Raw genomic sequence first — 144,179 nt, 5'->3', positions numbered from 1 at the left:
TGGGAATCCTGGAGTCTGAATGCCCCACCACAGACGGCAGTGATCAGAAAGATATTCTTCTCTGGGGAGGGCTGGGCCCCATCTACTCCCCAGTCAACTCCCCACATTCCAGGGAGATGCAGTGAGCTCTTCTCTGCCACCAGTCAGGCTCATGACTGCACTGCCAGGGAAGAGGGTAACATTGCTCCAGACCCATTTGTACCTCACTGCTCTAAATGTTACCTTGGCTGTGGAAAAGTTTGCTGAGTAAATTAATAACATAAGCAAGGGTGTAGGAAGAACTTTAACCTACCTCGCAGAATTCTATACTAAGAGGCCAAACTGTTTTTGAGAACCAAAGGACAATGCGTACAACGAGTCTGGTTATTCCTAGAGAATCCTAACTGGGGGCTGACAATATTGATGGGGCTCCTGCCAAGTGCCAGGGCCTGTGCTCATCTCTTTATGGACTATTTAATCCTTACATTGGTATTATCCTCATTTTACAGCCAAGAAAATAAACTAATAGGAAGGAATAAGTAACTTGTCTAAAGTTATACAGCCAAAATTCTAACCCAGTGTCTACATTCAAAGTCCATGACATTGCATTTTTCTTTTTCTTTTTTTAATTAAAAAGAGACCGGGCCAGGCGTGGTGGCTCATGCCTGTAATCCCAGCATTTTGAGAGGCCAAGGTGAGTTGATCACTTGAGGCCAGGAGTTCAAGACCAGCCTGGCCAACACGGTGAAACCCCATCTCTAGTAAAAATACAAAAAATTAACTGGGTGTGGTAGTGCACCTGTAATCCCAGCTACTCGGGAGGCTGAGGCAGGATAATTGCTTGAACCTGGCAGAAGGAGGTTGCAGGCAGCTGAGATTGCGCCACTGCACTCCAGCCCGGGTGACAGAGGGAGACTCTGTCTTAAAATAAAAATAAAAAAAAAAAAAAACAGAGACTGGGTCCAGGTCTCACTATGTTGCCCAGACTGTTCGTGAACTCTTTGTTGTTGTTGTTGTTGAGACAGAGTTTCCTTTAGCTCTTGTCGCCCAGGCTGAAGTGCAATGCCACGATCTCGGCTCACTGCAACCTCTGCCTCCCACGTTCAAGCAATTCTCCTCCCTCAGCCTCCCGAGTAGCTGGGATTAGAGGCACCCGCCACCACACCTGGCTAATTTTTGTATTTTTAGTAGAGACAGGTTTCACCATGTTGACCAGGCTGGTCTGGAACTCCTGACCTCAAGTGATCTACCTGCCTCGGCCTCCCAAAGTGCTGGGATTATAGGTGTGAGCCACCGTGCCTGGCTAAGAGAAAGGCCTTGAACTCTTAAATTCCTGGCCTCAAGCAATCCTCCGATCTCAGCCTCACAAAGTGCTGGGATTACAGGAGTGAGTCACTACACCTGGCCAATATTTTTATTTATTTATTTATTTTGAGATGGAATCTCACTCAGTAGCCCAGGCTAGAGTGCAGTGGCATGATTTCTGCTGATTGCAGCCTTTACCTCCCAGGTTCAAGCGATTCTCCTACCTCAGCCTCCCGAGTAGCTGGGACTACAGGTATACGCCACCACGCCCGGCTAGTTTTTGTATTTTTAGTAGAGATGGGGTTTCATGACTTTGGCCTCGAACTCCTGACCTCAGGTGATCTGCCCACCTCAGCCTCCCAAAGTGCTGGGATTACAGGCATGAACCACTATGCCCAGCCCAAAATTTGTATTTCTTAAAAAGGATTTTACAATGATAATTTTCCTCAAATTCAGAGCCCGCTTTCTACTTAGTATAACCGATGGGTTTTTCTAATGATAATATGAACTCTCCCACTCCCAGGAACACAGGCAGCAGGCCAAGCAGTGGCTCTCAGTGAGGGTTGGGGGTGTGGTTTGGGGGAGGGGCAGCCCATGAACACCCCAAGCTACTTCCACACTCCAATGGTCAGGAGAACGCAGAATTGAAAGCAGGAACAGGAGTCTGTGGCCTGGAGCTCACATTTAACCAAATAGTTTTCAGAGCTGGCTCAGAAACACAGTTCTCCAAACCACAGCACTCTGCAAAGCCCAGGTGAGATCATCCAATGGCCGTCCTAGGACAAGCAAGCAGAACTCCTTTGCCAACAGGAATCTGGATGTTGTGAGCGCCTCAAGTCACTGACTCCCCCTCCTCATGACCAGGGGGATCATGAGCAGCTGTTTAATAAGCCGCCAGTGTCAAACCCAGTGGCCGGGGGCCCAGGAAGAACCCCGACTTGGGAGTGCAGCCCTTTAGGCATCTCAGAGCCAGGGACAGGAAAGAAAAACAGGTTGCGTTGCCAGTGTGACTGAAGCAAATTACCTTCCCTGGGCTGGTTTCCTTTATCTATCTTATCTATCTTTTCTTACCTCCCTCCCAGGACCCTGAGATGCCTTGGAAATCTGATGGGAAAAGCACTGTCACTCACTGCGGGGGTTGTGGTTATGCTGGTTACTGATGCCACTGGGAACACCAAGCTACTGAGTCAGTCATTTGGGACAGTGCCAGCAGTCAGAGCACAGGTCACACTTGTTCCAAACCATGGCAGTCGGTGCTTGCTGCCCAAACTATTGTCTGAGTTTATTTTTTAAGAAATTTAAAAAAAAAGCCGGGCGCGGTGGCTCACGCTTGTAATCCCAGCACTTTGGGAGGCCAAGGCGGGCGGATCACGAGGTCAGGAGATCGAGACCACGGTGAAACCCCGTCTCTACTAAAAATACAAAAAAATTAGCCGGGCGTGGTGGCGGGCGCCTGTAGTCCCAGCTACTCGGAGAGGCTGAGACAGGAGAATGGCGTGAATCCGGGAGGCAGAGCTTGCAGTGAGCCAAGATCGCACCACTGCACTCCAGCCTGGGTGACAGAGCGAGACTCCGTCTCAAAAAAAAAAAAAAAAAGAAATTAAAAAAAAATTATCATCAATTACAAAGAACGTAAAATATACCATTGTTACCATTTTTTTTCTTTTTTTGAGACAGAGTCTCACTCTGTCGCCCAGGCTGGAGAGTAATGGCGCACTCTCAGCTCACTGCAACCTCTGCCTCCCGGGTTCAAGCAATTCTCCTGCCTCAGCCTCCTAAGTAGACAGGATTATAGGCGCCCACCACCGCACCTGGCTAATTTTTTTTTGTATTTTTAGTAGAGATAGGGTTTCACCACATATGGTCAAGCTGGTCTCAAACTCCTGACCTCAGGTGATCCATCCGCCTCGGCCTCCCAAAGTGCTGGGATTACAGGCCTGAGCCACCAAACCCAGCCCATTGTTACTTTTTTTTTCTTTTCTTTTCTTTTTTTTATTTTTGAGACAGGGTCTTGCTCTGTCACCCAGGCTGGAGTGCAGTGGCGCGATCTCGGCTCACCGAAGCCTCTGCATCCCCGGTTCCAGCGATTCTCCTGCCTCAGCGTCCTGGGTAGCTGTGATTACAGGCACCCACCACCACTCCTGGTTAATTTTTGTATTTTTAGTAGAGACAGGGGTTTCACCATGTTGGCCAGGCTGGTCTCGATCTCCTGACCTCAGGCAATCTGCCCACCTTGGCCTCCCAAAGTGCTGGGATTACAGGCATTAGCCACCGCACCCAGCCCATTGTTACCATTTTTACGTGTCCAGTTCAGGAGTATTACATACATTCACATTGTTATGCAACCTATCTCCAGAACTTTTCATCTTGAAAATCTGAAATTCAAAAAAATTAAATAAAAAATGAAAGAAAAAGAAAAAAAAAGAAGAAGAAAGCAAAACCGAAACTCCATGCTCATTAAACAGCTCCCTATTTTCCCTCCCCCAGCCCCTGGCAACTAACACTTTACTTTCTGTTTCTATAAATTTGATTTGAGTATTTTTTTTTAATCAACAAAACTCTTAACTTGCACTGTCAATATATTCCAAATATTCCAATGTATTCCAAAATATTCCACAGCAGGCCTGGGTCATGCTGGATTAGCAAAGACAAGGATTGGCTTAGATGGAGTCACACCCTCCCCAGCCTTGGGTTTGGGTAATTCTCAACACCCTAATTCATTCTCCCCTGGCAGCTGGAGAGACCGGTGGGACAGCCACTCACTGCAGAAGGGGCTGGTGAGAGACATGCTCATCATCTCCGAGGGCCTAGCTCTGCGCCAGCCACACACTTATCTGCCTGCTCCATCTCTGGAGTTTCTGGGTCTGAGCTTTGGCAATGGAAGTTGTGCTTCCACTATTAGCCAACACCGAGCTGGACTCTGGTAACTGACACAGCTGTGCACCTAGTGTAGCTCAGGTTGAGATGACTTGGCTTTTTAAATTGCCTTCTCTGAATAGATATTTATCCTAAGACTGGACTGGCCGCATGAAATCGGATTTTCAAAACGGAACTGCCTGTGAGGGTGTGTGAGTGTGGATGTAAGGTGGCAGGGGGCTGAGAAGGAAAGTGCAAGTGGGGCCTCCCATCCCACATGACTCACACGTTGCTCACGTACCCACACCCAGCCCTCCCCCCACCCCTGAAACCCAACACACACACTCAGGGCTGTAAACCATATGAGTCGGCTCCTGCCTGCCTCTCCCAGGCCATCTCTCCCTGTGGTCCAGCCATCATGGGCTGCTTTCTGCTCCACACACACTCAGGATTGCTGTGTCCCAGGGCCTGCTTGGTGTCCTCTGCGTAGACACTAGACCAGAGCTCACAGAGCCGCCTCCCTCTCAACAATCAGCTCTCAGCTCAAATGCCACCTCTTTAAAGAAGACTTCCTTAGAAACGGCCTGATTTCTAGTTTCACCAAAAACTGACCCTGAGATGAGAATTTGGGTATATGGCTTATTTGGAAGGTGATCCTGAAATGAGTGAGAAAAGGAAATCTGAAAAAGCAGGCCAGTAAAGCGTGTGTCACTTGAGGAGCAGGTAACCACTGTAGGCAACTGGAGCTCGTCCCCCAGGACTCCTGAGAGCTCTCGCAACATCCCACCAATGGTTACAGAGGTGTTTGCCTTGGAGTAATTCCTTTTTTTTTTTTTTTTTTTGAGACGGAGTCTCACTCTGTCTCCCAGGCTGGAGTGCAGTGGCGTGATCTCGGCTCACTGCAAGCTCCGCCTCCCGGGTTCCTGCCATTCTCCTGCCTCAGCCTCTCTGAGTAGCTGGGACTACAGGCACCTGCCACCACGCCTGGCTAATTTTTTTGTATTTTTAGTAGAGACGGGGTTTCACCGTGGTCTCGATCTGCTGACCTCGTGATCCGCCCGCCTCAGCCTCCCAAAGTGCTGGGATTACAAGCGTGAGCCACCGCACCTGGCCTGGAGTAATTCCTTAAGCTGCACGTTTGCTCTGTGTATTTTTCTGTATCTGGATTTTACAATACAAGATTTTTTGTTTTGTGTTTTGTGAGACAGCGTCTCACTCTGTTACCCAGGCTGGAGTGCAATGGTACGATCTTGGCTCACTGAAACCTGTGCCTCCCAGGTTCCAGCGATTCTCCTGCCTCAGCCTCCTGAGTAGCTGGGATTACAGGCACCTGCCACCATGCCTGACTAAGTCTGGTATTTTTTAGTAGAGATGGGGTTTTACCATGTTGGCCAGGCTGGTCTCGAACTCCCAACCCCTGGTGATCCGCCTGTCTTGGCCTCCCAAAGGACTGGGATTACAGGTGAGAGCCACCATGCCTGGCCATTTTTTGTTTTTTGAGAGAGTCTCACTCTGTCACCCAGGCTGGTGTGCAATAGTGCAATCACGGCTAAGTGCAGCCTTGACCTCCCAGGCGCCAACGATCCTCCCACCTCAGCTGATACTGCAGGCATATGCCACTGTGAAAGAAAAATAAACCTTGGAGCCCTAAAATCACTAAGCTAAAGGGAAAAGTCAAGATGGGAACTGCTAGGACAAACCTGCCTCCCATTCTGTTGAAAGTCATTCCTCTGCTCAGCCGGGCAGGTGGCTCACGCCTATAATCCTAGCACTTTGGGAGGCCGAGGTGGGCAGATCACAAGGTCATGAGATCAAGACAATCCTGGCTAACATGGTGAAACCCCATCTCTACTAAAAATACAAAAAATTAGCCGGGCATGATGGTGGGCGCCTGTAGTCCCAGCTAGTCGGGAGGCTGAGGCAGGAGAATGGCGTGAACCCGGGAGGCGGAGCTTGCAGTGAGTGGAGATCAAGCGCTGCACTCCAGCCTGGGCGACAGAGTGAGACTCCGTCTCAAAAAAAAAATAAAAAGGCCGGGCGCGGTGGCTCACGCCTGTAATCCCAGCACTTTGGGAGGCCGAAGAGGGCGGATCACGAGGTCAGGAGATCGAGACCATCCTGGCTTACACGGTGAAACCCCGTCTCTACTAAAAAATACAAAAAAAAATTAGCTGGGCGTGGTGGCGGGTGCCTGTAGTCCCAGCTACTAGGGAGGCTGAGGCAGGAGAATGGCGTGAACCTGGGAGGTGGAGCTTGCAGTGAGCCAAGATTGTGCCACTGCACTCCAGCCTGGGTGACAGAGCGAGACTCCTTCTCAAAAAAAAAAAAAAAAATAGAAAGTCATTCCTCTGCTCACTAAGATAGATGCATATCTGATTGCCTCCTTTGGAAAGGCTAATCAGAAAGTCAAAAGAATGCAACCTTTTGTGTCTCACCTACCTGTCACCTGGAAACCCTCTCCCTGCTTGAGTTGTCCCGCCTTTCCAGACAGAACCAATGTACATCTTACATTGATTGATTTCTCATGTCTCCCTAAAATGTATAAAACCAAGCTGTTGGCCGGCGTGGTGGCTCACGCCTGTAATCGTAGCACTTTGAGAGACCGAGGTGCATGGATCACCTGAGGTCAGGAGTTTGAGACCAGCCTGGTCAATGTGGTGAAACCCCGTCTGTACTAAAAATACAAAAATTAGCCGGGCTTGGTGGCGGGCACCTGTTATCACAGCTACTCAGGAGGCTGAGGAAGGAGAATCACTTGAGCCTGGGGGGTGGAGGTTGCAGTGAGCTGAGATCACGCCACTTCATTCCAGCCTGGGTGAAAGAGCGAAACTCCATCTCAAAAAAAAAAAAAAAACAAGCTGTGTGGCCGGGTGTGGTGGCTCACGCCTGTAATCCTGTAATCCCAGCACTTTGGGAGGCCAAGGCAGGTGGATCACCTGAGGTCAGGAGTTCGAGACTAGTCTGACCAACATGGTGAAAACCCATCTCTACTAAAAAATACAAAAATTAGACAGGTGTGGTGTCATGTGCCTGTAATCCCAGCTACCTGTGAGGCTGAGGCAGGAGAATAGCTTGAACCTGGGAGGCGGAGGTTGCAGTGAGCCGTGATCATGCCACTACACTCCAGCCTGGGTGACAGAGCAAGGCTCCGTCTCAAAAAAAAAAAAAGAAAAAGTAAAAAATAAAAATAAAACCAAGCTGTGCCCCCGCTACCTGGGCACATGTCATCAGGACATCCTGAGGCTGTCATGAACTCCTGGTCTCAAGTGATCCACCCGCCTCGGTCTCCCAAAGTGTTGGGATTACAGGTGTGGGCTGCTGCTCCCAGCCAAAAATAAACTTTCTAAATTAACTGAGACCTTTCTCAGATTTTTAGGGTTCCCACCACCAGGCCTGGCTAATTTTAAAATTTTCTGTAGAGATGGGGGTGTTGGGGGGTTGGGCCGAGGGAAGGAGGAGGTCTCACTATGTTCCAAGGCCTGGTTGTGAACTCATAGGCTCAAGCAATCCCCCCATCTCTGCCATGCAGCCAATACAAGATTTTTTAAAAGTTCCTCGGAGAGGTGAGGGGGCTGAGGTGCATGTTCACCGACTCCTGCCCCTCTTTAGTTGAAGGTTGCTTGTGGGGACACTTCGGGTTGGTCTGGGGTAGAGGAGCAGAGAAAGCCTTCAGGGAGAGACCCAGGAAAGCCTCTGCACAAATGGGCACTGTCTGGAGTGTACAGAGAGGACAGGAGAGGCCCTGACGGGTGTCCGATGCCACCTCACCAATGTCACACCCACCTTCACCATGACTTTCTCTATCCAAATCCCAGGGGCCTAAGCTTCAGGACCCCTCACTGGCATGCCCCGTCCAGGCCCTAGGAGAGAGGTGTTGTTACTATTATCCTGTGTTTACAGATGAAGAAAATGACAAACACGGTGAGCGGAAGGAACTTGCCCACGGCTAGAGAGCAGCAGAAGAGGGCAAGTCTTATCCCCTGACAATCCCTTTCCTAATCTTTAAGAAAACAAAGCACAATGATGAAAAGTTTAAAGGTTTAAGGTTTAAATAATGCTCCAGGTAGGCTGGGCATGGTAGCTCACGCCTGTAATCCTAGCACTCTGGGAGGCCGAGGTGGGTAGATCACAATGTCAGGAGTTCAAGACCAGCCTGGCCAACATGGTGAAATCTCGTCTCTACTAAAAATACAAAATTAGCTGGATGTGGCAGGAGAATCACTTGAACCCAGGAGGCAGAAGTTGTGGTGAGCCAAGATCACGCCATTGCATTCTAGCCTGGGCAACAGAGCAAGAGTCTGTCTAAAATAAATAAATAAAAAATAAAAATTTTCCAAGTATAGTCCCAAGACAAAAAGGAGTGACTCATGAAAGGAGAGAGGACTTAAATACTCTTAAGTACTGGCTGTGGGTTAGCACAGGAAAGGAGTAAATGCAAGGAACTGGATAGAATGACTGATATAGCGGCTGGGTGCAGTGGCTCGCGCCTGTAATCCCAGCACTTTGGGAGGCTGAGGGGGGCGGATCACCTGAGGTTTGGAGTTCGAGACCAGCCTGACCAACATGGAGAAACCCCGTCTCTACTAAAAATACAAAATTAGCCGGGCATGGCAGGAGAATCACTTGAACCCAGGAGGTGGAAGTTGTGGTGAGCAGAGATCGTGCTCTTGCACTCAAGCCTGGGCAACAAGAGTGAAATTCCATCTCAATAAAAGGAATGACTGATTTAGGTACAGGTGAGTAGTTTGTTAATACACTCGTGCATAACTTTGCTCACTTTCTCTGTTGCTAAAGTAATTTGTAGGCCAGGTACAGTGGCTCACACCTGTTATCCCAGCACTTTGGGAGGCCGAGGCAGGTGGATCACTTGCAGTCGGGAGTTTGAGACCAGCCTGGCCAACAGAGCGAAACCCCATCTCTACTAAAAATAGAAAAATTAGCCGGGCGTGGTGGAGCACACCTGTCATCCCAGATACTCAGGAGGCTGAGGCAGGAAGATTGCTTGAACCCAGGAGGGTTCAGTGAACTGAGATCGTGCCCCTGTACTCCAGCCTGGGCGACAGAGCCAGACCCTGTCTCAAAAAGAAAAAAAAAGTAATTTGTAGAAATTCACATAAAAGTAGCAAAAAGGTATATACATTGTCCATAATCCCAGCTCTCAAAGGCCACCATTATGAATGCTTTTGTAAGTCATGATGAGTGCTGGGATTACAGGCTTGAGCCACCCATGCCTGGCCAAAGCAGATCTGTGTTCCCTGTTCTGTCCTTCCCAGTCTACGTACCTTCATTTGTCCAGTCACAGACCCCAAGACCCACAGACCACAGTAAAAGGTCCTAAGGTAGAAAAGCCAGACCAGAAGCTGAGTGCTGGGCTTTTCCCCCACCATGTGCCACTGTCCCCTCTGTCCCCTAATATTTGTACCAGCTGCTTCATCATAACCATACAGAAAATGGTACCTGGCCAGCCTCTTCCTAGGTTAGCGTGCAGCTCCCTGACATACTTGCAAGTCTTGTTCCAGGTCAGGTCTGGGGTCCTGTAAATCCAGCTCCGTCTATCTCTCAACTAGAGGCGTCAGGGTCAGGGGTATTGCCTCTGACTGATGGACAGTGAAGTTCTGCAGCTCCTGAAGGTCACAGTAAAGAGGCGTTGAGGGGTGGAGGGCGAATGTTACCCTCTATTTGTAACCGTGGAACGCAGAGACGTAGCCTTTGCTCTTCCCTCTACCCAGCAATATCTTCCTCCCAAAAGCTGCACCACTTACTCTCACTTCCTTCAGAGATCATCTTACCAGAGGCCTTTCCTGGCCAATCTCTATACAGTAACCACCCCACTCACGCACACCCTTGGCCATTTACAGAGCCTTTCCCTGCTTTTTCTTCACAGCACGTGCCACTTGTTTTATATATATGTATATGGATGCATACATAAATAGATGTATTTGGACTTATTGACTGTACCCTCCACCCTCTTCCCACTGGAAAGAAAGGCCCAGAGGGGATGAACTTTGGTTTGGCTCTTAGCTGTATTATTGTTACCCACTAGCGCAGCTGCAGTCAATACATATTTGTGGAAGGGATTACTGAAATCTCTCCTCCCACTTATATTACTGTCCTTGCAGTTTCTAATTTCAACTTGCAAGTGGACTATGAACTGCAAATTACTACATGGTGCACTGATGCTAATTAAAAAATCATTAGGATGGCCTGGAATGAACTTGGCTTAATTTTAATCTGCCACCTGAATGTGGTCCAGGTTCCAGGTGAAAACAAATACAGGCTCCTTCAGGATTTGAGACCTGCAGTACAGTAATTCCAGCAGAGATAAGCAGGGCTTCTGGAATTTGTCCCTTATCCCCTTCACTGCTTAATCACACGTTGTTCCCTGCCCAGGCCAATTGGCATTACCTCCAGACTTCAAAATGCCCTTCTGCAGCTCCTGTGCTGATTAAAGAAAAAAAAAAAAAAACACCGTGAAGTCCACTGGAGCAAATTTTAATTTTAATGTGCCAAGTCACCAAAGAGCCAGCTGATTCGACTTGGCTGCCGAGGAAGGGACAGTGAAAAGTATGTGGACAAAAGAGATCATTTGTTGTTTTTACCTCAAACAATTCTCAAAACATATTTCATATTGAGAATGAGACAGGTACAAATGCAAGTCTGGATTGTACATATTGTTGAAGGTAAATTCATTTGCTTAGTGAGTCAAGGTTGGCAGGAAGCCAAAATGTTCCGACCTTGCTTCTGATACTGAGGCTTCAGCCAGTCATAAAATTATCTAGATCATTTAAGACATAATTACTTCTATCTCAGCCAATTATTCCAGTAGAAAGTTTTTTTTCTTTTCCAAAACAATCCTTAATTCATTAAAAGTGCTTATTTCAAAATATTTTATAGAGAAGGGGGTTTAGAATGTGTATGTACAGGCCAGGCGCAGTGGCTCACACCTGTAATCCCAACACTTTGGGAGGCCGAGGCAGGAGAATCACCTGAGGTCAGGAGTTTGAGACCAGCCTGGCCAACATGGTGAAACCCTGTCTCTACTAAAAATACAAAAATTAGCCAGGCGTGGTAGCAGGTGCCTGTAATCCCAGCTACTCGGGAGGCTGAGGGAGGAGAATCGCTTGAATCTGGGAGGCGGAGGTTGCAGTGAGCGGAGATCACGCCACTGCACTCCAGCCTGGGCGACAGAGTAAGACTCCGTCTCAGAAAAAAAAAAAAAAAAAGTGTATGTACAGATTAAACAATAAAGTGAACCTCACGTGACTACACTGGAGACACCAGCACCTCCAGAGACCCCTGAGCACTCTGCCATTCCATCCCCTTTCCTCTCCAGAGGTAATCAATATCCCGACCTTTGTGTTAACCACCCCCTAGCATTTATTCTTAATTGTTTTTATCTCTCTGTGAATCTCTCAAAAACATTGTTCAGTTTGGAAAAAAACTGAGCAGTAAGCACAGCCCTAGCTTTGTAAGGGGAGGGCAGTGATGCTCCCATGGCTCGCAAGCTCCCTGAAGATGACCTGAGTGGAGCTTCTGGGCAGAGCCTGGCTTCCACGTCCCCTTGAGTTCTCCAGAGTCCGTCTGGGGTTATGTCACAGGGCGTAGTGTGAGTGAGGTGCTGGCTGACCAGCAGAAACATGGTCAAAGGGCATGGACTGCTCTGGATTTTCTGCCTCTAGACTCACCACGGCTGCAGTGGGTGGAAACAGACCTGGCAGAGATCATCAGTGCCCCCGGGCGCTCTGGGAAGCAGGGCCTTTCATCTTCTTCGACCTGGGCACACCTGAGCGTTTTTATCTTCATGTACAAGGACCATCGTTGCTCTGTGATCATAACCCTCTGCATGTCTATCTTCTGAGTCACGGCCGCAGTCTGGACCAGCTGCTGGCTATTGCTAGGCAGGAGCTGTCCTCCCAGGAGCTCCCTTGTCCGCCGCCAGGTTCAGGACCCCTGTATCCCATGTCTCCTTTTTCCTGGGACTACTTCTTCACCTGGGGGAGCACATCGTCTGATAGTCTCCCCAGAAAGGGTGAAAGGATGTAAATAGACAAGTCTACCTGACACTACCCGGGGTGGTGGGGTGTGTCCGGTGTCCCCTCCTCTCCGAGGGCTTCCTGGGAGACAGCCCACCAGCTGGGATGTTCTAATTTGGACTCAGTAGAAACTATCAAAGTGGATGCAGTCTCAGAAAACTAGGAGGGTCAGGAATTGAGTCTATTTTTGGCTGATCTTATCTCAGACAAAAAAAAGAGAGAGAGAGAATTGAGCCTGTTGTAGTGCACAGCATTCCAGCCTGGGCAACATAGTGAGACCCCTCTGTAATAAAAAAAAAAAAAAATCAGCCTGAAGGAACTTAAATTAACATTGTCCTGGCCTTGGAATGCCTTTAGAAAAACAATAGAAAAACCCCTAGGCCCAGCGGTGCAAGCGGGAGATAAAGGGAGCCTGTCAAGCACTGGTGCACCAAGAACTCAAGGCCTGGGCCGCACAGCTCCCTGGCAGCAGCATTTCAGCCTTATAAGGCAGCATAAGTTGTTTCTAAGTGCTGAGGAGACTGGGGATATGGGAGGCAGCAAGTCCACATCTCTCCTCCCCTACCTGGCAGTCTCCTCCCCATCCAGGCACTGATAAGATATTGCAGTCCTGACTCTGTCTCCTTGAGATTTAAGAGAGGTATCGGGAGACACACCCTACGTGTTTGGCTTCCATCCCCAGCCCTGCCCATTTGCTGCTGGGAGTAAACCAAAGCGAAAGCACTCTGAAATGGAACGAAGTCACCATTCTCTCCTATCTGGAATCTGCGTGAGACTCTGTGGTCTTAGTCAAAGCATGCTGACCTGCGGGCAGGGGACTTGGGCCCCACCCCTGGGAGCCACTAGTGCATGCTCCTGGACAGTCATTATCGGGGCCCTGGGTTAGTTCCTCTTCTTTAAACTGGAGGTTGGGTGTCAGGGATTCTCCTCTCTCGGAACATCAGAATCACCTGGAGAGATTTAACTAGCTACAGCCGCCCAGGCCCCACCTGGAGACTCTGATATAATTGGTCTGTAGGGAGGCCCAGGTAACATATTTTCGAAAACCCTTAGTTGATTCTTGCGTCATCCAGCTGAGAAACACTCACACATGACTCTAGGGACTTTTGTAGCATTATGATTCAGTAATTCTGATAAGAAACTGTAGGTAATTTTTTTATTTTTTAAAGAGTCTCGCTCTGTCGCCCAGGCTGGAGTGCAGTGGTGCGATCTCAGCTCACAGCAAACTCTGCCTCCCGGGCTCAAGTGGTTCTCGTGTCTCAGCCATGGAGTAGCTGAGATTACAGGCAAGTGCCACCATGTGTGGCTAATGTAGGTAATATTTTGCAACATAAAATCCAAGGATAGGCCAGAAGCAGTGGCTCATGCCTGTAATCCCAGCACCTTCGGAGGCTGAAGTGGGTGAATTGCTTGAGCTCAGGATTCCAGACCACCCTGGGCAACACAGTGAAACCCTGTCTCTATTAAAAATACAAAAATTAGTTGGGCATGGTGGTGCACACCTGTAGTCCCAGCTATTTGGGAGGCTGAGGTGGGAGAATCACCTGAGCTTGGGGAAGTCAATGCTGCAGTGAGCTGAGATCACACCACTGCACTCTGGCCTGGGTGACAGAGCGAGACCTTGTCTCAGAAAAAAAAAAAAAGGCCAGATGCGGTGGCTCACACCTGTAATCCCAGCACTTTGGGAGGCCAAGGCAGGCAGATCGCGAGGTCAGGAGTTCGAGACCAGCCTGGCCAAACTGGTGTAACCCTGTCTTTACTAAAAATACAAAAATTAGCCAGGCGTGGTGGCACACACCTGTACTCCCAGTTACTCGGGAGGCTGAGGCAGAAGAATCGCTTGAACCTCACTCACAGAGGTTGCAGTGAGCCGAGATCGAGCCATTGCACTCCAGCCTGGGTAACAAAGCGAGACTCCATCTCAAAAAAAAAAAAAAAAAAATCGAAGGGTAATCTCAGATCTCCTGACAGGTAGTCTTGTAAAAGAAATGTCCATTGTTATGTAGTATTCAATAGGACTTCAAAACTACAGTGCAAGCACTGGCTTCTAATTATGCCTAAGGAGAGATGTTAGCATTCTTCAGTGTCCCTAGAGTTAAACATTTGTCCATTTTCTTAAATGTTTTACTCTCTAGACTAGACGGGAGGATGGGTATTTCCTCACTTCCATCCTATCCATTTAAAAATCACTTATTTATTTATTTTTGAGACGGAGTCTTGTTCTATTGCCCAGACTGGAGTGCAGTGGTGTGATCTTGGCTCACTGCAACCTCCGCCTCCCAGGTTCAAGCGATTCTCCTGCCTCCGCCTCCTGAGTAGCTGGGACTACAGGTGCCTGCCACCACGCCCGGCTAACTTTTGTATTTTTAGTAGACACGGGGTTTCACCATGTTGGCCAGGATGGTCTCGAACTCCTGACCTGGTGATCCACCTGCCTCGGCCTTCCAAAGTGCTGGGATTACAGGTGTAAGCCACCGTGCCTGGCCACTTATTTATTATTTATTTATTTATTTTTAAGACAGAGTCTTACTATGTCGCCCAGGCTGGAGTGCAGTGGCACAATCTTGGCTCATTGCAACCTCTGCTTCCTGGGCTCAAGTGATCCTGCTGCCTCAGCCTCCTGCATAGCTGGTATTACAGGCACATGCCATCATGCCGGGCTAATTTTTTGTATTTTTTGTAGAGATAGGGTTCTGCCATGTTACCCAGGCTGGTCTTGAACAACTGGACTCAAGTGATCTGCCTGCCTCGGCCTCCCAAAGTGCTGGGATTACAGACGTGAGCCACAGTGCCCGGCCAAGCTAATGTTTGTAAGTCCACCTGTCTTTTTCCTCTATCCCATGCTACCAGGAACTATTAATAACAAGGCGTGTGACATTTTGGCTGCTAAAGCACAGAATCTCCAAACCTGTGCCATGCAAGGTGCCAAATTAAAGTGGATACAAATAATTTCATTCTTCACAAATGAATCTAGAGTAGACTATAAACTGAGGCTGGCAATAAAGGATTTAAGAATCTTTCATTGAGATTGTTACTTCAATGTTCAAGTTCGTAGTGGGCTGAGAAAAATAAAGCAATTTTTTTTTGAGAAAGTGTCTTGTTTTGTGGCTGGGTGTGGTGGCTCACGCCTGTAATCTCAGTACTTTGGGAGGCCAAGGCAGGTGGATCACTTGAGGTCAGGAGTCTGAGACCAGCCTGGCCAACATGGTGAAACTCTGTCTTTACCAAAAATATAAAAAATTAGCTGGGTGTGGTGGCATGTGCCTGTAATCTCAGCTACTTGGGAAGCTGAGGCAGAAGAATTGCCTGAAACCGGGAGGCAGAGTTTGCAGTGAGCCGAGATTACACCACTGCACTCCAGCCTTGGCGATGGCGCGAGACTCTATCTCAAAAAAAATACAAAACAAACAAAAAAAGAAAGTATCTTGCTCTGTTGCCCAGGCCTGAGTGCAGTGACAGGATCTTGGGTTACTGCAACCTGAACCTGCCAGGCTCAAGCAATCCTTCCACCTCAGCCTCCTGAGTAACTAGGACTATTGGCACATGCCACGATGCCTGGTTAATTTTATTTCTTCGTACAGACGCGGGTCTCACTATGTTCTTCAGGCTGGTCTCAAACTCCCGGACTCAAGTGATCCTCCTGCTTTGGCCCCCTAAAGTGCTGGGATTAGAAGCATGAGCTACTGCACCTGGCCAAATGAAGCAATTTTTAAAAATCAGACATGAAGGCTGGGCGCACTGGGTCACACCTCTAATCCCACCACTTTGGGAGGCCGAGGCAGGTGGATCACAAGGTCAGGAGATTGAGACCATCCTGGCTAACACGGTGAAACCCCGTCTCTACTAAAAATAAATTTAAAAAAGTATAGCCTTTATGCTTAAATAAGAAAAGAAGGGCTAAACATTAATAAGGTATGTGTTCATATTGTGTAGTTAGAAAAAGAACACATCCTGGCCGGGCACGGTGGCTCACGCCTATAATCCCAGCACTTTGGGAGGCCAAGGCGGGCGGATCACGAGGTCAGGAGATCGAGACCATCCTGGCTAACACGGTGAAACCCCGTCTCTACTAAAAAAATACAAAAAATTAGCCGGGCGTGGTGGCAGGCGCCTGTGGTCCCAGCTACTCAGGAGGCTGAGGCAAGAGAATGGCGTGAACTTGGGAGGCGGAGCTTGCAGTGAGGCGAGATCGCACCACTGCACTCCAGCCTGGGTGACAGAGCGAGACTCTGTCTCAAAAAAAAAAAATAATAAAATAAAATAAATAAAAATCAGACATGAGGTAGGTCCTCAAAAAGTGTTGTTGAATTAATTTGCTTTTCATCTCCTTTTATTCATTTTTCTTTATTTTTCTCCACCTCCTATTTTAATTTTTTTAGAAACAGGGCCTCGCTCTGTCATGCAGGTTGGAGTGCAGTGGCACAATCACAGCTCACTGCAACCTTGATCTTCTGGGCTCAAGCAATCCTCCTGCCTCAGCCTCCCAAGTAGCTGGGATACCACCATACTGGCTAATTCTTTTTCTTTTTCTTTTTCTTTTCTTTTCTTTTCTAAATTTTTTAATTTCAATTTTAATTTTATTTTACGTATTTTTTTTTTTTGAGGCAGAGTCAAGCTCTGTCGTCCAGGCTGGAGTGCAGTGGCACAACCTCAGCTCACTGCAACCTCCGCCTCCTGGGTTCAAGTGATTCTCCTGCCTCAGCCTTCTGAGTAGCTGTGATTACAGGTGCATGCCACCATGCCCAGCTAATTTTTGGATTTTTAGTAGAGTCAGGGTTTCCATGTTGGTCAGGCTGGTCTTGAACTCCTGACCTCAAGTGATGTGCCCGCCGCAGTCTCCGAAAGTGCTTGGATTACAGGCGTGAGCCACCGCACCCAGCTTCTTTTTCTTTTTTTAAAGATGGGGTCTTGCTATGTTGCCCAAGCTAGTCTTGAACTCCTGGCCTCAAGGGATCTTCCCACCTTGGCCTTCCAAAGTGCTGGGATTACAGGCTGAGCCACGGCGCCTGGCCCTGATCCCCTTTTCTAATATATGGCTTTTTAATTTGAAAACCTGATTTCCTTATACGCTGTGAAACAGCATTTCTATAGCTCCCTGGACTATGCTAGTTCCCTCACCCAGTGTCTCCACTTCTAAAGTCCTCAGTTACTGTGAAACTCATTTATCTTTCTGCAACATTAATTTTGAGAAAGTTGAAGCGAGCGAAACTTCCTGGAATCTGAAAAGAAGACCCATTGTCCCCATACCAGGCTCACAATCAGCCAAAGGGGGAAGCAGATTTTCCTGTCCGTACAAAAGAAGGTAATTAGAATTTTGGTTGTAATAAATTATCTATAATCTCCTCTTTGCAGCTGTTTTAGAGAATGCTCCTGTAGGCCAGGGTCTTAGAAAGCTTCTTTTGAATGTCTTGACCATATTCAGGGCTCCTGGGCCCCTCAGCATGAGAGAAGTATTGCTAAAAGGGCTTCTGACCAGCAGTAACCAAATACCAGAGGAAGCCCCACCTCCAAAGCCTTATGGCTTGTCTGCAGACAGCCACGAAATCTTAGTTTGGTGGAAATGACATCAGATCTCTTCACTGTTAACTGTGCTTTGTGCCATAGACTAAAGTGATTCGGTTGTTCAATTATTATAAAAAGTCACTTGCTGGCCAGGCGCGGTGCCTCACGCCTGTAATCTCAGCACTTTGGTAGGCCGAAGAGGGTAGATCACCTGAGGTCAGGAGGTCAAGACCAGCCTGGTCAACATGGTGAAACGCCATCTCTACTAAAAATACAAAAATTAGCTGGGAGTGGCAGTGCATGCCTGTAGTCCCACCTTCTCAGGAGACTGAGGCAAGAGAATTGCTTGAACCCGGGAGGCGAAGATTGCAGTGAGATCGCACCACTGCCCCCCAGCCTGGGTGACAGAGCGAGACTCTGTCTCAAAAAAAAAAAAAAAAGTAACTTGGTTCTTATTATGTGTCAAGTGCTATAGATGCCAAAATGAGGAGAGGACATGCTATGGTCAATTTTAGCCTAGCACTTAAATAGCAGATCTAGTATCAGTGCTGGTCAGTCCAGGTCAGCACAGAAGGCAGTCTGAGCTGAAAGCAGATGGAGGAGGAAAAGCTGCTCAGGAAATGGTATTGAAATCCCAAAGCAGTCCCTGTCGGTGGTAGGGAGGAGACATTCTAGGAAGGGGGAACATCATGAGCACAAACTCAGAGGTGTGATAGAACATAGCACTGGAATGGAATGGCAATCAATCCAATCAAGGAAAGAGGAGGGACAGGTACCAAAGGTGGGTTGATGTCAGATTACAAAGTCCATGTGTAATTAGACTAATGAATTCATGCCCCTGAAGAATGTTCCCCAGAGAAGTGACATGATTTATTTTATTTTATTTTTTTGAGACGGAGGCTGGAGTGCAATGGTGCAATCTCAGCTCACTGCAACCTCTGCCTCTCAGGTTCGAGTGATTCTTGTGCCTCAGCCTCCCAAGTAGCTGGGATTCAGGCGTGCACCGACATGCCCAGCTAATTTTTTGTATTTTTAGTAGAGATGGGGTTTCGCCATGTTGGCTAGGCTGGATTAATTTGCATTTTGGAAAGGCAACTCTGGTTTCAGTGTACAAGAGATTTGAACAGGAGATTAACTAGGAAGCTATAGTAATAGTTATGAAAGGTGATGACAGCCTGAAATTAGGTCAGTGTCTATGAGAACAAAGGGGATGGATTTCAGAAACGTTTCTAAATCATAAATGACTGAACCAGAAGAACTGAAGCTGATGTCAGATTTCTCGCTTGGGTGATGAGGAACAGGGCAGGAAGAGCAGCAATGAGGACAGAGGTGGAAGGGCAGCTCAGGAATTTCCCTGGAGTTTTCCCATCTTGAGACTTCGGTCTTGGAAGACAGAATGGCTGTGACATAATGTGGACTTCTTACTTCCACCTCTAGGAAAGCGTTCTTTGGAACACCTTTGCTGAGTCTCTCTCTCCTCCGCTCACGGGTAAGACTTACTTGGTAGTGGGACCAGATTGCACAGTGTCAACATGCTTTCTAAGGAAAATCCCAGAAGGCGGCATTCGTCCAGATAACCTTGCTGGCTGCATACATATTTGAAGCTTATGTGCGCAAATGGAGTTCTTCCAGAAAGAGAGAATGGCATTTGTGGAGGGTGAATCAATTAATTCAGCTACTGCTTTTTCCAACCTCAGTTTCTCACCATAAAGAGACAGAACAGCATGAGCAAAGTATCTGGTGTTTTAGGGTAAAAAGAGGGAGGAAAGGGTGGCTAACTTATCCACCAGGCATACTAAACTATATGTGGTTCTTTACTTTTAAGCAACCCACATATTCAACATTGATATCCCTGTTGTTTTTTATTTTCATAATATGTATTTATAGTACTTCTTCAGAATCAGATGAAGAATCATGATATACAGTTTTTTTTTTTTTTTTTCTAAGACGGAGCCTCACTCTGTCACCCAGGCTGGAGTGAAGTGGCGCGATCTCGGCTCACTGCAACCTCTGCCTCCCGGGTTCACGCCATTCTTCTGCCTCAGCCCCCCGAGTAGTTGGGACTACAGGCCCCTGCCACCACGCCTGGCTAATGTTTGTATTTTTAGTGGAGACGGGGTTTCACCATGTTAGCCAGGATGGTCTTGATCTCCTGACCTCGTGATCCGCCCCCCTCAGCCTCCCAAAGTGCTGGGATTACAGGCCTGAGCCACTGTGCCCGGCTGTGTGTACAAATTTTTACCTTAAGTTTGTTAACTTTTTTTTTTTTTTTTGAGACAGAGTCTTGCTCTGTTGCCCAGGGTGGAGTGCAGTGGCATGATCTCGGCTCATGGCAACCTCTGCCTCCCGGGTTCAAGCCATTCTCCTGCCTCAGCCTCCCTAGTAGCTGGGGTTACAGGCACACGTCACCACTCCTGGCTGATTTTTGTATTTTTAGTAGAGACAGGGTCTCGCCATGTTGCCCAGGCTGGTCTCCAACTCCTGAGCTCAAGTGATCCTCCTTCCTCGGCCTCCCAAACTGCTGGGATTACAGGCATGTGCCACCGAGCCTGGCTAAGTTTGTTAATTTTTTAACACAAGTAAACATACTTGCAGAAAAGAGCCCAGATAAGCATATAGCATGATGGATCTTCACAAAGGAAACTCGACCATGTAAGCATCACCCAGATCAAGGAGGGCATGGTTGGCACACCAGGGGCAGCCCTAATTCATGCTCCCTTCCAGCCACCACCCCTCCCTAAATATCAGCCTACTAATGAAATCAATTGGCTTTGTCTTCGAACTTTATATATATTAATCAGTAGAATCACACAAGAACTGGCTTCTTTCAATCAACATCTATAAGCGTTACCCATGTTGTTGTAGCCAGTTTGTCATTGCTGGGTCGTACTGCATTCCAGTGTGCGAAAACACCACATTTATCTGTTCTACTGATGATGAACATTTGGTTTGTTTCTAGTTTTGATCTATTATGAATTATGCTGCTATTTTGGTGAACATATGTATGCATATTCATTTATATGTGTGTAGGAGTGGAACGTTGAGCTATTCACATGTCTCTCTTTTTTTTTTTTTGAGACGGAGTCTCACTCTGTTTCCCAGGCTGGAGTGCAGTGGCACCATCTCAGCTCACTGCAACCTCTGCCTCCCAGGTTCAAGCGATTCTCCTGCCTCAGCCTCCTGAGTAGCTGGGATTACAGATGCGCAACACCACACCCGGCTAATTTTTGTATTTTTAGTAGAGACGAGGTTTCACCATGTTGGTCAGGCTGGTCTCAAACTCCTGACCTTGTGATCCACCCACATCAGCCTCCCAAAGTGCTGGGATTTCAGGTGTGAGCCACCGCACCTGGCCAGCCACCGTGCCCGGCCGACATGTCTCTTTATCGTTTTTATTTTTTGGGTATTGCTTTGTCACCCAGGCTGGAGTGCAGTGGTACAAACATGGCTCACTGCAGCCTCAACCTTCTGTGCTCAAGTGATCCTCCCACCTCGGCCTCCCAAGAAGCTGGGACTACAGGCAGTCACAACCACACCCAGCTAATTTTTGCATTTTTTGTAGAAACAGGGTTTTTCACCATGTTGCCCAGGCTAGTCTGGAATTCCTGAGCTCACGTGATCCACCTGCCTTGGCTCCCAAAATGTTGGGATTACAGGCGTGAGCCACTGCACCCAGCTCTTTATCATTTTTCATATGACAAAGTCAAACTTCTTTTTATTTTTGAGACGGAGTTTCGCTCTTGTTGCCCAGGCTGGAGTGCAATGGCACGATCTCAGCTCACAGCAACCTCTGCCTCCTGGGTTCAAGCAATCCTCCTACCTCAGCTTCCTGAGTAGCTGGGATTACAGGTGCACACCACCATGCCTGGCTAATTTTTCTATTTGTAGTAGGGATGGGGATTCACCATGTTGACCAGGCTAGTCTCAAATGCCTGACCTCAGGTGATGTGCCTGCCTCGGCCTCTCAAAGTGTCCCAAAGACACAGGCATGAGCCACTGTGTCTGGCTCATATGACAAAGTCAAACTTCTATTACCTGGTGAGCAAACATTAAAAATTCTCACCTGGAGGAGCTGTGCCCCAGCAGTCTAATTTGGACCAACATGTTGTTGAAGAACAGTTCATTCACTTCACTTTATTCAATGCTTCCTGTGTGCCAGAATCCGGGCTGGGTGCTACAGAGACACCGACTGACAGAATCCTTGCCCTTGGCCAGGCACAGGGGCTCACGCCTGTAATCCTAGCACTTTGGGAGGCTGAGGTGGGCAGATCACTTAAGTCCAGGAGTTCAAGATCTGCCCGGTCAACACGGTGAAACCTCGTCTCTACTAAAAATACAAAAATTAGCCGTGTGTGGTGGCACGCGGCTGCAATCCTAGCTACTTGGGAAGCTGAGGCAGGAGAATCCCTTGAACCTGGGAGGCAGAGGTTGCAGTGAGCTGAGATCATGCTATTGCACTCCAGTCTGGGCGACAGAGCGAGACTCCATCTCAAAAAAAAAAAAAAAAAAAAAAAAAAGAAAAGAAAAAGAAATGCTGATAATAGTGACAAGCATAAGTCTCATAATCCAAAGCAAAAGCGATAAGGCTAGAGTCTGAATCATGAGCAATACCATCTCACCCAAATCTATTTGGCTTCTCAGCTTTGGAAGGTGAGTAGTGCAATCTCAAATAGTGAGGGATTTATCCAAAGAATGTATCCAAATCTATTCAGTTCCTGAGTTCAAACAGTGACATCTAGAATAGTGACAGATAAAAAGTATAGGGTACTATACTTTTACCTAAATTATATCTACTTATACTTTTTAGGGTAATAAGGCATTTTACATTTTTAGCTTTTGGAAATAAGATCTTCCCATAAATACTACTTGGACATGTTTTCAGCAATAACCTACATACAAACGTGAGAGGCCACCTGCTTCCTCCCACTGACACCAGCCCCTCCCTTATCCAGGCCTTTGTTCTCTGCTCAGGTCATTTACCTCCTTCCTTCATCTTCTTGGCCTTCAGGATTCCGCTGACACATCGCATTCTTGGGAGAACCTTCCAATTCCAATTATGGACTAGCTGCTCTTGCCCTGTGCTCTTTGCTTGGTGACTATTCTTATCCCTCTTCAGCCCTTCTCACACTGTTTTGCGACTGTCTCTTTACCTGTATTAAGTTGGATATTAATTTGGCTCCTTTCACACGCACCAAAATATAAATGGCTTAAGCAACATAAAGATCACACACACAAGTGAGGCAAATTGACCATCTGAGGGGTGAGGAAACTCTGCCGCAAGGGTTGCCCACGATCCTGGTTTCTTGTTTTATTACTTTGTCATTCCCTAGGATGTTGTCTCCATTTACAAGGCCAAAACAGGTTCATCATCAGCTCATCACTCTCTAGTCCCGGGAAGGGCAGCATGGAGTTAAAATGACAGGTAGCACCTTCTTTTTAAAACAAGTTTCAAGGACACAGCCAGGGTCTTCGCTTCTGGGGGAAGGTGTGTTGAGTTCAGTGTAGGCTGCCGTGAGTTAATGATGGGTTAATGCAACCCAAGTCACTTCCTTATAAGGATGTAACCAGAAGCTGTTCCCATCGCTTCTGTTTATATTATACTAGCCAGATGTTTGTTAGTCACTTTCCTGGCAGCAAGAGCCCTTCTTACTAAAAGGTAGAAGGAAAGAATGGACATTATGGGGTGATAAGCTCTCTGCCACACACACCACACTGGGCGTTAAGTTCTGAGTTTGTTCACCATTATGTCAGTAATGCTCAGTACAAAGTGTTTAATGAAATGGCTAAATCTTTTGACAGTGTCAGAACAGAGGATATAATTCCGGGAGTTTCTGAACAGAGGACTGGATCTTTTTCACAAGAGAAAGAAAAGTTAGACAGCTGTAGACCAGAATTCACACTGTTCCGCGAGTCCCATTGAACAGGCTCTGAACCTTGTTCTTTTTGATGAAATGGGGATAACGCTATTTGATCCCCAGTATGAGTTGGGAGCGTTGATAACATTTGGCAGTGTGTAGCACACAGATCATGCTGAAAATATGATCTTCCCTTCCATTTGCAGAAGTGCTGGCAACATCCACTGTCAAACTAGCTGTCGCAGTATCCGCCTGCTGTTCAACCTGTACCATACCTGACTGGCAAAGCCAACGAACATGCAGCCAGTCTGCTCTCTTATGCGTTCTACATTTTATGTCGAGGTCAAGCTAAATCACCAGCAAGTTGGATACTTAGACCTAACATTTAATAGTCAAGAAGATTTTTGCTTTTTCTCATAAGCCACATCTATGATATACCTGACTGTGTTTCTCAGGATTGGGTGGATGTCAGAGTTGAATCTGCTCCTCAAATTTAAGACCTTCTGGTGCATATTCCAATTTTCCCTTCATTCTTTTTTTTTTTTTTTGTGAGACGGAGTCTCACTCTGTCACCAGGCTGGAGTGCAGTGGCACAATCTCGGCTCACTGCAACCTCCGCCTCCTGGGTTCAAGCAATTCTCTTGCCTCAGCCTCCCAAGTAGCTAGGACTATAGGTGCATGCCACCACACCCAGCTAATTTTTGTATTTTTAGTAGAGACGGGGTTTCACCATGTTGATCAGGATGGTCTTGATCTCTTGACCTCGTGATCCGCCCGAGGCGGCCTCCCGAAGTGTTGGGATTACAGGCGTGAGCCACTGCACCCGGCTTCCCTTCATTCTTAATCACCTACCTTTAGTATGTGATCCTGATTTGCCTTTTTTTTTTCTTTTTTGGTGCTCCCTCTTCTGGTGTCCTAAGATACCCTCTTCTTCATGCCCTTTCATTGGGCATGGTCATACTCTGCTGAGATGTCTGAATCCTTCTGCAAACTCCTCAAAAAAAGGACTGTGTCGGCTGGGCACAGTGGCTCGCACCTGTAATCTCGGCACTTTGGGAGGCTGAGGCGGATGGATAACAAGGTCAGGAGATTGAGACCATCCTGGCTAACACGGTGAAACCCCGTCTCTACTAAAAATACAAAAAAAATAGCCGGGCATGGTGGCAGGCACCTGTAGTCCCAGCTACTCAGGAGGCTGAGGCAGGAGAATGGCGGGAACCCGGAAGGCTGAGGTTGTAGTGGGCCGAGATCACGCCACTGCACTCCAGCCTCGGCAACAGAGCGAGACTCCATCTCAAAAAAACAAACAAAACAAAACAAAACAAAAAGACTGTTTTATTGACCTTTGTAACCCTGATTTGCTTTTAGTAACATTTTTTCACCACATTCTTTTTGTAAATTTTTTTTTCTTTTTTTGAGACAGAGTCTCACTCTGTTGCCCAGGCTGGAGTGCAGTGGTGCAATCTTGGCTCACTGCAACCTCCACCTCCGGGTTCACGTGATTCTCCTGCCTCAGCTTCCTGAGTAGCTGGGATTACAGGTGCCTGCCACCACACCCGGCTAATTTTCATATTTTTAGTAGAGATGGGGTTTCACCATGTTGGCCAGGTTGGTCAAGAACTCCTGACCTCAGGCGATCCGCCTGCCTTGGCCTAATGCTGGGATTACAGGCATAAGCCACCGCGCCTGGCCTTGTAACATGTTTTTCTTTTTTTGTAGCGATGGTGGGGGTCTCACTATGTTGCCCAGGCTGGTCTCGAACTCCTGAACTCAAGTGATCCTCCCACTTAGGCCTCCTAAAAATGCTAGGATTACAGGCATGTGCCACTGTGACTGGCCCACATTCTTAAAAGGAGCCCAAAAATTTTCGTAGAATGAGGTGAAGTAAAAATTTAAGAAGAAAGAAAAGTAGGTAACCAGACCCATCTAAATGTAACTTCAGGATATATTGTGAGCAACACCGTAAATGATGAGTTGAGATTAAACACAACAAAAATCAAGCCTTTCACAAAGTATTGCCTAGGGACTCATCAAACATATACAGTGGCCAAAGGAGAGTCAAATCTGGGACAGTTTAAATATCATAATGATAATAATGGATAATATATTAAAAAATAGTAATACTTGACTTTAATGAGGAATGGACTTTATAGAGTTTCAAAGTAACTTCCCGCTGGGCGTGGTGGCTCACGCCTGTAATCCCAGCACTTTGGGAGGCTGAGGCGGGTGGATCACAAGGTCAGGAGTTCAAGACCAGCCTGGCCAAGATGGTGAAACCTCGTCTCTACTAAAAATACAAAATAATAAGCCGGGCTTGGTGGTGGGCACCTGTAATCCCAGCCACTCAGGAGGCTGAGGCAGAGAATTGCTTGAACCTGGGAGGCGGAGGTTGTAGTGAGCCGAGATCACGCCACTGCACTCCAGCCTGGGCGACAGAGCAAGACTCGTCTCAAAAAAAAAAAAAAAAAAACAAAGTAACCTCCCATAAAATACAAATACACTACAAAGTGAAAAAAAAAGAGTAAAGAGTAACTTTGTAGTGTGAGAAGCCTGGAAGAACTACCTTAAGTGATCACAGTGAACTTCATGAGTAACAGGACAAACTGAAATTGTATGCCACATGACAAGTGCACAGTGTCACTTTGTCATCTGCCAAAGATGCATAACTTGAGTCTAATCACAAGGAAAACATCAGACACATCCTCATTGAAGGCATTTTACAAAGTAACTGGCCTAAAACCTTCACAAGTGTCAAAAGTCAAACCTGAAGAACTGTTCCACACTTAAAAGAGATTAAATAATGTAGCCACTAACTGCAGTGGCCTCCTTTTAAAGCAGCGGTCCCCAATCTTTTTGGCTCAGGCACTGGTTTTGTGGAAGATAATTTTTCCAGACAGGGTCAGGGGAGGTGGTTTCAGGAAGAAACTGTTCCACCTCAGATCATCAGGCATAAGATTCTTATAAGGAGCGTACAACCTAGGTCCCTCAAGTGCACAGTCAATAGGGTTCACGCTTCTATGAAAGTCTAATGCTGCCACTGATCTAACAGGAGGTGGAGCTAAGGCAGTAATGCTCGCTCGCCCACCACTAACTTCCCACTGTGCGTCCTGGTTCCTAACAGGAGACAGATAGGTACCTGTCTCCAACCAGGGGGGTTAGGGACCTGTTTTAAAGGACATTATCAGGACAACTAGAGGAACTTGAATGGATGAGGATTAGATGGCAGTGATGTATCAATGTATTAATTTCCTGACTTTGATGGTGGGTTATGTAGGAGAATATCTTCAAGTGTAGGAAATACACATGACAGTATTTGGGAGTGATAGGGCATCAGGTTGGCACTTATTCCTAGATGGTTGTGGAAGGCGTGGGAGGAGTTCTCTGTAACTTTTCTGGATAGTCAAAACAGTTCAAAGTAAAAGTTTTATTTGAAAAATGTAACAGTAATTTTATTTCAGCAGTTTAAAAATTTTCCTTTTTCTTAAAGAGGAAGAAGGCATTTTCATACAAGGCTGGCCAGATGGGAAGAATCTTCAGCTTCAGCTTGGCCTCATTCATTTGAAAATAAAATGTTTACATGAGGCCGCACCTGTGTCCAGCTGAAAGTGGGTCCTTCAGAGCATGTGGGGGATTCTCTGCCAGCTTGATGGGCTAGCTCCTCTAAGCCGGCTGCTGGAGACGTCACCGGCTGAGGGACTCCTGCAAACGCTCATACATGATTTGATCCTGAAAGAGGGAGAACACAGAATACAAGAGCCCGTCACTGCTTGTTTTGGGCTAAATGGTGCCCCCCAAAATTCACATGCTGCAGTCCTCACCCGCAGGACCTCAGAATGTGATTGCAAGAGAGGAGACTGGATTAAAATGAGGTCATACAGGTGGACTCTTATCCAATATGACTGCTGTCCTTACAAAAAGAGGGGATTAGGGCACAGGAGGGAAGAGCATGTGCACAGAGGGAAGAGCACGTGCAGGCGCTGGGAGAAGACAGCCATCATGAGGACAAAGGCTCCAGAAGAACCACCCCTGCCCAACACTCTCCAGAACTGTGAGAAAATAAATTTTCCACTTTTTAAGCCACCCAGTCTGAGGTACTTTGTCATAGTAGCTCTTGCTGACTAACTTCCTGTTAAAGAGAGGTGATATTTTACTTTCCTGCATCTAAATCCTATTCTAAATCCTATACATGCTCCTTTCCACAGGGGACTCCATGACTTTCACAAGTGTTGACTCAAGTTTTTCTAAAAAATCAGGTCAAGAGTCTTATGTCTATCTAATTAGTGAAGAAAGCACAATTCTAAACTACACTATATCCAGATGGAAAGGAGGCAAAAGCAGAAGCTTCTTTTTTTTTTTTTGAGATGAGTCTCACTCTGCTGCCCAGGCTGGAGTGCAGTGGCGCAATCTCGGCTCACTGCAATCTCTGCCTCCCAGGTTCGAGGGATTCTCCTGCCTCAGCCTCCGGAGTAGCTGGGACTACAGGTGCGCACCACTACACCCGGCAAATTTTTTGTATCTTAGTAGAGATGGGGTTTCACCATGTTGGCCAGGATTGTCTCAAACTCCTGACCTCGTGATCCACCTGCCTCGGCCTCCCAAAGTGCTGGGATTACAGGCGTGAGCCACCGTGCCAGGCCAGGAAAGTAGAAGCTTCTTACACTATATTAACGTTCATAAGAAATTGCCAGAATGGGACAGGCGTGGTGGTTCACACCTGTAATCCCAGCACTTTGGGAGGCTGAGAGGGGCGGATCACGAGGTCAGGAGATTGAGACCATCCTGGCTAACATGGTGAAACCCCGTCTATACTGAAAATACAAAAAAAATTAGCTGGGCATGGTGGCGGGCGCCTGTAGTCCCAGCTACTCGGGAGGCTGAGGCAGGAGAATGGTGTGAACTTGGGAGGCGGAGCTTGCAGTGAGCCGAGATCACACCACTGCACCCCAGCCTGGGTGACAGAGTGAGACTCCGTCTCAAAAAAAAAAAAAAAAAAAAAATTGCCAGAATGTTTTCCAGTGTGGTGGTATCTACATTTTCAGCAACAATGTATAAGAGTTCCAGGCCAGGCATGGTGGCTCAGGCCTGTAACCCAGCACTTTGGGAGGCTGAGGCGGGCGAATCACCTGAGGTTGGGAGTTGGAGACCAGCCTGACCAACATAGAGAAACCCTGTCTCTACTAAAAATACAAAAAATTAGCTGGGCGTGGTGGCGCATGCCTGTAATCCCAGCTACTCGGGAGGCTGAGGCAGGAGAATAGCTTGAACCCAGGAGGTGGAGGTTGTGGTGAGCTGCGATTGTGCCATTGCATTCCAGCCTGGGCAACAAGAGCAAAACTCTGTCTCAAACAAAAAAGAGCTCCAGCTGTTTCACATCCTTGCCACCATTTAGTGTTGCCAATCTTTTAAATTTTAGTCATTGTGGTAGGTGTGTAGTAGAATCTCACTGTGGTCAAATTAAAAAAAAAATTTTTTTTTTTTGAGACGGAGTCTCAATCTGTCGCCCAGGCTGGAGTGCAGTGGTGCAATCTTGACTCACTGCAACCTCTGCCTACCAGGTTCAAGTGATTCTTCTGCCTCAGCCTCCTGAGTAGCTGGGACTACAGGTGCACGCCACCACGCCCAGCTAATTTTTGTATTTTTAGTAGAGATGGGATTTCACTATATTGGCCAGGCTGGTCTTGAACTCCTGACTTCATGATCTGCCCGCCTCAGCCTCCCAAAGTGCTGGGATTACAGGCGTAAGCCACCATGTCTGGCAAATTAACATTTTCAATGTTGGGTGGCAATTCCACTCCTGTGTATTTATCCCAAAGAAATACTTGAAGTGTGTTTTCTCTTCTGTGTTTATTTGTTTGTTTTTGAGACAAGGTTTTATTCTGTAACCGAGGCTGGAGTACAATGGTGTGATCATGGCTCAATGGAGCCTCAACCTCCTGGGCTCAAGTAATCCTTCTGCCTCGGTCTCCTCAGTAGCTGGGACTACAGGTGCATGACACCATGCTTGGCTAAGTTTTAATTTTTTTGTAGAGACAGGGTCTCACCATGTTGCCCAGGCTGATCTTTAACTCCTGGGCTCAAGCCATTCTCCCACCTCCGCCTCCTGAGTAGCTGAGATAATACGCATAAGCCACTGTGCCCAGCTCCACAATGATTTTTTAACCCTTCTCCCACCTATGGTGAAGATGTTTTTATTTCCCTAAAATGTATGGGTAAATCCCTATGGCTTAGTTTGGGTACAGTCTAGCTCTAAGAAATACAAAGCTATTTGTCAAAAAGGGTAGAGTAGGTCAAATAATACTTGAATTAGATGATTAAAAATTCCGAGATTGTGGGCCGGGCGCAGTGACTCACGCCTGTAATCCCAGCACTTTGGGAGGCCAAGGCGGGTGGATCACAAGGTCAAGAGTTTGAGACCAGCCTCGCCAATATGGTGAAACCCCGTCTCTACTAAAAATACAAAAAATTAGCCAGGCATGGTGGTGCGTGCCTGTAGTCCCAGCTACTCAGGAGGCTGAGGCAGAAGAATCGCTTGAACCTGGGAGGTGGAGGTTGCAGTGAGCCGAGATCATGCCACCACACTCCAGACTGGGTGACAGAGCGAGACTCTGTCTCAAAAAAAGAAAAAAAAAATCTGAGATTGTGGAGGCAGAAGAGGTCATTCTCTTTCTGAATAAAGTTGTTAGAGAATCTAGTTAGGAAAACTGTGTTCCAGTCCCTAAGAAACATATAAAATTAAAATCTCTCAAGAACATTCTCACAAAGGCAATTATTTTGCTTGTTTTCAGATCAAAATGAACCATGTAATTTCTTTTCATGAAGTAGAAGTAGTATACAAAACAATCTGTAAAAGAGTTTAATTCAGCCGGGTGCGGTGGCTCACACCTGTAATCCCAGCACTTTGGGAGGCTGAGGCGGGCAGATAACGAGGTCAGGAGATTGAGACCATCCTGGCTAACATGGTGGAACCCCGTCTCTACTAAAAATGCGAAAAATTAGCTGGGTGTGGTGGCGGGCGCCTGTAGTCCCAGCTACTTGGGAGGCTGAGGTAGGAGAATGGCGTGAACCCGGGAGACGGAGCTTGCAGTGAGCGGAGATCACGCCACTGCACTCCAGCATGGACGACAGAGCAAGACTCCGTCTCAAAAAAAAAAACAAAAAAAGAGTTTAATTCATGAGGTTATATCTACTGGTCTAAAATTCTAGTTTCCTTTCTCTATACATTTAACAGCATTGCTTACCTTTTTTGATATAGATGATCTTACTTTCTTAAAAGCTTCTTCAAAATGCTTATGACTAATCTTGAGTTCACCTATGGAGCAAATGCAGGAATATACACATCTCAGTATCGTATGGTAACTGACTTGTAACTTAACTTCCTTTGAAAGACTTTGAAAGTTTCAAGGGGTCCACTAAAGAGATCAGTGATGAGATGGGCTCTATTCTTTTAAAGAATAGTATTCTAGCCAGATATATTCTGCTCATCAGATTTTAATCCAAAACCACCCAAAGAGACCTGCCACTCATAAGTTGGTAACTTTTTGTAGGCCTCTTTGCATTGTTTAACTTAATGGTGATGCTTATGAAGAAGAACCAGAATTATTCAGATAATTCAAATAAATTTAACTGGGAATAGAAAGTAGGATTCCATAGTACTAATATTTAAGAGTATGCAACACACAATGAGATCTTATGGAGCCATAATATCATAGAATATTTTATATATAATATATCTCAGCACTGGTTTAGAAGGGAGCTTTAGGTCAGGCGCGGTGGCTCAGGCTTGTTATCCCAGCAATTTGGGAGGCCGAGGTGGGCGGATCACAAGATCAGGAGTTCGAGACCAGCCTGACCAATATGGTGAAACCCCGTCTCTACTAAAAATACAAAAAAATTAACTGGGTGTGGTGGCACACGCCTGTAATCCCAGCTACTTGGGAGGCTGAGGCAGGAGAATTGCTTGAACCAGGAGGTGGAGGTTACACTGGGCGACAGAGCAAGACTCGGTCTTGAAAATAAATAAATAAATAAATAAAAATAGAGACAGGGAGGCCGGGCGCAGTGGCTCACACCTGTATTCCCAGCACTTTCGGAGGCCAAGGCGGGCGGATCACGAAGTCAGGAGATCGAGACCATCCTGGCTAACATGGTGAAACCCCGTCTCTACTAAAAATACAAAAAAAAAAAAAAATTAGCCAGGTGTGGCGGTGGGCACCTGTAGTCCCAGCTACTCGGGAGGCTGAGGCAGGAGAATGGTGTGAACCTGAGAGGCAGAGCTTGCAGTGAGCTGAGATTGTGCCACTGCACTCCAGCCTGGGCGAGAGCGAGACTCTGTCTCAAAAAAATAAATAAATAAAAATAAAAATAAAAAAATAAAAATAGAGACAGGGTTTTGCTTTGTCACTCAGGCTGGAGTGCAGTGGTACAATCATAGCCCATTGCAGCCTCGAACTCCTGGGCCTCACCCTCCCAAGTAGTTAGGACTATAGGCATGCACCACCATGCCAGTCTAATTTTTAAATTTTTTATAGAGATGGCGTCTTGGTTTGTTGCACAGGCTGCTCTCAAACTCCTGGGCTCAAGCAATCCTCCTGCCACAGCTTCCCAAAGTGCTGGGATTACAGATGTGAGTCACCACACCCAGCAGACAATTTTTTTCCCCCATATGCGCTCAAATAGTAACATTAAAGACACTGTCAAATGTGAAGGATGGTGCAAAGCTGTTGAGATGGCCCCAAAGCATCACATAATACAATACACAGATTTTATATTTTGAAAGGGAAGTCTCAACATATGGAAAGTTATTCCAAATTTCACTTCTCTTGTGTATTTCCTAAGCTCTCAAATTTGGGCTGCATTTTAACAGGCAAGTAGATACCACCTTAGCAAAAGAATAAGTTTTTCCAGAATTGATAAGCAGCCCAGACTCATGATGAAGACAGTGAATGGACCCATTTGCCTATAGGGACAGTACTCTTTATTAGAGAGGTACTAAATAACTTTGCTATTATTATAATTGTCAGCAACAGAGGTTACCTAATATTTCAGAACAGCTTCTAACAGTCTCATTAGAAAAACATTAGCTTTAATATCATAGATAATAGACACTAGAAAATGGTCATTTTCCAGGGCAACAGTGGTTTTAAGTATCATGATTAGAATTGAGAGATTCTGGAGACAATTGTACCTTTTTCATTTCCACTCTTCTGTCTTGCCATTTCCTGTCTCAGGGCACAGATAGAAGCTTCTCGTACCAAAGCAGAGAGATCTGCACCCCTACAATAAAATAATGGTTATTTACTTATTCTTAGATACTGCAAAATCCCAGAAAAAAACCCAGAAAACAATTTTCATATAAGTCATATATTAAATAATCAGGAGAGAAAGTGACCAATAAAGATGAGAAATAAACTGATTATCAATCAATAGAAAAGAGCTCTTAGCTTTTATGTAAGATATTTCTAGGCCAGGTGCGGTGGCTCACGCCTATAATCCGAGCACTTTGGGAGGCTGAGGTGGGTGGATCACTTGAACAGGAGTTTGAGACTAGTTTCAGCAATATGGAGAAATGCCATATCTACAAAACTACAAAAAAATTAGCTGGGCATGGTGGCATGAGCCTGTAGTCCCAGGCACTGCGGGGGCTTAGGTGGGAGGATCACTTGAGCCTGGGAGGTGGAGCTTGCAGTGAGCCAAGATCGCACCACTGCACTCCAGCCTGGGCGACAGAGTGAGACTCTGTCCCAATTAAAAAACAAAAACAAAAAACTAAACTCGAGAAGAAAGGAAATTATGGAGGAAACAATACAATGTATAAAGGGCTAAAGTGCTGACTAGCATATTCGTGTATTACATAATGTCTAAAGTAAGCTTATTAAAAAGTCATTTATGGGCTGGGCGCAGTGGGTCATGCCTATAATTCCAGCACTTTGGGAGGTTGAGATGGCAGAATTGTTTGAGTTTGGGAGGCAAAGGCTATAGTGAGCCTGGGTGACAGAGTGAGACCCTGTCTCAAGAAAACCCCCCAAAAAGTCACTTATGGCTCCAAGTTCAGAAGGGAAAAATACAAACCCTGGAAAGTCTTTAATGCACCTGATTCAAGTTAAAACTGAATGAACACATCATAAGTTACTTAAAATATGACAAATACAAACAGGCCTTCACTTATTTATTTCACATAATAATATGCTGAGTCAGCACAGTTCTGAGTTCAATGAAAGACACTCATGCTGACTGGAGTTTCACTACATTACAGCTGTAACAGGATTCTTAGAGATTATTTGAGAAAGAGTTTGAATTTGGGGATAAAAACCTCACTTCTATGATTCACAAGTCTTGGAAAGAAAAGATGAAAATGAAAAATAAATTTTTTTTAAAAAAACCTCATCTCTGGACATTAAACTTATTATATAATGTTGATAATCCCCATACTATATAATTTTTTTTTGTTTTTTTTGAGATGGAGTCTTGCTCTGTCACCTAGGCTGGAGTGCAGTGGCACGATCTTGGCTCACTGCAACCTCTGTGTCCCGGGTTTGAGTGATTCTCCTGCCTCAGACATATACTATATAAAAGTAAAGACCCACAGAGCTTAAATTTTTAACTGAATCTGGTGTTTTGTTGGCTAAATGTTAGAGTTATAACATTATTTAATAATCACATACCTGCTGAGGTATTCATTCCTTCCCATACTATGAAATCTAACATTGGTGGAAACACCATTAACTAACACAAACAGATAGCTATAGACTGTAGTGGTGTAGTGTCTCTCAAACTGTGATTATAGTGGCATGAAAATCCAAAATGTACACCATTCAACTTCAGCCCTAACCCCTTCACAGACTGACAGCCTACTTGGTATATCCAAAAGATTTAGCCCAGGGCAAGTTCTGCCACCAAAACCACCTCTGTTACTCACTGAAAATCTTTTCAGATTTGAGCACTTAGAGCAGTATTATTATTATATTTTTTTGTAGAGACGGGGTCTTACTATGTTGCCCAGGCTGGTCTTGAACTCCCGGCCTCAAACAATCTGCCTGCCTTGGCCTCCCAAAGGGCTAGGATTACAGGTGTGAGCCACTGCTCCCACCCTTAAAGCAAGTAGTAGTCCCCTAAGCATAAGATCATTTCTTTATTTTAAATTTTATTTATTTTTATTTTTTTGAGACGGAGTCTCACTCTGTTGCACAGGCTGGAGTGCAGTGACACGATCTCAGCTCATTGCAACCTCCATCCACTGGGTTCAAGCAATTTTCATGTCTCAGCCTCCCTAGTAGCTGGGATTACAGGTATGCACTACCATGCCCGGCTAATTTTTGTAGTTTTAGTAGAGACAAGGTTTCACCATGTTGGCCAGGCTGGTCTCAAATTTCTGACCTCAAGTGATCTGCCCACCTCAGCCTCCCAAAGTGCTGGGATTACAGGCGTGAGCCACTGTGCCTGGCCACATCATTTAAATAAAGACTGGTATGGATTTGATTCCTAATTAGGGAGTGAGGCACATCCTATTTAAGGGGAGGTAGGGGCATTTACATCTGCCCCTCACCACCCCTGCCTGAGACTCTGATCAGTTTCTCTTCACTGAGAATCACTGCTACATTGGAAGGACATAACAGGGGAAAAAAAGGGCCAGGCGTGGTGGCTCACTGTAATCCCAGCACTTTGGGAGGCTGAGGCATGAGGGACTACTTAAGCTCAGGAGTTCATGACAAGCCTGGACAATATGGCGAGACCTCAAAACTACAAAATTTTTTTAAAAAAATTAGCTGGGGATGGTGGCATGCACCTGTAGTCCCAGCTATCCAGGAGGCTGAGGTCAGAGGATTGCTTGAGCCCAGGAAGTCAAGGCTACAGTGAGCCATGATCATGCCACTGTACTCCAGCCTGGGTGAAAGAGGGAAACCCTGTACGGGAAAAAAAAAAAAGAAAAAAAAAAAAAGAAACAAAACAAAAAGCTGGAAGGGGCATTGTCTCTGTTAGTTAAACTTGAGTTTCATTTCCTCCCTCTGTGTCCCCAAATTGGGGGTTAACAAACACATTTACTTCAAAACATATGAAGAAAAACTAATAACTGTAACAACCACAAACATAGGAAGGATGAAGGCAGAAATGTCAGATTTCCTGATGTTACTACAGGCTATGTGGAGGTGAAAAGGCGTGCGGTGAAAATGCATCCTGAGGGCTGCAAAATGTGGCACTTGTAGATTAGTCTCTTTTAAATGCTGACGCACCAGTACAATTTGTAAAGGACAGCAATGCTGGTTAGGGTAGGTTAAGTACCAAGAGTCAACATATGAAAGGACTCCCCTGTTCCCAGGAATTCCTTCAGGGCCTCCAAATGTGCAGTCTCTTCTCTAGGAAGGGAGATGCCAGACACTTTATATGCTTCATGGGATACCTCATTTAATCCTCCCAACAATCTGCTGAGGTGAGCATCATCACCCCTCATTTTATAGATGAGGAAATTGAACCCCAGAGAGTGAATTGACTTAAGATTTAAACACTTACGTATAGCAATCACAGCGAAGGTCACCAGCAATTGCTTCCAAATTTACATCTGCATCCAGTGGTGGTTTGGTACCATTCTAAGTAAGAGAGAAAAATGATTTTTCATTGGAGCTTTAAGACCATGCCGGGCACGGTGGCTCATGTTTGTAATCCCAGCACTTTGGGAGGCCAAGGTGGGCAGATCACCTGAGGTCAGGAGTTTGAGACCAACCTGGGGAACATGGTGAAACCCCGTCTCTACTACAAATACAAAAATTAGCTGGGCATTATGGTACGCACCTGTAGTCCCAGCTACTCGAGAGGCTGAGGCATGAGAATTGCTTAAGCCCTGGAGGTGGAGGTTGTAGTGAGCAGAGATCATGCCACTGCACTCCAGCCTGGGCGACAGAGTGAGACTGAGTCTCAAAATAAAGATAAAGACCATATTCATCTACATAATAGGTTCTTAATAATGGCTGTTTGACTAAATGAGTATAACTGACTTCCAGACCAGTGCTGTTAAGGTTTATACAAATTTCAATGTTGAGAAATGAGGCTAAGAAGCAGATTCCAAACTTGAGAAAGCTAAAGACAAACAATTTATGCTTATGAAGTTTGAGGAATTTGTGTACAGCTGCAGCAAATACTAAACACCATCAACAAGAATGAAAACCAGCACCTCGATCTTTCCAAAGGTGCAGAAACACATTTCCTTTCCAGCTTAAATATGGCAAATACTTAAGCAATGCTTAGTGTTGGTGTGAGGCTGGCTAGGATGGGAGAAATAATACTGAACCTGGCCAGGAGAGAAGGAGCAGTATCTGCTCTATAATAAAAGCACAAAGCCCTCTAAGCTCAGTATATTCCTTCTTAATCATTTATCTGACACTCAATCTTGATTTTGGTGCCAATTCCTCCTTCAGCTCATTTCGAGAGACATTAGCAATGACAAGTATGTAACTTCGAACTCAGAATTTCTCATGAGACTGGAAGTAGAGAAAAAAAACCAACCCAGAATTTTAACACTTAACCCAGTACCTTGCATGCATACATTATGTTTAATAATATTTTTAGTGACAAACTGCAGAGGCAAACAAAACAAGCTTTTTCTTCCCCCCAGGGTCTTGCTCTGTTGCCCAGGCAGGAGTGAGTGGAACAACCACAACAGACTTGAACTCCCGGGCACAAGAGATCCTTCTACCTCAGCCTCCCGAGGAGCTGGAACTACATGCCACCATGCCTGGCTAATTTTTTTTTTTTTTTTTTTTTAAGACAGTCTCGCTCTGGAGTGCAGTGGTGCAATCTCGGCTCACTGCAACCTCTTGTCTCCTAGGTTCAAGCGATTCTCCTGCCTCAGCCTCCTGAGTAGCTGGGACTACAGGCACATGCCACCACGCCTGGTTAATTTTTTATATTTTTAGTAGAGATGGGGTTTGGCCAGGCTGGTCTCAAACTCCTGGCCTCAGGTCATCTGCCCGCCTTGGCATCCCAAAGTGCTGGGATTACAGGTGTGAGCTACCACGTCTGGTTTTTTTTAGAGACGGGGTCTTGCTATGTTGCCTAGGCTTGTCTGAAACTCCTGGCTTCAAGCAATTCTCCTGCCCCCAAGCAATTCTCCTGCCCCAGCCTCCCAAAATTCTGGGATTACAGACATAAGCCACCGCACCCAGTCAAAACAGTTTTTAATTATTTAAAATGTATGACAGTTAGATGGTAAGTTTATGAGTATTTGTTTATTATTCTGATTCATAACTTACATATACATTGCACGTGTTCTTTCCTGTGTAGCAAATATTATATTATTAAGTAACTATTTTAAGAAGAAACACGGCCAGGCGTGGTAGCTCACGCCTGTAATCCCAGCACTTTGGGAGGCCGAGGAGGGCGAATCACCTGAGGTCAGTTGTTCGAGATCAGCCTGGCCAACATGGTAAAACCCCATCTCTACTAAAACAAAAATTAGTTGGGTGTGGTGGCGTGTGCCTGTAATCCCAGCTACTCAGGACACGGAGGCAGGAGAATCACTGGAACCCGGGAGGTGGAGGCTGCAGTAAGCCAAGATCACACCATTGCACTCCAGCCTGGGTGACAGTTAGAGAGTTGGAGACTTGGTCTCAAAAAAAAAAAAAAAAGAAGAAGAAACACACACAAAAGTGAATAAACACAAGCCATTAAGCTTTTCTCTCTCTTTTTTTTTTTTTTCTTTGAGACAGGGTCTGGCTCTGTCACCCAGGCTGAAATTCAATGGCACAATCTCAGCTTACTGCAACCTCCACCTCCCGGACTCAAGCCATCCTCCCACCTCAGCCTCCTGGGTAGCTGGGACTACAGGCACCCACCACCACACCTGGCTAATTTTTGTATTTTTCGTAGAGACAGGGTTTCACGATGTTGCCCAGACTGATCTCAAACTCCTCAGCTCAAGCGATCTGCCTGCCTTGGCCTCCCAAAGTGCTGAGATTACAGGTGTGGGCCACAGAACCTGCCCGGTAAGCTTTTCTTAGTGTAAAACGTCAGCCTGGCAAATGCTCCAGGCACAGGGTTCGGCGACCTGGCTGAGAGGACCGGAGCTGCCGGCCTTGTGCACTAGTTACCTGTTGCTCTGCCCACACTCACATACCAGCGTCTCACTGCCTCCCAGCAGGGCATGTTCAAGAACTGCATAAATTATACATCTGTTAGTTGCTATCACTAAATAAAATGGACATGTTATCTACCACAGGTTCAAGAAACAGTTAATTTCCCATTCAATCCATTTTGACCTGAGACACAAACTATGATCTTAGGCAAACAATCTTGTGCTTTTTTCTCTGAGTAGTAAAACTAAAGGGTCAGAACGTAGGTTTGCTAAGCATCTTTTAGTGTAAACAATTTTCAACTGAGTCAGGATAGTGGTCAATCCTGGGGGCAGGTAGAAGTGGGTAGTGGCTGGAAGCAGAAGGGTAGCTTTTGTCGATGTGGGAATGTTCTATTTTATTGTGGCAAAACATATAAAAAACTGACCATTTCAACCATTTTTCAGTGTACAGGTCAGTGGCATTAAGACCATCCACGTTGCTGTATCACCCCTATCCGGCTCCAGAACTTTTTTATCTTCCCAAAGAAAACAATGCATCCATTAAATACTAACTCCCCATTCCTCCCGCCCCTGCCTCCCAACCTCTGGCAGTCACCATTCTACTTCATAATTCTATGAATTAGACTTGGAGTGTTCTTTTTCTTGATCTGGAGACTTTGTAACAATTCATGCAGCTAGACATTTACCACTTTTTAATTTTTTTCTTGAATCTCTAAATCTACTTTACATTTACCACTTTTCTGTAGGTGTATCATACTTCAATAAAAAGACCTAAGGAGTGGAAATAACACTGGATGAGGAATTAGAAAACCTGAGTTCTGAAGTTCAAATTTGCAACTGAATGGCCCTTATAGAAGTTTGTTAATCTTTATTATTTATTTAATTTTTTAAATAAAGTATCTTAATAGATAAGTATCTATCTCCAGATGGGTATATATAATTTTGTGCTATATTTGAGAGGGGAGGGGGGCATCAGTGAACATATAATAGTGATTTCTTAAAATGAAGACTAGCGTAGACTTTCTTGCTATGGTGGTGGGGCTGCCACATTAGGTAGGAGCCCTTGTTAGGTGCTTTCTATGATTTTAAGAACCTATCAACTTACCTCGACTGTCACACTGTCACATTAACTGTACGGATCTTCCCTAAGGACACTCCGCGTGCTGTTAGACAATCTAATCTAAAACTATCTAGTGTCCTGTTTTAATCAAAAGCTGAATCATAAGAAGACAATTCTTTTATACTTCTCAATATCTAAATGCTACCCTTGGGTTAAGCTGGACCTCCACAAGGTCCTGTGCACCCTCAGAGTGCATTTCTTGGACCTTCATCAAATTGTATTTAATGAACTGGCTTTGAGTAATACCCTCAGTTTATATTAAGAAAATGACAAACCTCAGTCCCAAGAGGCTTATTGTGTTTATGTCAGAAATACTGTTTAAAGACATGGTGCATCGCATCTTAGCGTTCTCTTTGTGAGGACTCAGAGGAGGAATTTTTCTTTTTTCTGTCTCACTCTGTCACCAGGCTGGAGTGCAGTGATGCAATCTCGGCTCACTGCAACCTCTGCCTCCCAGGTTCAAGCGATTCTCCTGCCTCAGCCCCGAGTAGCTGGGATTACAGGCGCACGCCACCACGCTGGGTTATTTTATTTTTTTTTTGAGATGGAGTCTCACTCTGTCACAGGCCCAGGCTGGAGTGCAGCGGCGCGATCTCAGCTCACTGCAACCTCCGCCTCCCGGGTTCAAGTGATTCTCCTGCCTCAGCCCCCTAAGTGGCTGGGATTACAGTTGCCCGCCACCACGCCTGGCTAATTTTTTGTATTTTTGGTAGAGATGGGGTTTCACCATGTTGTCCAGGCTGGTCTTGAACTTCCGACCTCAGGTGATCCACCCACCTTGGCCTCCCAAAGTGCTAGGATTACAGGCATGAGCCACCGTGCCCAGCCAACACTGGGTAATTTTTGTATTTTAGTAGAGACAGGGTTTCACCGTGTTGGTCAGGCTGGTCTCAAACTCCTGACCTCGTGATCCGCCTGCCTCGGCCTCCCAAAGTGCTGGGATTACAGGTGTGAGCCACAGCGCCCAGCAGAGGAGGAATTTTTCTCACATTTGCATAGTGGGAGCAATTGTCAGCTTTCTATTCTTAGCATACCCTTTGTTTAAGAAAAATCTTTTGTGAAAGAAAGCTCAGTATATAAAGGAACACAATAAATAAATGAGGTGGGGTATGAGCTTCAGAAAATGAATTCACTGTTATACATTTAGATACTCTCAGAAGTTTCCTAATTCTTAGAAGATTAAACCTTCGGAAAAAGAAATAATTTCAAGTACCCTCACTTGAAAGAAAGTAACAAACTGTCCTTTTTTTTTTTTTTGAGACAGAGTCTCGCCCTGTGGCCCAGGCTGGAGTGCGATGGCGTGATCTCGGCTCACTGAAAGCTCCGCCTCCCGGGTTCAAGAGATTCTCCTGCCTCAGCTTCCCAAGTAGCTGGGATTACAGACGTGCACCACCACACCCAGCTAATTTTTTGTATGTTTAGTAGAGACAGGTTTCACCATGTTGGCCAGGCTGGTCTCAAACTCCTGACCTCGTGATCCACCCACCTCGGCCTCCCAAAAGTGCTGGGATTACAGGCACAAGCCACTGCGCTCAGCCAAACTCTCCTTTTTTTGAGGGCATGAGGTGTGCTCTACCTAGGATACCTCCAAAAGTTTCATTAGCAACATTACTTTCTAATTAGTAGAAATAAGGGCTAAGGAATCTTTGGATCACTGAAATCTAACTATTCTTTAATTGAAATGTGGTAATGTTTCTGACTTACAGTAAGACTAAAATGAATTCTATTTATTCTCAAGTGAGAGCAATGAGAACAATTTTAAATGGCATAATAAAGAGCTTATAAAACAAAATATGAGTATTTTGGAAAATCATTTATTGAAATGGTACTAGGATATCAAGTATTTAGAAGCTTAAATTAATTTGGTTTTTCTTTATGACATTATCTCTATTACAATAATATTATATTATTTTTTAATAAAGGCCCTAATGGAAATCTCAAATAGTTTGGTAACTATAGAAAGCTAAGCTAAAGGAATTATTAGAAAAAGAAGGAAAATAGTCTCTTAAGGAAATTATAGGCCAGGCGCGGTGGCTCATGCCTGTAATCCCAGCACTTTGGGAGGCCGAGGCGGGTGGATCACCTGAGGTCAGGAGTTCGAGACCAGCCTGGCCAACATGGTGAAACACCATCTCTACTAAAAATACAAAACTTGGTCGGGGTGGTGGCAGGTGCCTGTAATCCCAGCTACTTGGGACACTGAGGCAGGGGAATCGCTTGAATCCGGGAGGCAGAGGTTGCAGTGAGCCGAGATCACACCATTGCATTCCAGCCTAGGGAACAAGAGCGAGACTTCGTCTCAAAAAAAAAAAAAAAAAAAAAAGCAAAAAACAGGTGTGGTAGCAGGCGCCTGTAATCCCAGCTACTTAGGAGGCTGAGGCAGGAGAATCACTTGAACCTGGGAGGCAGAGGTTGCAGTGAGCCAAGACCACGCCATTGCACTCTAGCCTGGACATAAAGAGCAAAACTCCATCTCAAAGAAAAAAAAGTAAAGTTATATCCCACAAATATTGTATGATTCTACTTGTATGAGGTACCTAGAATAGGCAAAGCATAGAGACAGAAAGTAGAATGGTGGTTGCCAGGGGCTAAGGAAGGAGGAATGGGCAGTTCGTGTTTAATGGGGACAGAGTTTCAGTTTGGGAAGATGAAAAAGTTCTGGAGATGAGTAGTGGTGATGGCTGCACAACAATGTGAATGTACTTAATGCCACAGAAATATACACTTAAAAATGGCTAAAATGGTAAATTTTATGTTATATATCTATAGTATTTTACTAAAATTTGAAAAAAGTTATGGTTCATTTACACTGATATTTTCCTATAATTCTTATTAAGCATTATATGTTATGAAATATTCAGGTTCAAAAAGTAATTCAAGATGTGCTACTAGTTTTATTTTAACAAATATTTTCATTTGGTCATACAAATCTACTCTTTTTTTCTTTTTTTTTCTTTTTTGAGACGGAGTCTCACTCTGTGCCCAGGCTGGAGTACAGTGGCATGATCTCACTTCACTGGGTTCAAGCGATTCTCCTGCCTCAGCCTTTCAAGTAGCTGGGACTACAGGCGCACGCCACCATGCCTGGTCAATTTTGGTATTTTCAGCAGAGACGGGCTTTCACCATATTGGTCAAAGTGGTCTCAAACTCCTGACCTCAGGTGATTCACCCGCCTCGGCCTCCCAAAGTACTGAGATTACAGGCGTGAGTCACCGTGCCCAACCAAATTTATTCGTAAATCTATTCTTAATTACGTATCAGAGTTTAGAATCATTAATGCTTTTTTTTTTTTCTTTGAGACAGTTTCACTCCTGTTGCCCAGGCTGGAGTGCAATGGCGTGATCTTGGCTCACTGCAACCTCTGCCTCTGGGTTCAAGCGATTCTCCTGCCTCAGCCTCCCAAGTAGCTGGAATTTACAGGTGTGTGCCACCATGCCTGGCTATTTTTGAATGAGATCACCTCATTCAGGTGATCTGCCCGCCTTGGCCTCCTAAAGTGCTGGGATTACAGGTGTGAGCCACCACACCTGGCCAGTAATTATTTATTTATTTTTTATTTATTTTAAAATCCAGCTTCTGCAGGAAGCAATTTTTATTCACATAGTCGACTGTGAAAAATTAAAGAAAGGGCCGGGTGTAGTGGCTCACTCTTGTAACCCTAGACCTTGGGAGGCTAAGGTGGGTACATCGCTTGAGCTCAGGAGTTCAAAACCAGCCTGGGCAACATGGTGAAACCCTGTTTCTATAAAAAAATACAAAAATTAGCTAGGCCTGGTGGCACGTTCCTGTAGTCCCAGCTACTCAGGGAGCAGAGGCAGGAGGAAAACTTGAGCCTGGGAGGATGAGGCTGCAGTGAGCCAAGACTGTGCCACTGCCCTCCAGCCTGGGTGACAGAGCAAGACCTTGTCTCACCAAAAAAAAAAAAAAAAAAAAAGTTTGTAAAAAGTTTGCTCATCAGTAAAAGGAAAATATTTAAATATTTTGTAAGACATACACTTCAAAGGGAGTTTCAAGGTTTAAGCATGTGTATAAATGTAAAATGAAAACACTACATGGAACAGAGTAAGGGCTTAATAAATGTTAGCTATTATTATATCAGGTATTCTTAGGTCATACTTTTTTTTTTCTTTGAGATGAGGTCTCGCTCTGTTGCTCAGGCTGGAATGCAGTAGTGCGATCTCAGCTCACTGCAACCTCCACCTCCCGGGTTCAAGAGATTCTCCTGCCTCAGCCTCCCAAATAGCTGGGATTACAGGCACCTGCCACTACACCCGGCTAATTTTTGTATTTTTAGTAGAGATGGGATTTTGCCATTTTGGCCAAGTAGGTCTTGAACTCCTGACCTCATGATTCGCCTGCCTCAGTCTCCCAAAGTGCTGGATTACAGGCATGAGCCACCGCACCCGGTCTTGTCACTCTTTTAAAGACTATATATTATCTGAAAGTATTTGGCAGATCTCAAATAATGTTTCTGGTTTTCTGAGATATTTTAATGACACTTAAAAGAAGTAGAAGTTATGAAAAAAAAATTTTGGGGCCGGGCGTGGTGGCTCATGCCTGTAATCCCAGCACTTTGGGAGGCCAAGGAGGGTGGATCACGTGAGGTCAGGAGCTTGAGACCAGCCTGGCCAACCTGGAGAAACCCCATCTCTACTAAAAATACAAAATTAGCTGGGCGTGGTGGCAGACACCTGTAATCTCAGCTACTTGGGAGGCTGAGGCAGGAGAATCACTTGAACCCAGGAGGCAGAGGTTGCAGTGAGCTGAGATCGCACCACTGCACTCCAGCCTGGGCGACAAGAGCAAAACTCCGTCTCAAAAAAAAAAAAAAAAAATTCTACTTCTCAGGAAGCTTTTAGTGATAGACCTCTTATCATCACATCATCACCAGAAATACCAAATAAAAAATATAAAAAAGTAGTATATGGCTCTCTCTTTTTTATTTGAGGTGGAGTCTCCCTCTGTTGCCCGGGCTGGAGTGCAGTGGCGTGATCTCGGCTCACTGCAACCTCCACCTCTCGGGTTCAAGCGATTCTTTTGCTTCAGCCTCCTGAGTAGCTAGGACTACAGGCGCGTGCCACCACGCCCGGCTAATTTTTGTATTTTTAGTAGAGACGGGTTTCACCATGTTGCTCAGGCTGGTCTCAATTTTTTTTTTTTTTTTTTTTGAGACGGAGTCTCACTCTGTTGCCCAGGCTGGAGTGCAGTGGCGCGATCTCGGCTCACTGCAACCCCCGCCTCTTGGGTTCAAGTGATTCTTCTGCCTCAGCCTCCTGAGTAGCCGGGACTACAGGCGCCCGCCACCACGCCCAGCTAATTTTTATATTTTTAGTAGAGACGGGGTTTTACCATATTGGCCAGGCTGGTCTCGAACTCCTGACCTTGTGATCCACCCACCTCGGCCTCCCAAAGTGCTGGGATTACAGGCGTGAGCCACTGTACCTGGCCCACTCGCTCTTCTTTTACGAAACTTAGATCCCAAAAGATAGGAAGAAGTTGCTTTGACCCACAAATTTTTTTCAGACTTTTAAGAACAGGACTAAAGATCTTTATTCTAATCTCCTTATAATATTTCAGATGTTAATAGGAGAAAGAGAAAACTGTATATAAAACAATCTGGAGAATTAAAGTCAAAAGCCAGCAAACTGAAATAGAAAGGGTAAACATTAAAAATGCCAATTTTCCTCATTTTCTGTTGACTTACAAAGAACATACATGGGCAGGAAGTCTGCCTTGTGACTTCTCCCCTCTGAAATTAGATATTGTGCTTCCTCTTCCTCTCACTCTGCCCTGCTTTAGCCATCAACAAAGTTTTTTAAACAAAAACATTCATGACCTCTGAAGGATGAGGTAAGATAAGGATGTGAAATTGCACTGCTAACAGCTCTCTTGAGAGGGCAACAGGCCGACGCAGGCAGACAGGGCACAGGGAGGCTGCATGTGGGTCCTGCTCCTCCTGGGCAGCTCTGCCCAATGAGGTTCCAAGTCTTAGAATAGGACACAGTCAGAATTGGAGCAAAAATGCACTCTCAAGTCAAAGAGAATAAACTAACAAAAGCCCTTCTGCCATTGGCACAGACAGAGGCTGAGGACTGACTATGCAGCAGTCTAAACCACAATCTACAAAAGTTGCTTTGGGCCTGGCGTGGTGGCTCACACCTGTAATCCCAGCACTTTGAGAGGCCGAGGTGGGCGGATCACCAGGTCAGGAGTTCCAGACCAGCCTGGCCAACATGGTGAAACCTCATTTCTCTAAAAATACAAAAATTAGCCGGGCATGGTGGCACGTGCCTGTAATCCCAGCTACTTAGGAGGCGGGATCCGTCCACCTTGGCCTCCCAAAGTGCTGGGATTACAGGTGTGAGCCACCATGCCCGGCCAAAGTTGACCTCTATTGAAATGTCTTTTTTGTTTTTTTTCTTCTTCTTCCATATTCACAACTTTGTGCTTGGAAGCTGCAGGGTTCTTCTCTGTTACCCACCGCATTTATGTCAGATGACTTTTTTTTTTTTGGAGACAGAGTTTTGCTCTTGTTGCCCAGGTTGGAGTGCAATAGCACGATCTCGGCTCACCACAACCTCTGCCTCCCAGGTTCAAGCTATTCTCATGCCTCAGCCTCCTGAGTAGCTGGGATTACAGGCATCCACCACTATGTCCCCCTAATTGTGTATTTTTAGTAGAGATGGGGTTTCTCCATGATAGTCAGGCTGGTCTCCAACTCCTGACCTCAGGTGATCCGCCTGCCTCAGCCTCCCAAAGTGCTGGGATTACAAGCTTGAGCCACCACTCCAGGCCAGATGACTATTCTTTACACAGACAGACAAACCAAACACATACATACATATATGGCCATGAGAGAAAATCTGAAAATATAAAGCAAATGAACACTCTGGGAAGCCAGGGCAGGCAGATCACTTGAGACCAGGAGATCGAGACCAGCCTGACCAACATGGCAAAACCCCGTCTCTACTAAAACTACAAAAATTAGCTAAGTATGGTGGCGCATGCCTATAGTCCCAGCTACTCAGGAGGCTGAGGCAGGAGAATCACTTGAACCTGGGAGGCGGAGGTTGCAGTGAGTAGAGTAACATCTGACATATAGGGTGATATTAGCAGGTAGGTCTTGTTGCTCCAAGCTGGCTGGGCCCTTACAGCGAAGCTGTGGTGCTCTCCTATTACACATAAATAATTCCACAGAATATGGACATTAGACAAGGCCACTCTGTGACCATGAAGGATCAAGACAGAAATGAGAACACTCTGTAATGAAGTCTGAACATAGACAAAGCACAAACACTGTCCAAGACACGAAAATGACCAAACATCCGCCATCTTAGCTAATATAACTACTGTTTCTTTGCCAATCAGAGTTTCAGCCTTGGTCTAGTCTTCCTTCCTTTTAGGCAAGATTTATTAAGTCACCCAATTATAGAATTATGCTTGCTTTTTAACAGCCATTCAGGGCAAAGGCCATTATTAAATCCTTCCCAAATCTAACACAGGCCTCAAATCAATTAAGTCCTAATACTCTCTTACTGAGATACACCCTCAGTTCCCCATGGAGTACATTCTCCTGCGCTGCACAGAGTAATAAGCCCAACTTGTTCAACTACATGTGTGCTCTTGGTGGGCTTTGGTTGAAGAGCACTAACACAGTGGAAAAATGACGCATAATGCCATCTCCCAGAGGCAAGCACTGTATGTTGGCATATTTCCTTCTTGATGTTTTTCACTGTATGTCTTTATAAATATAGTTGAAATCTCCACACTATTCAGTCACCTTTATTTACTTCCCCTCCTCAGGAATGAATTAATGCATTTGTCATTGCTTCATAAACATTCCTATTATCATCTGGAAGGCAAGCTCCTGATAGGTAAGACAATGTCTTATGTTTCTTAGTCTCTACACAGTCAAGGATGTATTTAGTTTATAACAAATACTTCTTGACGAAGTAGGATACTTTTTTTTTTTTTTTTTTTTTTTTTTTTTTTGAGATGGAGTCTTACTCTGTCGCCCAGGCTGGAGCACAATCTTGGCTCACTGCAACCTCCGCCTCCCAGGTTCAAGCGATTCTTGTGCCTCAGCCTCCTGAGTAGCTGGGATTACAGGAGCACACCATCATGCCCAGCTAATCTTTGTATTTTTGTGGAGACAGTGTTTTGCCATGTTGGCCAGGCTGGTCTTGAACTCCTGACTTCAAGTGATCCACCTGCCTCGGCCTCCCAAAGTGCTGGGATTACAGGCATGAGCCACTGTGCCTGGCTGAAGTGGGGTACTTTGAATATTTACCCCTTGGTCTGAGGCCTAATGATTTTGGCAAATAGCACTGAAATTCTAGATGAATGAAGTATAAAGTTGTTCTGGTGTGAGTACCATACATTGAATGAAACGCAGCAGGAAGAATGAGCCAATCATTCTTCTGGTTCCAAATCTATAAAGCTCTGAATACTACATGCCTCATGTCTGGCATGTCTAGAAATAAATACCAATTCAACTTTTCTCTTTAGTTCATGAAATCCCAAGGACAAGTGTGAAAGCATTATCATTATGTCACCATGACTACAGGAAATTCATAGAAACAAAATTGGATTATATGTGTGTGCTTATTTTGTATATACATACACACCCACATACATTGACCAAAGCAAACAAAATCTCACTAACATAGTTCCTGATGGCTCACGCCTGTAATCCCAGCACTTTGGGAGGCCGAGCTGGGCGGATCACTTGAAGTCAGGAGTTTGAGACCAGCCTGGCTAACATGGTGAAACCCTGTCTCTACTAAAAATACAAAAAAAATTAGCCGGGTGTGGTGGCATGCACCTGTGGCCCCAGCTACATGGGGAGGCTGAAGTAGGAGATATGCTTGAACCCAGGAGGTGGAGGTTGCAGTGAGCTGAGATCATGCCACTGCACTTCAGCCTGGGCAACAAACAGGGTCTCTTTTTTTGACATACTGTGTCAAAAAAAAAAAAAAAAAAAAAACAACAGAGCCAACGAAAGGGAAAGAAGATACTATGATTCAGTCATCATCAGACTTGTTTGATGCAAAGAAATAAGTATATGCAACCAAAGCAGGGTTTCTTAACTTTGGCATTACTGACATTTTGAGTCGGATAATTCTTTTTTTTTTCCTTGAGACAGGGTCTCAGCTCTGTTGCTCAGGCTGGAGTGCAGTGATGTGATCATGACACACTGCAGCCTCAACTTCTTGGGGTCAAGCCATCCTCCCACCTCAGCCTACCAAGTAGCTGGGACTACAGGTGCATGCCACTATGCCCAACTAATTAAAAAAATTTTCTTGGCCAGGCGCAGTGGCTCACGTTTGTAATCCCAGCACTTTGGGAGACTTGAGGCAGGTGGATCACGAGGTCAGGAGTTCGATACCAGCCTGGCCAACGTGGTGAAACCCCGTCTCTACTAAAAATACAAAAATTAGCTGGGCTTGGTGGTGCACGCCTGTAATCCCAGCTACTCAGGAGGTTGAGGCAGGAGAATCACTTGAATGCGGGAGGTGGAGGTTGCAGTGAACTGAGGTGGCACCACTGCACTCCAGCCTGGGCAACAGAGTGAGACTCTGTCTCAAAAAAAAAAAAATTTTTTTTCTTATAGAGACAGGGTATCACTCTGTTGCCCAGGCTGGTCTCCAACTCCTGGGCTCAAGTGATCCTCCTGTCTCAGCCTCCCAAAGCGCTGGGATTACAGGCCTGAGTCACCATGCCTGGCCTTGGATAATTCTTTGTTGTTGGCTGTCCTGTGCACTGTGGAATATTTAGCAGCATGATCACGCCTCTGCGTAGTGGTAAATAAATGTCCCTAGACATTGCCAAATGTTCCCTGGGGACGTGAGGTGGGGTGGTGGGAAAATTGCCTTAGGTTGAGAACTACTAAACTAAAGCAACATGTTTTCATGGCTTTGACCACCAGCTATGGACTGATGACAGACAAAACTATAGCCCAGCCAGAGGACTCTCCTGGACTCCCAACCACAGACCCAACATCCTGCTTAACTTTTCCACTTGATAGTGCCCAGGCACCTGAAACTCAGATAGCTCATCTCCCAGACCTCTAATCCTGGTGGATGCCACCAGCTGCACAAGCTGCAAATTCATCTACCTTTTCCTTTAACTCCCAACTCTACGGTTAATCCAATGTCCTACTAATTAAAACCTTTAAACAGTTCTCATGTCTATATCTTCTTTGTTATTCCCGTGATAATGCCTTAGTTCGTTATTTTTTCTTTTTCACTGATGTTTCTCAATCATATTGCCTTAGTTCTCACATGCTTAATTTCATAACTTTTACTTTACTGGCTTCCAAGCTATTTTCCATACTGTGCATCAATAGAATCTTTTTACCCTACAAAGATGATCATTCTTCTGTTCTCATCTGCCCTGTTCTCCCTCCTCTGGGTGATTTTTAGGAACATTGCTAAAGGCGGTTTTAAGTAATGATGGCCCAGTGAAGCAGGATCACAGAATCTTCCTTTGTCAGCATCAAAAGAATACTAAAAAAAGTTAAAACAATTTGCCAGTAGCAACCAAAGAAAGGGGTAAACCTTCATGCTGCAAATGTTGAAAAGTGGGTGCGAAGAGAAAATTTGAAAGTGGCTGATAATTAGTCCTCTATTCCTGGGAAGGAGTATTGAAGAAAGAAGGTAAGTTAACAAAATCTTGTGATGTCTATTAACATTCCAAGCTGGAGACAAGCAGCCTGAGGAGAAGATAGCTCTAGAAAAAGTTAGACACACAACAATCAAGGGATTTCAGCAGATTCAGGAAGAACTGCCAAGGTATGCCACTTTCCAGGGAGCTGGACAGAACTGGGTACAATCCCATGGGAGTGGGACAGCTCCCATGGGGGAGGTATCTCCAACTGGATGGACAGAGCGGGTCCAGGTACAAGTGATTTCACCCCCAGAAGGGTTAACACCACCAGGTTAGCTCCCTCTCCCATCCCAAGGCTATAGAAATGTAGAAACAAAGCACTTCTACAGACCTCAAAATGTGATATGTGAAGGGCAGAAAAACTAGTTCCACGTAGTGAGAAGTGGGATGACAGAACTCATTCAATTTTTTTTTTTGAGAGAGGATCTTGGTCTATTACTCAGGCTTGAGTGCAGTGGCACGATCTTGGCTGACTGCAACCTCCACTTCTTGAGCTCAAGCGATTCTGCAGCCTCAGCCAGGCATGAGCCATTGAAGTCCAGCTAATTTTTGTATTTTTTGTAGAGATGGGGTTTCCCCATGTTTCCCAGGCTGATCTTGAACTCCTGAGGTCAAAGCAATCCACCTGCCTTGGCTTCCCAAAGTGCTGGGATGACAGGTGTGAGCCAACGTGTTTGGCCCACTTATTTATTTATTTTTAAATATAGCGTCTTGCGGGTCCGGGTGCGGTGGCTCATGCCTGTAATCCCAGCACTTTGGGAGGCCGAGGCGGGTGGATCACGAGGTCAGGAGATCGAGACCATCCTGGCTAACACGGTGAAACCCCGTCTCTACTAAAAAACACAAAAAATTAGCTGGGCATGGTGGCGAGCGCCTGTAGTCCCAGCTACTCGGGAGGCTGAGGCAGGAGAATGGTGTGAACCCGGGAGGTGGAGCTTGCAGTGAGCCAAGATCATGCCACTGCACTCCAGCCTGGGTGACAGAGCAAGACTCCGCCTCAAAAAAAAAAAAAAAAAAAAAAAAAGATAGGGTCTTGCTCTGTTGCCCAGGCTGGAGTACAGTGGCGCGATCACAGCTCCCTGCAGCCTTGACCTCCTGGGCTCAAGCAATCCTTCCACCTAAGCCTTCTGAGTACATGGTCCCACAGGTGGGTGCCACCATATCTGGCTAATTTTTTCTATTTTTTGTAGAGACAGAGTCTCAGTATATTGTCCAGGCTGGTACCAAACTCCTGGGCTCAAATCTGTTCACCTCGCGCTCCCAAAGTGCCAGTTTCTCCAAAAGTTTCTACTCCATTTCAAATATGATCTGATGTAAATTATTTTAAAGTAATAATCGAAGATCAGTTCACCTTCCCTTTGGGAGATATAGGCTGGGCAAACACAGTTACAGAAAAGAAAGTAATCAGTCAACCAAAATTACTACCTGTTATAACTGTCTCTATTTAAAACAAGAGAAACACATACAAAAATATACCATTTCCTTTACTCACTTTTGTGATAGTTTTTAAGATGGCAAGGCGATCTGCAGGGGGCGGTAAACCCACAAACAGTGTTTTGTCCAGGCGGCCCGGGCGCAGGATTGCAGGGTCAATTATATCTAGAGAAGAAGGGAGAAAAAAAGTCTTAAATAAAACCTTTTATTTTTATTTTTTTATTTTTTTGAGAGAGGGTCTTGTTCCATCTCCCAGGCTGGAGTGCAGTGGCATGATCTCAGCTCACTGCAGCCTTGACCTCCCAGGCTCAGATGATTCTCCCACCTTAGCCTCCTGAGTAGCTAAGACTATAGATGCATGCTACCATGCCTGGCTAATTTTTTTTTCTTTTACTTAATTTAATTAATTAATTTATTTTTTATTTCAATAGGTTTTTGGGGAACAGGTGGTGTTTGGTTACATGAGTAAGTTATTTGGTGGTGATTTCTGAGATTTTGGTGCACCCATCACTGGAGCAGCATATACTGTACCCAGTGTGCAGTCTTTTATCCCTCAACCGCTCCCACTCTTTCCCTTGAGTCCGCAAAAGTCCACTGTATCATTCTTATGCTTTGTGTCCTCATAGCTTAGCTCCCACTTATGAGTGAGCACATAAGATGTTTGGCTGGCTAATTTTTTATTTTTAGTAGAGACAGGATTTTGCCATGTTGCCCAGGCTAGTCTTGAATTCCCGAGTGCAAGCAATCCGCCATTCTCGGCCTCCCAAGGTGCTGGGATTACAGACGTGAGCCACTGTGCTCAGACCAAATAAATAAAATCTTTTAAAAAATGCAATTAACGGCCAGGCGCGGTGGCTCACACCTGTAATCCCAGCACTTTGGGAGGCCAAGGCAGGCAGATTACCTGAGGTCAGGAGTTCGAGACCAGCCTGGCCAAATTGGTGAAACCCCGTCTCTACTAAAAATACAAAAATTAGCCAGGTGTGATGGCACACACCTGTAATCCCACCTACTCAGGAGGCTGAGGCAGGAAAATTGCTTGAGCCTGGGAGATGGAGGTTGCAATGAGCTGAGATCGTGCCACTGCATTTCAGCCTGGCCAACAAAGTGATACTGTCTCAAAAAAAAACAAAAAAAACACACACAAAAAACAAAGCAATTAACATGAGATGAGAAGAACCTCTTTATAAAAAATAAAAAATTAATAAATTGCATTTTATTTAAATGAAAAGCTTCTGCTCATCAAAATACATCTCTTTGGCCATGCATGGTGGCAGATCACCTGAGGTCAGGAGTTTGAAACCAGCCTGGCCAACATGGTGAAATCCTGTCTCTACTAAAAAAAAAACCAAAAAATTAGCTGGGTGTGGTGGTGCAAACCTGTAATCCCAGCTACTTGGGAGGCTGAGGCAGGAGAATCACTTGAACCTGGGAGGCGGAGGCTGCAAGGAGCTGAGATCGTGCCACTGCACTCCAGCCTGGGCGACAGAGCAAGACTCTGTCTCAAAAATAATAACAAAAAAACAAAACATGTCCTTAAGAAAATGAAAAGTCCACCCCACCTTCCGGCCCCAAACTGCTCTTCTTCCAGGATTCCCTATCTCAGATAATGATCACCACACCACTCCACCCCACCCTACCTCCCAAATACCAGGCAGGTTTCTCCCTTCCCTCTAACCAATTTCCATCAAGCATTCCTCTGATTACGTCAACCCTCAGTCAAGGCAAAACGTGAGTCCTCCTAACTGGTCCTGCCTCTAGACTTCCTCTCTCTGGGCCTCTTTACAATGCCGCTAGTGTTATTGTCCTAAAATACACGTCCAATTCTCTCAAATTCCGCTCCCACTGCAGAATGAATCCACCAGCTGTCACTATGGCAGGAAATCCCTTTAGGATCTGACCATCTTCCTTTCTGGTTTTATCCATTTTCCTACACATTCTTCCAACTCCCATACCCTGTTTACATCAGATCTCTTGCTGTTCCCTAAACAATCCAGAAGCTTCATGCCTTCTCTGTGCTCTCAGTGGTTCCCTTCCCTGAAGTGCCTCCCTCCTCATTTATACCGGTGGGAATTCTCAAAGGACACCTCTTTCAGGAAGTTTTCCTTGAGTCTCCCCAAATAAACTCTCTCACCTTCCTTTGTGCTTGCCAGACCCTTGGTATCAGGAGCACAGAGCAAGCCCCACACCTGAAGCTCATTTTGACCGTTCCTGACTCCTCCACAAAGACCTCATTTTTAATAAAATCAAATCATTTCCAACAGTCCCTTAACCATTAATAAGAGGGTTCTTATAGCTCACAATGTTCAGACACAGGCTATAATTAATGAGATTCACGTTTCTAATAAACCTACTAAGACTTAACCAATGATGTACTCCTCTACAAAGAGGTAAATTATTATTATTCCCTTTTTAGCTAAAATTCCAAACCTGTTAGATGTTGTTCTTTAACCACCTTATGGAACCCATCTACTTATTATTCAATGGTTTCATCACTATTCAGCACATTGTTGGAATTCTCTCTTGGAATGCTAGGATTCCATACTTGGAAATAGGAAGGAATATTACTGCATAACACTTTCAATAGCATACTAGAGCATGATTCAACAAGCCTAAGGTTCTTCTGACTCTACAGGGCAGAGCTTTTCAAATATTCATGTCTCAGAATCCCTTTGCACTCTTAATTTATTGAGGACTCCTTTGTAACCTTTCTCTCCTGCCCTTCCCTGCTCTCCTTTATCCTTAGGCAGCCACCTATCTGTTTTGGCACTATAGATTAGTTTGCATTTTCTAAAGTTTTATATAAGTGGAATTATACAATATGTACTCGGCTTTCATGCAACATAATCATTTTGGGTTTCACCCAAGTTGTTTCATGTGTCAGTAATTTTCTTGTACAAGTCTTTGTATATGCTTTTTTTTTTTTTTTTTTTGGACATCGTCTCGCTCTGTCACCCACGCTAAAGTGCGGTGGGGCAATCTGGGCTCATTGCAACCTCTGCCTCCTGGGTTCAAGCAATTCTCTGCATCAGCCTCCCAAGTAGCTGAGATTACAGGTGTGCCCCACCGCCCCCCATGCCCGGCTAAGTTTTCTATTTTTAGTAGAGACGGGGTTTCACCATCTTGGACAGGCTGGTCTTGAGCTCCTGACCTCATGATCCACCCGCCTCAGCCTCCCAAAGTGCTGGGATTACAGGCGTGAGCCATGTCTCCCGGGCTGTATATGCTTTCACTTCTCTTCAGTAAATTACCTAAGTGTAAGATACCAGTAGTATGGCCGTATCAAACTGTAGGTATATGCTTAACTTTAAAGAAATTGCCGGCCGGGTGGAGTGGCTCATGCCTGTAATCTCAGCACTTTGGGAGGCCGAGGCAGGAGGATCACGAGGTCAAGAGATTGAGACCAGCCTGGCCAACATGGTGAAATCCCATCTCTACTAAAAATACAAAAAGTAGCTGGGCGTGGTGGCACATGTCTGTAATCCCAGCTACCTGGAAGGCTGAGGCAGGAGAATCACTTGAACCTGGGAGGCGGAGGTTGCAGTGAGCCAAGATCAGGCCACTGCACTCCAGCCTTGGGACAGAGCAAGATTCTGTCTCAAAAAAAAAAAAAAAAAAAAAAGAAATTGCCAAACTGTTTTCCAAACTACTTTTACCATTACATTCCCATCAGCGGTGTATAAAAGTTCCAGTTCCTCCATATCCTTGCCAACATTTGGCACAGCCAGTCTTTTCAATCTTTGTGTCTAAGGCTTGTGGTGCTTATTGTAGCTTTAATTTGCATTTCCCTAGTGACTAATGGTGTGAAGAATTTTTCATGAGTTTATTTGCCATTTGTACACCTCCTATGGTGAAGCAACTGTACAAATCTTTTGGTCATTTTTATGTTTAAAGTTGATTAAATGATTTTGTAGACTGACAAAGAAAAATGGTATATATTTAGGTTGTACAACATGTTTTTTTTGTTTTGTTTTGAGATGGAGTCTCACTCTGTTGCCCAGGCTGGAGTACACTCGCATAATCTCAGCTCACTGAAACCTCTGCCTCCTGGGTTCAAGTTGATTCTCCTGCCTTAGCCTTCTGAGCAGCTGGGATTACAGGTGACCACCACCATGCCAGGCTAACTTTTGTATTTTTAGTAGAGACGGGGTTTCACCATGTCGGTCAGGCTGGTCTCAAACTCCTGACTTCGTGATCCACCTGCCTTGGCCTCCCAAAGTGCTGGGATTACAGGTGTGAGCCATAGCGCCCGGCCTTTTTTTTTTTTTTTTTTTTTTTGAGATGGAGTTTTGCTCTTGTTGTCCAGGCTGGAGTGCAATGGCGCAATCTCAGCTGACCGCAACCTCCACCTCCCGGATTCAAGTGATTCTCCTGCCTCAGCCTCCCGAATAGCTGGGATTACAGGCATGTGCCACCACGCCCGGCTAATTTTTTTTTTTATATATATTTTTAGTAGAAATGGGGTTTCTCCATGTTGGTCAGGCTGGTCTTGAACTCCCAACCTCAGGTGATCTGCTCATCTCGGCCTCCCAGAGTGGTGGGATTACAGGTGTGAGTCACTGTGCCTGGCCAACATGTGTTTTTAAAATGTGTATACACTGTGGAATGGCCAAGTTGAGACAACTGACACACGCATTACCTCATATTCTTATTACTTTTTTTGTGGTAAATCACTTAAAATCTACTTTCTTGGCAATTTTAAAGTACCTTTTGGCCACTTTTAATATGGTGCAGATTTTTTTTTTTTTGAGACGGAGTCTCTGTCGCCAGGCTGCAGTGCAGTGGCACGATCTCGGCTCACTGCAACCTCAACTCCCGGGTTCAAGCGGTTCTCCTGCCTCAGCCTCCCAAGTAGCTGGGATTACAGGCATGCACCACCACGCCTCAGCTACTTTTTGTATTTTTAGTAGAGACGGGGTTTCACCATGTTGGCGAGGATGGTCTCGATCTCCTGACCTCGTGATCCTCCTGCCTCGGCCTCCCAAAGTGCTGGGATTACAGGCGTGAGCCACTGCGCCCAACCCAAAATGGTGTAGGGTTTTTGTTTTCGTTTTTTTTCCTGAGACAGAGTCTCACTCTGTCGTCAGGTGCGATCTTGACTCACGGCAAGCTCCGCCTCCCGGGTTCTTGCCATTCTCCTGCCTCAGCCTCCAGAGTAACTAGGACTACAGATGCCCGCCACCACGCTCGGCTAATTTTTTTTGTATTTTTAGTAGAGATGGGGTTTCACCATGTTAGCCAGGTTGGTCTCGATCTCCTGACCTTGTGATCCGCCTGCCTTGGCCTCCCAAAGTGCTGGGATTACAGGCGTGAGCCACCGTGCCTGGCCTAAAATGGTGTAGTTTTTAATCCTTTATCAGATATATGCTTTGCAAATATTTTCTCCTAGTCTGTGCTTTATCTTTATATTTTCTTATTTGCATTTTTTTAAGAGACTGGGTCTCACTACGCTGCCCAGGCTGGCCTCGAACTGCTGAGCTCAAGGGATCCTTCCACCTCAGTCTCCTGAGTAGCGGGGTTTACAGGTGTGTACCACTGTACCCAGCTTATTGGCACTTTTTGAAGAATAGTTCGGTTTATCTATTTGCTCTTTTATGGTTTGTGCTTTTAATGTCATATAGGAAATCTTTGCTTAATTCAAGGTAGAAAAAAATTTCTCCAATGTTTTCTTCTAAGAGTTTTATAATGTTGTTTTCAATGGTCTTTGATCCATTTTGAGTTATTTTTTGTATGTGGTAAAAGGTATGAATTAGTTTTTCTTTTTGCATATGGATATTCAGTTGCTCCAGTACCATTGTTGAAAGACTATCCATTCTCCACCACGTTGCCTTTGTGCTTTTTAAAACATCAACTATCTAGATATGCACAGGAATATTTCTGGATTTTTTTCTGTTCCTTTTATCTATCTGTCTCAGCTCTATGCCAATTACCATGCTGTCGAAACATCTTTTAATTTAAACACATAAATACATGCCAGGCATGGAGGCTCACGCCTGTAATCCCAGCACTTCGGGAGGCTGAGGCGGGTGGATCACTTGAGGTCAGGAGTTCGAGACCAGCCTGGCCAACGTGGTAAAACCCCGGCTCTACTGAAAATAAAAAAAATTAGCTGAGCATGGTGTTGAGCGCCTGCAATCCCAGCTACTCGGGAGGCTGAGGCAGGAGAATCGCTTGAACCTGGGAAGTGGAGGTTGCAGTGAGCCAAGATTGTGTTTCTACACTCCAGCCTGGGCAACAGGGTGAGGCTCCACCTAAAAAAAAATAAAAATAAAAAAATAAAACCCACAAAAAACTCCCCACAAAAACAAATCTTAAAGCCAGTTCTACATGCCCCAAGGTAAAGGGGCATATGGATGATAATTAGAATGCATTCTTAGTTTGGGAGTCCTATAATCACTTAACATCTCTGACAAATATCACACTTAATATTATGCAGTTTATTATTTTAATAAGTTATTTACAGTAAAAGGCATTCTGGACACTTTATATTAATTTTAGTATTAGATGACTTAAACTACACTTCACCAAAGGCTCCGGCAAGATTCCATGTATTACATCACTAGAAATGAGACGCTAATCTCTTCCTAGCTCTTCCCTAAACAGGCCCCTACCATTGTCTTTCCCATCTTAGTTAATGTGAACTCATTCTCCCAGTTTTTCAGGCCCAGACCTTGAAGCCATGCTTGATTCCACTTTCCCACATCCTTAATTACTCCATTAGCAAATCAGGTCAACCCTATGACACAATATATTCAGATTCTTTTTACATCCACAGCTATCACCCAGCTCAAACCACCACCATCTTGCACCTGCATTATTCTTACAGCTTCCCAACTGGTTCCCTATCTAATTATGTCAGAGACAGAATTCTTTTTTTTTCCTTTTGCCCTCTCAACCCAGCTTTTCAGAACTTTGGGAAATCTGGGAAGAGAAAGCCTAAGAGACAGAATTCTTAGGTAGAAGACAAAAAATAACAATTCTGATATTTACAATAAAAATGGCACTAACAATCCCAACACTTTAAAGAGAAAGTCCATTCACTCACAAATGAGATGGTTGCCTGAAAAAGAACCCTCCTTTGATCTGTTGATAAGCAGCACCTACTGTTCTATATCAAGCACCTCCCTCCCCTCAAAAAAGCTATTACAGCTTGCCATGGGTAAAAAACATCAATTAGAAAAAAAAAAAGTTAAAATTGAGAGGTAACAGTAGCAACTTTAAACTTTAGGAAAACATCGTTTTGTTAGAAATGGACCCTCAATTTTTAACCAAGGTAACAAGACAATTCAATGAGGGAGTAATTAATCTTTGCAACAAAGGTACTAGGACAAGTGGATTTTGTTTGTTTGTTTCTTTTTTTGGAGACAGGGTCTCACTCTGTAGCCCAGGCTGGAGTGCAGTGGTGTATCATAGCTCACTGCAGCCTTAATCTCCGGGGCTCAAGCAATCCTCCCGCCTCAGCCTCCCAAGTAGCTAAGACTACAGGCATGCACCACCATGCCCATTTAATTTTGTTTTGTTTTTGTGTATTTTTTGCAGAGATGAGGTCTTACTATGTTGCCCAGGCTGGTCTTGAACTCCTCAGCTCAAACAATCCTCCCGTGTTGGCCTCCCAAAGTGCTGGGATTACAGGCATGAGTCACTGCACTGGGCCCGACAAGGGATATTGACACTCAAAAGAATCAATTTGCACACTTTCCTCACAACACGCAACAAATTAACTCAAAATGGATCAAAGACTTAAATGTAAGAGCTAAAATTTTATGAGAAGAAAATGCAGGAGTTAATTTTAGTGACCTTCGGTTAGGCAATGATGTTTACACCATTGATACACCATCAAAATTGCAGGCGGTAAAAGAAAAAACACATAAATTGGAATTTATCAAAATTAAAAACTTGTGTTTCAAATGACACCAAAAAAGTGAAAAGACAATCCACAGATTGGGTGAAAACATATGTAAATCACATATCTGATTTTAGATTTGTATCTAGAACAGAGAACTCTTACTACTCAATGACAAGGCAAATAACCTAATTGAAAAATGATTCAAACAGACATATCTCCAAAGAAGACACACAAATGACCAACAAGCACAATAAAAGATGCTCAACACTATCAGTTATCAGGGAAATGCAAATCAAATCAGAATGAAATACCACCTCACATCCACTAGAATAACTATAATAAAAAAAGACAATAACAGGTATTAGTAAGAATGTGAATAAATTAGAACTCTCATATATATTTAATGTCAGAATTACTAGTGGGAATAAAAAAATGATGCAGCCACTTTGGAAAAGAGTTTAGCAGTTTCTCAAAATGTTAAACATGGAGTTACCATATGATCCAGCGATTCCACTCCTAGGTATAGATCCAGGAGAAATTAAAACATATGTCCATACAAAAATGTATACATGAATGTTCACAGCAGCATTATTCATAATAGCCAAAAAGCAGAAACAGCCCAGATGTCCAACTGGTGAATAAACAAAATGTGGTATATCCATACAACGGGATATTATTTCATAATAAAAAGGAATGAAGTATTGATACATTCTATAATATGAATAAATCTTGAAAACATTATGCTAAAGAAGCCAGATTTAAGAGCCCTCATATTGTATAATGCTATTTACATAAAATATCCAGAATAGACAAATTTATATAGACAGAAAGTAGATGATGGCCAGTAGTGACACATGCCTAAAATCTCAGTACTTTGAGAGGCCAAGGCAGGGGGCATGCTGCAGGCCAGGAGTGTGAGACCAACCTGGCTAACATGAGACCCTGTCTCTACATTTAAAAAAAAAAAAAAAAAAAGGAAAGTAGATTAGTGGTTGCCTAAGGCTGGAGATGAGAAAAGGAAAAGTGAATGCTAACAGGCATGAGATTTTTTAAGGGTGATGAACATTTTTTTTTTTTTTTTTGAGATAGGGTCTCACTCTGTTGCCCAAGCTGGAGTGTAGTGGCACAATCTCAGCTCACTGCAACCTCTGCCTTCCGGTTCAAGCGATTCTCCTGCCTCAGCCTCCTAAGTAGCTGGGACTATAGGTGTGTACCACCATGCCCTGCTAAATTTTGTATGTTTTTGCTAGAGATGAGGCTTCACTGTGTTGGCCAGGCTGGTCTCAAACTCCTGGCCTCAAGTGATCCACTCACCTCAGCCTCCCAAAGTGCTGGGATTACAGGCATGAGCCACACATGGCCCAGGTGATGCAAATATTCTAAGATTAGATTGTTGGGATGGTTGTAAAGCTATGTAAATATACTCAAAACCATTGAATGGTATACTTAAAATGAGTAAATTTTATGATATGCCACTTACATCTCAGTAAAGCTTTTTAAAAAAATGAATCCTCAGACTAGCAACACTATAAATATATCCATTGAAAATAATTACAAGATCAGACAACCTTCATGTAATAGGTTTCTACTCATGATTCATTAAACAAATAATAATAATAATAAGAATGATGTTTTTTTGTTTGTTTGTTTTGAGACAGAGTCTTGTTCTGTTGCCCAGGCTGGAGTGCAGTGGCACAATCTCGGCTCATTACAAATTTCACTTCCCAGGTTCAAGCGATTCTTGTGCCTCAGCCTCCCAAGTAGCTGGGATTACAGGTGTGTGCCACCATATCCAGCTAACTTGTTTTTTTTTTTTTTTCTTTTTTTTGTATTTTTAGTAGAGACGAGATTTTTGCCATGTTAACCAAGGTTGGTCTCGAACTCCTGGCCTCAAGTGATCTGCTCACCTTGGCCTCCCAAAGTGCTGGGATTACAGGCATGAGCCATCGCATCCAGCCGTAAACAAGTAATTATTGAGCTCTACTACATATCATAGCATCTATAACTCAGCCAAAGTTCTGGCTGGGCATAACCTAATTTTAAAAGGGCAGTACTGTGCCAAAGGGCAAAACATACAGGGTTGACCATGGCACCAAGTCATTGTTCAATTACCTTCAAATACATTCAACACTGACCCAAAGCATCCAGACTATATGTGTAAGGAAACACTATTTAGCTTGGAACTTCAGGGGTAAATATCTTAGTACAATGAAATAAATACCTTCTCTGTGAGTCATCCATTCTTTCATCTGATAATTATTATTATTTTTTGAGACGGAGTCTTGCTCTGTCACCAGGCTGGAGTGCAGTGGCGCAGTCTCGGCTCACTACAACCTCCACCTCCCGAGTTCAAGCGATTCTCCTGCCTCAGTCTCCTGAGCAGCTGGGACTACAGGCACGCGCCACCATGCCCAGCTAATTTTTGTATTTTTAGTAGAGATGGGTTTCACCATGTTGGCCAGGATAGTCTCGATCTCTTAACCTTGTGATGTGTCTGCCTCAGCCTCCCAAAGTGCTGGGATTACAGGCATGAGCCACCACACCCGGCCTTCATCTGATAATTATTAAGGGCTTAGAATGGGCAGAGCCTCTAACTAGAACCTCCCTCTCAGAAATAAAAGTGCAGAATGAATCCCTGCCCTGCAGAAGCTTGCACATCTAATCATAATTTACTTATTTATTTCTTCTTTTCTTTTCCTTTTTTTTTTTTGAGACAGGGTCTTGCTCTGTCATCCAGGCTGGAGTGCAGTGGTGCAATCATAGCTCACTGCGGCCTCAAACTTCTGGTTTCAAGTGATCCTCCTGCCTCAGCTTCCCAAGTAGCTGGGATTACAGGTACACACCAGTGTATCTGGCTAATTTTTATTTTCATTTTATATTTTTTGAGACAGTCTTGCTCTGTCACCCAGGCTGGAGTGCAGTGGCGCGATCTCGGCTCACTGCAACCTCTGCCTCCTGAGTTCAAGCGATTCTTCTGCCTCAGCCTCCCGAGTAGCTGGGACTATGGGTGCATGCTACCACACCCAGCTGATTTTTTTATTTTTAGTAGAGACGGGGTTTCACCATGTTGGCCAGGCTGGTCTCGAACTCCTGACCTCATGATCTGCCCACCTTGGCCTCCCAAAGTGTTGGGATTACAGGTGTGAGCCACTGCACCCGGCCTAATTTTTATTTTATTTTGTAGAGATGGGGTCTTGCTTTGTTGCCCAGGCTAATCTTGAACTCCTAGCCTTAAGAGATCCTCTTGCCTCAGCCTCCCAAAGTGCTGGGATTACAGGTGTGAGCGACCACACTTGGCCTTTATTTATTTTTTCAACTGAGCCATGCATAGAAGGCAGAAACTCTTTCTGGATTGTACTACTGGTAGAAAATACATAATTATTGAGTGGAAGAGAAAGTAATAAGATATTTGGGTTTCATAATTGTGCAGGAATATCTTTTTTAAACAGCTAGATAATAGATTAAGGGGGAACAGGCAGTTCCCTAACTGAGAACATCGTTTACAGGAGTTGGTATATGAAAACAGGAATGCAAAGATGTGCGTAGGAGAGACTAAGGTTAGGGTACAAAGAACTGCATTTCCTCTGGTTAAGCACAAGGAAGTTCGCTTATTTCCAGAAGATGTGGACTTTGATATAGCACACATTAGAAGACGGCTAGGGCTACGCACGGTGGTTCACCCCTGTAATCCCAGCACATTGGGAGGCTGAGATGGGAAGATCGCTTGAGCCCAGGAGTTTGAGACCAGCCTGGGCAACATAGTGAGACGTCATCTCTACAGAAAAGTTTTTTTTTTTAAATTAGCTGGGTGTGGTGGTGCATGTCTGTAGTCCCAGCTACGTGAGAGTCTGAGGTGGGATGATCTCTTGAGCCTAGGAGGTCGAGGCTGCAGTGAGCAGTGATTGCACTACTGCACTCTAGCCTAGGCTACACAGTGAGGCCCTGTCTCAAAAATACAAATAAATAAATCAAATAAAAGAAGAGGGCTGTCCCAGTTCTTCAAAATAACCAAAGGTGGAATGGTGAGAGGACAGTATTTTCATTTACTTTCTAAGCATTAATACCTCAATAATTGGGAAAAAAATTAAAGGCAAGAAGATGAAAAATAAGAAAAAAGGACATTTAGGAGATCAGTCCAGGAGGGTTTAAGATCCAAGTGCTAAGCACACAAATTAAACAAACAAACAAAAAGTCACATAGAAAGAAGGAGAATGACATGGAACCTTTAAAAGAAAGAAAGCAATGTCTATAAATTATGAAGAAAAATAATTTTAAACTCAAAATTATATCCCAGCTAGGTTACCAATCAAAATTAGGGTGGAATAAAGATATTTTCAAATATAAAAGAACTATGGGGGATGGTCTCACATTTGGAAAAACAAATCAAATATACAAGCAGTCAAAAAAAAGCTACTTCCTACATAATCTTTCTTAGAAAAGCCACTGAAAGATAAGTGCCAGCAAAATGAGGGCATAAGCAAGATAAAAAAAGTACACACAAAAAACCCATGAGATCAGAAACAAAGGGCAAACAAAGGAAAACAGTCAAGGAAGTCCTGAAATAACAGCTGTTTAGACCACAGGCCTAAAGCAACTGGTCCAGATTAGAGCAGGAAGGTGGAAAGCTCCAGAGCGAGGTCTCCAGAAACAAACAAATGGAACTGGTACATCGTTTGAATAAATAACATCGACAGCTGTGTAAAATATGTGATGAACAGTAACAGAAAACAAAGCAAAAGAAAAAAATGAGGGCCACTGAATCCAAGAACAAGAGTTATATGAGAAAGGAAACCTAATCAGTGTCATGCCTGGGTCAGCAGAGAGAAATAGTGACACAGCCACAGTAATGTAAACACTAGTGATTTAACCAAGAGTTCTGATCAAACTATATTACAATACTGGGAGGATGGGGAAGAGGACAGATGATGTGGCAGTGATGGTGGGAGTGGAGGGTATGGAGAAAGGGTGAACATAAGATAACTAAATCTTCATCTACCTTAAAATGAAGTTAATGGGCAGTGTTTAAAATTGATAAGAAATAGCCATAAGAGCATATTTGAAAATATGAAGGAAAAAAAATAGCTCAAGTGGTTGCCTCTGGGCAGGGGATTAGAAGGGATGGGAGAGAAAACTACAGTTTTTGTTATAAGCTTTTCCTGCCATTTGATTTGAAACTGGGTCCCTCCCTCTATATGTCAAAATTACAACTGGAGATGAGATTTGGGTGGGGACACAGAGCCAAACCATATCACTCACCAAGGATCAACTTTTGCACACGTGTAGTTTCCTCGTAGGGCTGTTGTGAGGTTTACAATGGTAAAGCATCCAACAGAGGGCCTGGCACTCAGTAGGTACTCCAAGAACCTAATTGTTATTACTGGTGATTGTTTTAAATAATATGGACTTGTAAAGAAAATAAAATAAACTCATTTTCATCTCCTTGCACAGACATTTTAGAACTGAAAATAGACCAACTTTTCTCCAAGTGTCCCCTATCTCAGAAGTGGCAAAACCTTTCACCCAGTATAGGTAAAACAATCTAACAATAAGAATAGCCCTTATTTATTTTCTTTCTCTTATCCCACATCTAATTCCAGAAAATCCTATTAGTTTTATTTTCAAAATATGTCTCAAATTTTACCACTTCTTACTTCTCCCATTAAGCTCACACAAATTCTCCATGGACTGTAGACCTTCTGGATCAGAGTATCTTTTGTGTCAAGGACTTCTTTGGAATACAGAAAGTTTATAGACTGCTTCTTAAACGTTTTTCAATGTATAAAGTAAAATACATCAGAAAGATTACAAGGTGAAACCCCATCTCTACTAAAAATACAAAATCAGCCGGGCGTGGTGGCAGGTGCCTCTAATCCCAGCTACTCGGGAGGCTGAGGCAGGAGAATCACTTGAACCAGGGAGGCAGAAGTTGCGGTGAGCTGAGATCACGCCACTGCACTCCAGCCTGGGCAGCAGACCAAGACTGTCTCAAAATAAATAAATAAATAATAAAATAAAATAAACAAACCTAAAATACGGTGCAGGCTGTTAACGACAGAATAGGTTATTACAGGAAACGAAAGATTGATGCTGTATTGAACGTATTCCCCAAAGTTCACGTATTGGAAACTTAATCCCCCCAAAAAAGTGTTGAGAGGTGGGACCTTTAAAAGGTGATTAGGTCATGAGGGCTCTGCCCTCATGAATACTGCTGGTTTCAAGGGAGTGGGTAAGTTATTACAGGAGTGGACTCTTGATAAAAGGATATGTTTAGCCACTCTCTCTATTTTTTAAATAATAGAGACAAGGTCTCACTATGTTGCCCAGGCTGGTCTTGAACTCTCAAGCTCAAGCTATCCTCCTGTCTCGACCTCTTAAAGTGTTAGGATTACAGGCATAAGCCACCATGCCCAACTTGGCCACTTTCTTTCTTTCTTAAATGTCTACTCATTTATTAACTATGTTTCTATATGATGTTATTAATATACTGCATATATGACAAGCCATATATCGAAACCAGATAGTACAAACAATTAAATAAAGTAACAGATAATAATTTTAGCATTTTCTTGTCTCACCACCAACAGATATTAAGCCCATCCTTACTAATTCATGCTCCTCACTTTAAAAAGGATGATCATATACTGGAAAAAACTGGATCAATGTATTTCTTCAACGAGGTTTTTTTGAGAGAAACAGGGCCCTCATTTCCTACTCCCCAGGATCCCCCCTCTCTCTGCTTCTCTCTTCTCCAGACTTCCTCCAGTGAAACTAATCTTTTGCTATACAAAACGCTTTTTGGTAGGCTAAAGAAAACAGTTGTTTAGCTCAGGCAGTTGAGATAAATGTCCAAAGATAGGGTAAAATTAATTAAACTTTATTTGTCCACGCTTATTCATGGGACCATGGTTTCTTCCTGTCCAGGCCACTTTCCTTTTGCTCTCTCATGCATGCTCTTGTGCTCTTCCACCCTTTCACCTTGGGGTGATGCAGCAAGAAGGCCCTTGACAGATGCAGGCCACTCAACCTTGACCTTCTCAGCTTCCTGAACTAGAAGAACTGAATCCCTTTTCTTTTTAACACAAATTACCCAGTTTCAGGTATTCTGTTATAGCAAAATAAAACAGACTAAGACAAGCATCTTCTTGAAATATGTGAGAAAAGATCTGTATCTGCTTATGAAAGGGAGGATGTGATTCTGTTCAACTCTGAGGGACTTTCTTCTAGGATGACTCTGATTTTATGACCTAATGACTGTTCCCACTACTATTACCAAACTGCTTATGAACATGGTAACAATTACTAAATAGCAACGTGCTGTTTAACACCACTGTGGTAGACACATTACCAACATCATTTAACCTTTGTGGCAATCCTGCCAATTAAGTATTATCATCCTCATTTAAAAAGTGCCAAAATGATGGTCAGCAAGATAAAGTAATATAGTCTCAAGGTTACTATGGTATAATACAGAATATAATTGGTCTTTGCCCACCTTTCCTGGCATAGATTTTCAAAAATCCTTGCAATTTCCTGAGTGCCAGGAATATCTTTGTTGAGCTAATGTGGTGACGCATAGTGGCCCCACAGGTAGCTTCGGGCAGGGGACTAATCACCAGAAAGATCAAGCATGTGATTAGAGTTGTAACTCTGAGCCATCTTCTGCACTTCTGTAGTCTTGAGCCCTTTTCTGAATCCCTCAAAGAATGCTTAACCTTGAAAACAATTTTCAGTAATTATTAAGGGCAGATATAGGGGCATGGCTCCAGCATAAAACCTTAAAAATCTATCTTTAACTTCTAGTAGAGTGAAGAGTCTGGTTTTTGTTTCCTATAAGCTAGAGAGAAACCACAAGACACAAATTCTGAAAATACTTTTGTGGTCAAAAGTGTATGCTGGTCGGTTGCAGTGGCTCACGTCTGTAATCCTAGCACTTTGGGAGGTCGAGGTGGCCAGATCACCTGAGGTCAGGAGTTCAAGACCAGCCTGGCCAACATGGCGAAACCCCATCTCTACTAAAAATACAAAAAATAGCCGGGCATGGTGGCAGCACCTGTAATCCCAGCTACTCAGGAGGCTGAGGCAGGAGAATCACTTGAACTCAGGAGGCAGAGGTTGCAGTGAGCCAAGGTCATGCCACTGCATGCCAGCCTGGGTGACAGAGCGAGATTCCATCTCAAAAAAAAAAAAAAAAGTGTATGCTGCAACTGTTCTCAGCCAGAAAGAGCTTTCTAAGCACCAACACAGAAAAGCAATCTCATGGGATCCAAGCAGTAATACTATACTTTTTACTATAGCTTATGCAAAAGCTTTCTAAGCCTTTATTTTAACTATGAAGTTTCCTTTCACAGAACCAAAAATGGATTGCCCAAATTTAATCTTCCTTTCCTAGGATGCATGTGAATTATATTGTTTATAAATGCTACAAGTTTTTACTTTTATTTTTAATTATCCGAATCTCTTCTATGGAAATGCTATTAAGTTTTTAGATTCCTCGGTGTCACAATATTTTTATTTCTTACCTGGCCTGTTAGTGGCTGCCATAATAAAAACCTGCTGGCGTGCTTCCAGACCATCCATCTCTGTAAGTAGCTGATTCACCACTCGGACACTTGCCCCTGTCTAAAAAGACATAAATCTGGTTCCATCAGCTCTCAATACAAAGGAAAAAAACCCATTTTCTTCTGCATAAAAATAATACATTTCCCCATGCAAAAGAGATAACAATGATCATTTTCTGAGGAGTCACTATATGCAGACACCATGCAAAATGTGTTCTCATCAGTGGACCTCCCCAGCAATCCTATTATTATCCACAGTCTAAATGAGGAAAGTGAGGCTTAGAGGGGTTATTTGTCCAAGTTCTCATCACTAGATAAAGGAAGAAATGAGACTCAATCTCAGGCTGAATGGATCCCATGGTCTGATGTTTTTGAGTTACTCAAAGATCTAACCATCACAATACACTTCCCTTGGGGCAAATCTACAGGTAGGTTTTGCTTCTTTGGTAGAGATGGGGTCTTGCTATGCTGTCCAGGCTGGTCTCGACCTCCTGGCCTCAAGCAATCTTCTTGCCTCAGCCTCCTAAAGTGCTGGGATTATAGGTGTGAGTCGCTGCACCCCACCAGGACTAAGCTTTTTTATTTGCTTGTTTTGTTTTTTGAGATGAAGTTTTGCTCTTGTTGCCCAGACTGGAGTGCAATGGTGTGATCTCGGCTCACTGCAACCTCCGTCTCTCGGGTTCAAGCAATTCTCCTGCCTCTGCCTCCCAAGTAGCTGGGATTACAGGCATGTGCCATGATGCTTGGCTAATTTTATAATTTCAGTAGAGATGCTGTTTCACCATGTTGGTCAGGCTGGTCTTGAAACTCCTGACTTCAGGTGATCAGCTCACCTCGGCCTCCCAAAGTGCTGGGATTACAGGAGTGAGCCACTGCACCCGGCCCTAGACTAAGCTTCTGAACCCCAAATTTCCCAGTATATCAGGTATTCTAGATATCATTTTATTTTTAAAGCCAGTCAAATTTAACAGTGGGAGGGTGTATACCAACTTTGGTGAGACTAACTTTGTTTTTTTTTTTTTGAGGCAGGGTTTTACTCTGTAGCCCAGGCTAGAGCGTAGTGGTGTGATCTCAGCTCACTGCAGCCTTCCCCTCCTGGGCTCATGCAGTCCTCCCACCTCAGCCTCCCAAGTAGCTGGAATTACTGGTGTATATCACCACGCCTGGCTAATTTTCACATTTTTTCTAGAGATCCTCTTGCTGTATTGCCCAGGCTAGTCTCAAACCCCTGAGCTCAACCGAACCTTCCGCCCTGGCCTCCCAAAGTGCTGGGATTACAGGCTTGTGCCACTGCACCTGGACGACACTAATGTTAATAAGTTCTGATAACCCACCACCATTAGACCAGCCAGGTGTTCCAGATCTTTTTAGTGCAACACATACAGGAGTATCTGGGACACTGAGGTATTTTCTCTTTTCCTTGAAGCAAATAATACAAAGTACAGCTACCTCAGCAATATCTAAGTGAAAGGAAACATTCAGGGAGTTGGTATAAATTCAGGGAGAGGGATAAATCACTTAGATACAGAAACAACAAAAAAGTTTTAAATGAAGGAAATGAGAAAAGTGGTGCTGTGTTTTCGGTCATTAATTGCTTTTCTTCACCAGTGGTAACGGGCTTACCTCATTTTCTTTCTTTTTTTTTTTGAGACAGGGGTCTTGTTCTGTTGCCCAGGCTGGAAGTGCAGTGGTGAGATCTCAGCTCACTGCAACCTCTGCCTTCCAGGCTCAAGCAATCCTCCTACCTCAGTCTCCCAAGTGGCTGGGACTACAGGTATGCACCACCATACCTGGCTAATTTTTCTTTTTCTTTCTTTTTTTTTTTTTGTAGAGCCAGGATTTCACCATGTTGCCCATGCTGGTCTTGAACTCCTGGACTCAAGCAATCTGCCCGCCTCGGCTGCCCAAACTGCTGGGATTACAGGTATAAACTACCACGCCCAGCTTACCCCACTGATTTCTCTAGAAAAAAAATATTTGGTGCTCCTTATTATCACTCCTTGGTAACATAACACTAAGAGAATCATAATCCATACTCAAAAATATAAGGAAGTAATGGGTAAAAAACATTTTTTCTACATAAGCAAGACAAACTCAGAGTCAATACAACAATGACTGACAGATTTTGCTGTATTAAAGCCATAATATTCTGGCCGGGCATGGTGGCTCACACCTGTAATCCCAGCACTTTGGGAGGCCGAGACATATGAATCACCTGAGGTCAGGAGTGCAAGACCAGCCTGGGCAACATGGCAAAACCCCATCTCTACTAAAAATACAAAAAATTAGCTGGGCATGGTGGCGGGAACCTGTAATCCCAGCTGCATGGGTGGCTGAGGCAGAAGAATTGCTTGAACCTGGGAGGTGGAGGCTGCAGTGAGCCGAGATCGCATCATTGCACTCCAGCCTGGGCGACAGAGTGAGACTCTCACAACAGAAAACAAACAAACAAACCCTATAATATTCTATATCATAAAATTAAATATAAGTCATAAGACTGGGAAAAATAGTATCAACACATAATTAAAGACTACTTTCCATCACAGAGTACCAATTAATATAAAAAAAGAAAAAGACAGCAATAGCAAAAAAGGGTTGAAAGATATGATCAAATAATTTCAAATCACTGGAGATAGTCAACCTCATGGTAATCAGGGACATATATACTAAAATGTAATATGATTTGCCAATAAAACTGCCAAAAAATAAAAAAATGGGTATAATCCATTGTTGATAGGAAACAGTTATTTTCACACACTGTTGGTGGGCACACGTAACTGATAGTTGTTGTGAAAGATGATACAGCATTATCTTTCAAAATCTAATATGTATCAATCTTCAACCCTGATTTTCACTTCCAAAAATCTATCTCACATAGTCCTATCAGGGGTGCACAAAAATACGTGAAACAAGTTCAGTAGAGTTCTATTTACAACTGGAAACAATCTAAATGTCCAAAACAGGATAATTATTATGTAAATTCTGCTGTATCCAGACTGAGGATTATACAATATATATTTTTAAGTTATTACGTACATGAGGAAGTCATCAAGACAGAATGACCACATTTACATAAAAAATAGAAGCCTAGGTCCAGGCATGATGTAATCCCAGCACTTTGGGAGGCTGAGGCAGAAGGATCACTTGAGGCCAGAAGTTCAATACAAGCCTGGGCAACATAGCAAGATCCTGCCTCTAAAAACAAAAACTTAGCTGGGTGTGGTGGTGCACACCTGTACTACTAGCTACTCAGGCAGCTGAGGTGGGATAATTGCTTGAGCCCAGGAGCTCAAGGCGGCAGGCAGTGAGCTACAATCACACAACTGCACTCCAGCCTGGGCGACAGGGTAAGACCCTGTCTCAAACAACAGCAACAACAACAAAACAGAAGTGTAAAATATAAATTTTTGTATGTTTCTGGAAAAAATTCTAGAATGATGCAAAGTAAATGATAAACTATTAGCAGTCTCGTAATAACCTCCAAAAAGAGTAATACAGAGGAGAATGGAAAGAAATTTACTCTCTTTATACTTGTGTTTTATTTGAATTTTTCACAAATGTGTATTCATGTATAACTAGTGCAATTAAAAAAGAATACACTTGCCAGGCGCGGTGGCTCACGCCTGTAATCTCAGCACTTTGGGAGGCCAAGGCGGGCGGATCACGAGGTCAGGAGTTCGAGACCAGTCTGGCCAACACAGTGAAACCCCGTTTCTACTAAAAATACACAAAAAATTAGCCGGGTGTGGTGGTGTGCACCTGTAATCCCAGCTACTCGGGAGGCTGAGGCAGGAGAATCGCGTGAACCCAGGAGGCGGAGGTTGCAGTGAGCCGAGATCGCGCCACTGCAGTCCAGCCTGGCGACAGAACGAGACTCTGTCTCAAAAAAAAAAAAAAGAATACATTCAAATTTAAAATGTTTTTAGAGTCCAAGCATGGTGGCTCATGTCTGTAATCCTAGCACTTTGGAAGGCTGACGCAGGTGGATCACCTGAGGTTAGAAGTTCGAGACCAGCCTGGCCAACATGGTGAAACCCAGTCTCTACTAAAAAAAAAAAAAAAAATACAAAAAATCAGCTGGGCATGGTGGCACACACCTGTAGTCCCAGCTACTCAGGAGGCTGAGGCACAAGAATCGCTTGAACCCAGGAGGCAGAAGTTGCGGAGAGCTCAGATCGCGCCACTGCACTCCAGCCTGAGAGTGAGACTCTGTTTAAAAAAAAAAAAAAAAAAAAAAAAATCAAATAAAAAGAAACAAACAAAAAATAAAAATAAAATGTTTTTAGAAACTGCTTTAGGTGAAAATGTTAGAAAAGCAAACTATAGCTGGGCATAGTGGCTCACACCTGTAATCCCAGCACTTTGGGAGGCCAAGGTGGGTGGATCACCTGAGGTCAGGAGTTCAAGACCAACCTGGCAAACATGGTAAAACCCCATCTCTACTAAAAATACAAAATTAGCCAGGTGTGGTGGCACACATCTGTAGTCCCAGCTACTTGGGAGGCTGAGTCAGGAAAATCGCTTGAACCTGGGAGGCGGAGGCTGCAGTGAGCTGAGATTACACCGCTGCATTCCAGCTTGGGTGACAGAGCAAGACTCTGTCTCAAAACAAACAAACAAACAAAACAAAAAACAAAACAAAACAAAAACACAAGAAAAGAAAGCCATATATATCAGAGTATAGAAATGTATGGCAGTAGGCTAGGCGTGGTGGCTCATGCCTCTAATCCCAATACTTTGGGAGGCCAAGGATGGTGGATCACTTGAGACCAAGAGTTCGAGACCAGCCCGGCCATCATGGTGAAACCCCATCTCTACTGAAAATACAAATATTAGCCGAGCATGGTAGCAGGCGCCTGTAATCTCAGCTACTCGGGAGGCTGAGTCAGGAAAATCGCTTGAACCTGGGAGGCAGAGGTTGCAGTGAGCTGAGACTGCGCCATTGTACTCCAGCCTGGGTAACAGAGCAAGACTCTCTCTCAAAAAAAAAGAAAGAAATGTATGGCAGTAGACATCCAAGAAACAGATAAAGCTGCTCTGCCTATGGAGCAGCCATTCTTTATTCCTTAAAAAAAAAGAGAGAGACAAACCAGAAGTTAGACATGTACTTCATACAGCTACAGACTTCTTTAAGGGCAACAGTTGACAATGAACCTCTCCAAATTTAGATTTACCAGCTGACAGTAGAGAGCTTCAAACCAGTTGAAGGGGCTATGGACAAATGAAGGGTTTATTCATGGCAAAAGAGACGGGAATAGAAAGGAAAGGAATAAAATCCAGAGCATGCTGTGTCCTAACCAGCTGGAGATAACAAAGTGCTGTGTTTTGCTCTATAGCCCACAGTAGACTTTGGAATATGACTGGGGAACCTGGGAAAGATCTCTGCCTCAGTCACTGACATCACTCTCAAAGATAAGCCTGTAATAAGAATTTTCTATGATGGTATCAATGACTACTGGATGAAGAAACAAAACCGCTAAAATGTGAGTCACATTTACTTATTTATATTAGTCATCTTCTTTTGTGTGACTTTTGAATGTTTTTGGAGATTTTTAGCAAAATGAGGCATGTAATAATGTTTTATGACCTAAGAACACACACACACACACACACCCCGCTATTGAAAATAAATCACAAAAGATTTCCTAGGTTTCAGAAATGATGGTAAAACTCTGTCTCTACTAAAAACTACAAAAATAAGCCAGGTGCGGTGGCGGGCGCCTGTAATCCCAGCTACTCAGGAGGCTGAGGCAGAAGAATCGCTTGAACCTGGGTGGCAGAGGTTGCAGTGAGCCGAGATTGCACCATTGCACTCTAGCCTGGGGGACAGAGTGAGACTCTGTTTCAACAACAACAACAACAACAACAAAAAGAAATGTAACCATTCCTTTAGTCATCTTACAAGAAATGTACTTGTGGCCGGGCATGGTGGCTCACCCTTGTAATCCCAGCACTTTGGGAGGCCGAGGTGGATGCATACCTGAGGTCAGGAGTTCAAGATCAGCCTGACCAACATGGGGAAACCCTGTCTCTACTAAAAACACAAAAATTAGCCAGGCATGGTGGTGGGTGCCTGTAATCCCAGCTACTCAGGAGGCTGAGGGAGGAGAATCGCTTGAACCCAGGAGGCGGAAGTTGCAGTAAGCCGAGATCGCATCATTGCACTCCAGCCTGGGAGACAAGAGCAAAACTCCATCTCAAAAAAAACTAAAAATAAATAAAAATAGCAGTTGCTATCTGCTTCAAAAAGGTTATATATTTATTGTTTATGTTATGCTTCACTAAGCATCAAATTGTTATATAATAGCACTCCTAATAACAAGTGTTTCTGGTACTCTGTACTGATATCCCTAAGGACTGTGACTCAGTGTGGCTGACACAAGTGGTATTCAATGCAGATCAATTTTATATCTTCTCCAGATATAAAATGGGTGTTGGGTCTTTTTTTATCTTCTTCATTTTAATGTCCTCACTTTAAGAGAAAAGGTTTTGGGTCTTAAAGTTAATAACCTGACCCTATTTTGAGTGCATGATATCTTAAACTGTATTTTTTCCTGTCTCAAGAACCCATTTAGCTCAAGAATGTTGTAGGATTACAAGATTATAAGGCAAGCTATTTAAAACAATATCATTTCCATACTTACCTACTCATTTGTGTGAATTAGGATGACCTAAAGATTGTGCAACCAAAATAATATACAGGAAAAAAAGTGGATGCAGAGGCAGATACAGAATACAACTGCTATCTCTAAGATTTGATTTCAAATTACTAGGTGTCTTCATTAAGAGTCTCAATGCTCCCAAGGGATGACTTCATAAGAAATACCTGGCTTGGAACACAGAAAAGGTTTATTGTGCTCAAAGAATCTGAAAACCACTAGTCCATGATACTTACCTCTCGGTCTGATCTTCGAGGACATAAAGCATCCACTTCATCAAAGAATATCACACAGGGTGCTGAGTTCTTGGCTCGTTGAAAAACTTGTCGCACAGCACGTTCACTCTCACCAACATACTAAACATACACAAAAAGGAAATAAAATACCAACAGTTCAACTTTGTGGTTTGGGTCAAATGATACTAAAACAGTTTTATGTGACATAAAACTAGTTTTATGTGTCAAAGTCCAGAAAGTATCAGAATGAACTATATACAATTGCTGATATTTAACCATTTTTGACCTGTAATAGCCAACTGCATATAGTTCAACTCAATAAAATTAGCTACTATTTCAGCCTACTATAAATTTCCTTATTTATAAAATGAAGACTTAAGTGAAATGTAAGGTCTTCTCTAGCTCAAAAAAATCACCAAAATTCAATTGCACTTTAGAACTAATCTTGTGGCCGGGCGCGGTGGCTCACGCTTGTAATCCCAGCACTTTGGGAGGCCGAGGCGGGCGGATCACGAGGTCAGGAGATCGAGACCACAGTGAAACCCCGTCTCTACTAAAAATACAAAAAAATTAGCCAGGCGTGGTGGCGGGTGCCTGTAGTCCCAGCTACTCAGAGAGGCTGAGGCAGGAGAATGGCGTGAACCCGGGAGGCGGAGCTTGCAGTGAGCCGAGATTGCGCCACTGCACTCCAGCCTGGGTGACAGAGCGAGACTCCGTCTCAAAAAAAAAAAAAAAAAAAAAGAACTAATCTTGTAAGCCTCGTGCATATAAAATATCCAGCAGTAATTTTCATTGATTCAACAGTATTTTACATGCACACAAGTCAAATTACTGTTTTATTGTTATTTCTACACAAGTCGTCTTACTAAATAAAGAAATAACTATTTTGTCATACAGCATCAGAGGAAGCAAAGTGAGCCAACTAGGCATTTAACAGGTTTCATAATGGCTTACTCTATGTTGAAATCTAAATCAAAATATAAAACATTAAGATAAGTCAAGAAATACAGCAATTCACAAGCAACTATAACATTAGGACTAAGTAATATGAAAAGCTACATGCAAGGATTATTTCACTTTTAGCTTAGGCATAAGAAAATTTTCTTGTAAAATGTCAAACCAGATGATTAAGAAAGAGCAGTTTTTTCTTAATGAAACTGCTAAATAAGATGGAATCCAAAAACATCTTTACAATGCCAATTATTATTATTACTTTTGTTTTAAGACAGGGTCTCTCTGTCAACCAGACAGGAGTGCAGTGGAGTGATCTCGGCTCACTGCAACCTCCGCCCCCCAGGCTCAAGCGATTCTCCTGCCTCAGCCTCCCGAGTAGCTGGGATTACAGGCACACCGCCACTACCACCTGGCTAATTTTTGTATTTTTAGTAGAGATGGGGTTTCACCATGTTGGCCAGGCTGGTCTCGAACTCCTGACCTCAAATGATCCACCTGCCTCGGCCTCCCAAAATGCTGGGATTACAGGCATGAGCCACTGCCCCCGGCCTACAGTGCCAACTATTTCATATCACCTATGCTATTTAATGACTATATGGCCATACTAAATAATCAAGGCAAAGAATACACCACAGACGACAGAGATTAAAGTGTTATTTTTTCATTTGACTAGAACTTTCTTTCCCTCACATTCTTTTGGTACTTTTCTTTGAACTTTTGCTCATTCTGCTTCCCTTACTTGAACTGCTTTCTAACCTACCTCCAAACATTTCTTCTTGCATTCTAAAAGATCCTCATTAATCATTGTTCCCATAATAGCTAATTTGATTAAGTTGAACTATATGCAGTTGGCTATTACAGGTCCAAAATGGTTAAATATCAGCAATTGTATATGGCTCATCCTCATCCTGATACTTTCTGGACTTTGACACATAAAACTAGTTTTACAACACATAAAACTGTTTTACTATCATTTGACCCAAACCAAACCCAAAGTATTTCTTTGCTCTTAAAGTACTTTGTATTATTATAACATTTGAGCTCTTCTACCTTCACTATATTATATTACAAAGCCCTTGGAAAGCAGGGGTCCTATTCAGATATTCAGATTTTATCATTATTATAATATTTGAGCTCTTCTACCCTCACTATATTATATTACAAAGTCCTTGGAAAGCAGGAGTCCTATTCAGATTTTTCTGTCATAACATCCTGCACAGTGTACAAATATAGCACACAGTGTGCAAATATAATAAACAGTGTACAAATATAGTAGACTTTCCTGGAAAATCTAATTCAGCAAAAACTATACTTGCAATGCTGAAGCAAAATATTCAGTACTGTTGTAAAAGAAGGCATATCAGGGGGCTGGGAGACATAAAGTTTCAGATAGGAATACAACAATCAATACCGTTGGCAAAGTGACTTTGGAAATGGTAAACCAAGGTAGCCAGGTAAAAGGAAATTTAATTTAGGGAAAGGTAAACCTAGAGTTTCAACAAGGAAATATTAAAACCTATTTAATCTTAACAAGGCAACAGTGATTAAAAGTAAGTACATAAATGAAAAGCCCATCTTATCCTTTATTTGAAACATGCAACATTTCAAGTAAAGATCCTACATTTATTATCTCAAAATCTTTATTGGCCATCAAATTTTCAACCATTTTAGTCTGGCTTTTGCAAACATCATTATTAAACATATTTTCCCTAAAGCCACCAATGACCTTCTAATTACCAAATCCCAAGTCCCACTCTCAATATCTTTTATACTGTTTGGTCACACTGACAAGGTTGAAAAACTCATCTTCCCTTGGTTTTCAGGCTTAGAAGGTCCGGGGTGTCCTCCATCTTATGACCAAGCACTTTCAGTCTCCTTTACCAGATCTTGCTTCTTTATCCCTTAATTGTTCGAATCTTTCAGGGTTCTGTCAGAGGCCCTTAATGTAACTGTTCTTTTACTTAATAAACTTGTCCTACCAGACTGAACCCATTCCCATGGTTTTAGGTACCACTTAGATGATAGTGACTTTCAAGTCTCTTCAGAGCTTCAGATTCACATTTCCTACTGCCTGCTGGACATCTCCAGATGGCTGTTTAATCTAAAATGTCCTAGAGTGAACTCATTATCCAATCCCAAGATGCCTATCTTCCTCATTAGATCATCTAATTTTTTTTTTTTTTTTTTTTGAGACGGAGTCTCACTCTGTCGCCCAGGCTGGAGTGCAGTGGTGTGATCTCTGCTCACCGTAACCTCCACCTCCTGAGTTCAAACAATTCTCCTGCCTCAGCTTCCTGAGTAGCTGGGATTACAGACACCCACCACCATGCCTGGCTAATTTTTTCGTATTTTTACAATGGGGTTTCACATTGGCCACACTGGTCTTGAATTCCTGACCTCAAGTGATCCGCCCACCTTGGCCTCCCAAAGTGCAAGGATTATAGGCGTGAGCCACCGCACCCAGCCCAGATCATCTCATCTTTCAGAGATATTCTGCACTCTTCCATAGACCTCTTCCCCCACCCACCCGTAAAAAACAAATCAGACCACAATGAGGCAAAATGTCATATTCACCAGACTGGCAAAAATGAAAATATCAGACACCAACACTGCTGTTGAGAATGTGGGACAGTCTGATACAATCACTTTATAAAAATAGTCAGCAATATCCAATTTTTTTTTTTTTTTTTTTGAGACAGGATGTTGCTCTGTTGCCTAGGCTGGAGAGCAGTGGCGCGATCATAGTTCACTGTAGCCTTGACCTCTCAGGCTCAAGCGATCCTCCCACCTCAGCCTCCCAAGGAGATGGGACTACAGGTGTGCATCTGGCTAATTTTATGGGTTTTTTTTTGTAGAGACAGGGTCTCACTATGTTGCCCATGCTGGTCTCAAACTGGCCTCAAGCAAACCTCCTGCCTTGACCTCTCAAAGTGCTGGGATTACAGGTGTGAGCCACTGTGCCCAGCCAATACCTAATATTTTTGAAAGTGCACATACTCTAAGATTCAGCAATTCTCCTTCTGGGTATATACCCTAAGGGGAAAAAATCTCACAAATATATGCAAAGATATACATATACAATATTCAACCTAAAAATTCATCAGAAAAAAACTGATTTTTAAAGTATGGTTATATTCATTCAATGAAATGCCACACAAAAAGTTAATAAACTAAAAATACATCAACAGAGATAAGTATTATAAATAAATATTGAACAAAAATAACAACCAAGAATAGGTGTAGTCACTCATGCCTGTAATCTGAGCATTTCGGGAGGCTGAGATAGGAGGATCACCTGAGGCCAGGAGTTTGAGACCAGCCTGGACAACACAGCAAAACCTCTGCTTCCAGAGACCCTGTCTCTCAAAAAACAAAACAAAAAAAAAACCAAAAAACTCAACCAAACCAAGTTGCAAAATAATACACACTATTTAAAGGGGTTGTTTGTTTTGCTTTATACCATGGAGAGTTTATAAGGAGAGTTCCAAACTTATAACTAAAGAGATATAACAGTTATAAACTTCAAATGTACCCATCACTGACCTTCAATTATTATCAACCCAATTAATGACCAGTCTTGCTTCATCTATATACTCCTGGCCACTTTCCTTGTTTTACTGAAGAAAATCCTAGATGTCTTATTTTATTTATAAATATTTCAATATCTCTAAAATATGATTTTAACATGTCATTATCACACTTAAAAATTAATATTTCCTTAATATCAAATATTCAGTAAGCACTAACATTTCCAATTATCTCATAAACCTCATACTTAAAAAAAATTACATTAAAAATTTTTTTGGTAGAGACAGGGTCTTGGTATGTTGGTCTGTCTTAAATGCCTGGCCTCAAGTGATCCTCTTGCCTCAGCCTCCCAAAGTGCTGGGGATTACAGGTGTTGGCCACTGTGCCTGGCCTTATACTTCTGAAACATATAAAATAATACTATATATTGTTTAGGGATAGATACATACATAGTAAATATAGAAAGAAGTGCATGCAACTAATAAGCACCAAATTCAGCCTTGTGGTAAGTTCCATGGGAAAGAGAACAGGGAACATCATGAGGGAGGGTTTGCAAGAAGCTTTAAGTGTACTGCCGTTTTTTGTTTTTTTTTTTGCTGGGTGATAGATACATAGGGGTATATTATACTACTCTTTGGAATTCCTTATATGTGGAAATATTTTATAATAAAATTTTTATTAATTACAATCTTTAAAAATATGTTACACTCTTGCTTTAAAGCCTCTATTAGCTCTCTGATATTCTGAAGTCAACATCCAAACTTCAGCTTGGTATAAAGGCCCTTCAATGTCTGGCTATAACCTTCTTTTCCAATCCCAGTTCCCACCAATGCCCTCTGCTTCAAGGTTCACATCTAATACCACCTCTGTTGGAAAATCAAAACGAAGTACAAGAAAAGTTAAGAGGTATGTAAAAAGCCCATAGGAAATACTTAAGTATAACTCCCTTATTTTAGGGAGAAAGTAATACACAATAGGAAAGATTTAAAAATTGGGGTAGAGATAAATTTTAAAAACCTTTTAAAACAAATGTTACCCTCATTTCTTCTTTGTTGGAATATATCATAGAATGGCATTTTTACTTTTCATAGAAAGGGACAAAAAAATAAGAAATTCAAAGTGTCTTAAATTTAGATAATAAATTGCTTAAATGCAGAAGGAAGATACAGCACTTGAGTGACTTCTATCTCCAGAAGTATTTTTATTTATTAATACGGAACTCATCTGAGCCACATGACAACAGGACAAAAAGTAGATCAGGAGTCAGACAACTCAGATTGAAATCTTTGCTCTACTGCTTCTAGCTGTGGGAAAATTCAGGCTCAGAGGTTAACAGACTTAATTGAGAAAGCATTTATACACCCAAATTAGCAGAGCAAAGCAAAGCTCAGCCTCCTCACTCCTACAGCACTGATTTTAAATACCAAAATACCACAATTGCTGAAAGATCTGAGAACATTTTACCCCGTAATTTGCATGACCATTACTTTTTCTAATCTAAAATAACGGTTTGTGCTCAATAACTTACCATGTTTAGTAATTCGGGGCCCTTGACAGATATAAAATTTAGTCCGGACTCATTTGCAACAGCCTAGCAAGAGGAAACAAAAAGACACAAATAAGACCAATACACAGTAAAAATAACAATAATGATGATGATGTGTGACAATGAAAGGACTTTGTGTGTGTGTGTGTGTCTGTGTGTGTGTTTTTAGATGGAGTCTCACTCTGTTGCCCAGGATGAAGTGCAGAGGTGCGATCTCAGCTCACTGCAAACTCTGCCTCCCGGGTTGACACCATTCTCCTGCCTCAGCCTCCTGAGTAGCTGGGACTACAGGCGCCTGCCACCACGCCCAGCTAATTTTTTATATTTTTAGTGGAGATGGGGTTTCACCGTGTTAGCCAGGATGGTCTCAATTTCCTGACCTCGTGATCAGCCCGCCTCGGCCTGCCAAAGTGCTAGGATTACAGGCGTGAGCTACTGCGCCCAGCCCTTTTTGTGGTCTTAAGTCTGTGTCTCCCTTTCTATATTAATAGTTACCTCTTTCTTATTAAAAGGAAAAAAGGGCTGGGTGCAGTGACTCACGCCTGTAATCCTAGCACTTTGGGAGGCCGAAGCGGGTGGATCACCTGAGGTCAGGAGTTTGAGACTGGCCTGACCAATATGGTGAAACCCCACCTCTACTAAAAATACAAAAATTAGCCGGGCATGGTGGCATGTGCCTATCGTCTCAGCTACCCGAGAGGCTGAGACAGGAGAATTGCTCGTACCCGGGAGGCAGAGGTTGCAGTGAGCCAAGATTGCACCATAGCACTCTAGCCTGGGCGACAGAGCGAGACTCTGTCTCAAAAAAAAAAATAAAAATAAAAAAAGAGAAAAAGACAAATGGGAAAAGGGGAATGGATAAAGGGAAAATCAAAGGAAATAAATATTAACGTGTTAACGTACAACTTTTTTTTTTAATTTCACTTTTTTTTTTGAGACAGAATCTTACGGTCGCCCAGGCTGGAGTGCAGTGATGAGATCACAGCTCACTGCAGTCTTGACTTCCCAGGTTCAGGCAATCCTCTCACCTCAGCCTTCCCAGGAGCTGGGATTACAGGAGTATGCCACCACACCCAGCTAATTTTTGTATTTTTTTGGTAGAGGCAGGGTTTTGCCACATTGTCCAGCCTGAAACCTACGATTTTCTAAGAATTACTAAGGCTATAAATCAAATGGAAATGACACAAAATATTTATGTGAACATTTGTTTACATAAACATGCTTATGTAAATACAAATACATTTATAGCCCTAGTTTGGAATTCCAGTGAAATGCTAGTCTCTGTACTCAAGAAATACCTCATGGGATGAAAGCATTCATTCATTTACAAACAAAAATTTAACATCAGTTATCAGTCTTTACCAAGAGTCAGTGTTGAGAAACTCATAGTTGTATGTGTAGAAGAGTCTAAGAATTACAATCTGAATGCAGAGGTGAAACCTGAATAAAATCAATCAGAACTTCAAAATGATCATGGAAGAGAGTTCTTTCCTATTCTTAGAACCTGGTATCTGAGCTCCCCATCTATGTTCCACTTATTCCTCAGCATCACCACTTGGATTGCACAAGCATTTCAAATCTATCACTTCCAAAACTGGACTCCCAATTCTTATTCTTCCAAACCTCTCCAACTCCAGTAACTGCATGCCCTGACTTTATGCTAGTTACATACTTAGTATGTGCAGGTGCCAAGAAAAATTGTATTATTTTGTTATCCTGAGTAAACAAAACAATCAAGATCAGCCAAATACCTAATTTCATATGCATCTCTAGGTTTCTAGGTTCTGACCTATAATTTGTTCCATGAGTTTATCCTAGGCCACACTTTGCCTCTGCCATTCAAGGACATTTTCTATTTCTGGATTCTTGGGCACGTAGTCTTGCACCCCTTGGAGAACCTGATGCAAGTTGTTGTGAACACTCTTCCCCAGAAACAATACATATACACAATACATTGCCTGGGCTCATAGATTCAGTGAAGCTGTGAAGTCCATTCATGGAGTCCTAGGTAAGAGTCCCTGCTCCCAAAGGTCAGATATAAGAAATCTGACTAAGGCTGGGCGCGGTGGCTCATGCCTGTAATCCCAGCACTTTGGGAGGCCGATACCGGTGGATCACGAGGTCAGGAGACCATCCTGGCTAATGCGGTGAAACCCCGTCTCTACTAAAAATACAAGAAATTAGCCGGGCACGGTGGCAGGCACCTGTAGTCCCAGCTACTCAGGAGGCTGAGGCAGGAGAATGGCGTGAACCCAGGAGGCGGAGCCTGCGGTGAGCCAAGGTTGTACCACTGCACTCCAGCCTGGGCGACAGAGCAAGACTCCGTCTCAAAAAAAAAAAAAAAAAAAAAAAAAAAAAAAAAAAAAAAAGAAAGAAATCTGACTAAACAGAGTGGTCCTCAATTGGTGGCAGTTCAGTAGGGAGGAGAAGAAGAGGAGAAATGTGGATCTATGATATTTTAGTACTATATATGCTTTTCAAGTTATCCAAGCTACCCCCTCTCTGCTGTGAACAGGACTACTCAAAGGCAGATGTAACTAATTAAATAATAAACACTATAGGACCCACATGAAAGGGAACTGCATTGACCTGGAGAATTCACACACCAGCATGCAGAACCTTCTTTCTGGCTATATTTTTCCAAAACTATTTTGAAAAAAATGTAGATCAATGACTGTGTTGTTCTCTTCTACCTCCATACCCAGCTCTCTGAAAGCAATGCCTTTTAAGAGTACTGAAAGCATTAAGCAATGAAAATTAGTAGTATAAATAAAAGTAAGTTTTACACGCAGCACTATGGATATTTGATATTTACTGAGGAGCTATAATTTGGTTGCTGTGGTACTTATTAAAAATGTTATTATTTCAATTTCTTACAATTCAAAATATTTTTAAAAGTTGATAAGGGTTCGTTATGGATGTAATATTATACAGACACTAAAAATGATGGATAACATACTTTACACATAGGGAAGACAGTTCTAATAAGCATAATTCCAATGGGAAAGAAAAGCACAAAAAGACAGAAGTTTGCCCACATAAAAATAAAACCAAAAAAGCTCAAGGTGTCAAACATGGTTACAGTCAAGATAAACTAATCAACATTTATAAATAACAAATCTTAATATATGAAGTGATATAAATAAGAAAGAAAATCACATGCATGCCATTAGAAAAATAGGAAAGGATATGAATAGACAATTCACAAAGAAATATAGCCAATAAACATATTTAAATTTAAAAAAACTAGTTTTTTGTTTTTTTTTGAGACAGAGTCTTACTCTGTTGCCTAAGCTAGCATGCAGTGGCGTGATCTTGGCTCACTGCAGCCTCTGCCTCTTTGGGTCATGTGATTCTTGTGCCTCAGCCTCCCGAGTAGCTGGGATTACAGGCATGCACCACTGCACCTGGCTAATTTTTGTAATTTACTTTAGTAGTGACAGGGTTTTACCATGTTGCCCAGGCTGGTCTTGAAATCCTGGCCTCAAGTGATCCACCTGCCTCGGCCTCCCAAAGTGCTGGGGTTACAGGCATGAGCTATCACGCCTGGCCAAAAAAACACTAGTAATTTTTAAAATGCGACTTAAACCATAAGATAGCATTTTTACCTATTAAATTGTCCACTATTAAGAGCAACGTTCATGGCCATCACTAGTTTAAGGTGCGGGAAAATTGATTCTCATACCCTATTGATACAAAGGTAAAAACTGGTGAAAACCTTTAGGAAGGCACTTTAATAATATGGCTCAAAAGCCTTAAAAACATACATTCCTTTGACTGGAAAATTATTTGGAAATGCATTCTAATATAATTATTAGTCAAGGTACAAAAATATAAGTGCAAGACCATTTAAAGTAGTGTTGTTTCAATATGGGATCATTTCCATAAATTATATAACATCTATCTTTATGGTAGAATATTATGCAGGCATTAAAAATACTGATGTGTATCAATATATACTGACATGTGAAGATGTTCAGGAAATATAGCTAAGTGAGAAAAACATGTTTAAAAAAGCTTATATTTGCGGCTGGGCGTGGTGGCTCACGCCTGTAATCCCAGCACTTTGGGAGGCCGAGGCGGGCAATCACGAGGTCAGGAGTTCGAGACCAGCCTAACCAAGATGGTGAACCCCCATCTCTACTAAAAATACAAAAATTAGCCGGGCGTGGTGGCGTGTGCCTGTAACCCCAGCTACTCGGGAGGCTGAGGCAAGAGAATTGATTGAACCCAGGAGGCAGAGGTTGCAGTGAGCCAAGATCATGCCACTGTACTCCAGCCTGGGCGACAGAATGAGACTCCATCTAAAAAAAAAAAAAAAAAAAAAAAAAAAGCTTATATTTGTAAAAATGCACGTAAAAATATAAAAGTTAGATATTACTTTGATATGTATGCATAGAAAAATATCTGAAGGATTGACAATGAAATGAAATAATAGTAGTAGGTGGAAGTGAGAGAATTACACACAATGCTTTTCCTTTTTGCTTATTTTTATTTTCTATTATGAAAAAGAATTTTAGAAAATAATTACAAGAAATATAGAGGAAAATAAGTTATAAACAATAAAAATACCAAAGCAGGAAACCAAGTCAAGTAAAAACTAAAACTATGGAATAATACTCACTAAAAAGCAAAAATACAATACATAGAAAATATAATAATTACATGTTAAAATTGATAGGATTATGGTTGATATAAACATTTTTCAATCATGTGCCTTTGTAATTTAAAAAAGTAGGAAACTTTCATGAAGAAAGTTGTCAGTTTTGCTAAAATAAACTTCTAATAAAAATTATGCATAAGACTTACCTCACTGTAATATTTAAAGTTAAATTCATATTATGCTATCTGATAGTAAGAAATAAATTACATGCAATTGAACTTATATGATACCTTCGCCAGCAGAGTCTTCCCACAGCCAGGAGGACCAGCAAGGAGGACCCCAGCCGGAGTCACCAATCCAAGAGCTTTGAACTGGTCTGGGTTGCGTACTGGTGCCTGGAAAGAACGATACCAACGGCGATCCATTACATGTCCATTTTATACTGCAGGTTCAAATTATTTCCAGATACATATTTTATGTTTTTTTTTTTTTTTTTTTTTTGAGTCTCCCTCTGTCACCCAGCTGAAGTGCAGTGGCGCTATCTTGGCTCACTGCAACTTCTGCCTCCTGGGTTCAAGTGATTCTCCCACCTTAGCCATGTGAGTAGCTGGGACTACAGGCACATGCCACCACGCCTGGCTAATTTTTGTATTTTTAGTAGAGTCGGGGTTTCACCATGTTGGCCAGGCTGGTCTTGAACTCCTGACCTCAGGTGATCCACCTGCCTCAGCCTCCCAAAGTGCTGGGATTACAGGCATGAGCCACTGCGCCCAGCCTCTCAGGCTTATTTTCAACATGACTGTGAGGCCTGAAGATATGAACAGTACCTGGTTTACCTGTTCATGCTCTGTGGTGATAAAGAGAAAAGTCCCTGCACTTGAGGAATTTATACTTGAACGTAATGTCTAAGAACATTTTAGACATAATGATATAATATTTCAACAGATACTTTTTAGAAAACCATTTAAATTTCTAGGTTATAAAATGTTTAGACAATGGTCTCCTCTAAGAAATCAGACGCAGCAGTAACTTTTGCATAGTTAAAAAACAGAGGTACCTGTTGACTATAATCCCAGTGTATTTTCTCTTTCAGTAGTACATACCTCTAAATTGATCATATTTCAATGAACCACGGAATGATGAGTAGAAAAGTAAAGTAAAGGCTGGGCACGGTGGCTCACGCTTGTAATCCCAGCACTTTGGGAGGCCAAGGCGGGCGGATCACGAGGTCAGGAGATCGAGACCACAGTGAAACCCCGTCTCTACTAAAAATACAAAAAATTAGCCGGGCGTGGTGGCAGGCACCTGTAGTCCCAGCTACTCGGAGAGGCTGAGGCAGGAGAATGGCGTGAACCTGGGAGGTGGAGCTTGCAGTGAGCCGAGACTGTGCCACTGCACTCCAGCCTGGGCGACAGAGCGAGACTCCGTCTCAAAAAAAAAAAAAAAAAAAAAAGAAAAGTAAAGTAAATAAAAATTAATCCAAAGTTTTATGTGCATTAAAATTGCCTTGACCCATAAGATCAAGTTCAGAAAGTCTTTGTCAAACAATTTGGTCTTGACTGAAACCTATAGTTTTTCGTGGTTGTTTAAACCCACTGCTATAGAAATGAAGCACAACCAAAAGGATCAGCATAAAATAGGTCTCAATGGAATATTATTCAGCCACAAAAATGAATGAAATCCTGTTATTTGCAGCAACATGGATGGAACTAGAGGTCATTATGTTAGTGAAATAAACCAGGCACAGAAAGGCAAATATTGCACATTCTCACTCATAGTGGGAGCTAATAAAGTGCATCTCATGGAGACAGAGAGCAAATTGATGGTTACCAGAGGCTGGGAAGGGAAGGTGGAGAGGAGTATGATGAAGAGAAGTTGGTTAATGGGTAAAATAATAGATAGGAGTAATAAGTTCTGGTATTTGATAGCACGGTAGGGAAATTATATTTCAAAATAGCTAGAAGAAAAAAGTATATTTCAAAACAGCTAGAAGAAAAAAGTATAATGTTCCCAACACAAAGAAAACATAAACATTAGAGGTGATGAATATCCCAATTACCCTGACTTCATCATTACACATTTAATACATGTATCAAAATATCACATGTACCCCAAAAATATTTACAACCACGATACATCAATTAAAAAAATAAACAAATAAATCAGATCTCAAACAAAAGAAAAACCATTGTTGGGGGCTTAGCACTTGAAAAAAGTGCTCTATTCAAGTCAAGTTAGACACAGTGATTATAGTCAAGTCAGTTTAGCCACAGAACCTAGTACACGTGCATGGAGCTTTATCTCTGGTCTTTAATCCATGACATGCCAATAATATTTGGCAGCTGATATACCTACCAATATTGCCATGGTGAGCTCCTCTCTAATGTCTTCCAGGGCACCAATATCTGCCCATGTCACATTAGGGACAGTGACAAAGCCTTCCCTTTTGGCAGAGGGTTGGACTGAGGATAGAGCAACAATGAAATCATTCAGTTCAATGCACAGTCCTTGCATCTGCTCCTCTGAGAGGGGATCTTGGTCTCTTAGCAACCCCAGCAGCCTTTGTAATTCATCCTTGAAGGGAACAATTGAGGGGAAAAAAATAAAAAAACACCACAACAGCTATTGAAAAGTTACATTTTCTACTTGTAAAAATTATTGCTGTAATATTTCTGTAAGCTATCCTGAAATTCTATGTATTTTAATAATTTTCTCTCTGACACGAGACAAGTTCATTTTATTCTAAAGGATCATATGCTCTGGTCAAGTAAAGATATACCAATTATAATTAAACATACAAGAATGATTTCTATATACTAGGGCTAGGTATAGCAAATATAAGCAGTTGGCAAATATTCATTTCAGCAACCATGATATTTCCCAGGTTTCATTTATAAATATTCAAGAAACAGCTGAATCCTGATGAAATTAAAACAAAGTTACGCTGGAGGTAGTATAATTCATTAATATGGTTCCTTGATGGTTTATCAACTAAGTAGAGGGAAGGCAATTTTCCTATTACCATCAAATCTTAAACTTAAAAGGCAGATTTCTTGCTTTGTAGAGAAGATGAAAGGATAAGTCTAAAAAATAGGTAACCAATTAATTCAATTTACAAAATATTAACTTATATGCAATATTATAAAAGGAATGAGTTTGTTATTTTTTACAGAAGTAATTGCAGTTTCAAATGTCTAAGAAAAAAACAAATTATCTGAGAACAAAAAATCTGGATTGAAGCCCCTGCTCTATAAAGTACAGGCTGTATGGGCTTGGGCAAATCACAACCTCTTAAGCTTAGTGCGTTTGATTATAAAATGGGGAAAATGATATTTATATAAGGTTACAGGGATCAAATTATATAACATAGAGAAGCCATCTGTGCAAGCTATAAAATGCTATATAAAATGCTATATATATTGAATTTTCATGACTCATAAAACTAAAAAATTTAATACTGATCTTAGACTGATAACTGTCCCCTATTATTCACATGATTGTCCTCCAGAGCTGTTTGCAGCTACCGACGTGGATATAGTTGTGTCAACAGACCACTGTAATCTACCTAACCAAAAGTTAACCAGGAGATAAATTAAAGGCCAATGCTGAAATAGGGGTTGACAACCTTTTTCTGTAAAGGACTAGACTGCAGACACTGTAGGCTTTGTGGGCCACGGTCTCTGCTGCAGACTCCTGTGTGAATTCTGCCGTGAAGAACGAAAGCAGAAACAGACAACATGTATACAAATGAACATGGCTGTGTTCCAATATAACTTTAATTTACAAAAACACGTGGTGGGTAGGCCACAGTCTGCCAACCCCATTCCAGAATTTCATAATCATTATTGTAAAATGAATTTATTCAGAATAAACTAAACATAAAACAACTCATATTTTTGAAATGATACACATTGTGGGTATAAATGATAATTATCCTATAGATTAAATGCCAATAAAACAGAAAGTAATAAACCTCAACTATATTGACCCTTGCTTCAATGTAAGACAACACAAAGAACATTAAAAGGACAATTTAAGGTGCATTTAGAGAAAGCACCTGTGTTTCAGAAGTGGGCTCAGTTCCCAGCCTTTCCTCCTGGACTTCTTTAGATGGCAAATCTTCCATTTCAGGATCTTTCTTCTGCTGTTCCTGTAGCTTCATTAAGACTCTGTTGACTGCACACATTGCTGCCTCTCGGCACAGTGCCATGAGATCAGCACCAACAAAGCCTGGAGTTAGGTGTGCTAAGTGACAGAAATCAAAAGCTTGAGGAAGCCTCAGTTTTCTGCACAATGTTTGAAGTATTCTGTAGAAAAGACAGGGGAAAAAATTTCTGATTCCTGATCTAATAGTAAAAACAAGTCACCAACTATATTTATTTGAAGTCCTTCACGTCTGCCAAAGGTATCAAAATGGATACTATATAAGATCAAATAGTTCATTCACTCAATAAACGCTGTCATTATTACTTGTTCCATCTTATTCCAGAAAGAATTATGGTAAATATCTGCTTTGTTAGGAACCATGCTAAGTGCTGTGACGAATACATAGAATTTTTAAAAAATATTTTGCCTTTAAGAATTTATAACATTACAGGGGAAATAAGATAAATAACTTATGGGGGTACTTTTAGAGTAGATTAAATGGATATCTACCAGAAATAAAAGAGCCCACATTCACACAAATCATTAATTATCTTCATCATTGAAAATTATCTTGCCATATACTTCCCATTTCATATTAGGACAGTTAAATCTCCAACTTTATCTTTACCTATTGTTCATCCCCTATACTACACGTGTGAAAAATTTTGTTCAACCTAACTGGCAACATGGTATCTATAAACATCTGGACTTCTAGATAATTGTTATTAAGGAATATCTTGAACAATTTCTGATAAGACCTACTGAATAAAAACTTAAAAGCAGTAAAGATATTCAAGATGAAGCCAGGTGCAGTGGCTCATGCCTGCAATCCCAGCACTCTGGGAGGCTGAGGCAGGCAGATCACCTGAGGTCAAGAGTTTGAGATTAGCCTGGCCAACATGGCAAAATCCCATCTCTACTAAACATACAAAAATTAGCTGGGCGTGGCCAGGCGCAGTGGCTCCCAGCACTTTGGGAGGCCGAGGCGGGCGGATCACGAGGTCAGGAGATCAAGACCATCCTGGCTAACACGGTGAAACCCCGTCTCTACTAAAAATACAAAAAATTAGCCGGGCGTAGTGGCGGGCGCCTGTAGTCCTAGCTACTCGGGAGGCTGAGGCAGGAGAATGGCGTGAACCTGGGAGGCGGAGCTTGCAGTGAGCTGAGATCACGCCATTGCACTCCAGCCTGGGCAACAGAACGAGACTCTGTCTCAAAAAAAAAAAAAAATTAGCTGGGCGTGGGGGCGGGTACCTGTAATCCTAACTACACGGGAGCCTGAGGCAGAAGAATTGCTTGAACCGGGAGGCAGAGGTTGCAGTGAGCCAAGATTGTGTCACTGCACTCCAGCCTGGACGACAGAGCAAGACGCCGTCTCCAAGAAAAAAAAAAAAGATATTCAGGATGAAGGGTCTGAAGCCAAACTGCAAGAGTCTGAATCCCAGCTGTTACCCTTTGTAATCTGGGCCAGTTACTTAATCTTTGTGCTTCAGTTTCTTCATTTATTCAATCTATATTATAGTAGTACTTATTCAGAGGGCTGTTGCTACAAATGAATACATGCAAAGCACATAAAATAATGGCTGATCCACAGTTAGTGCCCAGTGAATGTTAATTCTTTTTTTTCTGAGACGGAGTTTTGCTCTTGTTGCCCTGGCTGGAGTGCCATGGCACGATCTCGATCTCGGCTCACCGCAACCTCCGCCTCCCGGGTTCAAGCCATTCTCCTGCCTCAGCCTCCCAAGTAGCTGGGATTATAGGCATGCGCCAATGAATGTTAATTCTTATTTACATATTTTGATACTATAAACTAACTTGGACAAGCAAATATATTTTAAAATTAATAAATTTATAAAGAAGACTAATATTTTCAAATGTCAAGCTAATAAAGAATAAATTATAGAAAAATCATTTGGGGCCGGGTGCGGTGGCTCACGCCTGTAATCCCAGGACTTTGGGAGGCCGAGGTGGGCGGATCACGAGGTCAGGAGATCGAGACCACGGTGAAACCCCGTCTCTACTAAAAAATAAAAAAAATTAGCCGGGCGTAGTGGTGGGCGCCTGTAGTCCCAGCTACTCGGGAGGCTGAGGCTGGAGAATGGCGTGAACCCGGGAGGCGGAGCTTGCAATGAGCCGAGATTGCGCCACTGCGCTCCAGCCTGGGCAACAGAGCGAGACTCCGTCTCAAAAAAAAAAAAAAAAAGAGAAAAAGAAAAAGAAAAATCATTTGGGATCATATCAGTGAGCAGAATACAAGCAGATAACCATTACTGACAAATTTTTAAAAATTTCACTTGGATACTCTGAATAATGGGAATCAAGAAAACTTTCCACTAAAGAACTATTTTCAAAAGACACAGATCCAATCTGCTACTATGCACAAGAATACAAAACACTCTTCGACTTACCATGAGTTTACGTCCTGATAAACCCATCTTAAGTCAAAAATATCATGATAAACCCTTTGTAAAGCTGAAAAACTATAAGCCAAACCATTGTCAGTTGGGGACTATCTGTACTAAGAACCTTTTGGATGTTATGAAAATGGCTAACAGAAAATAATGTCGTCCTTTTCATAGTTGTACTCTATCCATAAAAAAATGTGGGTATTTTTGGTCATCATACTGTAGAAACTCCAAAAGAAGAGAAAGCTACCACTGTTTCTAGCTCCAGCTACTGCAGCCACGTGAGACCGTGAGGCAGAACCATCTAGCTGAGGCCTTTCTAAATTCTTGATCCACAGAAACTTTGAGACACAATAAAATGAGTATTGCTGTAAGACACTAAATTTTGGCGTGGTCTGTTTTACACCAATAGAAACTGGAACAATTATATGGGTCTCCTTTTATGTACGCTGAAACTTTTCCATAATTTAATGCTTTTGAAGTACAGGATGATATCCGGAGGATCATTTGAGGGCAGGAGTTCAAGATGAGCCTGGGCAACATAGTGAGACCTTTTCTCTTTATAAAAAATAGTAATAATAAAAGAGACAGCTATCAATAGCTATCTTATTAAAAAAATTCTCTATGTCAGATATTGTGCTAGGTTATGTTAATTTAATACTCACAGGAAGCCTTTAATTTATAGTATTATGATCACTTTATAAAGTTATTATTATTACTGCATTATAGGTAATAAACTAAAGCTTGGAAATGTTAAAAACATTGAACAAGGACCAAGGATAACAGGAGGCAGAGGTGGAATAATTTTCCTTCGCTGGCTCAAAGTTTGGGCATCTATTCACTGCCTCTGCAACCCAGTCCCGCCTAGGTCTGGCCTTTCCCCTCCTTACTTACACTTACTCACACCCTGGACCTTGTCATCACCTGGATCTAGCCCCTATCTGAGATCACAGTCTCACATGCGGCACTCTGCCCAGTCTCACATGTCTGAGCTTATATGTGCAATTACTCCCACACTGTTCCTGGACCTCACCAGGATCTTCAGTGCACCCCTTCCTCATTAAATACCTTTTTTTTTTTTTTTTTTGAGACAGGGTTTCACTGTGTCACCCAGGCTGGATGGAGTACAGTGGCACGACATCAGCTCACTACAACCTCCACCTCCCAGGTTCAAGCGATTCCCCTGCCTCAGTCTCCTAAGTAGCTAGGATTACAGGCATGCACCACCACGCCTGGCTAATTTTTTTGTGTATTTTTAGTAGAGATAGGGTTTCACCATGTTGGCTAGGCTGGTCTTGAACTCCTGACCTCAAGTGATCCACCCGCCTCGGCCTCCCAAAGTGCTAGGATTACAGGTGTGAGCCACCACACCCAACCTAATATTTCAGAACATTTCTTTTTTTTTTTTTGAGACTCCAAGACTGTTGCCCAGGCTGGAGTGCAGTGGCGCCATCTCGGCTCACTGCAAGCTCTGCCTCCCAGGTTCACGCCATTCTCCTGCCTCAGCCTCCCGAGTAGCTGGGACTACAGGAGCCCGCCACCACACCTGGCTATTTTTTTGTATTTTTAGTAGAAACGGGGTTTCACCATGTTAGCCAAGATGGTCTCGATCTCCTGACCTCATGATCCGCCCGCCTCAGCCTCCCAAAGTGCTGGGATTACAGGCGTGAGCCACCGCGCCCGGCCTAGAACATTTCTTAACTAGATATCCACTCTACCACTTCAACAGTGCTTCCTGAGATAGTCTCGCTTATGAAGTTATATTTCTGGTTATTGGTGGATGTTTATTTGCTCTATGGACATTACTCATTTGCTCAATTACTAGGAAAGGCTGGTACTGCAGCAAACAGCTTTCAACTGTCTGGCTGACATTTCATTACCGGTAACAGGACCTGTGGTCTCAGACAGGTTAGTGCAATAGGTTAAAGTATGGTACTCAGATTTAACCTATAAGTGGACCAGATGGCTGCTGTATACCATAGCTCCAGACATTGCCACTAACCTGGTCAGCCAACTAAAGAATGCAAGCCATTGTTAATAAGACCAGACAAATGAGTATGGATACATAAGTCCATTACTACTTCTGAAAAAACAACCTGAAACAATTATCCTACTGATGAGTAAATTGTTTTCTTCCTCTTTTTTTTACAGAGGGGCCTCCCTCTGTCACCCAGGTTGGAGTGCAGTGGCACAATCATAACTTACTGCAGCCTTGAACTCCTGGGCTCAAGCAATCCTCCTGTGCTTCAGCCTCCTGAGTAGCTAGGACTACAGGTGTGTGCACAGCTGATTTTATTTTTTGTAGAGACAGGGTCACACTATGTTGCCCAGGCTCAAACTCCTGGTCTCAAGTGATCCTCCTGCCTCGGCCTCCCAAAGTGTTGAGATTACCGCATAAGCCACTGCACCCAAGCATAAATGATTTTCTTAATGTGGGCTTCTCCTTTCCAAATCAATTTAATTGGTACAAAAAGAAAGTGAGAGAGAAAGAAAAGGCTACATGGTATTTCTCACCTCTTACTTTCAAACCATTCAGTTAAGATGACTTAGTGGCATACAAACTTCATTCTATAAAAATATACCTTTCCCTGGATGCTTCATCTGGGATACCTAGGCATATTTCTCGGTCGAACCTTCCTGCACGTCTCAAAGCAGGGTCTAACGAGTCTGGTCGATTAGTAGCTCCAATAACTAGGACCCGGGCTGTAGCAGCCACATTATTCAGATCTAGTAAGAGACAGAGAAAGAGTAGTGAACAAAACACTTGACATTGAGGGCAATAATGGTTACAGAATCATTTCATGGTTAAAGTATTACAGATTTTGACAGCAACCTACATATAAAACCAACATTTATTAAATGTCAAATATGTAAAAGGTGTGAGGAGGATAAATAAAATACACACTCTGTCCTCAGCAGTTCACAATATATTGAGAAACACTGAGTGTGTAAATAAAAAAATGGCATCAGACCAATTTTGTGAAATATAATAACAGATATAAACAAAGCACCATGGTAATATGAGAAAAGACATCATGAATTCCAACTGAGGAATAAGGGAGGGTTCATGGAGGTGGTAATATTTCAGAAAAGTCTTGAAGGGTAAATACAATTTTAACAAGCAGATATATAGGCTAATGGAATTCTGTGTAGAAGAAAGAGTATTAGTGAAAGCACAGAGGGTCAAGCATGCATGGCACATCCAGGCCAGGTGAACAGGACAACAGGGAGGCTGGAGAGGATGCCGAAGTCTGTGTCTCAGAATAGACTGATAAAATTAATTCGAGCAGGGGAATACAAAATAGTCTTCAGCTGTTCTGGCTTAATCTAGGAATGTATTTCCAGGAATGGACAAAACTGAGGGCTTAAATCTTATCTTTCCTAAGTATTATTTCTCTCAGCTGAACCAGGATTGAACAGCAGGGAGTCTGAGGTTATTTTCCCTCACAGGTAACAAGAAGGTAGTAAGATGCTAATTGAATCATGAGGAGTTTATACAGTGTGTTCTTTTTTTTTTTTTTTTTTTGAGACAGAGTCTCACTCTGTCGCCCAGGCTGAAGTGCAGTGGTGCCATCTCGGCTCACTGCAAGCTCTGCCTCCCGGGTTCACGCCATTCTCCCGCCTGAGCTTCCCGAGTAGCTGGGACTACAGGCGCCCGCCACCACGCCCGGCTAATTTTTTTATTTTTTAGTAGAGACAGGGTTTCACCGTGTTAACCAGGATGGTCTCGATCTCCTGACCTCATGATCCGCCCACCTTGGCCTCCCAAAGTGCTAAGATTACAGGCGTGAGCCACCGCGCCCAGCCACAGTGTGTTCTTTAGCTAGCAGGAAGCCATGAAAGCATTTTCTCAGAATACAGGCCTCAAAGACATGGCAAGAAAATTTTAGATAAAAATAAAACAGAATCCCAGCACTTCGGGAGGCTGAAACAGACAGACTGAGCCCAGGAGTTCGAGATCAGCCTGGGCAACATAGTGAGACCGTCTTTTAAAAAAAACACCCAGCCACAGGGGCTCACACCTGTAATCCCAGCACTTCAGGAGGCTGAGGCCAGCAGATCACCTGAGGTCAGGAGTTCTAGACCAGCCTGGCCAACATGGCAACACCCTGTCTCAAAAATCAGCCAGGTGTGGTGGCACGCACCTGTAATCCCAGCTACTCAGGAGGCTGAGGCAGGTGAATAGGTTGAACCCAGGAGGCCCAGGTTGCAGCGAGTTGAGATCATGCCACTGCACTCAAGCCTGGGCAACAGAGAGAGACTCTGTCTCAAAAAAAAAAAAAAAGCCAGGCATGGTGGTGCACACCTGTGGTCCCAGCTACTTGGGAGGCTTAAATGGGAGGATCACTTGAGCCCAGGAGGTCAAGGCTGCAGTGAGCTGTGATTGTGCCACTGCATTCCAGCCTGGGTGACAGAGCAACACTCTATCTCATCAATCAATCAATTAGTCCATCAATCAGAAGAAGAAGCAACCTACAACCTGGTAATGCAAGGAACATAAAATATATACTTCAAATTTTCTTGTGTACACAAAACAAGTGCTATTTCTTTTTATTCATTTTTAGAGGTAGCATCTCGTTATGTTGCCCAGGCTGGCCTCAAACTACTAGGCTCAAGCAATCCTCCTACCTTAGCCTCCCAAAGTGTTAGGATTACAGGCATGAGCCACTGTGCCCAGTATGACTTTTTTTTTTACACTATTTGATATTTACTATATGAATATTATTTTATGTCTTCATGTATTAATTACACTATTTTAAAAAATTTATTCTCTTAAAATGAATTTATTATTTTCAACTAACCATCCATGCAGGTTAGGAGTTGGGCTACAATTCTTCGTTCCATATCTTTTGAAGCCACTTCTCTTTTGGGGGTAATGGCATCAATTTCATCAATGAAAATGATACATGGTGCATTTGACTAGAAATAAAAATATCACAAAAAGACAATCATAAATGCATCCCTTACACTGAAGCACAGTTAAGCATATACATTTTTAAAAAAATCTTAAAGGTCAAGGATCATTTGCCAAAAGAATAACCCTAAAGAAGGCAGTTCACATGTGTTACTTCTGATTTTTATCTGACTTAAGAGAACCAAAATGATTAAAAGTACACAGTAAGAGACTGCAGATAGGGTAACACATTTATAGTCTCTTCATCAATGCATGTTTTGTGATAAATCTACTGAAATTCTTTTGTAAATTAGATACATTTGCTATGCTATGAAACAGAAACAACGATTTTGGATAAGCATATGCACAGAAAAAAAAATTAAGACAACAAGTTTATAAACTTTAAATTAGCAAACCCAAGCTTGCTAGAAACGTTATGAGGGTTTCTACCAACATAAGAATCTCCAAGCCTTTCTCTATAATTTGCTATAAGAGGAAATTTGAGAAGCACCAGAAGCTTTTTTAAAAATCTGTGGTAAAATATACATAAAATTTATCATTCTAACCACTTTGGGTATATAGTTTAGTGGCACTAAATATTTTCAGACTGTTGTGTAAACGTCACCACTATCCATCTCCAGAACTTTCCCAGCATCCACACTAAAAGTACCGGAAGCTTATTTTAAAGGCTACACTGAATAAGGAAGGATGGTAAAGTTCTAATACATCATTGTAAAGATCACCTCCAGTTTTTTGTTTTTAAGAAATAAACTAGATATGGTTCAGAAAGAATAAGTTAAGATGTAAGGATCAGCTACTGAGAGTAGTCAAATTCATTAAGACAAAAAGTAGAATGGTGGTGGTGGCCAGGGACTGGTAGGAGAGAGGAACGGGGAGTTACTGTTTGGGAACAGGAAGACGTTCTGGAAATGGATGGGGGTAATGATTACACAACAATATGAGTGTACTTAATGCCACAGAATTGTACACTTAAAAATGTTTAAAATGGCCTTTTCAGTTGGAACTGCCAACTTCCAGTAATTCACCAAAATGACGAACACAAAGAGAAAGAGGAGAGGCACCTGAGAGATGTTCTCTAGGCCTTTCAGAAAACATGGAACTGTTCCTTTGGCTATATATATATGCAAATCTATTAGAAATGTCTTATTGTAGGCCGGGTGCCATGGCTCACGCCTATAATCCCAGCACTTTGGGAGGCCAAGGCGGGTAGATCACCAGAGGTCAGGAGTTCAAGACCAGCCTGGCCAACATGGCGAAACCCCATCTCTACTAAACATACAAAAACTAGCCGGGTGTGGTGGTGCATGTCTGTAATCCCAGCTACGCGGGAGGCTGAGGGAGAATTATTTGAGCCTGGAAGGCAGAGGTTGCAGTGAGCTGAGACACTCCAGCCTGGACAACAGAGAGAGACTCCAGCTCAAAAAAAAAAAAAAAATTAGCTGGTGGGTGGTGCATGCCTGTAATCCCAGCTATTTGGGAGGTTGAGGCAAGAGAACTGCTTGAACCCGGGAGGCAGAGGTTGCAGTGAGCCGAGATTGTCCTACTGCACTCCAGCCTGGGAAACAGAACGAGACTCTGTCTCAAATAAGAAAAGAAAAGAAAAGAAAAGAAGACAAGAGAAGAGAAGAGAAGAGAAAAAGAAATGTGATACTGTAGACATCAAGGGAATGGGTACTGTTCAAAAAGGAATGTCCCACAAGTGTTACCACCACAAAACTGGAAGAGTCTATAACGTTATCCAGCATGCTGCTGGCAATGTTGTAAAGAAACAAGTTAAGGGCAAGATTCTCGCCAAGAGAATCAATGTGCGAGAATCAATGTGCATACTGAGCACATTAAGCACTCTAAGAGCCGAGATAGCTTTCTGAAACGAGTGGAGGAAAATGATCAGAAAAAGGAAACCAAAGAGAAAGCGTCAGTGTGCTCCACCCAGAGAAGTGCACTCTGAGAACCAATAGGAAGGAGCCTGAGCTGCTGGAACCTCTTCCCTGTGAATTCATGGCATAATAGGTGGTAATAAAGACCTCTGGACTGTAAAAATGTTTCTCTTCATTGAGTAGAAGTGTAGTGTCCTCTTCCCCAAAGAAACATTTAAAGCAAATTTAAATTGTTGTCCTAATTCGTTGTGTAAAGTCTTTACTATTCAAATTTAATGTATTTCTTGCTGAAAGATGTGAGGTGCCTTATTGTACAACAAATTACTCAATTGGTTAGAAAACAGCCAGGTATTATTTATGAAATATCTGTACTGGTTTGAAGATAGTCCCTCTAAATCATCATGGAAGAAATAAAAAAGTTTACAAAAAACTTAAAAAAATGTTTAAAATGGTAAATTCTGTTATATATATTTTACCACAAAAAAGAGGTAACGATCAGTTAAAATGAAAAAAAAATGAAGAAAATTATCTAGATTTACAATCTAAATCATTTTACTCAATCAGTTACTCAATGGTTAGGACTGACAGTGATTATGCTAAGTAAGGCTGTCAGTGTCGCTTAAGGCATCTCAAAACCATGGGAACCACCACATCTTAAAGGGAAAGATATTTAGCCTATGGCTAGCTGGCTCTCTTCCCTAATCATCCTTATGACAATGTTTGCACAAGACACCTATGACTGCTAGATATATTACCCAGTTACAAAGGAGTAAAATTACAGAGGCCAAAAGCATCAGAAAACAAGCACATCAGTACTTGTCAGTGACCTGGAAAGTTGAATGGGGGTAAAAAAAAGAATAAATGATGGTCATCAGAATGTGGCCTAAAGAAAGCATAGTTTTCAACCAAGTATCACTTGATTGGATTTCACCTTTTTGCCTGATCCACATGCTTTACTGTACTCATTCTCATTAGGGAAGAGGGGACCAGGAAAAGCAGGGTGCTAGGCCACATATTTACTGAGCATCTACTGTGAGGTACTGTACTGGCTCAGTACTGGTTTAGTGAGAGGTTTAAACACAGAACTAACAACCTAAAGATGCCATTTTTTTTTTTTTTTTTGAGACGGAGTCTCGCTCTGTCGCCCAGGCTGGAGTGCAGTGGCGCAATCTCGGCTCACTGCAAGCTCCGCCTCCCGGGTTCACGCCATTCTCCTGCCTCAGCCTCTCCGAGTAGCTGGGACTACAGGCGCCCGCCACCACACCTGGCTAATTTTTTTGTATTTTTAGTAGAGACGGGGTTTCACCGTGGTCTCGATCTCCTGACCTCGTGATCCGCCCGCCTCGGCCTCCCAAAGTGCTGGGATTACAAGCGTGAGCCACCACGCCCGGCCTATACAAGTGTGAATAATCTTACAGCTAATATTTATAGGGCTTGTGCTGTGTGCAAGGCACCATATCGAAGGTTTTATAAGAATTCTCTCATTTAATACTCTCAATAGCCATATGAGATTTGGGTATTATTATTGCCCTAGTTTACTAGTAAAGAATGACAGAATTTATTCTGGTATTTTTATGGTTGCTTTTATAATACCCTAAATAACAATTTTTATGTTGCTTACAAGTTTTTTTGGCCAAACTTAAGTTGAGGAAAGTAAAAGTGAGTGGAAAATATCATAAGGATAATATATTTTCAACATATGACTACAGGGTATGACAGCTCAGAATTTCTCACCAATTATATTTATGGTTGATTTCAAATGAAAAGGGTTATTTATCCAACAGCTGGTATCACTAAATCTACTTTAAATATTTAGCCATCATGCAGAGCAAATTACCATGTTTATATTAATAAAAGAATGGCCAGTGAGTAGGTTAACAAATACTAGCATCAGAAAAAGCAGGATCTTTAATATAAGCTGGTAGCATCTGACCCCCTGGCGTTAGTCATTAACTGACTCACCACAGCTTGCTCAAATAGTTCTCTCAGCTTCTGCTCAGACTCTCCGGATACTCCAGACACAATCTCTGGAGCAGCCACTTTCAAAATTGGCAGGTCAAGTTCCTATGCAGACACATAAAAGAATAACCAAATATTCAAATTTTAATTTCCCTACTTTTTCTTATCCAGTCCCCTCAAATTTTTTAAATAGCTAGTTTCCTGAGGAACTTCATCTTTTTATGTTGGCCCAGTGAAAAACACTATTTGAAAATCAATGGTTTTGGCCGGGCACGGTGGCTCAGGCCTATAGTCCCACTATTTGGGAGGCCGAGGTGGGCGGATCACCTGAGGTCGGGAGTTCGACACTACCCTGACCAACATGGAGAAACCCCATTTTTACTAAAAATACAAAAATTAGCCATGCATGGTGGTGCATGCCTATAATCCCAGCTACTCAGGAAGGCTGAGGCAGAAGAATTGCTTGAACCCGGGAGGCGGAGGTTGTAGTGAGCCGAGATCGCGCCACTGCACTCCAGCCTGGGCAACAAGAGCAAAACTCCGTCTCAAAAAAAAAAAAAAATCAATGGTTTCATGCAAACACATTTAAGTGGATACCTTCAACTTGTTTTTATTTTATACATGTCACTATGAAATTCTATTATCTTTTCTGAATAAAGGTTCTTGACTCTCAAGAGATATGTTACCCCCACTTAGGGCTGAGCCAAAGCAATTCTTTGTGTTTTTTTTTTTTTTGGAGGGACTGTGTCTCACTATGTTGCCCAGGCTGGTCTCAAACTCCTGGCCTCAAGCCATCCTCCAAATTCAGCCTCCCAAAGTGCTGGGGATACAGGAGTGACCATTCCTGGCCTATCAAAACAATTCTTACCTATCTGCTAAGGAGAAAATAGCAAGGGTTGTGACACAGATGTTTCCCACACATTCTGCTAGTATTTCTCCAAATCCTAACCCAGAGAGTAGCCAGTTACTAGTCAGAGGAGGGAGACTCTAAGAAGAGGCCAGGTGTGGAGGCCCATGCCTGTAATCCCAGCACCTTGAGGAGTTTGAGACCAGCCTGGGCAACACAGTGAGACCCCACCTCTACAAAAAATAATAAATTAGCCAGGCATGCTGATGCATGCCTGCAGTCCCAGTTACCTGCGAGGCTGAGGCAGGAGGATCATTTGAGCCTGAGAAGTCAGGGCTGTAGTGAGCTGTGATCATGTCACTGCACTCAGCCTGGGCAAGTGTGAAAATCGGTTTAAAAAAAAAAAAAAAAAAAGAGAAGAGAGACTACTGTTCTCCCATTCTTGTGCTTATCTTGAAATTTCACTTCCTCAACCATACCTTCCTTGAACCCAACTCTAATTTGGGAATCCTAACATACCATATAGCATTTTGCACTTCTTATTTTCCATTTATTATAGTCATTATTATGTACAGCATTTATTTATATGAATGACTGTTTAATGTCTCTCTCATATTAGAACTAGGATTGTGGTACTTAACACTATAATCCAAAGTCTGGGATGCAGTCGTCATGTAATGGAATTATTAAACAAAAATGAAGCAAACCAATCAAGTCCCCCTTTACAAATTATTTTCTTTCATAGAACATTATTGTATTAGCACTAGGTATAACATGCTGTTTTTCTTTTTTCTTTTTTTGAGATAGAGTCTCGCTCTTGTTGCCCAAGCTGGAGTACAATGGCATGATCTTGGCTCACCGCAACCTCCGCCTCCTGGGTTCAAGCGATTTTCCTGCCTTAGCCCCCAAGTAGCTGGGATTGCAGGCATGTGCTACCATGCCTGGCTAATTTTGTATTTTTAGTAGAGATGGGGTTTATCTATGTTGGTCAGGCTGGTCTCGAACTCCCGACCTCAGGTGATCCACATGCCTCGGCCTCCCAAAGTGCTGGGATTACAGGCATGAGCCACTGCGCCCAGCAAGCATGCTATTTTTCTAATCGAAGTTACTCGGATAGTTTACATTATTGTCCCCTACAGTTTCTGAAAAATCTGAGAGGGTTAAAATAAGATTGCTAACTTTTAATTTCTCAAAGTAAGTGTCTATTATTACCATTTTAGAAAGAATTATTTTAAAACTAAAAAGTATAAGAACATGACTCTAAATAAAAATTTTGAATAAATTTAGCTCTATGAAAAATAATATAACCCTAGTTTTCTTATTTTACTGCTCCTTAGAACCACTGGAAGGGCAGGTGCAGTGGCCCATGCCTGTAATCCCAGCACTTTGGAAGACTGAGACAGGAGGACTGCTTGAGGCCAGGAGTTTAAGACCAGCCAGGCAACATAGTGGGATTCCGTCTCTACAAAAAAACAAAAACATTAGCTGGGCGTGGTGGTATGTGTCTGTGGTTCCAGTTACTTGGGAGGCTGAGGTGGGAGGACCACTTGAGCCTGGGAAGTTGAGGCTGTAGTGAGTCATGATTGCACCATTGCACTCCAGCCTGGGTGACAGTGAAACTCTGTCTCAAAAAAATAAGTAAAATGAAATAACTATTGGGTTAAAGGGAAAGTGAAGTAACTAAAATGTAAGCTATGTGTTAATAAAAAGGTTTGTTTAAACTGTATTATTATGGCCGGGTGCGGTGGCTCACACCTGTAATCCTAGCACTTTGGGAGGCTGAGGTGAGCGGATTGCCTGAGCTCAGGAGCTCGAGACCAGCCTGGGCAACAGGGTGAAACCCTGTCTCTACTATAACACAAAAAATTAGCCTGGCATGGTGGCGTGGTGGCGTGTGCCTGTAGTCCCAGCTACTGGGGAGGCTGAGGAAGGAGAATTGCTTGAACCCAGGAGGCGGAGGTTGCAGTGAGCCAATATCACGCCACTGCATTCCAGCCTGGGCAACAGAGTGAGACTCTGTCTCCAAAAAAAAAACTGTATTATTTTACTTTTTATCTAACTCTTGCCATATAAACCATTACATACATTTAAAAAAAAAATCCCTCAAGTTGCTCGTGAGAAACAATAAATAAACTAAATGAATAAATATCACAAATAATACCAGCATGATAACAAAGGGATCAGTTCCAATGACTATGTTCTCTTCCTGAAGAATGCCATGTCTGGTTTAAGTTGACCAAAGAGAAAAAACAAAAACAAATAATAACATCAAAAACAGCAAAAGCAAACAAATGTCAGCAAGCCTCACCCCAGCAATTGCATTTGCAAGTAATGTCTTCCCACAGCCTGGTGGTCCATGAAGGAGAACTCCACGAGGGGGCACGACGCCCAGGTGGTGGTACACCTCTGGATGACGCATGTGTATGAGCATCTTGCAGACCTCCTAGCAGAGGATAAGCACAAAGATGTCTTTCAAGACAGAAGAATCAAAGTAGAATGAAATGTCCTATTTTTCAGAGCAGCGAAACGGAGTAGATAGGTAGAATATACACCTTAGACTTAGATCAGACTTTGAATCCTGGCTCTGGTACCTACTGCGTGATTTCAGCAATAACCTCTCTGAGGAGCTATTTCCTAAGCTGTAACATTATGTACCTTGAGGATGTAATACAAAGTTAACTAGCATGGCAGATGAAAAAGAGTAAGCATTAAAAATAAAGTTACCATTACGGCCGGGCATGGTGGCTCACGCCCGTAATTCCAGCACTTTCGGAGGCTGAGGTGGGCAGATCACGAAGTCAGGAGATCAAGACCATCCTGGCCAACATGGTGAAGCCCTGTCTCTACTAAAAATCCAAAAATTAGCTGGGCATGGTAGCACGTGCCTGTAATCCCAGCTACTCGGGTGGCTGAGGCAGAAGAATCGCTTGAACCTGGGAGGCAGAGGTTGCAGTGAGCCGAGATCGCGCCACTGCACTCCAGCCTGGCGACAGAGCTACACTCCTTCTCAAAATAAATAAATAAATAAAATAAAATAAAAAATAAATAAAAATAAAGTTACCATTACTATTAGTACTGTTAAGACAATATTACTTATAAAGCATGGATCTTATATATACTATAATTAAAATAATAGAAAAGTTCAAAATAGTATGCATCTTTTCTCCTGCAATGCCCAAAAGGGTACAGGTCAGGTTTGCCCTTCTCAACCTTTCCAGTTTCCTTTTCTACACCCAGATCATATTAGAAACAAAGAGGCAGGCTTTTTTTTTTTCATAACTGATTAGTAATATATCCATTTGAGGTAAAATTCAGAATTTGCACTAACTTTTAATGTCATATCATTGCCTCCCACATCTTCAAACTTCACGCCGGAGATCTGGAATTCTAACTCCCTGGCTTTAGCTGGTAAACAAAAATGAGGAGATGAAAAGATTAATGATTCAGTAGTAACTCATAACTATAATGAATAGTCTTTAAGTAAACAAAGGTCCATTAAATATAGAAATATTTTCTGGTAAACATTTCTGCACATAGAAGGTCCCTCAAGCAAAATAGCTTGGAACAGAATGATGCTTCTCTCACTGCAAACATGACCACTGCCACCAACAAGACTCACACTTTACCTTTCTTTTGCAGGACAGCTTCAATTTCTCCATCTACTTCCTGAAGATCTTTCTTCCTTTTGTTTCCTTTATTCTTTAGCTTGCCTTTCCATTTTATATCACTCTCCAAAAGAGAAGAATCTTTTGAACCCTCAAAAGAAAATAAATTTAAATATGCCATGCTTAAAATTCTATGCCAATAATTATCTTACTTTTTAAAGAGGGGTATTGTAAAGAAAATTCATTCCTGCCCTAGCACTTTCACCTCTGTTAACTATTCCCAGCCTCTTTGCTCAAAGATGCTGTCTATTGGGAATGTCCTTCTCCTCACTCCCTTAAAGCTCAGTTTAAATCTTAACATTTGGTGCTGGCCTCGGCAGCACATATACTAAAATTGGAATGATACAAAGATTAGCATGGCCCCTGTGCAAGGATAACATGGAAATTTGTGAAGCATCCCATATGGGGAAAAAAGAAAAAAGAAATATTAACATTTGAATGCCGCTTCTTTTCCAGATTCTTTCAGTTAGAGTTTTTTTTTTTGTTTTTGTTTTGAGACAGAGTTTCGCTCTTGTCACCCAGGCTGGAGTGCAACAGCGCGAACTCAGCTCACTGCAACCTCCACCTCCTAGGTTCAAACAATTCTCCTGCCTCAGCCTCCCAAGTAGCCCACCACCATGCCCAGCTAATTTTTATATTATCAGTAGAGACGGGGTTTCGCCATGTTGGCCAGGCTGGTAACGAATTCCTGACCTCAGGTGATCTGCCCACCTCAGCCTCCCAAAGTGCTGGGATTACAGGTGTGAGCCGCCCTGCATGGCCCTCTTTCAGTTAGATTTAATCTTGTCCTCACATTCCAAGGACACTGCATTTGCAACTATTATCAGTTGGAATAATCTGCCTTGTATGAGTGATTCACTTATCTCTGTCTCTCTCACTGAATTGTGAGCTCCTTGATTAAGGACACTGATCCTTGCCTTTTATTTCTCACTGAGTCTTCTACATAGTTGTCTTCATCTGACAGCTGATGATTCACTAAATTAAATATGACTATAGAACTGCTTTGACAGTCAACAAAGTATAATTCAGCCAAGCACACTGGGACACACTTGTAGTCCCAGCTACTTGAGAGGCAGAAGGACCACTTGAGCTCAGGGTTTCGAGGCTATAGTGTTCTGTGATCATGCCTGTGAAAAGTGACTGCACTCCAGCCTGGGTGATGTAGCAATATTCCAACTCTTAAAAAAATTTTTTTTTTGAGATGGAGTCTCGCTCTGTCACCCAGGATGGAGTGCAGTGGCACGATCTCAGCGCACTGCAAGCTCTGCCTGCTGGGTTCACATCATTCTCCTGCCTCAGCCTCGTAAGTAGCTGAGACTAAAGGCGCCCGCCACGACGCCTGGCTAACTTTTTGTATTTTTAGTAGACACGGGGTTTCACCATGTTAGCCAGGATGGTTTCAATCTCCTGACCTCATGATCTGCCCACCTCGGTCTCCCAAAGTGCTGGGAATACAGGTGTGAGCCACTGCGCCCAGCCAAAAAAATTTTTTTTTAAGTATGATTCAGGCTGAGGTGGGTGGAAGACTTGAGCTCAGGAGTTCAAGACCAGCCTGAGCAACATGACCAAACGCCATCTCTACAAAAAATACAAAACTTAGCCAGGTGTGGTGGTGGGCACCTGTAGTCCCAGCTACTTGGAAGGCTGAGGTGGGAGGATGGCTTATGCCCAGGAGGTGGAGGTTATAGTGAGCCGTGATCATGCCACTCCACCATGTCAGCCTGGGTGACAAGGCAGACCCTGTCTCAAACCAAAATGTATTTCAGCATTAAGACTTGAGTTCTTGCCAACCATAACAATGTTCTCTATAGATGGATGATATGGATAATTAAAGCAAAGAGATTTGGAAAGGCCTATTAATAAATCAAAAGGGGAAGGTTCTGCCAAATCAAAGGGCTTAGTTCTTAGAAACCAGTTGGAGCATCATTGTCCATGAGGAATATGTGAGCCACATATGAAATTCATTTAATAATCTATTTTACTTAACCCAGTATATCCAAAATATTATTTCAACAGAGTCAATATAAAAAATTATTAATGAGATGTTTTACATCCTATTTTTTTAGTGAGTCTTCAAAGTCTAATGTACACTTTAAGTTAATAGCACATCTCAATTTGGATGCTAAATTTTCATGGGAAACACCTGATTTGTACTTAGAGTTTGTAAAATTTACAGCTGAGGAAACAGATTCACATACCTAACAGGGCTGGTAGGAGATAAAACTGAAGAGAAAGTCAGGCAGCCAAATCATAAAGGACTTTAGCGGCTGTCACAGGCCTTTGGATTTGAAACTGAATGAAGCCAGTAGAGGGTTTTAAATAGAAGAATGATAATATGTAGTGGCTCACGCCTACAATCCCAGAACTTTGGGAGTCCGAGGCGGGTGGATCGCTTGACCCCAAGAGTTCAAGACCAGCCTGGGCAACATGGCAAAACTCCATCTCTAGAAAAGATATAAAAGCTAGGTGTGGTGGTGCATGCCTGTAGTCTTAGTTACACGGGAGGCTGAGGTGGGGGATGGCTTGAGCCTGGAAGCCAGAGGTTGCAGTGAGCCAAGATCGCACCACTGCACTCCAGCCTCAGTGACAGAGCCAGACCCAGTCTCAAAAAAAAAAGCTATCTCTGCATAAAGAATAAACTAGGGGAACAAGAAAGGACACAGACTCCAGCTGGAAGCCTGTTTCAATAATTAAGTCAAGAACAAGAAAAGGCTTAGACTAGGATAGAAAGAATGGCAAGTAGTGCAATGTGATCAAATTCTCCATATATTTCAAAGTTCCTATGTCTTCCACAAAACACAAGTATCTGCTTGATATTATATTCAACTAAAAGGTTGAAATGTACTTCGATGATATGGGGCTAAAATTTCATTACAAAAATACCTGTATCTCAGTTATTGGCTTCTTAGGATTACTTTTCTCATCTGACAGGTCCAAGAAAAAACTGTCTTTCTTTCCACCTGGGGTTTTGTCAATAAACCATCCTCCCTCAGAATCTTTGGCAGGAGTCTTCAAGGGAATGGAGGCTGTTTTGGAACTTATCCGTGGTGTTGAAGAGATGGTTTCTCTTTGCTCCATCTCAGGAGTATTTGAAACAGAATCAGGATTTCCTTTCCGATATAAAGACAGCAGGGAACTGTTCATGTGATTTGCTGACTGGCAGAAAGATAAAACAAAATTGTAGCATAAATTACTCAACAGGTACTCATAAAAGTTGTATTGCCTATAGTAATAAGTTTTCTATATTTTGTTTTTTAACAATTTCTCTCAGAACATTTATAATCAGAATATATAGGTGTTAGGCTGGGCACAGTGGCTCATGCCTGTAATCCCAGCACTTTGGGAGGCCGAGGTGGGCAGATCACTTGAGGTCAGTAGTTCAAGACCAGCCTAGCCAATATGGTGTAACACCGTCTCTATTAAAACTACGAAAATTAGCTGGGCGCAGTGGTAGGCACCTGTAATCCCAGCTACTTGGGAGGCTGAGGCAGGAGAATCACTTGAACCCAACAGGCAGAAGTTACAGTCAGCCCAGATCACACCACTGCACTCCAGCCTGGGTGACAGAGTGAGACTCCGTCTCAAAAAAAAAAAAAAAAAAAAGAAAAGAAAAGAATATATGGGTGTTCACAATAAGATGACTCACAAACAAGCATTTACTATTCAAAGAGACTTCACTCGGCCAGGCACAGTGGCTCACACCTGTAATCCCAGCACTTTGGGAGGCCGAGGTGGGCAGATCACGAGGTCAGGAGATCAAGACCATCCTGGCTAACACGGTGAAACCCCGTCTCTACTAAAAATACAAAAAATTAGCCGGGCGTGATGGCGGGCGCCTGTAGTCCCAGCTACTCGGGAGGCTAAGGCAGGAGAATGGCGTGAACCCGGGAGGCGGAGCTTACAGTGAGCCGAGATCGCGCCACTGCACTCCAGCCTGGGCGACAGAGCGGGACTCCGTCTCAAAAAAAAAAAAAAAGACTTCACTCCATTCCAATGGAAAACCAATTCATAATTGGTGGTTTAATAAAATAATGTAAGTATGGTTGCTTCTAAAAAAAAATACACTAAAGAAGTATGAAAACGAGCTGGTTGCCAGTGAGAGTCACTGTTATTCCATCAAATCAAAACTGGGGCTGGGCGTGGTGGCTCACCCCCTGTAATCTCAATGCTTTGGGAGGCCAAACTGGGAGAACTGCTTGAGGCCTAGAGTTCGAGACCATCCTGGGCAACACAGCGAGACCCTGTCTCTACAAAAAATTTAAAATTTACCCAGGCATGGTGGCACATGCCTGTTATCCTAGCTACTTGGGAGGCTAAGGTAGGAGGACAACTTGAGCCCAAGAGTTTGAGGTTGCAGTGAGCTAGGACCATGCCACTGTACTCCAGCCTGGGTGACAGAGTGAGACCCTATCCCCGTGAAAACTGGATCAAATATTTTGATAATAAATTCAAAACCTATATACCAAGGGAAAAAAATAAAAAGTAAATTATAAATAATTTGACAAACAGTTGGCCCTCTATATCCAAGGGTTCTGCATCCAGGGATTCAATGAACCTTAATCGAAAATATTTGGGAAATAAAAAGCAATTAAAAAACACAATACACCAATAAAAATAATACAAATTTTAAGAAATACAGTGTAGGCTGGGCATGGTGGCTCATGTCTGTAATCCCAGCACTTTGGGAGGCCAAGGTGGGTGGATCACTCAAGGCCAGGAGTTCAAGACCAGCCTGGCCAACATGGTGAAACCACATCTCTACTAAAAAATACCAAAAATGAGCCAGGTGTGGTGGCGCACGCCTGTAATCTCAGCTACTCAGGAGGCTGAGGCACAAGAATCGCTTGAACTTGGGAGGCAGAGGTTGCAGTGAGCCCAGCTACTCAGGAGGCTGAGGCAGGAGAATCGCTTGAGCTGGGGAGGTGGAGGTTGCAGTGAGCTGAGATTGCACCACTGCACTCCAGCCTGGGTGATCACACCACTGCACTTCAGCCTGGGCAACAGAGTGAGACTCCCTCTCAAAAAAAAAAAAAAAAAAAAAAAAGAAAAGAAAGAAATATAGTGTAAAAACTATTTACATCTTATTTACATTGTATTAAGTATTACAAGTAATCCAGAGATAATTTAAAGTATACAAGAGGATGTATATAAGGTTATATGCAAACATGATGCCATTTTACATAAGGAACTTGAGCATTTGCAGATATTCATGTGGGGCTCTGGGGCCAATCCCCCATGGATAGTGAGGGCTGACTATATTATCTCCATATTCTCCTTTAATCAAGCCTTTTCATTACTAATGCCATCTCCTTGACAAAAAGTATATCCCTTTTTCCATTTTTACTATTAATTACCCTATTCTTGTCTGCCCTTATTTCTAGCTATTCTCTTCCCTTCTTTTTCCTTGTATAACTGACTTATAAACATAAATACTGGAAGGATGGTTAATCCATCACCAACACTGAACACAGAAAGTGTTCAATTATTTATTGATGAAGATGTCCAAAGTCTCTTATTCTATTCCCCGTCCTTCCTCTCTCCCTCCCTTCAGCCTTAACCCTTTTTTTCCTTTCCCTCTTTCCTTCTCTTCTCTCTCTCTCTTTTGCAATAAGGTCTGTCACCCAGGCTGAAGTGGAATGACACAATCATAGCTCACCGCAGCCTCAAACTCCTGGGCTCAAGCGATCCTCCAGCCTCAGCCTCCTGAGTAGCTAGGACTATGGGTGTATGCCACCAGATCCAGCTAATTTTTGTTTTTTGTAGAGACAGAGTCTTGCTATGTTGCCCAGGCTGGTCTTGAACTCCTGGCTTCAAGTGAGCTTCCTGCCTCAGCCTCCCAAAGTGCTGGGATTACAGATGTGAGCCATAGCCCCTGGCCTTTTATTCTATTCCTTACTGATTTTTATTTATTTATTTTTTTGGAGACAGGATCTGGTTTTGTTGCTCAGGCTGGAGTGTAGTGGTGCAGCTCACTGCAACCTCTGCAACCTGGGCTCAAGTGATCCTCCCACCTCAGCTTCCTGAGTAGCTGGGACCGCAGGTGCAAGCCATTACACCTGGCTAATTTTGGGGGGTTTTTTGGTAGAGATGGTGTTGTGCCATGTTTCATAGCCCGGTCTCGAACTCCTGGGCTCAAGTGATCCACCCTCCTTGGCCTTCCAAAGTGCTGGGATTACAGGTGTGAGCCACAACAGCTGGCTTTACTTTTTTTAAAAAAGATACGGTCTCACTCTGTCACCCAGGCTGGAGTGCAATGGCACAATCATGGCTCACTGCAGCTCACTGCAGCCTTGACCTCCTGGGCTCAACTGATTCTCCCACCTCAGCTCCCCAAGTAGCTGGGACCACAGGTATATGCCACCATGCCCGGCTAACTTTTGTATTTTTTGTAGAGATAATGTTTCACCATGTTGGCCCGGCTTATTTTTTTGTACTTTTTATGGAGACAAGGTTTTGCCATGTTGCCCATGCTGGTCTCAAACTCCTGGGCTCAAGTGATCTGCATGCCTCAGCCTCCCAAAGTGCTGGGATTACAGGTATGAGTCACCATACTCTTACTGAGTTGTTCAAAGGAGGTACCATAACAACTAAAAAAGAAAAAATCAAAGTGGACCCACTACATGTTTGGCTTACCTGTGGATCTGGGTAGTCTTCCATACTTGAATCATCATCAGAATAGCTTTCAGTATACCTCAGTAAAAGGAGGGAAAAATGTTTTAAAGATTTTCTCTCCCATATCCTAAAAAAATGACTACCCAAAACAAGTAAATATATTCAGGCAAAAGATAATGGTGGTTAAGAGTCCAAACTCTGGAATCAAAGAAACTAGGATTCAAAATCCAACTTAACCAGTTATTACTTAACCTCTCTAAACGTCAGCTTCCTTATCTATAAAACAGAGATTTAATAAGTAATGTCTATCTCCCAGGGTTATTAAAGGATTAAATAAACACTTGCAAAGTCCTTCTGCATTTACAATATATAATAAATGCAAAATAAATTAGTTATATTTATCCTAGCAATAAATAAGAGTGAGATACAAATTCTCTCAGGCCCAAGGGTCCCATTTAGGGATATCAGATTCAGCTGGAGGAAATATTTCAGCAACCTATAATCAAGTACTCTGAGTAACAAATTCACAAAGTCAACATGACCAAACCATGTAACCAAATACAACTTCTCCAAGACTGTTCATGAGGGATGATGGAGCAAATAAATTTCCTGTATCAAAAAAGACGTATAAATCCTAATAAACTACAAGCTGAGAATGTAGTCTTAATTCACTATAACTGAAAGTTGTTATCTAATAGCTTCAAGTAACTTCAGGACTCTGCTAGTATTTAATACTTCTTTGGAAATTATTTAAATAGGCCCGGTGCGGTGGCTCACACCTGTAATCCCAGTACTTTGGGAGGCCAAGGTGGGTGGATTACCTGAGGTCAGGAGTTCGAGACTAGCCTGGCCAACATGGTGAAACCCCGTCTCTACTAAAAATACAAAAATTAGCCAGGCGTGGTGAAAACACGCCTATAATCCCAGCTACTTGGGAGGCTGAGGCAGGAGAATTGCTTGAGCCCGGGAGATGGAGGTTGCAGTGAGCCAAGATCGTGCCACTACACTCCAGCCTGGCCCACAGTACGAGACTCTGTCTTAAAAAAAAAAAAAAAAAAAAAAAAAATTATTTAAATAAGAAAAGGACTTTTTTTTTTTTTTTTTTAAGTAGAAAGCTTTATACGAATGCAATGAAATGCTGTTATAAATAAGATATTAAGATACAAATTCTAGCCTGGGCAACTAAGGGAGACTCTGTCTCTACAAAAAAATTAAAAAATTAGCTGGGCATGCTGGTGCACACCTATAATCCCAGCTACTGGTGAGGGTGAGGTGGGAGGATCGCTTGGACCTGGGACGTCAAGACTGTGGTAAGCCATGATTGTGCCAGTGCACTGAAGCCTGGGTGACAGAGTGAGACACTGTCTCAAAAAAAAAAAAAAAAAAAGCAAATTCTGTATTCGTTAAAATTAATCAGCATTACTTGGGAGTAATTCTAATCAATGTAAATAAGGTATATCATTCAACTATTTGAAAAAAAAAAAGTTTTGCCTTACAACTCATGCCCTAAAAAAAGAAAAAAAAAATTCCAAGTGGATTAAAGAGTTAAACATAAAGAAGAAAAAAGTGTAAGTAATTATTTTACACACTCTTGTGAGAGAGGTCTTTCTAAGCATACCAGCGTAAACCAAAAGGAAAAAGACTGATAGATTTGACTACATAAAAATGCAAAACTTCTCTAATCAAAAGACGGTGCAAACAAAAATTAAAAGAGAAGCGGCAACATGGGGAAAGCAGTTAAAATGCATATAAAAAGAGGTATTATTTTATGCAAAACACTCCGACAACTAATAAGGAAAATGCAAATACCTCTCAAACGGAATAGAAAAAAACCCATAAGCAAGCAATTCGCAAAACAAATATGAAATAACAAAAAAACTAACCTCAATAATTATAAAATCACAAATAAAAATATGATCAAGGCCGGGTGTGGTGGCTCAAGCCTGTAATCCCAGCACTTTGGGAGGCCGAGGTGGGTGGATCACCTGAGATCAGGAGTTCAAGACCAGCCTGGCCAACATGGTGAAACCCTGTCTCTACTAAACATACAAAAATTGGCCAGCAGTGGTGGTGGGTGCCTGTAATCCCAACTACTCGGGAGGGTGAGGCAGGAGAATTGCTTGAACCTGGGAGGCAGAGGATGCAGTGAGCCAAGATCACACCATTGGACTCCAGCCTGGGTGCCAGAGCGAGATTCTGTCTCAAAAAAAGAAAAAAAAAAAGATAAATATGCCTATAAAAACAGCAAAGATTAAATTATAGTATAACTAAGATTGTAGGGATGCAGAGAAATGTGCCCTTTATACAAAGTTGTTGGGAGTATAAACTGAGGCAACCTTTTTAGGAAGGGTAAGTCCAAATGCACTAGACATCTCAAAAATATAAATCTTTGACCCCAGAAATTCCACCTCAAAAATTCAACATAAAAAAAGTGATGTGTGCCGGACGTGGTGGCTCACGCTTGTAATCCCAGCACTTTGGGAGGCCGAGGCAGGCGGATCACGAGGTCAGGAGATCGAGACCATGGTGAAACCCCGTCTCTACTAAAAAATACAAAAAATTAGCCGGGCTTGGTGGTGGGCACCTATAGTCCAGCTACTCGGAGAGGCTGAGACAGGAGAATGGCGTGAACCCGGGAGGCGAAGCTTGCAGTGAGCCGAGATTGCACCACTGCACTCCAGCCTGGGCGACAGAGCGAGACTCCGTCTCAAAAAATAAATAAATAAATAAATAAATAAAATTTAAAAAGTGACGTGTACAAAGATATATGCGGTAAAGAGTTATTTATTATGCAATAGTGTAAGACAAATAAATATCCATGAATACGGAACTGGTTAAGAAAATTATATTAAATCTAAATGAAAAAGGCTGAGCTACAAACAGTAAAATGGGGCTATCACCCCAAATCCTATAGACATTAAAAGGATAACAAGAGAATATTGCAGAAGCATTACGCCAACAAATTCCACACCTGAGAGAAAATAAACAAATAATTGAAAAATACAATTTATCACAATTGACATAAGGAGAGATGTAAGGAAGAGCCGTATATCTAGCAAAATTAAAATTTATCAAAATCCTTCAGAAAAAGAAGACTCTGGGGAAAGTTGACTCTAGGCCTAGATAAACTGTGGGTGAACACTAACAAATATTCAAAAAAGAATTTCCATAATGTGTTTTCATAAAATAGAGAACAAAAGAACACTTTCCCACTAATATCATGAGGCCGGTGTAACCCTAACACCAAAACATGACAGACGTTCCAAAAATGAACAAAAGAAAATTCAGATCAATATGACATACAGATGCAAACATCTGTAGAAAAAGATTAGTAAATCGAGTCCAATTAATACTCTTTTTTTCAAAAATTAGCTGGGCATGGTGGCATGTGCCTGTAATCCCAGCTACTCAGGAGGCTGAGGCAGGAGAATGGCTTAAACCTGGGAGGCGGTGGTTGCATCAAGCTGAGATCACGCTATTGCACTCCAGCCTGGGCGACAACAGTGAGACTCCATCTCAAAAAAAACAACATCAAACAACTACTCTTTACAAATACTCTTTTATTTTTTCTTTTTTTTTTTTTTAGAGACAAGGTCTCACTCTCTCACCCAGGCTGGAGTGTAGTGGCATAATTATAGCTCATTGTAACCTTCGACTCTGGGGCTCAAACAATCCTCCTACCTCAGCTTCCAAAGAAGCTGGGATAGAACCATGCACCACTATGCCTGGCTAATTTTTAAATTTTCTGTAGAGACAGAGTCTCGCTATGTTGCCCAGGCTGCCAACAATACATTAAAAAGATAACATATCAGGACCAAGTAGAGTTTATCCCCGGAATGCAAGATTGGCTTAATACTGGGAACCAATGTAATTCACCAAATTAACAGACTAAAGGGGAAAGGCCATAATGAGAAGTTTCAACAGATGCAGAAAAGGATTTGACAAATGCAATACCTATTCATGACAAAAATTCTCAGCAATCTAAGAATATTAGGAAACTTCCTCAATCTGACAAAGGACATCTACAAAAAAACCTAAAGCTAATGTCATATTTACAGTGAAACACTACTGAAAATTAAACACTGACCATACCAAATATTAGCAATTTGTGGAAAAAGTAGAATTCTCATAAACTGCTAATGTAAAAGTAAAATGGTACAAACACATTGGAAAATAGTTTGGCAATTTCTTAAATATGCATCTATCACAGAACCCAGCTATTTCAATCTTAGATATTTAACAAGGGAAATGAAAATACTGTTCACACAAAGACCTGGCTTTAGGTAACCATTGATTTGCTTTCTGTCACTACATGTTACATTGCATTTTGTAGAATTTTATGAACATAAATGTTCATAGCAGCTTAATTTGTAATAGCCAGAAACTGGAAACAAACCAACTGCCCAACAAGAGATAAACAGATAGGTCAGGCAAGGTGGTTCACACCTGTAATCCCAGCACTCTGGGAGTCAGAGGCAAGAGGATTGCTTGAGTCCAGGGGTACAAGACCAGCCTGACAACATAGTGAGACCCCCGTTTCTACAAAAATTTAGAAAATTAACTGAGCATGGTAGCATGCACCTGTATGGGAGAATCGCCTGAGCCCAGGAGGTAGAGGCTGCAGTGAGTTGTGATATGCCACTCCACTACATTCCAACCTGAGCAACAAAGTGAGACCCTGTCTCAAAAAAAAAAACAAACAAAAAAACAGATAAATAGATAAAATAATTGCAGCATGTCCATACATACTCATCAATAAAAAGCAATGAACTATTGATACACACAACATTGATAAATCTCAAAATCATGCTAAGTGAAAGAATGAAAGAATCCAGACTTTAAAAGTATGATTCCAAATAAAATTCTACAAAATGCAATGTAACATACAGTGACAGAAAGCAAATCAATGGTTGCCTAAACCTGGGTGCTGTGGCTCATACCTATAATCCCAACACTTTGGGAGGATGAGGCGGGCAGACTGCTTGAGCCCAGGAGTTCGAGACCAACCTGGGCAACATGGCAAAATCCCGTTTCTACAAAAAATTAGCTAGGTGTGGTGGCATGTGCCTGAAGCTACTTGGGAGGCTGAATTAGAAGAATCAAGTAACCTGGGAAGTCAAGGCTGCGATGAGCTGTGATCACACTCCAGCCTGGGTGACAGAGTAAAACCCTGTCTCAAAAAAAAAAGAAAAAAGTTTGCCTAGAAACAGGTGGAGGGAGAAATGAATTGCAAAGGGGAACAAGAAGACTTTTGATATTTATGGAAAGGTTCAGTATCTTGCTTATGGTGATAGTTCAATGAGTACACACATATGTCAAAACTTAACAAATTTTACACTTTAAAAATGTAGAGGTTGGCCGGGCGCAATGGCTCACGCCTGTAATCCCAGCACTTTGGGAGGCCGAGATGGGCGGATCACTAGAAGTCAGGAGTTCGAAACCAGCCTGGCCAACATGGTGAAACCCCGTCTCTATCAAAAATATAAAAAATTAGCCAGGTGTGGTGGCACATGACTGTAATCCCAGCTACTTGAGAGGGTGAGGCAAGAGAATCGCTTGAACCCGGAAGGCAGAGGTTGCAGTGAGCCGAGATGGTGCCACTGCACTCCAGCCTGGGCGACACAGTGAGACTTAATCTCAAAAAAAAAAAAAAAAAAAAAAAAAAGTAGAGCTTACTGATGTAAATTATACCTCAATAAAGATATTTTTTAAACTCTCAATACTATTTCTTAAAACAAAATTAATCAGCACCTTTTTATATATCTGATGTTGTATTAGGGCAGAAAAAGAAGATAATGAGACAGTACTGTTGGTAATGCAAACAAGTAAGCAAATAATTTCAATGCCATATGATATGATAAGGATTATAACAAATATCTGTAACTAGAAGCTAAGGAAACATTTAAAAAGGGGTCTTAGGCCTAATAAAGGCAGTAACATTTCAACTGATTCTTGAGGGCTGAGTGGGAGTTTGTGAAAGGGAAATGACACTCTAACTCGACAAAACCACCCATACAAAGGCACAGCCAAAGAGAATTTGATCTCTTTGGGGAATAAAGAACATTCAACATGGCTGAAGAGGTTAGGTAAATATTACACAGGGCTTTGTTGGCAATGAAGAGCCATTGAAAGTTTTACAAGCAGGAATGTAACGTGATAAGGTTCATGGTTTAAAAAAACCCTGCATTTTGTATACTTACTCATTATCCTCTTCACCTTGTCTTGCTCTTTTTGCCAAATGTTCATCTTCTAATTCTGTTAAGTTATTAAGTTCCTTTTCACTACTAATTATGCTAAATACTGAAACAAAAAGAAAACACTATGAGCTAAAACAATTGTTTGTATAACTTTATTGATAATTTAGCTCTAACAATAAAAGACTCACCTTTTTCTACCTGAATCCTAAAAGCATTTCTTTTTCTTCGACCATAGTCTATACTGAAAAAAGAAAACAAGAAGTTTAGCATAGTAGTCTCCACCAATATTTTCCCATTAAGTTCAATCTAAATGGATCAAATAAATTTGCATGAATATTTCATTATGTTACGATATAGACACTTGCCATAAACCTATTTTCAAATTTCTAAGTTTATATATTTACTATTGTGACCTTTCTCCATTTTTTCCCCTTTTTTAAACTAACCTTTTTTGCTTCATATTTTTATTTTAAAATTTCAAACTTACTAAAAATATGAAAGAAATAATGTAATCAACACTCATATATTCTTTACCTATAGTATTCTCAAACTGCCACATTTACTTTACTTCTGTCTGCATATAGAGATTTCTTTTGGAGGGGTGGAGCAGAACCATTTGAAAATAAGTTCTAGGCCAGGCACAGTGGCTCATGCCTGTAATCCCAGCACTTTGGGAGGCTGAGGTGGGAGAATCACTTGAGCCTAGGAGTTTGAGACCATCCCTGCAACATAGGGAAAGCCTATCCCTACAAAATATTAAAAATTAGCCAGGCATGGTAGTAAGTGGCTGTAGTCCCAGCTACTTGGGAGGCTGAGGTGGGAGGACAGCTTGAGTCTGGGAGGTGAAGGCTGCAGTGAGCCGTGATTGTGCCAATGCACTCAGCTTGGCCAACAGAGTAAGATCTCATCTCAAAAAAAAATAATAAATTAAAAAACTAAGAAGAAGAAACTAAGTTATAGACCCTTGATCTCAAAAATTCTCAGCATGTATCTCTGTAAAAAAGAATATCTGCAGCCAGGTGCAGTGGCTCACTCCTGTAATTCCAGAACTTTGGGAGGCTGAGGTGGGAGGATCATGAGGTCAGGAGATCGAGACCAGCTTGGCTAACATGGTGAAACCTCGTCTCTTCCTGGCCTCAAGTGATCCTCCTGCCTCAACTTCCCAAGTAGCTAGGACCGACTACAGGTGCATGCCACGCTAATTTTTTATTTTTTTTTGTAGAGACAGAATCTTGCTATGTTGCCCAGGCTGGTCTCAAACTCCTAGCCTCAAGTGATCTTCCTGTGTCAGCCTCTCTAAGTGCTGAAATTACAGGTGTGAGCCACTGTGCCCTGGCCTTAGACCACTCATTAAATAAATTCTGATAAGGAGAAGGAAAAATACTACTGAATGGTAGCCAAAGTGAGGTATACTATTGTTTTAAAAAGCTTTCTGTCTTAGTTTTTCTTATTTTCTTCCTTCCTAATACAGATTTTGGTACTGGTAAGTATAGTGCTACTGTGACAAATACCTTAAAATGTAGAAATGGTTTTGGAACTAGGTAATAGAGGCCAGAGAGTTTTGAGGTGCATGTTAGAAGAAACCTAGATGGCTCTGAAGTGACTGCTATTAGAAATATGGACACTGCAGGGCGTGGTGGCTCACGCCTGTAATCCTAGCATGTTGGGAGGCTGAGGCGGGCAGATCGCCTGAGCTCAGGAGTTCAAGACCAGCCTGGGCAACACGGTGAAACCCTGTCGCTACTAAAATATAAAAAATTAGCCAGGCATGGTGGCGTGCACCCGTAATCCCAGCCACTCGGGAGGCTGAGGCAGGAGAATCGCTTGAACCCGGGAGGCAGAGGTTGCAGTGAGCTGAGATTGTACCACTGCACTCCAGCCTGGGTGACAGAGTGAGACTCCATATCCAAAAAAAAAAAAGGACACTGAAGGCAATTCTGGTAAGAGCTCAGAAAGACAAGAGCTGTACAGGAAGGTTCTATAGTTATATACACACAGAGAGAGAATGCTATTAGAAATATGAATGTTAAAGATGCTTCTGGTGAGGTCTCAGACAGAAATGAGAAGCATGATATTGGAAATTGGAAGAAAGGCAGTCCATGTTATGAAGTGGCAGAGGACTTGTGTTTTACTGTTTTAAAAGTAGAACTTGTAAGTGATGAATCTAGATATTTCACTCACATTTCCAAGCAAACTGTTGAAATGTGGCCTGATTTCTCCTTGCTGCTTATAGTGAGATTTTACAGTATAGAGAGAGATAAAGAAGGAATTGTTCAACAAAAAGGAAACCAGAACCTGAAGATTGGAAAATTCTCAGTTTATCCATACTGTAAAAAATGAAAAAGCGTAATCTAAAGAAAACATCAAGGGTGTGGGGGGACAACAATTTGCTAAAGCGATTACCAGCATATGACTTATGGATCCAGTCAGCCATCTCAGCAGAAGCCAGGAATAGAGATGGGGTTAAAGCAACAGAAACACTGCCAGTTTGGACTGAAGGGACAGAGACGGGGACAAAATTAAGGAAGGCTATTGGACTTCCAGGATTCTATAGGACAGGGCCAATAAAACCATCCAGCTGTGAACACAAGTTATCCTTCAAGAAAAGGGAAGAATAACCCTTAAGGAGGCTCAAAAGAAGGCAGGGCTGCCACTGCCAACACAGGCCCAGAGGGCACAGGTCCAGCAGGTGGGGCTGTCTCCTCATAGGTAACAGAGCAGGATCACCACCTTACTGAGCCCACAGGGCAGGGCATCAAGCCAAAGAGGATTATTCTAAAGCCTGAAAATCTAATGACATTTGCCCTGCTTGGTTTTAGACTTGCTTGGGACCCATGACCCTTTCTTTTTTCCAATTGCTCTCTTTTAGAATAGGAATGTCTAACCTACACCTATGCCTGTCCCACCATTGTACAATCGTGCATCACTAAACAATGGAGATACATTCTGAGAAGTGTATCATTAGGCATTTTCATTGTGTGAAAACAAAAATAAGTAAGAGTGTACTTACACAAACCTAGATGGGCTAGCCTATTACACACCTAGACTACATGATATAGCCTACTGTGCCTACAAACCTATACAGCACATTATTGTACTAAATACTACCGGCAACTGTAACACAATGGTATTGTGTATTTAAACATATCTAAACACAGAAAAGGTACAGTACAAATATGATGTAATAATCTTATGGGATCACCATCATACATGAGGTCCATCACTGACTGAAACACTGTTATATAGCACATGCCTGTATTTTGGAAGCAGATAACTTGTCTGGTTTCACATGTTAATAGATGAAGAGGAATTTTGCCTCAGGATAAATCATACCTTGAATCTTAGCCATTACCAATTAATTTAGATAACATTATTTTTATTTATTTTATTTTTAGAGACAGGGTCTTGCTCTGTTACCCAGCTGGAGTGCACTGGTGCAATCATAGCTCACTGTAACCTTGAACTCCTGGGCTCAAGCGATCCTCCCACCTCAGCCTCTCGAGCAGCAAGGACTACAGGTTCATGCCACCATGCCCAGCTAATTATTTCTATTTTCATTTTTTAGAGATGGGGTCTCACGATGTTCCCCAGGCTGGTCTTGAACTCTATGGCCTTAAGCCATTGGCCCCTCAAAATGCTGGGATTATAGGTGTGAGTCCTTGCATCTGGCCTCATTTAGATGATATTTAGATGAGAGTTTGGACTTAAGAGTTGATGCTAAAATGAGTTAAGACTTTTGGGGCTTGTGGAATGGAATGAATGTATCTGCACATGAGAAGGACATGAATTTTGGGAGCCACAGGACAGAGTCCAATAAGCTGAATTGTGTTTCCCTTAAATTCTTATGTTGATGTCCTAATCCCCAGTACCTCAGAATATGACTGCATTTGGAGACAGAGCCTTTAGAAATAAGTAAGGTATTCTTGGCCAGGTGCGGTGGCTCCCGCCTATAACCCCAGCACTTTGGGAGGCTGAGGTGGGCGGATCACCTGAGGTCAGGAGTTCAAGACCAGCCTGGCCAACATGATGAAACCCCATCTCTATTAAAAATACAAAAATTAGTTGGGTGTGGTTAGCGCATGCCTGTAATCCCAGCTACTCAGGAGGCTGAGGCAGGAGAATCGCTTGAACCCAGGAGGCGGAGCTTGCAGTGAGCCAAGATCGCGCCACTGTACTCCAGACTGGGCGACAGAGCAAGACTCCATATCTCAGAAAAAAAAAGAAAAAAAAAAAAGACTCAGGAAGCTGGCTGGGAATGATGGCTCATGCCTATCATCCTACCACTTAGGGAGGCGAAGGTGGAAGGATCACTTGAGGTCAGGTGTTCAATACCAACCTGGGCAAATACAGAAGGCCCTGTCTCCACAAAAAATAAAAATTAAAATTATATTAAAAAAAAAAGAGAAGGCCGGGCGTGGTGGCTCACGCCTGTAATCCCAGCACTTTAGGAGGCTGAGGTGGGCGGATCACGAGGTCAGGAGATCGAGACCATCCTGGCTAACACGGTGAAACCCTCGCCTCCACTAAAAATACAAAAAATTAGCTGGGCGGGGTGGTGGGCACCTGTAGTCCCAGCTACGCGGGAGGCTGAGGCAGGAGAATGGCGTGAACCCTGGGGGGCGGAGCCTGCAGTGAGCCGAGATCACGCCACTGCACTCCAGCCTGGGTGAAAGAGCGAGACTCCGTCTCCAAAAAAAAAAAAAAAAAAAAAAAAAAAAAAGAGGCTGGGCGCGCCGTGGCTCACACCTGTAATCCCAGCACTTTGGGAGGCCAAGGTGGGCGGTTCACCTGAGGTCAGGAGTTCGAGACCAGCCTGGCCAACATGGTGAAACCCTGTCTCTACTAAAAATACAAAATTACCCAAGTGTGGTGGCACATGCCTGTAATCCCAGCTACTTGGGAGGCTGAGGCAGGTGAACTGCTTGAACCTGGGAAGTGGAGGTTGCAGTGAGCCGAGGTCATGCCATTGCACTCCAGCCTGGGCAACAAGAAGAGCAAAATTCCGTCTCAAAAAAAAAAAAAAGAAAGGAGTCAGGAAACTCAGGGAGATCATACATGCTGGTGATGGTTTTAATTTTCTTTCTTTCTTTTTTGGGACAGGATCTTATTCTGTCACTGAGGTTAGAGTGCAGTGGCATGACCACAGCTCACTACAGCCTTGACCTCCTGGGCTCAAGTGATCCTCCCACCTCAGCCTCCCAAGTAGGTAGGACCACAGGTGCATGCCACCAAGCCTGGCAAATTTTTGTATATTTTTTGTACAGATGGGGTTTCACTATGTTGCCCAGGCTGGTCTCAAACTCCTGGGCTTAAGCCATCCTCCCATCTCAGCCTCCCAAAGTGCTGAGATTACAGGCATGAGCCATTATGCCTGGCCCGGTTTTAATTTTCTAATGAAGCAGGAAAGGAAGTGATAAAATAACATCTCTATCTCTTGACCAGACTGTGAGGTACCAAAAGATAAGCAGCGACCCATTTCCCACAGTACAAAAGACATCTTACTGCACATAATAGGTATTTGATAAATGTTTGCATAACCAAATTGAGTTCCAAGATTATGGATTGGTGAACTAATGCCAGCAGCTATTGATATCAACTGGAAATTTAAGCAGGATATAAACTTTTAAAATGGTAAAGGAGAAATAAAAATCCAAGGATCTGGAAACTATATTTATTTACCTGTACATTCTTTGTAAATCAGATGCTAAGACTCCAATGTCCACATATTTGCCACATTTGTTACTGGTAAGGTACTAAAACAGAAAATATAACAAACACAAAACACTCAATATTTCAAACTCAGTGATTTTAATCAACAGATTGAGCTATCTGAACACATTATACTTTAAGATAAACTCTTCATTAATAAAGCATACCAGAAACATAAATAAAAGTAACCAAATAATTGTCAAGTCTGAAATCAGAAAATTTAATTAACATTATTAATCACTATAACACAATACTAATAATTACTAGAATAGTTATAAGGCAATAAGTGAGGGCTTACTTACTAATATCCTAGGTTTCCAAACACCCCAGAACACTGCAATAAACTCATAAGGGCAGGAGGGGATATTTTAAACTTCAAGGAACACAGTGATATTTGACATCTGTCAGATACTGCAGAACTACTAGCTTGAGGCAATTTAGTTTCAATATTAAATCACCTTTTGGCTGGGCGTGGTGGCTCATACCTGTAACCCCAACACTTTGGGAGCCCAGGAGTTTGAGACTACCCTGGGCAACAAAGTTTGACCTCATCTCTACAAAAAAATTAAAAAGTTGGTTGGGTGTGGTGGCTTGTGCTTATACTCCCAGCATTTTGGGAGGCCAAGGTGGGAGATCGCTTAAGCCCAGACTTAGAGGTTGCAGTGAGCTATGATCGAGCCACTGCACTCCAGCCTGGATAACAGAACGAGACCTTGCCTCAAAAAAAAATAAATAAATAAGCCTGGGCGTGGTGGCTCACACCTGTAATCCCAGCACTTTGAGAGGCCAAGGCGGGAGGATTGCTTGAGTCCAGGTGTTCGAGACCAGCCTGGGCAAGATGGTAAGATCTCATCTCTACAAAAAATTTAAAAATTAGCCAGACATGGTGGTGCATACCTGTGGTCCCAGCTACATGGGAGGCTGAGGTGGGAGAATCACTTGACTCCACTAGTTTGAGACGGCAGTGAGCAGTGTTCACACCACTGCACTCCAGCCTGGGTGACAGAGCGAGACCCAGTCTCAAAAATAAAAAATTAAAATTAAATTAAATATATAGCTAAGTGAAAACTTATTTAAAATATTGTGTAAGACTATCTTCAGGATATGTGTGAAAGGTGTATATGAAACATAAATAAACTTCATGTTTAACTTGGGTCCCATCCCCAAATATCTCATTATGTATATGCAAACATTCCAAAACCTGAAAAAAATCAATCTGAAACATTTTTTGGTCTTAAGCATTTAGAATAAGGGATATTCAATTTGTACTTTTATAATGAACCAAAGTGAAAGCGATAGAGGAAAACTGATGTCAAACACTGAAAAGAGTCAAGTGTGAGGACACAGAAGAGGCCACCAGATCCAGTAATTAGGAGTCACTGCTCAGAAACCTGAATAAAGTGAAGGAGCAAGTTGTGGGACGTGGGAACATCCAGAGGAAGAGTAATTCAGAGTGACTGAACAACGAGAACAAAGGTCCTGTGCTTGGCATGTTTGAGAAGGTCTGTGTGGTTGGGACAGGAGAGGAAAAGTAAACTAGGACAACAGAGTCCAGAATACGCAGGGCTTTTTAGACTGGGTTTTACTCTAGATGTCTGTGACTCCACTGAAAGGTTTTGAGCAGGGCTATGGCAAGCTCTGATTTTCTCCCCCTTTTCTTAAATTATACTTTAAGTTCTGTGATACACGTGCAGAACGTGCAGGTTTGTTACATAGGTATACAGGTGCCATGGTGGTTTCCTGCACCCATCAACCCGTCATCTATATTAGGTATTTCTCCTAATGCTATCCCTCCCGTAGCCCGATTTTTCCCTTTAAAAGGATGTCTTGGCCAGGCCTGTAATCCCAGCACTTTGGGAGGCTGAGGCGGGCAGATCACCTGAGGTCAGGAGTTCGAGACTAGCCTGGCCAACATGGTGAAACCCCATCTCTACTAAAAATACAAAAATTAGCCAGGCGTGATGGCATGCACTTGTAATCCCACATACTCGGGACGCTGAGGCAGGAGAATCGTTTGAACCCAGGAGGCAGAGGTTTCAGTGAGCGAAATAAAAAAAAAATTAGATGTATCTGGCTGCTCTGTGGGGAATGGGCTTTAGGTGAACGCAGAATCAGAGAGATCAGTTAGGAGGTTATTTCAATAGTATAAGGTAGAGATGATGGTTTGGACTAAGATGGTTACAGGGAAAGACAGTAAGAAGTACTTGGAATATATTTTGAAAGTAAAGCCAACCAGGCTGTTGACAGATAGTATACAGGAAATGAAAGAAAGACTCAGAATGATCTTTAAGGTTTTTGGCCTTAACAACTGGACAAATGGTAGTATCATTTACCGAGATACAGAATACTAAGAAAGGGCAGGTTTGAAGGAAGAAAAAATCACAAGTTCCACTTGGCCACTTTAATTTGGAGATATACTGACTGGGCAGCTGGATATATCAATCTGTACTTCAAGATAAAATCTGGACTGGAGATATAAATTTAGCAGTCATAAACATAGAGAGGCCAGTGCAGCAGCTTGCACCAGTAATCCCAGCACTTTGGGAAGCTGAGGCCCAATCGCTTGAGCCCAGGAGTTAGAGACCAGCCAGAGTAACATAGTGGAACCCCATCTCTACAAATAATAAAAATAATAAATTAGCCAGGTGTGGTGGTGCACACCTGTAGTCCCAGCTACTGGGGAGGCTGAGGAGGGAGGATCACTTGAGCCAGGGAGGCCGAGGGTGCAGTGAGCTATGATTGTGCCCATAAACAGCCACTGCACTCTAGCCTGGGCAACAGAGCGAGACTATGTCTCAGAAAAATAAAAATAAAATGAAATAAATACATAGATACTAGAATATGTAGATACTATTCAAAGGTTATTACACTAAATGAGATCACATAGGAAGTATGGATAGATAAGAAAGGTGTATGAGGAAAGAGGAGGAAGGGGAGGTAAGAGAACAGTGGCTCAGAGCACTTCCAACATTTACAAGTTGGTAGGAAAAGATGGGTCCGAAAAGGAGATTGTTTAGGGGCTGGTGAAGTGAAAGAAAAACAAGGAGAACGTGTAGTTCACAAATTCCTAAGTGAAGAAAATTCTCTCCCACCTTTTAACTCAGACTGCTTGCTTACATTCTAAGGTATTTGCCACACACTGCTTTTTACTGATGGTCATGAAAATGAGAAAACCGTAGGCAAAGTGCCTGTTACTGTTGCCAGACCCATGTTACCTCGTTTTAGTCTGTAAGTTCCTTGAGAACGGAAATTAACATATTATTTATGCCACCCCTTCTCAAGGACCTCTTACAATGCGAGCGTTTGAAGACCATTCCTGTACTAACTTCACAAGCCAAAGAGGTTAAAATTCAAAGGCTAACTCCACTCTACTGAATGATCTGCGCTGAAGACGACCAGACAACCTGGGCAGCCCTACCAAGCTGCACCCTCCCACCGTCCCCGGCTTCTCCCTGAGACTCCGCACCAACGTGGGTAGGGAAGGCCCCGGCACCAACTAAGGAGGAACAGACGCACGCCCAGACCCAGACTGGGGAAAGAAGACTAGTTGAGTTCCACCCGGACGCCACCCGACAAAAGGGGAGGGGCACCCTGGGGCAGCGATCGGTGCCCTTGGCCAGGCCGAGCGGTGCAGAATACACACCTGGATGACTCGCTGCTTGAGTTTATTATCCACGAACCCTGCAGGTCTGGGCTTCATCGCGTCGGTCTTCCAAGCCACAGCTCGGACCGCCAGCTCCTGGTCAACCGGGGGCCTCGTAGGGGTTGCCCGCCGCGATCGCCGGGCCAGTTGCACCTGAAATGAGCCCCTCCTGGGGCCTAGCCCGCGCCGTTTCCGTCAGAATAAAAGTAATGCGAATGTGGGGGAAAAAATTCCGAGGAGAGTGAGAAGACTTGAAAACCTTAGGGAGTTTCTAGGAGCCTTATTTTGCAGGCCTGCCCAGTGGACCCTGGAAGATTAGGACCCTTTTGAACGCGCTCAACTTTATTGGTTCCCCGCCGAGCGAACCAGGCGGGAGGAAGTTCCTACCCTGGCGCGGTGTGCGGAGACGCTGTCAACTGCGTCCGCTGGAAAACTTGGTTTCCTCAGGCGTTCTAGCCACACCTCATTCTGATGGAAAGCTAGTCTTCGCAAAACCAGCGACGGTAGATACTTGGAGTGATAAAATCAGGGTAAAAACACACCACCAGCCGCTGCTGGATTTCCCACGTAGTTATCTTACATTTTAGAGGCCCGACAAAAGGGCTAGGTGAAAAAGAAAAGGAAGGACGGATTTATCCAGATAACTAAGTCGTTTGTTACTTTTAGAACTCGCTTGACTTACGCTGTTATCATCGGCAGGTAATTTGGTGACTATATCCAGTGCAAGACTCCTTGGCCCAGAATTTTCTCAAGCGTTTGTATTTGCCCCAAGAAGTTTATCCTGCACTTAGGGAGACACAAAGGGACAGTTACCAAGCATTTAAAAAAAAAAAAAAAGATGCTGGCGTTGGTTTCTGTCTTCTTGTTTATTTCAACCGTGTTTTGAGTATTCTTATTTCAGGTCCTACTTGGCTTATGACAAGGTTAAGTGCAGTGTATTAAGGGGCAGAGGAGAGGAGAGAAAATGGAATTAAGAGAAGGGTGTGAGGCCGGGCACGGTGGCTCATACCTGTAATCCCAGCACTTTGGGAGGCCGAGGTGGGCAGATCACTTGAGGTCAGGAGTTCACGACCAGCCTGGCAACATGGTGAAACCTTGTCTCTACTAAAAATATAAAAATTAGCACTGAATTAAGTATTAGATTTCCCACTCAAAATATTGATCCCTTTGGTTGCAACTTCATTTCCTACTTCTTCACTATATGTAGTTTTGTTTTTATTTTTATTTTTTTAAGTGTAAAATGTAAGAACATTTACCATCTTAAACATTTTAAAGTGTGCAGTTTAGTGATATTAATACATTCCTAATATGCAACCATCACTGCCATCTAGCTCCAGAACTCTTTTCATCTTGTAAAACTGAAACTCTATACTAATTAAAAAATAACTCCCCATTCCTCCCTCCCCCCAGCCCCTGGCAACTACCATTCTACTTGCTGTCTTTATGATTTTGACTACACTAACTTCCTCATGTAAGTGGAATCTTCCAGTATTTGACCTTTGTGACTGGCTTGTTTCTTAGCTTAATGCCCTCATATAGCATGTGTTAGAATTTCCTTTTTTTTTTTTTTTTTTTGAAACGGAGTCTTGCTCTGTCGCCCAGGCTGGAGTGCAGTGGCAATCTCGGCTCACTGCAACCTTCGCCTCCTGGGTTCAAGAGATTCCACCACCTCAGCCTCCCAAGTAGTTGGGACTACAGGTGTGTGCCACCACGCCCGGCTAATTTTTTGTATTTTTAGTAGAAATGGCGTTTTGCCATGTTGGCCAGGCTGATCTTCAACTCCTCACCTCAAGTGATCCACCTTCCTTGGCCTCCCAAAGTGCTGGGATTACAGGTATGAGCCACCGCACCTGGCCTTTCCTTCACTTTTTTAAGGCTGAATAAAATTTGGCTTTTTCGTTGCCATTCTGCCTTTTGCCATGGGATGACACAGCAAGAAGGCCCTCACCAAATAACAACTCCTTGCTATTGGACTTTCCAGCCTTCTTGCATTCATTCAACAAGTGTTTGTTGAGTGCCTACCAGTTTCAGTCTCTGCTCTGCGCTTTAGGCTTGTGGGGAAAAGTGGAAGAATTATAATTGTAACTTTTTATAACATTTAAAAAATTAGATTAGGTATTTATGTGCTTGATTACATTAAATGTTAGCAAAGATTCCCTACAGCATATAGTACAAATGTAGTCAATGCCTAGTAATTTTTCAAATGAAGTGTAATTCTGTGCATGCCAAATGTCCAACATAGAATGAAAACACACTGAGGCCGGGCATGGTGGCTCATGCCTATACTCCCACCACTTTGGGAGGGAGAGGCAGGTGGATCACCTGAGGTAAGGAGTTTAAGACCAGCCTAACCAATGTGGTGAAACCCTGTCTCTACTAAAAATACAAAATTATCCGGGCGTGGTGGCGCATGCCTATAATCCTAGCTACTTGGGAGGCTGAGGCAGGAGAATCACTTGAACCTGGGAGGCAGAGGTTGCAGCCAGCTCAGATCGCGCCATTGCACTCTAGCCTGGTCAACAAGAGCAAAACTCCATCTCAAAAAAACAAACAACCACATTGAAAGGCCTAGTAGTATCACGACATGTACTAGGCAACATAGTTTATTAGTCTATAATTTGTCATAGAATACTAACTTAGGGTTGACTTCATGGATGTGTGGCCTGTGTAGTCACACAGGGCCCTGTGCTCAGAAGGGCCCCACAGGTGGTTTAATGCTCTACTGTTGCCATCTTGAAATACTTTCTGAATAAGCTGTCCCTTATTTTCGTTTTGCACTGGGTCTTACAAATTATGTAACCAGCCCTTCCTATGTAAACTTGAAGTACTCTAGAATGCTGCCTTCTTCTTCTTCTTTTTTTTTTTTTTTTTAAGTGGAGTCTTACTCTGTTGCCAGGCTAGAGTGCAGTGGTACAATCTTGGCTCACTGTAACCTCTGCCTCCCGGGTTCAAGCGATTCTTCTGCCACAGCCTCCCAAGTAGCTGGGACTCCAGGCGCACGCCACCATGCCCAGCTAATTTTTGTATTTTTAGTAGAGATGGGGTTTCACCATATTGGCCAGGCTGGTCTTGAACTCCTGACCCCGTGATTCGCCTGCCTCGGCCTCTCAAAGTGCTGGGATTACAGGCATGAGCCACTGTACCCAGCCACCACCTTCTTAAAGGCAGGGAATGTGTTGTTCATCTCATTATTGCTTCAGGTGCAGAAGGCAATAATTGAAAGTGAATTAATACTAAGTGATAATATGCTTGAACATTTCCTGTTGGAATTATTTCATCAATTATTGCCCTGAAGACCATTTTACATTGATTCCAATGTTTGGATTTACATTATCATGCATCAAAACCAAAAAGATTACTGAACAGTAACCTAAGCGCATATACACTTCAAGCACTTCCTTTTTTAATTGAAACATCCTTCATTCTTTAGTGGTGTAACCCCACCTAGTGGTGGTGGCACATTTTATCTTTTGTCTTTCACACTTTCGTTCTCCTAAACCTCATACAGTATTTCACTAGCAAACAGCTTCTGGTCTAATTGTGCTTCATAACTAGGGTGATTTATGTCCAGATTTGCTCAGGACAGTCCTGATTTTTGCCTGTTGATCCAGCAAAATTATTGCTAGTATCCCCTTTGTGGAAATACATGAAGACCAAATACATAAGAAGAGGCGAAGACTTTGTTCAGAGTTTGCTATAACAAGGGAGTCAGCCACCATCACTTGTGTTTTGACAGAGCCTCAAAGACAGGCAGAGGAGTGGGAAAACTTTATGGTGGGGAATAGGGGAAGGCTTCAGGTATGCCCTAACTGAAGACTGTTGTCATAGGGAAGCTATAGGTGGGCTAACTAGAACTAGCAGAGCATCCTATGTGTTTGGTTGGGATGCACAGTTGGTTTTCTTTTTGGTCCTATGTTGACAGCAGGTCTGAAAATTAGAAAAGCTATCATTTATTAATAAAGTTCTTGCCATCTGGGGCCATTTGTTACAGGGGTTGTTGCTGGGTTCCTGGATTGTTTGCTAGTAATAGTGATCTAACTTCCTACATGTCTGACTTGTAGATAATAGATTGGTTTTCTGATCTGGTTGCTGCAGATTGTGAGTCAGAGTTTTATTTTTGCATATGGTCTGGCCATTTTTCATTCACATGTTCAGTGTCGTCCTTTTATCTCTCAAAAAGGTTCTAGTTTGGACAATGTATGACCACTGTATGTATAGTAGGGACATGGAGAAAAAGATGAAGTTTGCATGTCAGAGGATCCTTACTGAGATGCAAAAATGAGGCTGCCTGCTTGCTGGGAGCTGGAGACTGAGTTCTGTTCTGTTATGTTCTTTTCTTTTCTTTTTCGAGACAGGGTTATATGGTTTGGCTATGTCACCACTCAAATCTCATCTTGAATTGTAGCTTCCATAATTCTTACGAATTGTGGGAAGGACCCAGTGGCAGACAAATGAATCATGGGGGCGGTTTCCCCCATACTGTTCTCGTGGCAGTGAATAAGTCTCATGAGAGCTGATGATTTTATAAGGTGTTTCCTCTTTCGCTTGGCTCTAATTCTGTCTCGTCTGCCACCATGTAAGACGTGCCTTTACTCTTCCACCATGATTGTGAGACCTCCCCAGCCACGAGGAACTATAAGTCCATTAAGCCTGTTTTTCTTTATAAATTACTCAGTCTCGGGTATGTCTTTATAAGCAGTGTGAAATGGACTAATACAGGCCGGGCGCGGTGGCTCATGCTTGTAATCCCAGCACTTTGGGAGGCTGAGGTGGGCGGATCACGAGGTCAGGAGATTGAGACCACAGTGAAACCCCGTCTCTACTAAAAAAATACAAAAAATTAGCCGGGCATGGTAGCGGGCGCCTGTAGTCCCAGCTACTCAGAGAGGCTGAGGCAGGAGAATGGCGTGAACCCGGGAGGCGAAGCTTGCAGTGAGCCAAGATTGTGCCACTGCACTCCAGCCTGGGTGACAGAGCGAGACTCCGTCTCAAAAAAAAAAAAAAAAAAAAGGACTAATACAGAGCATCCCACTCTGTCGCCCAGGCTAGAGTGCAGTGGCATGATTTCAGCTCACTGCAACCTCTGCTTCCCTGTTTTTTTTTGTTTTTGTTTTTTTTGAGACGTAGTCTTGCTCTGTCGCCCAGGCTGGAGTGCAGTAGCACGATCTCAGCTCACTGCAAACTCTGCCTCCCAAGTTCAAGCAATTCTCTGCTTCAGTCTCCCGAGTAGCTGGGATTGCAGGTGCCCACCATCACACCCAGCTAATTTTTTTGTATTTTTAGTAGAGATGGGGTTTCATCATCTTGGCCAGGCTGGTCTTGAACTCCTGACCTTGTGATCCACCCGCCTCGGCCTCCTAAAGTGCTGGGATTACAGGCGTGAGCCACGGCTCCCAGCCACTTCCCTGGTTTAAGTGATTCTCCCACCCCAACCTCCTGAGTAGCTGGGACTACAGGTGCGTGCCACCACACCTAGCTAACTTCTGTATTTTTTGGTAGAGACAGGATTTCATCACATTGGCCAGGCTGGTCTCAAACTCCTGGCCTCAAGTGATCCGCTCACTTCAGCCTCCCAAACTGCTGGGATTACAGGCGTGGGCCACTGCGCCCAGCCTTGAGTTTTTTGAGATTAAAAAAAACTTTGATTTATTTTATTTGGTAATGGCTAACAATTCCATTTTCTAATCAGATTTATCATTCTTTCAGGTGATTGCCTCATTTGTGTTCCTAATCCTGAATAAAATGAAAATAATATTTTGAGCTTGGCATTTTATACATTCATTCTACAAATATTTATTGTCTCCTGTGTACCAGTTACTATGCCGAAGTCGAAAAAAACAGAAAAACAGTGATGACCAAAACAGATATGGCCTTGGAACTTATATTCTAGAGTGTCCCTTTAGAGAGGGACAGGAAATGAACTGGTAAATCAATAAATATTTATTTAAAAAATGAGAAGTAAGGAAGATTTCATAGCCCACGGTATAGAATCTTTTTATTTATTTATTTAGAGACAGAGTTTCGCTCTTGTTGTCCAAGCTGGAGTGCAATGGCGTGATCTTGGCTTACTGCAACTTCCACCTCCCAGGTTCAAGCAACTCTCCTGCCTCAGCCTCCCAAGTAGCTGGCATTACAGGCGTGCACCACCATGCCCAGCTAAGTTTTTGTATTTTTAGTAGAAACGGGGTTTCCCCATGTTAGCCAGGCTGGTCTTGAACTCCTGACCTCAGGTGATCTGCCTGCTTCAGCCTCCCAAAGTGCCGGTATTACAGGGGTGAGCCACTGTGCCCTGCCCCACCTTTATAAAAATAAAAAAAATATTTTTTTATTATTATTTTTTGAGATGGAGTCTCACTCTGTCACCCAGGCTGGAGTGCAGTGGCATGACCTTGGCTCACTGCAACCTCCACCTCCCGGGTTTCAAGCTATTCAAGTGATTCTCCTGCTTCAGCCTCCCAAGTAGCTAGAATTACAGGCACGCACCACCATACCTGGCTAATTTTTTGTGTGTTTTTAGTAGAGATGGGGTTTCGTTATGTTGGCCAGGCTGATCTCGAACTCCTGACCTCAAGTGATCCACCCACCTCTACCTCCCAAATTGCTGGGATTACAGGCGTGAGCCATTGTTCCTGGCCTGAATCTTTCATATAGAAAGTTTTTAGTAAATAATTGTTAAGTAAATGAATGAAAATTGTGAAGTAAATAATCAGAGTACTGTGATAGAAAATAACAAGGCCAGGTGCAGTGGCTCACGACTGTAATCCCAGCACTTTGGGAGGCCGAGGCGGGCGGATCACGAGGTCAGGAGATCGAGACCATCCTGGCTAACACGGTGAAACCCTGTCTCTACTAAAAATACAAAAAATTAGCCGGGCGAGGTGGCAGGCGCCTGTAGTCCCAGCTACGCGGGAGGCTGAGGCAGGAGAATGGCGTGAACCCCGGGGGGTGGAGCCTGCAGTGAGCCGAGATCGCGCCACTGCACTCCAGCCTGGGTGACAGAGCGAGACTCCGTCTCAAAAAAAAAAAAAAGAGCCAAAACATTCCTGAATAAGAACCTGGTATCATTAACATTTTTTAAAAAACACTATTGGGGTATAATTTACCTATAATAAAAAGGGTCCATTTTAAGTGTATAACTCAGTTATTTTATTCATTTATTTATTTATTTTTAGAAGATAGTCTCAGGCCAGGCGCGGTGGCTCATGCCTGTAATCCCAGCACTTTGGGAGGCCGAGGCAGGCAGATCACCTGAGGTCAGGAGTTCGAGACCAGCGTGACCAACATGGAGAAACCCCGTCTCTACTAAAAATACAAAAATTAGCCGGGTGTGGTGGCACATGCCTGTAATCCCAGCTACTCAGGAGGCTGAGGCAGGAGAATCGCTTGAACCCGGGAAGCGGAGGTTGTGGTGAGCTGAGATTGTGCCATTGCACTCCAGCCTGGGCCACAAGAGTGAAACTCCATCTCAAAAAAAAAAAAAGAAAAGAAAGTCTCACTCTTGTGGCCCAGGCTGGGGTACAGTGGTGATCATAGCTCACTGTAGCTTCAGCCTCCTGAACTCAAGTGACCCTCCTGCCTCAGCCTCCTGAGTAGTTAGGATTACAGGCATGTGTCACTGGGCTGGCTATTTTTTTTTTTTTTAATTGGGTCTTGCTGTGTTACCCAGGCTGGTTTTGAACCCCTGGCCTCAAGCAATCCTTCTGCCTCAGCCTCCAAGAGTGCTGGGATTACAGGTATGAGCCACCATGCTGGGTAAATTTCTTTTTAATTGAGGTAAATTTACATAGCATAAAATTCACCATTTTATTCATTTTAAAGTATACAATTCAGTGGCATTTAGTATGTTTACAGGGTTATACAGACATTACCACTATATAGTTCCAGAACATTTCATTAGCCCAGAAAGAAACCCTGTAACTATTAAGCAGTCACTTCAGTTTTCCCCTCTTCCCAGCCCCTGGAAGCCACAAATCTACTTTTTGTTTCTATGGATTTGCCTATTTTGGACATTTCATATAAATGGAATTATACAGTATGTGACCTTTTGTGTCTGACTTCTTTCACTTAGCATAATGTGTCCAAGGTTTCTCCATGTTATAGCATATATTAATACTTCATTCATTTTCATCGCTAAGTAATGTTCTGTGGTATAGATATATCCCATTTTAGTTATCAGTTCATCACCTGATAGACATTTGGGTTATTTCCACTTTAAGTTTCAGTTCTGTGGGGTATACAGTACACCCAGGAGTGGAACTGTTATGCAGCAAGGGCTCACTGCCTGATAGGCATAGAAGCCAATACTGAGGCAGGAGAATAGGGTGTGGAGACAGAGAGCCTTCACTTCAGCCTCTGATTAGTCGCAGGCCAAGTATTTATTTGCATAGAGTGTAACTTACTTCAGCTTCCAATTGGTCGGGGGCCAAGTCTTCATCTACATAGGGTGTAACCAATAGGAAACTTCTAAAGGGTACTTAAACCCCAGAAGATTTTGCAACCAGGAGCTCTTGAGCTACTTGCTCAAGCCTGCTCCCCTCTGTGGCATGTACTTTTGCTTCAATAAATCAGTGCTTCATTGCTTCATTCTTTTGTTGCTTTGTTTGTGCATTTTGCTCAATTCTTTGTTCAACACACCAAGAACCTGGACAACTTGCCAAGACCTGGACAACCTAGTCAAGACCCTCCACCAGTAACAATACCATGGCACTTGCTTTTGAGAAAATAGAAACCTTTGTTGCAAAGTTGACTTGCCGTGCTCAAATCTGTCTCCCTGAGCTGGAGAATGGGGACAGGTTTTATAGGCAGATAGTTACAATGAGGAAGATAGGAAAATGCAATGAGGTAGGCCAGGCGTGGTGGCTCACGCCTATAATCTCAACACTTTGGGAGGCCCAGGCGGGTGGATCACTTGACGTCAGGAGTTCGAGACCAACCTAACAAACATGGTGAAACCTCATCTCTACTAAAAATACAAAAATTAGCCGGGCATGGTGGTGCACACCTGTGGTCCCAGCTGCTTGGGACACTGAGGCAGGAGAATCACTTGAACTTGGGAGGTGGAGGTTGCAATGAGCTGAGACTGCACCACTGCACTCCAGCCTGGGAGACAAAGTAAGACTCCATAAAAAAAAAAAAAAAAGGAAAAATGCAATGAGATAGGATCTGATTAGGTCATGCTGAGGGTCCTTGGCTCTTAAGTCTGTACTGCAACAAAATAGGGTACTCCTTGTTTCTGAATTTGGTCCCCGTTCCTTGATCCAAGCACTTTGGTTCTGCTTGTGACCGACTTTTTCATTCCTCCTGGCTCCTAAGTCACCAATGGGGCACACTTGGCTCATCTGGGCATGGTTAGGTTATGTAACTTGCAACCTGGTGGTTGGCTGCACTGAGAAACCACTCAGAACTTTGTTACACAAAGGTTGAACTAGATTGAATTGATTCTGCTGTTACAGAATTGCTGGGTCACATAATTCATTATTTAACTTTTTGAAGAATCACTGAACTGTTCCCTCCAGCTGCTGCAACATTTTACATTTGTAGCAGCAATGTATTGAAGGTTCAGATTTCTCCATATCCCCCCCCAACAGTTAATTTCTCTTTTGTTTTTTAATTACAGCCATTCTGGTGGGTGTGAAGTAATACCTTTTTCTTTTTTTTTTTTTGAGACAGCGTCTCACTGTGTCACTCAGGCTGGCGTGCAGTGGCCTGACCATGGCTCACTGCAGCCTTGACCTCCTGGGCTCAAGTGATCCTCCTACCTCAGCCTGCCACGTAGCTGGAACTAACAGATGCACGCCACCACACCCAGGTAATTTTTTTCCATTTTTTGTAGTCCCGGGATTTTGCTGTGTTGCTCAGGCCTGCCTTGGCCTTCCAAAGTGTTGGGATTATAGGTGTAAGCCACCTCGCTCAGCCACAATCAAATGATTGTCATTTTGATTTGCATTTTTGTAAAGTTAATTTCTTAATGATTGCCCAAGAAAGTAAAATTAACATCTTAATTTATAACAATCTAGTTGAATTAATACCAACTTAGTTTCAATAGTATACAAAAACCTTACTGTTATATAGCTTTATCTCCCTTCCCTATATTGTTATTGTCATATATTCAGCTTTATACATTGTGCCTATCAGCATAGATTTATAATTACAGTTTTATGTAGTTGTATTTTTTTTTTTTTTTGAGACGGAGTCTTGCTCTGTCGCCCAGGCTGGAGTGCAGTGGCACGATCTCGGCTCACTGCAAGCTCTGCCTCCCAGGTTCACGCCATTCTCCTGCCTCAGCCTCTCCGACTAGCTGGGACCACAGGCACCCACCACTATGCCCGGCTAATTTTTTGTATTTTTAGTAGAGACAGGGTTTCACTGTGATCTCGATCTCCTGACCTCGTGATCTGCCCGCCTCGGCCTCCCAAAGTGCTGGGATTACAAGCGTGAGCCACCGCGCCCGGCCGTATTTTTTTTTTTTTTTTTAAGATGCAGTCTCGCTCTGTCACTCAGGCTGGAGTGCTGTGGCACGATCTTGGCTCACTGCAACCTCCACTTCCTGGGTTCCAGTGATTCTCCTGCCTCAGCCTCCCAAGTAGCTGGGACTACAGGTGCACGCCACCACGCCCGGCTAATTTTTGTCTTTTTTACTAGAGACAGGGTTTCACCATATTGGCCAGGCTGGTCTCGAACTCCTGACCTTGTGATCCACCTGCCTCAGCCTCCCAAAGTGCTGGGATTACAAGCATAAGCCACTGCACCCGGCCTATGTAAAGGGGAAGGTTACAAGCCATAAATATATATATATATATACACACACGTATATATATACGTATATATACATATATAAAAACATATATATACATTTATATATATAAATTTATATATACATATATAAATAAAAACAAAAACAAATATATATATATACGTATATATATATATGTGTATATATATGTTTTTGTTTTTATTTTTGTTTTGAGATGGAGTTTTGCTCTTGTTTCCCTAGCTAGAATGCAATGGCATGACCTCAGCTCATTACAACCTTTGCCTGCCAGGTTCAAGCGATTCTTCTGTCTCAGCCTCCCGAGTAGCTGGGATTTCAGGCATGTACCACCACGCCTGGCTAATTTTGTATTTTTAGTAGAGCCGGGGTTTCATCATGTTGTTCAGGCTGGTCTTGAACTCCTGACCTCAGGTGACCTGCCCACCTCAGCCTCCCAAAGTGCTGGGATTACAGGCGTGAGCCACTGCACCCGGTCCAAAAATATATTTGATACTGACTTTATTTATTATTATTATTATTATTATTTTGAGACGGCATTTTACTCTTGTTGCTCAAGCTGGAGTGCAGTGGCGCGATCTTGGCTCACTGCAACCTCTGCCTCCTGGGTTCAAGAGATTCTCCTGCCTCATCCTCCGAAGTAGCTGGTATTACAAGCACACGCTACCACACCTGGCTTTTTTTTTTTTTGTATTTTTAGTAGAAATGGATTTTACCATGTTAGCCAAGCTGGTCTTGAACTCCTGACCTCAGATGATCCACCTGCCTCAGCCTCCCAAAGTGCTGGGATTACAGGTGTGAGCCACTGTGCCTGGCCTATTTATTTATTTTTAATTAATTTATATTTTTTGAGACGAAGTCTCCCTCTTGTCACCCAGGCTGGTGTGCAATGGCACGATCTCGGCTCACTGCAACCTCCACCTCCCAGGCTCAAGCAATTCTCCTGCCTCAGCCTCCCGAGTAGCTGGGATTACAGGCACCCGCTACTATGCCTGGCTAATTTTTATATTTTTAGTACAGATGAGGTTTCACCACGTTGACTGGGCTGGTCACAAACTCCTGACCTTAGGTGATCCGCCCCGGCCTCCCAAAGTTCTGGGATTACAAGCATGAGCCACTGCACCCGGCCTATACTGACTTTAATATTTACCTAGGTAGTTACCTTTACTAGAATTCTTTATTTCCTCATATGGTTTTGTTACGGGATCTTTGGAGTGTTGCTTTTCTGGCTGGTAACCTCTGTGGCTGGTGGCGCCTTTGCCCGAGTTTTGCTTGTGCCCACTGGGCTCATTCCGCCCACTTGGCCTGGCAGGCTGTGCTGGGCTCATGCTACCAGCCTGGATCCCATGCTTGCCAAGGACGAGTCAGGCATGGGGCAGTAAGGTGTGTGTGAATGAGTCAGGCGTGGAGCTGACTCTGGGGTCTGGCCACTGCACAGTCATACACCTTGGCTGCTGCAGAGGGGCAGGCAGCTCCAGGTGCCAGTACGGGCTCTGACTCTCTGTGAGGCTGCAGCTGGATAAGGCGCATGGCAAGCAGCTTCCACAGCTGGCATTGGGGAACACTGGTGCCTGGAAGCTTGGAGATGCCAGGAACCACAGGGCCCCAAAGAGGGAGTCACAGCCCTGGCATGGGGAGCTCCCAGGTTGGGGGTCCCCAAAGAGCCACAGATCTTCTCTTCACCCACAACATGGTAAGCAAAGGGCATGTTTCAGCCCTGTTTGTGTTACAACTCTTTTAGCCTCACCATTTGGTGGGTCCCAAGTTCTTGTCCTGTGACCAGGAAGAATGAGGTCCTCAGACAAATGGAGGGTAAGCAAGCTTTATGGAGCCATAGAATAGCTCAGAGGAGACTCCCAGGGGGCAGCTCCTTTCTACAACCAGGGTGTCCGTTTGAGTGTTCAGCTCACAGCAGAGAGGGTAGCTCCTCTCTACAGCTGGTCATCCCAACAACTGTTCCGCTCTCAGCAGAGAAGGTAGCTCCTCTCTACAGCTGGTCGTCCTGTGGTCTGTTCAGCTCTGGCTGATCCCAGGGCTTTTATCGGCCTCAGAGGAGAAGCAGCCATGGGCAGGCCCGGGAAGGGCACCACAAGTTCCCACTCCAGACCACAGGATTGGCAGCCCGGCCCCCAGCCTTCAGGACCTCCCTAGCCTGAAGGTGGGGCCTCACCAGTTACCTGCCCTCTTCTGCCCAAGGAGCCTGTCTGCCTCCTGCTGCCGTCCATGGCGCCCAGGCTGCTTGCACCAAGGGGCACCTGCAGGCTAGTGCTAAGCTGCCCTCAGCTCCCCCTTGGCTTCCCCCTGACGCTCATGGGCACCCACAGTCCAGAGGGGGCTGAGGTGACAGAGGCCTGGCATGTCAGGGCTGCCCGAGCATGTGCACACCCGGTCAGGCTGTGACAGCACCTGGGCCCAGCCCCAATTTCACTCTGAGATAGGAGCAAGTCCCAGGAGTGGGGAGAGGCCAGACAGTGGGAACAGACACCCCCGAACCTGTGGGGAGAAGGGGGCCTTGCCTGGTTCTCCATGGTGCAGACTGCAGAGACGCCCAGGTCCTGTGCCTGGAAGGGCGGGGCTCCCACCGGTTCCCTGGAGCGTGCTGGCAGCCCTGGCTGCGCCTCCTCACAGCCTGGAGCGGGGGCTCCAGGTCCTCACTGGGCACCTCTCTGCCCAACCCTCTGTACCCGACCAGCGGCTTCTCCCCCACCGACGGGCAGCCCCGCCTGGCCCCATCGCAGAGACCCCCAGGGCGGTGGGCTTTGGTTAGGGGGTTCCCACTTGTCCCTGGCTCCTGCCGTCTCCATGGAGCGCGGCACTGCCTTGGACCCGGCTCCACCTCCTCCCCGTGCCCTCCCCACGAGGCCTGAGAGCGGGTCCTAACCGGCTGCGCAAGGGTGGGGGTGGCGCAGTTAGCTGCCTTTTGGACGCAGGGCACAGGGGACCCACCGCCGCCACTGCTGCTCCTGCAGCCGCTCCTGCTGCTACTGCTTGCACCTTCCTGCGGCAGCTCGCGCAGTGGCAGTGGCCGTGTCGTTTCATTTCAGCCTGACGTACTGCCTCTAAACCTTTTCGTGTAGAGCAGGACTACTAGTGAAGAACTCTCAGTTTTTATTTATCTGGGATTATCTTTATTTTTCCTTTGTTTAAAAAGAAATTTTAAATTATAGTTAAAAACACATAACATAAAATTTATTATGTTAACCATTTTAAGTGTACAGTTCAGTACTGTTAATTGTATTCACATTGTTGTGTAAGTAATATATCTATAGAACTTTTTTATCTTGCAAAACTGAAACTCTATACCTATAGATCAATAACTCCCTATTTCCCACTTGCCCCAGACTCTGGCAACCACCATTCTACTTTCTGCTTCTATAAATTTGAGTACTTTACATAATTCATATGAGTAGAATCAGACAACATTTGTCCTTTTGTGATTGGCTTATTTCAATTAGCATAATGTCCTCAAGGTTCATCTATGATATAGCATGAGAGAGGAGTTTTTTCTTTTTAAAGGCTGTATAATATTTCATTATTTGTGTGTGGCACATTTTCTTTACCCATTCATCTATCTATGGACATTTGTCCACAGATAGACACTTTTCTTTTTTTTCTTTCTTTCTTTCTTTTTTTTTTTTTTTTTTGTTGTTGAGATGGAGTCTCGCTCTGTCACCAGGCTGGAGTGCAATGGCGTGATCTCGGCTCACTGCAACTTCCACCTCCCGGGTTCAAGGAATTCTCCTGCCTCAGCCTCCTGAGTAGCTGGGACTACAGGTGTGCACCTCCATGCCCAGCTACTTTTTTTGTATTTTTAGTAGAGACGGGGTTTCACCATATTGGCCAGGATGGTCTCAATCTTTTGACCTCCTGATCCGTCTGCATTGGCTTCCCAAGGTGCTGGGATTACAGGTGTGAGCCACCACGCCCGCCCTGCTTCCATTTTTTTACACTTGTGAATAGTGGTGCAATGAACATGTGTGTTCAAATATTTCTTTGAGATTCTGCTTTCAGTTCTTTTGGACGTATACTCACAGGTGAGATCCCATAGGTGCTAGATCCTATGGTAATTCTATTATTAATTGTTTGAGGAACCACCATACTATTTTTCACAGCACCTGTACCATTTTACATTCCCACCAACAGTGCACAAGTCTTTCCATTTCTCCACATCCTCACCAACACATGTTATTTCTTGGTTGTGTGTATCTCTGTGTGTGTGTGTGTGTTTTAAATTATGGCCAACCAAATGGGTGCAAGGTGATATCTCATTGTATTTTTTTCTTTGATAATTAGTGATATTGAGGATCTTTTCATATATCTGTGAGCCATTTGTATCTTCTTTGGAAAAATGTTTTCATGTCTTTGACCATTTTAAAATCAAGTTTAGAGTGTGTGCATATGTTTTGGGAGATGAGGGCTTGCTATGTTACTCAGGCTGGTCTCAAACTCCTGGCCTCAAGTTATCCACCCGCCTCCACCTCCCAAAGTGTTACAAGTGTGAGCCACTGTGCCCAGTCAGTTTATTTGTTTTATTATAGTTTTTTTTTTTTCTTTTTTAAGAGCTAGGGTCCTGCTCTATTACCTGAACTTCAGTGCAGTGGCACCATCATAGCTCACTGCAGCCTTGAACTCCTGGGCTCAAGCAATTTTCTTGCTTCAGCCTTCTGAGAATCTGGAGCTACAGATGTGTGTCAGTATGCCCAGCTAATTATTTTTTTTGCTGTAGATATGGGTTCTCACTTAGTTGCCCAGGCTGAGAAGTTCTCTCTATATTTTGAATATTAATCTCATCAGATATATGATTTGCAAATATTTTCTCCCATTCTATAGCTTGCCTTTTCACATTATTGGTTATGTCCTTTGATGCACAGAAAGTTTTAAGTCTGATGTAGTCCCATTTGTCTATTTTTTTCTTTTTGTTGCACATGCCTTTGGTGTTGTATGTAAGAAATTATTGCCAAACCCAATATCATAAAGGTTTTCCCCTATGTTCTTCATCTAGGAGTTTTATAGTTTTAGGTCTTATGTTTTCCTTTCACTTTTTCTTTTAATTTTTTTTTTTATTTATTTGAGACAGGGTTTCGCTCTTGCTGTGCAGACTGGAGTGCAATGGCATGATCTTGGCTCACTGCAACCTCCGCCTCCCGGGTTCAAACGATTCTCCTGCCTCAGCCTCCCGAGTAGCTGGGATTACAAGTGCTCACCACCACGCCCAACTAATTTTTTGCATTTTTAGTAGAGATGGGGTTTCACCATGTTGGCCAGTCTGGTCTCAAACTCCTGACCTCAAGTGATCTGCCTGCCTTGGCCTCCCAAAGTGCTGAGATTACAGGCGTGACCCACTGTGACTGGCCCTCCTTTCACTTTTTAAGAATCATTTTGCTGGACATAAAATTATTTGTTTGAAGAGTTTTTTCCCTTCTTTGTACACTTTATGTTATTCCAGTGCCACCTAGCCACCATGGTTTCTGGTGAGAAATCAGCTGTTAATCTTATTGAGCATCACTGGTATATACTTAATTGCTCCTATCTTGTTACCTTCTGAATTCCTTCTTTGGCTTTCAATAGTTTGATTATGGCCTGCATGATGGCTTATACTTGTAATCTCAGCCCTTTGGGAGGCCAAGGCAGGAGGATTGCTTGAGCCTAGGATTTTGAGGTTACAATGAGCTATGTTCATGCAACCACACTC

At 43.1% G+C, this 144,179-nt stretch overlaps 1 protein-coding gene, 1 long non-coding RNA gene, 1 other non-coding gene and 1 pseudogene across 4 annotated transcripts; 2 read left to right on the top strand and 2 right to left on the bottom strand.

Moving 5' to 3' along the window:
* Positions 1-8,171: 8,171 nt before the first annotated feature.
* LOC101176473 lies at positions 8,172-12,379 on the bottom strand. The gene is made up of 2 exons (XR_178270.3): positions 11,826-12,379; positions 8,172-8,442 (listed from the first exon to the last, which is right to left on the bottom strand). It is a non-coding gene; the product is annotated as an uncharacterized LOC101176473 (long non-coding RNA).
* A 14,547-nt stretch (positions 12,380-26,926) lies between these two features.
* Positions 26,927-127,837, bottom strand: NVL (nuclear VCP like). Of its 2 annotated transcripts, XM_003275069.2 has the most exons (23): positions 127,720-127,837; positions 124,047-124,120; positions 118,556-118,608; positions 118,371-118,470; positions 112,192-112,249; positions 108,442-108,714; positions 105,520-105,649; positions 105,222-105,298; positions 104,202-104,336; positions 101,050-101,151; positions 97,098-97,215; positions 94,878-95,022; positions 89,802-90,051; positions 88,100-88,318; positions 86,035-86,139; positions 81,124-81,186; positions 75,114-75,233; positions 68,180-68,279; positions 51,873-51,979; positions 36,035-36,111; positions 32,715-32,803; positions 30,769-30,839; positions 26,927-27,256 (listed from the first exon to the last, which is right to left on the bottom strand). In XM_003275069.2, the coding sequence occupies exons 1-23, from the start codon at positions 127,774-127,776 to the stop codon at positions 27,212-27,214; spliced, it is 2,568 nt and encodes an 855-aa protein (XP_003275117.1). In that variant the 5' UTR covers positions 127,777-127,837; the 3' UTR covers positions 26,927-27,211. The 2 variants fall into 2 exon arrangements, with proteins under 2 accessions (XP_003275117.1, XP_030668678.1); XM_030812818.1 differs by lacking the exons at positions 26,927-27,256; positions 30,769-30,839; positions 32,715-32,803; positions 36,035-36,111; positions 51,873-51,979 and adding an exon at positions 67,295-67,372.
* Positions 98,086-99,217, top strand: LOC115835137 (annotated as a pseudogene).
* LOC115835263 lies at positions 105,863-105,966 on the top strand. Its single transcript, XR_004030255.1, has one exon. It is a non-coding gene; the product is annotated as a U6 spliceosomal RNA (small nuclear RNA).
* Positions 127,838-144,179: the final 16,342 nt, after the last annotated feature.

This window comes from Nomascus leucogenys, chromosome 5, assembly GCF_006542625.1.
Source record: "Nomascus leucogenys isolate Asia chromosome 5, Asia_NLE_v1, whole genome shotgun sequence".
NCBI classification, from domain to species: domain Eukaryota; kingdom Metazoa; phylum Chordata; class Mammalia; order Primates; family Hylobatidae; genus Nomascus; species Nomascus leucogenys.
Note: the sequence above shows the minus strand (reverse complement) of the source record. Positions and strands in the feature narration are given on the sequence as shown.

Coding starts and splice junctions, on each gene's coding strand:
- NVL (XM_003275069.2), bottom strand. CDS start 127,776: ATGAAGCCCAGACCTGCAGGGTTCGTGGATAATAAACTCAAGCAGCGA. Junction 86,140..88,099: donor AGCTCACCATGGCAATATTG/GTAGGTATATCA, acceptor CGTTCTTTCCAG/GCACCAGTACGCAACCCAGA. Junction 68,280..75,113: donor CTCGAAGATCAGACCGAGAG/GTAAGTATCATG, acceptor ATGTCTTTTTAG/ACAGGGGCAAGTGTCCGAGT.